Raw genomic sequence first — 132,338 nt, 5'->3', positions numbered from 1 at the left:
GCATAGCCAATCACATTCATTTCTTCATTCCTAGGATCTTTCAGACTATTCTAGTGGTATTGTGGCTTTCTGGAGATTTACCATAAATATCGCTGTGTAGCTTAATTGCTTAATGCTATTGTGCAGTGACTTTGGGCTGGTACCAGTTGTAGATATTACTATTGGGACGATGTATACCCTGTTCATGTTCCATAGTCTTTCAATTTCCTCTTTTAATTCAGCATATTTCTAGCGTTTTTCACTTATTGATTTCTGTATGTTATGTGTGTTCAAAATGGCTACATTTATAAAGTAAAGTTTCCTGCTTGTTTGTTCTTTAATGTTATATCTGGACAGCTTTTAAGTATAATCCCAACTGTAGTAATAGATCAGTCATAATATAATTTGTAGAACTCTAACTCCAAAACTGGATCAGGCTTTTATTTATAGTAAGTTACCGTGTCTTTTATGAGTTTGTATTTTAAAGCAAAAATTTGGTGAATGGTGTTTGCCACATGGTTATGCCTATGTAAGTAATTAGATTGAGCTAACTGTTGCAGCGTCTTGCAGTGTTTAGATTGTTTCTGAATTCATTTGGCATTTTCTGCATTTATCACCTTGAATCTGTTGATCATTCATCAGACGTTTTTGCTATTTTATTGATATTAACCATCTGGCCCTGTATTGCCACAAGGAATCCTTCTGCTTCTGGGAAGAGGTCTCCAACTCCGAGCCAGGCGTTTGACGCTTCCTTGTCGACATCTGGTCTGCTCAGATCATGGGGATGTGTTCCACAGAGGGCCATGCTCTTCCATTGGCTCACATTTTCTTCTGTAGTAATTTCAGTGGTGTCTGCTCCTTTTCAGAATTGATATGCTCACGTGGAATACGGTTTTTGTCAATGGAAATATATACTTAGAAGTTTTATTTAGCTGTTGTGTAAATATTTTATGTCTGTTATTCTTCTTCCTGCTTCTGTCCTAGGTAATACTAACCTGAGTGCGTTTGAGTGAACATAGTGTTTTCTAAAATTGTCATTTCAGTTCTTATTTTTCTTTGTAAATTTTATTATTATTATTCTGACTTTTTTGTATCTCCACAGTTAGTCATCTTTTGCCCATTGGCTGTTTGCCAATCTTTGTATATGGTTTTCATTGATTTTATTGTATTTCTTTTTTCTACTGCGAATGACTGCAAGAAAATATATCTCAGAGTGGTATATGGTGACATATGTTATATGTGCAGTAATTTGATAATAAACTTACTTTGAACATTGATCTTTATTTCATACTAAATTATGTTAAAACACAGAGAACAGATGGTCACCTTACACTACTGTTAATGATACAAATCAAACTATGCTTATTGATAGCATATATTATGTTACTGCTTTGAGCAAATAGTAATAAAAAAGAGAAAAATAAATATAAATCAAAAGTGATAGCTGCCCTGCTCAGCTATTCTATCTACTAGTTATCTTACACCCCCCTCCTCATTTCACCAATCTTGTCAGAATCCTTTCATTTTACTCCCCTTCTTCTTTCCATGTTGGCCATCTTTCATCTCCACTTTCAGTCCTGATGCAAGGTTTTGGTCTGAAATGTCAACAACTTCTTTTCTTCCATCAGTGCTGCTCAACCTACTGAGGTCTTTCAGCAGATGTTGTGCTGCTCTAGATTTCAACATTTGCAGTCTCTTGTGTCTCCTTATTCTTTAGGAAGTTAGCTTATGTTGATACTCTGACTTTATAACATTGCACACTTATTACATATTTTTGTGCTGCATCAGACCTGTAGGGACAATTACTGTATTTTCTTTTCTGCAAATTACATCAAACTATCTTATTCTTCTGCTCTCCACTGAGTACAGTCCAGAGACATTAAACACTCTCATACATTAAGCCCTTCATTCCTGCAATCATCCTTGTGAACCTCCTCTGGACATTCTCCAGGGTTAGCATATCTTTCTTGAGATACGGGGCCCAAAATTTCTCACAATACTCCAAATGCAGTCTGAGCAACACCTTATAAAGCCTTAGCAGCAAAATGCTTTTAGGTTCTAATCCTCACATGCTTTGAGGTGCTTGGAAATAGATGCAAGGAGGATGTCAGAGGTAAGTTTTTACACAGAATGTGGTGGATATGTGGAACACACTGCTGGCGACAGTGGTAGAGGCAGATACAATAGGGTACATGGAGCTTAGAAAAATTGAGGGCCATGCACTAGGGAAATTCTAGGCAGTTTCTGGAGTAGAAGGGCCGAAGGGCCGGTAATGTGCTGTAGATTTTTATGATTCTATGACTCTATGAAGAATGGACATCAGAATGCTGGTGAATGACACTGGAAAAGTAATAATATGGGGCAAAGAATGGCAGACGAACTAAGTAAGTATTTTGTAATCAGTCTTCAGTGTGGATGACACCAGCAACCTGTCAACAATTTGACAGTGTCTTGTAGCAGGAATGAGAGTGGTGACTGTTGCTAAGGAGAAGGTGCTTGGGAAACTGAAAGGTCTGAAGGTAGATCAGTCACCTTGCTCCTATGGACTACACCCCAGGTTTCTGAAAGAGGTAGCTGAAGAAATTGTAGTGGCATTAGGAATGATCTTTCAAGAATCATTAGGTTCTTGAGTGGTTCCAGAGGCATTGAAAATTTCACGTGCCAATTCTCTCTTTATGAAGGAGGTGATGCAAAAGATAGGAAATTATAGGCCAGTTAGCTTGACTGTAGTGGCTCTCAGGATGTCAGAAATCATTATTAAGGATGAGATACTGGGGTATGCAGAGGGCCATGATAAAATAGGCCTAAGTCAGCATGGTTTCATTAAGGGGATATCCTTCCTCACAAATCTGTGGAAGTCTTTGAGGAAATAACAGGCAAGATAGACAAAGGAGAGTCAGTGGATTATGTTTACTTGGATTGTCAGAAGGCCTTTGATAAGATGCCCCTTATGAGTTTGAGTTTGCTAAATAAGATAAGAGCCTATGGTATTGCAGGAAAGTCACTAGCATGGATAGAATAAATACAAGAAAATTTGCAGAATTTGGAAGTTGAAGCAACACACATGAAATGCTGGAAAAACTCAGCAGGCCAGGTGGCATCTATGGAAAAGAGTAAACAGTCAACATTCCGGTGTGAGACCCTTCATCAGGACATTATCAGGGAGCCCCACCACCCAGGTCATACACTCTTCACACAGCTGCTGTCAGGAAGAAGGTAGAAAAAGATACAACAGCCTCAGGACTCACACAGTCCGATTCAGAAACAGTTATTACGCCTCTCCCATCAGGCTCTTGAACCAAAAGGGTTCAACTTCATTCAACTTCACTTGCCCCATCACTGAAATGTTCCCACAACCTATGGACCCAGTTTCAAGGAGTCTTCATCTTGTATTCTCAATATTTATTGTTTATCTATTTATTATTATTATTTCTTTTTCTGTGTACCTGCACAGCTTGTTGCCTTTTGCACACTGGTTGAATGCCCAGGTTGGAGTGCTCTTTCATTGATTATTATTCTATTTTGGATATATTGAGTATGCCTGAAGGAAAATAAATCTCACAGTGGCATATACAATATATATGCTTTGATAATACATTTACTTTGAACTTTATTATTTAATGAGACAGTAACCTACTATGTTTGGCATTTTGAAAGCTCAATGGCAATCAGGTTAAATTGAAGTTTTGTATGTAGCATGGATACAGGTACAGAGGCTGAGAAGAATCAGCCATGATTTTTCTTCATTTTGAGGTAGAACTTTAAATTAGCAATGTATGTACTGTTAAATAAATCCCCCTTTGGACATAATATCCATTTGCTCTTGTGATGCAAACTGATAAAATAACCATGACTCTTAACTATAGACAAGAGTTTATACTTAAACTGCTTTTAACTTTAATTCTAGACACTGCTTACTTCCTTTGAGATGGCCTTTGCTATAACTTACACAGTGGCACTGTGAATTTGTTGATATGGCAACACTTAACCAAACCTGCAGCAATCACCACTGGAACAATATTCCTTCAAGCTTGTCATCCAATGGGATGCAGAGTTGAGAAGGACGATTTGTTAATTTAGACCTATGTCTATATTGACATATGTCACAATATGTCAATGATTTGGATGACAGAATTGATGGCTTTGTGGACGATATGGAGATAGGTGGAGGAGCATGTATTGTTGAGGAAGCATGCAGAAGGACTTGGATTGAAAGAACGAGCAAAGAAGTGGTAGGTGGAATATAGTGTAGTGAAGAGTACAGTCATGTGCATTGGTAGAAGGAATAACAGCATGGACTATTTTCAAAAATCAAAGGTGCAAATAGACTTGGGAGTCCTTATGCATAGCCTCAGAATAGAGGAATGTCCATTTAGAACAGAAATCAGGAGGAATTTCTTTTGCCAGAGGGTAATGAATCTGTGAAATTCATTGCCACAGATGGCTGTGGAGGACAAGCCATTGGGTATGCTTAAAGCGAAAGTTAATAGGTTCTTGATTAGTCAGGGTGTCACGGATTATGGGGAGAAGACAGGGGAATGGGGTTGAGATGGATAATATATCAGCCATGATGGGATGGTAGAGCAGACAAGATAGGCTGAATGGGCTAATTCTACTCCTATGTCTTAATTTCTTATGGTCTGCTTTAAATGGCTGTGTTTCTTTAACTTTGAATGTTATCGATTAGAAACAGAAATGAATAAGAGGGAAAAGGCGATTCTTAAATGTTAACAAATGTGACCATTATGTTACCACACATCAGAGCCTTGGACTCGTAACCTGGTGTTTGGTGGAAAACAAACGAAAATTATAGGTCCAGTGATGAGGACAAAAGAATTGGAGAAATAGAAGAATATCTTTTCACTTGCACACACCATAGCTTTCTAGAACTGTGTAGTAAAATTTAACCTTTACCCAATCTAAATTCAGTCAATCCAAGCCCATCCCTAATCCAGCTGAAATATAGATTGAATCCAAACCTAATTTAAACACCACCTGTCCACAGCCGAATCAAACCAATCCAAAACTACCCACTTTAAACAAGACTCATAATAGCCAATCAAAACCCAATCTAACCACAGCCAATCAAACTCATAAGATCATAAGACATAGGAGCAGTGGCCCATTGGGTTTGCTCTTCCATTCCATCATGGCTGATTTATTAGCCCTCTCAATACTATTCTCCTGCCTTTTCCCTGTAACCTTTGATTAATCAAGAACCTACCAACCTGCTGTAAATACACTCAATGACTTAGCCTTCACTGCTGTCTGTGACAATGAATTCCACAGATTCACTACCATCTGATTAAATATCTGTTCTAAAAGGAGATATTATTCTATTCTGATGTTGTGTCCTCTGGTCCCACTATTGGAAACATCTTTTCCATGTCCTCTCTATCTAGACCTTTTAAGTTAAATACTTAGCAATTCACTGGAGTAATAATAGATTTGGTAGAGCCAAGTTAAAAGGAAAGAATAGGCTCTGAACTCCTCTATCCTGCAAAAATCTTCAAATTCTACTTCAAAACCATAGACACGGGAAGGGAAACAATTCTTTATGGTTTCTCCAAATGTGAAGCATCTCAGGATTATTCATAGCTGCATGACCAGACTAGATTTATGACACTTGAACAACCATGTTCATTAAACTTGAATATTTAAGAGGAGTTGTACTTAAATTTTATTAAAATATATTTGGATGAATATTGATTTTGAACAAATCCTTAAACATGGATAATCTATAAATAAACCAAATATTCTTATGAGCTTTGTGATTCAGCCATCTTGTCCCAAAGTGTAAGCATTCTGCTTCACAAACTGATTCTGAAGTTTTGTCTCAGTACATGTATTTTTGTTTGTAAAGAAAAGCATCCCACTCCTGGCCTGTAGGTCTACTGATAGCATGTTAACACAATGTGGCTTCAGCATTTAGATTTACACCAAAACCCCAAAATGTCAAGCTCCTTTTTGCAAACAGAACAAACAGTATCATTTAACAGAATGGGGCAGCAGTGTGAAGAGGGAGGACCAGAAGTTAAGCAAGCTGGTTTGCAATCTTAAATCCCCACATATTTGAGTGTAGTTGAGTGAAAATCGAAGTACCGGGAACAAGTTCTTGGACAGCAAGTCAGAGTCATAGAGTAATACAATGCAGAAATAGCCCTACAGCCCACAGCATCTGCCCTACTAGTCCCAGTTGCTTGCATTTGGCCAATAACATTCTGTGTCCTATCCACATACCTATCCAGATGCCTCAAATGTGGCAATTGTACTTGCTTCAACCACCTTCTTATCAGCTCATTCAATGTACTCTCTACTGTCTGTATAAAGTTATGCACCCTAGTTTCGAACTCTTCAACCCGTAGAAAAGATTCTGACTATCCATCTGATCCATACCCCTCATGATTTTATAAAGTTCTTTGAGGTCACCCTTTATTCTTCTGCACTTCAGGGAATAAAGATCCACCATGGTTCCATCCAAGTCAAATCTCATACAACCATGACCTGATCACAGCTAGTTCAAAGCCAGCACAAACCGGATCAAAAAGCGGCCAATCCAAATCTGACCTGACACAACCACAGCCAATCAAACGCTATACAAATCTGACCCAGCCAAACCAAAGCAGTTGGTGTAATCAAAGGCCCCACCCACTCTGGACATTCTGTCACCTCCTCCCTCCCATTGGGCAGAGAATACAGAAATTTGAAAACTCGTATCACCAGGCTCAAAGGAAGCTTCTATCCCACTGTTATGTCTATTGAATGACCATCTTGTTTGATAAGATTGACTCTTAACCACATAACCTACCTCATCATAGCCTTGCACCTTATTGTCTACCTATGCCACACTTTCTCTGTAACTGTAATACTATATTCTGTATTCAGTTATAGCTTTCCCTTCTATTACATCAATGCACTGACGTGATGAAATAATCTGTATGGATGGAATGCAAAAAAGTTTTTTGACCATACCTCAGCACGTATGACAATAATAAACAAATTACCAATTAAGTATTTGTGGCCACAATAGCTTCTTGGAGGCTATATAGGAACACTGAATGGAACACAGATTTTGATGTTCTAATTGAAAATCAGAGTTGAAAGTAGATTCAAAGCTGTGGATTTTCAATTACTGTACAATTTTGTTCTAGTAGTGCCCCAGAGGCTTGAAATAATACTGTGAAGTATTCCACATGGAGAATTTAATTGCAGGTAATTAAATAAATCAGGAAAAAATGGACTGGCAATGAAACCAACTAATTGTCATTCAAAAAAAGGCGGTTCACCAAAATCTTACAGGCAAAGACTTTCTCCATCTGCTCTTTGTGAGACTCCAGACGAACAGCAAGATGGCCTACTCTTAATTGTCTGATACGTCATGGCAAGTGAAGTTAAGCCACTGCAACAAAGCTTAAAGCAATGGGGCTGCGGAGGTTCAGAGAGGCATCGTCAAAAGCGAATGTGCTGTTTGCTATTTGATAACCCAAGATCCAGCAGTGATTAAAATACATTAGTAAATTGACAGGTTTGTTACATGTACCAAGAAGCAGTGAAAAACTTTGCTTGCATCCATACAGATCAATTCACTACAACAATGCACTGAGATAGTATGAGGTAAAACAACAACAAAATAAAGTGTTACAGTATCCAAGAAAAGTGGATGCAAATGTTCTGATCTCTGTTTAAAGGAAGGATGTAGGAAGGAGTTGCAAGAACAGTTTAAAAGGATGATTACGTCACTGAGAATTGAAACCCATGAAATATTAAACATTTTTAATCTGAAAAATTGGAGACTGAAGTGCTTGAGATTATGAAAAGACATGATAGAACTCATAAAGAGAAGATGGACTTACTTGGACTAAAAACATTCTGATGGACCTGTTTGTCCAGTTTCTAAAATGGATTAAAGTGCAAGCATTTTACCACAGTGTGCTTAAAGCACTGCCTATGTAGATTTTCATTCACTTGCAGACAAAAAAAAACAGGAATAAATATAAATGTGGGATCTGTTCTGCTCCTGTGATTCATCACCCATTGTCCCTTGACTGAGAAGTGGAAGGTCAATTTGACCCAGATGGGGAGAATCAATCGAGCAAATACTTTACTGTTGGGAGTGCTCCAGCAAGGCAGAATGTGTCATGGTGAAGAGTTCTCAGGTGGCTTACCACTGAAGCCTGGCCCTCGGAAGAGCCTGCTGGCATTTAACAGGTCTCAAGACTTCAGGAACTTTATCTACTGATGAAACCAAGACAGCAATTTAAAAAAAAACATTCAGAGTCACTCAAAATCTACCAGAATGAATTAATTATTTAGAAAATGATGATTTTTGAACTGTTAATAAAAACACCAAAGCAAAAAGAATGAATTAAATACAAAACAAAGCAAAATGTAAATTATTGCTCAAATTTTCAAATCCGGAATCCCTGTTCAAATAAAACCCATACAAGGTCTGGCTAATCAAATATCGAGCGACGGGTCCTTCAACACAAGGCCTTGATCCCCAGCAAGACAGCTTGTTGTTTTTGCATTCTGCATATAGTCCGATGACAAAGTAATAGAACTGCCATCATCTGGCATTCAGCCATTTTTTTACACATGCAGCAGGCTCGTGTGAGTCTGAGACACATTCACAAGTGAGTGGCTGACCTCCAATGAGCCTATACATGACTCAAACCAAAATAGCTTCTTACAAATACAGTGAGATCAAGGAAAGCATTTCACCAACGTTGGTTAAAATGCCAAACTCTTAACACAAGTAACCATGATGAATGGATCAGATGCCACTAAGTATTTTCAAGTGAGGTACATGAATCAAGCAATGTGCTGATTGGGTTAATGAAGGATAAAAGGTTTCTTTGGGCCACTACGTTTCCAATTGACCTATTCAGCTATCTAGCTCAGGGGAGGTGAACCTTTTTAAGAGTGTGTCCAAATTGGTGATGATCTTCTAAAAAACTCTCTCACATGCTATGGTAATTTTGAGCAGAAATTATCATTGATTATTGAGTTAAGCCACAATAATTATTAATTTTTTTGAGGAAAAAGATTAGTCCTGGTGCTTATGTGTATTCATTGATTTTCTGTTAATAAAAATATAACAGTCAGATTGAAATAAATGATGCATTGTAGAAAATGTTCAAAACTTTTAAAAATTAATCTTTAAATAACTTCATTTCTATATAGCATTGTTATTGAACCTCATTTGGGTGGCGGGGTGAAGATACATTTCTACAAAAGGAGGTGTAAAGTGTTCCTTCCCTTCACTAACCTGCTGGTTACACTTGGGCAGGGTGTAGTATCTGCTCAGCCCCCTGATCAAGGTCATGTGACACCATGGGAGCAGATGGTAGTTGGTCATATGAGTAGCTGGTGCATATCACAAGTCATGACTAAGCAACCACTGACATCAGGCAGACAATCTCTGAAGGGTATTCTTAATGGCTGGGCTCACTCCTCTTGTAAAGTCACTGCCCAGAAGACGGCAATGGAAAATCACTAATATGAGATGAGGAACATGAAATGTGAAGGTGTTAAACCACATACAATATTTATATATCCAGTGTTCACTCACAAATGACAGAAGAAAATACAGACGCAGAGTGAAGCCTACGCCAACTGGCCCAAATGTTTACTACCCAAATGTTAATGTATATATCAACTCTGTGAGGATTTCGGATTGGGTCATCCAATGTCATTTTCTTGAAACCGTCTTGTTGGCACCAAGTCAAGTGGGAGGTTTCCTATAAAAACATCTCACTGCTCTCAGGTTGTAAAGAAAAGCACTCACAGCTTAATTTGACAATAAAGATTAACATTATAGTCCTTATTGCGCTATACATGTAGCATTGCATTTGCTTTGATTGTTCAAACAAACTATGAAAACCTGCGCATATTAGTACCTTGGGGTTGGACAGAGGGGTCAATGATGCACGTGAATGACAGCCCAGATCTCATAGAGATCTAATGAATCTCTCAGTACACTATGAGAAACTTAGTGGACTTATGGATGGCACAGCACTTTGGTAGTTGTAGGAAAGTTTGGCATAACACCACCACTCAGAACAAATGTGTAATCTCTTACCAAAAGTTAAAGAATTCTTCTTCGATCTTCCATGTAAAGACTAGGAACTGGATCCAAACGTCACAGGCACTGTAGTCACAACCTAGGATGTGACATTGGCAACCCAGAACTACCAAGGAACTGTACAACATATGTAATATGTATCATTGGCCCCTTTGAAAAGCAAAGTCCTAGAAGTCTGAAAGAGCAGAAAATGCTGGAAATACTCAGCAAGTTAGGCAGCATCTGCAAGAAGAGAAACATGGTTAATGTTTCAGGTTGTCGATCCTTGAAATATTTTCCAATTTCTTTCCAAAGAGGGAAGTAATGGAAAGACATTCCCTCGGTACACTCCACCAACCCTACCCATCTTTGCCTATCCCTATCACCTTCTGTAAAATTTAAATCAGATTTGTTTTCTTACTTTTCTGTTCTGCTTGGGGATTATCAACATAAAATGTTAACTGCTCCTCTCTTCATAGATGCTACCTGACCTGCTGAGTATTTCTGGAAGTTTACAAATTGTTGGTAATATTTGAAATATGCACTTCCTTTCCTCGAACGTTAGACTGGTTAACTAACCGCACACAGCAAGGATTAGTTGCCCTGAAGAAGAGTCTTGGCCCGAAACTTCGACTGTCAATTCACTTCCATAGATATTGCCTGACTAGTTGAGTCCTCCAGCATTTTGTGTGCGTTGCTGAGAGATAATTGTTGTCCTAAGACAGTCATTTGAATAAGGAAGGTGACACAGTGATGTTTTGAATCAGATATTCGGACAAATTTAGACAGTCTGGCTATTTTTCCCAGGGTAGAAATGTCAAAGTACTAGAGAACATAACTTAAGATAAGTAGGGGCAAGTTTGAAGATGTGCAGGGTAAATGTGTGGATGTTCAGTGTGGCAGATTTTTTTCACAGAGAACAGGCTGCTGGGGGAGTGGTGGAAACAGACATAATGGTGGCTTTTAGACAGATGCCTAAATATGCAGGAAAGGAGAGGTATGGATATAGAAGAAGGTAATTAGTTAAATTTGGCAGGTTTGTTGCAGACATTGTGAACTAGAGGCTTGTTCCTGCACTGTAATGTTCAATGTTTGTGTGTACAAGTTATTTGACTGAGAAGGAATTGAAGCATAACACTGTCGCTGTTACCTGATAAATTCTACCTTTTATTGGAAAAAACATATTTGAAATGGAATTCATATCTTTGTCCTTGGTGCATTACTGGATATGTACATTAAAAAAAAGGTATAATAAGGATGGTATAATTTCAAGGGGAGCTGATTCTAATTTGGAGGCATTGTGATATTCAATATGTTAAGCACAACTAATCACGCAATAGAGGAACAATTTTAATGTAGAGTATAGAGAGAAAAAGCAGGAAAGGAGTGATGTGGCTTTATAGGTTGATTACATGGAAGTAAAGTAATGATCCTAAACACCCCAAAATCCACAATGGACTACCTCAAGAGGCGTAAGCTGAAGGTTTTGCCATGGCCCTCACAGTCCCCCGACCTAAACATCATCGAAAATCTGTGGTTAAGCCTCAAAAGAGCAGTGCATGCAAGACGGCCCAAGAATCTCACAGAACTAGAAGCCTTTTGCAAAGGAGAATGGGCGAAAAGCCCCCAAACAAGAATTGAAAGACTCTTAGCTGCCTACAGAAAGCATTTACAAGCTGTGATACTTGCCAAAGGGGGTGTTACTAACTAAGTACTGACCATGCAGGGTGCCCAAACTTTTTCATGACTCTGTATATGTCTGGATGGACATATTAGGGATAGTAAACATGGCTTTGTGCATAGTAAGTTATGTCTAAGCAATCTGACGGAGTTTTTTGAGGAAATTACCAGGAAAGTTGATGAAGTCAAGGTAGTGGATGTTGTCTGCATGCACTTTCACAAGGCCTTTGACAATGTCCTGCATGGGAAGTTGGTCAAAAAAAAAGTCCAGTCACAAGATGAAGTAATAAATTGGATTAGACATTGGCTTTATAGATGAAGCCAGAGGATGGTAATAGATGGTTACTCTCTGTTACTAGTGGTGTGCTGCAGGGATCAGTGCAGGGTCCATTGTTGTATGGCATCTATATCAATGATCTGGATGATAATGTGATAAACTGGATCAGCAAATTTGTAAATGACACCAAGATTGGGCGTGTAGTGGATATGGAGGGAGACTATCACAGCTTGCAGCGGGATCTGGACCAGATGGAAAAATAGGCTGAAAAATGGCAGGTGGAATTTAATGCAGACAAGTGTGAAGTGTTGCATTTTGCGAGGACCAAGTATGGTAGGTCTGGGAATACAGATCCATAATTCCTTGAAAACAGTGTCTCAGGTAGATAGGGTTGTAAAGAAAGCTTCTGGCACCTTGGCCTTAATATACCAATGTTTGGAGTACAGGAGTTGGGATGTTATGTTGAAATTTTATAACATGGTTGTGATGCTTAACTTGAAGCAGTGTATACAGATTTGGTTACCTGCCTACAGTAAGGATATACAAACGTAAATAAGATTGAAAAAGTGCAAAGAAAATTTACAAAGATATTGCCAGAACTTGAGAACCTGAGTTATACGGAAAGGTTGAATAGGTTAGGACTTTATTTCCTAGAATGTAGAAGATTCAGGAGAGATTTGATAGAGTACACAAAATTATGAAGGGTATAGGTAGGGTAAATGCAAGTAGGTTATTCCCACTGAGGTAGAGTGAGATTTCAATTAAAGGTTATGGATTAAGTGTGAAAGGTGAAATGTTAAAGAGGAACATGAGGGAGAACTTCTTCACTCAGAAGGTGGTGAGAGTGTAGAACGAGCTGCCAGCACAAGTGGTGGATGCGAGGTCAATTTCATCATTTAAAGAGACATGAGACCAAGTACATGGGTGAGAGGGATATGGAAGGCTATGGTCCAGGTGCACGTTGATGGCACCAGGCAGATTGACAGTGCAGCACAAAGCAGATGGGCCGAAGGACCTGTCTGTGTGCTGTAGTGTTCTATGACTCTATCTGATCAAAGGAATAACACATAGGGTAAAGGTCAATCAGAATCTTATTCAATTGAAGAAGCATTCTGACTGGGTTCTTCATGGATTGTTAATAGGACTCCAATGCACAAGAACAGAAGAGGCAACAGAAAGTAATGGACACAACTAGTTCCATCAAGGATACAGCTCTCCCCACCATTGAGAACAGATACAGGATTTGATATCTCAGGATATCTTAGGAAGGCAATATTCATCATGAAGAACCTCCGCCAGCTGGATATGTTCCCTTCTCATTGCTGCTGTCAGGTGGGAAGTGTGCGAGCCTGAGAGGCCACACTTCAAGGTCCAACAACAGTTTCTACCCCACAGCCATCAGGTTCTTGAACTGACCTGAAAATCCCTAACTCTACCTCAGCTTGCATTAATGTCATGTTGTTTATATGTGCTCGTTCTGTCATGTATGTATAATTTAAGTTAAAATAAGTTTATATAATGTTATAATTTTTGTAATCTACTGTGCTGCTGATGCAAAAAGCTCGCTTTCATGTGATTTATACCCTGATTATATATGCCCATGACAATAAACTTGAAATCTGAACTTGAGCAGCTACTGGATTGCTTCGAGTCAGTGGACTGGTCTACGTTCTCAGTATTATTTACTTACTGTATTTATTTATTTTTATTTTCAGTTTGTCTTTTGCACATTGTTTGCCAGGCTTGATGTGTGAATTTTCATTGCTTCTATTGTCCTCTTTTCTACTTTGAATGTCTGCAAGAAAATGAATCTCGAGGCGGTAACATATACGTACTTTGATAATAAATTAATTTTACATTTTGAACTTCTTTAAAACTTGACTTTTACCTCAGGAAGACAAGCATCTTCCTTTGTCATTCACCAGATTGTTCCAGGGCTGTATTCGACCCAGTCTACACCTCTTCTTCATGTCCTACAGGATGCCTGTAATCCCTCCTTGAGATCACACAGCTCCCTGTGCCCTGGAGGCCTTGTGAATGCAGCCATTCCATGAAGGGAGCAGTTCACAAGTGCTGACTCAGCTCCAGGAAGTGCATGCTAAAGCCCCCCACACCCTGAAAAGAAAGTGCTGCAAATACTCAACAGGTCTGGCAGTATCTGTGCAAAGAGAAACAGTTAGCATTTTAGGACCATTCATCACAGCGGAGAAACAAAGAAGTAAGTTAGTCTGGGTAGCGGAGAAAGAGGGGAAATATGATGGGTGGAACTGAGTAAAACTGACTGATAGGATGAAGTGGTGGAACAATTGAGCTCCTTTACCTGTGTAGTATATGCTTTGTTGATGTACTTCTTCCCCTGTGCCATCCAATTTCTAAATGGACATTGGCACCTCACTTTTTTATTTCTGTTTTTGCACTACTATTCTTATTTTAACTATTTAATATACATACTGTATACATACTTACCATAATTCATTTTTTTCTATATTTATCATGTATTGTACTGCTACTGCAGTGCTAACAAATTTCATGACTTATGCCAGTGTTATTAAACCTGATTCTGATGGTTTTCTGACATCTTATGTTGATCAGACACATTTAGAAGTAGTTGAAATACAGTTGTTATTTTAATAGATTAGCTTCTAGAAAAATAATTAAAACAAGTATTTATCAAAACACAATAAGCTCATCAATATTTTTATCATTTTCACACAGCTCAAATAGGAGCACTTTGCATTCACTGGCTGTGGCTGGTGTGAAACTGAGGGGTCGATGTAAAATGTATCTAGCTGCTCAGTTCAGGAACTTGCAGAAGTGCCCCAGGCATAATGTTGAGACCAAGTGTACAGTGGAAAGTTAGACAACATCCACTGCATTCCACACTTCCTGCCTTACCCAGAACAGAGGTATCGTTCAAGGTTGCACTGAATTGTGCACTTGAAATAGATTGCAGTCATTTGCAAAGCCACTGGCCAGTCACCAGTGCAAACTAATCCAAATCGGGTTATCACTTTCCTGTCTGTGGGTCTTGTTGTGTACCAATTGGTTTTTGTGTCTTGCTTACATTTGAAAAGTGCGACTTTGGCTGTAGGGCTCTTCAAGATAGCAATGCAAAAGGTGCATCATGAACTGATATGGAAACACCAATGCCAAGGAGCAGAAAAAGCTACAAAAAGTGTTGGATGTTGTTGAGTCTATCATTGGGGAAGCCCTCCCTACAATTGACCACACTGATGTGGAGCAATGCCACAGCAAAACAGCATCCATCATCAAAGACTTCACCATCTAGGCCACTTCCCATTCTTGCAAATGCCATTTGGCAGGAGGTACAGAAGCCTTAGGTCCAACATAGCCGGGTTCAAGAACAGTTATCACACTACAACCATCAGGCTTCTGAACCAGCATGAATAACTTCAATCACCACTATGTTGAACTGATTTGATGACTGACATTCTCAATTTCAAAAACTCCTAACAACTCATGTTCTCAGTATTATTTATTTTATTTACACATTTGTCGTCTTTTGAGCACTAGTTATTTGGCAGTCTTTGTTTCTGTAGAATTTTCCATAAATTCTATTATATTGTTTTTCTATAAATGCCTGCAAGAAAACAAATGTCAACATTGTATATGGCATGGTAGCATAGTGGTTAGCACAATGCTATACAGGTGTCCCCCGCTTTTCAAATGTTCGCTTTACGAAACCTCATTGTTATGAAAGACCTACATTAGTACCCTGGTTTCGCTTTCAGAAGGTGTTTTCACTGTTACGAAGAAAGGCAGGGCACGATAAAAAAATCAACGCGCGAAAAAATCAGCATGTGATAAAAGTCAGTGCGCGCCTGGAGCAGCCGCTCTCCCCCGGATTCGGAACGGCATTGCTTAAACATGTGCCTGCGAGCAGCCATTAGCAAGATGATTTCTAAGGTATCGGAAAAGCCTAAAAGAGCTTGTAAGGGTGTTACACTTAGCGTAAAACTAGACATAATTAAGCGTTTCGATCGTGGTGAACGAAGCAAGGACAAAGTGAGTTTGGCTTGTGGAAGTTGACGAAGATGATGTTGAAGAGGTTTTGGCATCCCATGACCAAGAACTGATAGATGAAGAGCTGATGCAATGGGAAGAGGAAAGGATAACAATCAAAACCGAATGCAGTAGCGAACTGAACGTAAAGCAACTGCGTTAGATTTTTGCTGCAATGATAAAGTACAACTTTAATTTTGAAAGGGTACGTAGGTTTAGGGGATATTTGCAGGATGGTTTGAGTCCTTACAAACAACTGTATGATAGAAAAATGTGCAAGGCTCAGCAGTCAATCAAGCCTTCCACATCAGCCCCAGCAGACGACGAACCTCGATCTTCGACATCGAGGCGGGCAGTCATAGGAGAAGATGAGCTGCCTGCCCTGATCGATGATGAGATGACACCCCCACGTCCCACCACCCCAATCCCTGGGCCCCGGACAGATACTGTACCGATTTGCAGAGAATGCAACAATAGCTGGGAGGCACACAGCACATCTTTAAGAAAAAAGCCGAAATAAACAAGCTAATAAATTAGGTGCCGCCGACACGTAATTGTCGGCCCAGATCAGCCGATTTCCGATTGCACCGCCTCTGATCTGGGCCGACAATTATGCGTCGGCGGCACCTAATTAACTAGCATGTTTATTTCGGCTTTTTTCTTAAAGATGTGCTGTGTGCCTCCCGGCTACTGCTGCGTTCTTTGCGGCAATGTCTCGGGTCGGCAGCCCAGAGGGTGGGGGCCACTGCACCACCCAACCTGCGACGACTCAGTCTAACACACCATCATCAGTTTGCTCGGCAAGCTGTCTTCCCGATTCCGGTAAGTGATACTGCACTGTACATACATTATTTCTACTTTATATAGGCTGTGTATTTTTATGTGTTATTTGGTAGATTTGGCAGCCTCATAGCTTAAAGGTTACTGGAGAGCGCGTTTATGCCAACAGCGTTTGCGTGAGATTTTTGCTACGGAGATCTGTGCAGGCAGTCGTTGCAGAGAAGTATTTCTACTTTATATAGGCTGTGTATTTATCATATCATTCCTGCTTTTACTATATGTTACTGTTATTTTAGGTTTTATGTGTTATTTAGCATGATTTGGTAGGTTATTTTTGGGTCTGCGAACACTCACAAAATTTTCCCATATAAATAAATGGTAATTGCTTCTTCGCTTTACGACATTTCGGCTTACGAACCGTTTCATAGGAACGCTCTACCTTCGGATGGCGGGGGAAATCTGTACAGTATAGGTACCCAGGGTTCAGTTCCCAGTGCTGTCTGTAATGATTTTGTATGTTTTCCTCATGACCATGAGGGTTTCCTCCGAGTGCTCCAGTTTCTTCCAACAGTCCAATGACATGTCAGTTGGTAGGTTAATTGGTCATTGTATACTGTCCATGATTAGGTTAGGGTTAAATTGGGGGATTGCTGGGCTGTGTGGCTTGAAGGTCTGGAAGGAAGGGTCTGGAAGGTCTGGAAGGGCCTACTCTGCACTATATCTCAATAAATATTTTTTTAAACTATATGTATTTTGATAATACATATACTTTGAATTTTGAATAGAAATACAGCTTTTTGACTTTTTTCCAAGAAACAAACACAAACCATTCCCTATTCAGGAACAAACTAGGCAAATTGTTTCTACTTCATGCTAACAACATGTCAGCCACTCAACCTCAAAGAAGCACTTCCTATTACAATGTATCATTACCTCTCCCACTGCCTCCTCACACAACCTAACAGAAGTGACCAAACAAATAGTCCGTGAGCCAGTGGGGTTGGTCGGTACCATCTGAGGGGAGTAATGTTCATAGTGATTTTTGGCGAGGTAGACATCTCTAAAGTTAGAAACTATGTGACAGCATTGCACCAGTGGTAGCTTTATTACTTCAAATAAGTAATCACTTTTTGTATATATTCCACATTAGCATCAGTACAGCAGAAAATGTTATCACCCCCCCCCCAAAAAAAAAGGTAAAAACCTCATTTGGAGAGATTTCTGGAGTTATATCAATGTCATGATATTTTCCATATTGTTGTATCAAATCAAAACAATCTTAAGCTTTTGTCATAGCATATAGAATTACAGTACAATAATTCATATGTGGGGTTCCAAACGACTATAACCTAGGCCCCATTTGGTTGTAACATGAATATATTTAATCAAAGACTGCTTTCCATACTTTCATAACCTATTAATAATCATAATAATTTTCCAAGTCTTCCACGTCTTCCACATCTTCATCTGAACCTTCCATTCTCTCTAAGGTGGATGCCTGGTTCTCACCATCTGCCAGTCTACACATGTCAGTATACCTGAGGCCATTTGCAACACACATACATCTTGGGAGTGAACATTTTTTTGGACAGTTACAGGCCAGTAGATCCAGGACAGCATCGGGTGCTGGCTGGCCTTCCATCCAGTGCACCACCAACTGTTCAGCTTCCTCTTCTCTCTCCATCTCCCATCCTCTGCCAACAGGGCTTGGCACTTGTGGGTCCTTCTCCAAACGTCTTCTCCATATACCAGCCTGGTAGCTGGCTTCCTGTGCATGTTTTGTTGAGCAGTCCTTGCATGGTGGGAGTTGATGACTTTCGATTTCACCATTTTTGGCACAGAAAAGGTGATACCTGAGCTCATTGACTTTGGTGGTCGATGCTTTTGGGGCATATCGGAGACATGTAAATGCCTCCAGTTTGTCCATCAGTTCTGGGGAGAGGTCCCATTCCTGACCCAACTCTAAGAATGTGTCCTGAGTTTCCCTGTTGCTGGTCAGAAGTTTTAGGGCACTTGTCTTCCCTTGGCCTGCAAAAGCGCTTACAGTGTCACATCCTGTATATGCTTGCAACCCGATGAGAGCCCTACAAACCTCTATGCCAACAGTGGCAGCAACCTTCCTGATGTCTACAAGCCTTGTATGGGTTCTAGTGCCACACTTCTGGAACAATGGGGCCTCAATCTTGTAACAAAATGCTGAAGACATGATAAACACATCTGTGTCTTCTGAGCAGATCACTACAGATTGGCATCCCTCTCTTGTGGCATGGGCAGTATGGAGATATCTGCCATCTGCTTCTTGTTGACACTGAAGAGCTGACACCTCCTCACTGTCTTGAGATGTGATTCTGTAACATTTATCATTCACAGTTCCAGACAGAATCTTCACCTGTATCTTTGCTCTGTACTCCGCCTTCCTCCATTCATGGACTATGAAGCTAAGGAGACTATTTTTGTTACTGGCTTTGCCTAGGAAGCTCTTCCACTTCCTCACCATCTGTGTGCCTGTGATACCTTGCAATTCATGACCAGTCTCTTCACCCCGTAGAGATCTTTCACTATTCTTGAAAGAGTTCTCCTTGTATGTGTCGAACACAACATCTATTCTGCTACTCTGACTGCCTTCCCTCAGAGCCATACCCAGAATTGTTGTGGCAACATCTCTGAAAATAACTTGATCACCTTTCACTCTTCGGACCAAGTTCATTCCATCAACCACTGAGCAGAGTTTCCTGGGAGTTGCTCTTCTATTGCTACATTTTTCTGCAAGGTTGTGGCTAAAGTAGCTTTATTTGTCTTTCTCAGCGATGCTTCTGGTGTGGACAGAGCCCAATTCAATGGTGCAAAGGGATGAGAAAGGATATCCTCCACACGTAGACTGCGCACTTGTGCCATCACCATGATGTGTCCAAACAAAGACCTGTCTGCTTTCAAGATGATTGCCCTCCCATATGATTTCACTTCTCTCTTCTTACATGTATCACTGAACATTTTCAGCTTGTTGGTTTTCATTGGGTCATGGAATTTCTTTGCTGGTGGGTCTTTTTCTAGTCTCTCATCCTTGAAGGTTGCATAGCATTACTCACCAATCTCATATGCCTTCATCAGGTCGGAGGCAATGTCCTTGGGGGCTGCCTTTGCTGTAGAGATGCCAATGAGGTCCCACTTCTCTGCAAATGTGTGAGGCTAATGGGTGAGCCTCATGTATGAGGTTAACCACTGCTGAAACTGCTTCCTCATCTTTCTGGATTCTTAGAGATTTTTTCACTGAAAGCCAGCCTGACGTAACTAACTTCATTCAAATTTCAGAAGCATTAAAAACAATGCTCCAGTTCAGAAAGTCTTAAAAAAAACTCTGAAGCCAATCAATGCAATTTTAAAAGAGAACTCACCGCATTAGAAACTAAATAGTAATTGGATTTAGGTGGTAATATAATCCTGGGGTTCAGATGGCAAAATACAAATTGCTTCAATTTGCTTCCATAGAACGTGATGTAATTTGAACCTCCCAATTACTTATGATTCACTTAGCTCTGCTTATTATATTCTACCATCTATTAAGGGAGGAATTTAAGAGACCTATAACTGAGCTGTGCATAAATTACTCAAGATGCAGAGAGCATTACAAAAATTAAAGCTTGTACACTAATTACACTGCACTTGAAATATGTATCTGAAGTATTTGATTGCATTAACAGATGTCTGGTTGGCCTCAATTGAGCATAATAAGTTAAATGATAATAAGGAATGATAATTAGCTGATTAAAAATTAAACAGTTGGGGTAACTGCTGATTAGACCTGTTAGAATTCAGAGATTAAATCGTAGGTGCTGTGGCCTAATGCAATATTTTTCCCTCCCAATAAACCTAACTGAAAGCTAAAAGTAACCACATCTTTATAATTGAATATGTATCTTGATCTAACAATCACAATTCTGAATATGCAGTTTGCATAAGTCTTTGATTTATAGAACAGAAAACCTGGATATTTTCCACAGCAGTACAAAGATTGTAAGCATCAGACAATTCAAAATCCCATTTGCATTCTAAGACCTTCTTACACATCACATTATTCATTTCTTCTTGGCCTTAGCAAGTGCAACCATTCCCAAGAATAGAGTGTTTTAAAGCTTATTCTTTCTCACATGAGAGGGGCTTCGCCTAATAATGAGAAAATAACTTATTTGTATTTATGGATGTAGCCCCCCCCCCCCCCCGGCCACCCTCAGGGTCGCTCGGCTCGCTGTCGTCTAGGGAAACAGCCTCGGCCCCGGCAAACTGGATAATTCGTTTGTGTGGATGCTGTGTGATGTACCCCACGCCGCCCAAATAACAGACAATACACCAGATACGATTAAATGATTTACAGTTTATAGATATTACTGGAACTATATAATTAAGAGAGAATAAAATATAAAAGGAAAATAAAAGGCGACACACTTATCAAAGTTCAATCTCTTCTTGCACAAAACAGTTGGAGCTCAGGACCCTTCTTCTTCACCCTGCAACTCCTCGGACCACCTCGACCGGCCGCCTGGGACCAACAGCGATGGTCAACCAGACGCTCCACACGAGTCCGTCTCCGTCTCCTCGCTGAACGCCCTCCTCAGGGTCCGACCCCGTTAGCGGACATCACGGCACATCGTCCATGCTCTGTCTCGCTCTCCCGCCTTCTGCCCCAAAACCCCGCACATACAGTATCTTCAAATACACCAAAACCATAACAACTATCCCAATTGGTTAATAGCACCCTCTTATCACCCTCTAAACCAAAACAAGCTGCTAGCGCAAACTTTCTCAGCGTTTAACACAACAAAGCCGCATTCCCCACATTAACATAACAAAGACACCATTTTAATTAGCCTCTGCAGTAACATAAAAGTCGAAACCCCCTTACATGGATGAAACATATTATTGAGTCAGTTTGGAAAAAAAACCTAGAAAAAATTAATATGGGAAGGGGAAGAGTTTAGTTTATTCCATAATAGTGGTTAGCACAATGCTTTATACTGCCACTGCCTGTAGGAGCTGATACGTTCTCCCCGTGACTGTGTGGGTTTCCTTGGGTGCTCCAGTTTCCTCCCACAGTCCAAAGACATAACAGTTAATAGGATAATTGGTCATTGTAACTTGTCCTATGATTAGGATAGGATTAAATTGGATGATTGCTGGGTGACACAGCTTGACAGGCCACGTTATATGTTAATAAAATTAATAAATATGTTTTTAAATGTTTCAGATAAATAGCAAATAATTTTCTTGTATTTCTTGTCTGCCAATAGCAATCAAATAAAGTTAAAATTAATTAAAGCAAATAGTAAATTGAAGTCACACACATAATTACCTTCCTATATTTGTTTATTGTTCAATCCAGGGCTACTTCCTTTACCTCGACACTTCTCACATCTTCCTTTTCCTGAGACAGCAGTGCGAGGTGTTTGCAAAGAGAAGGTGTGCAGTATCTCTTTGTAAAAGTACCAAGTCTTTAGACTGATAATTCTAACTAATGCTAGCCATAGCAATTGAATAATAGTTTATGCTATAACAAACTGACCATACAATTTCTGGGCTACTTACAGCCCACTCAAGTACAAAACTCAGCTTTCTTTTGAAGGTTGGCTCACAAACATCCTCCAGCACATTGCCTACCTGCCCAACAACCACTCACTGCTTTTTCTACTAGAGCCTTTCCTTGTCGCTGCTCCAGGAGTAGCTTTATGAGTTTCAGGAGCAGACCCTGAAACCAGGTTCTACATTTGTTGTGGCTTCTCTGGTGCTTCTCACAAGAGTTGGCTTATTCCCACCCATGGGATTCAGTTCCAACTTCTTCAAGAAAACCACAATTATCAGCGAAGATCTCCAGCATCCAGGGCATGCCATCTTCTCACAGCTACAATTCAGCAGGAAGTACAGCAGCCTAAAGTGATGAGAAAGAGAGCAGGAAGGACAGTGAAGGAGGTCACACATAAAATAGTATCCCCTGTATGAAATATAAAGGCATTTTATGCAGACAAGTGAGATCATTGTGGTGACAACGAAGGAAAAGCAGAATATTACCTGTGCCTTTTGTGAGGGAACCAGTCAATGGAATGAAGAGAGTGGTCTGTTGGTTCTTGCACAGAACTACATGGAACAGAAGTGAATAATATATTTTTTAGGCAAACCTGTGGGGGTCAACTGTGGCTTGCTTCCATTCTAGTTTAGCGGGTAATAAGGATGAAGTAAGACAATAGACTCTCCTACAGGTGGGGCAAGAATATTTGACAAGGCGGTAGACCGGCTCAGCTGGAAGGCTGAAGAAGCGCTATAAGGATCAGACGAAGAATGCTTTAAGGAAGTGCAAGATCAGACCCGAGGACCTGGAGGATGTTGCTGCTGACCGTACCACTTGGCGACAGCTGTGTAGGGACGGGGTTTGTTTTCTGGAGATGGAAAGAACAACCAGAAGACAGCAGAAGAGAGTCAGGAGAAATGCAGCCATGGTTGCCACCACCACCACTAGTACATATACATGTCCCACCTGCAATAGAGCTTGTGGGTCCAGGATAGGACTGTATAGTCATCAAAGATCTCACCGTTAAAGGAGTGGACGTCGTCATCGGATTTCGATGGACAACTGAAGAAGAAGACCGGCTATTTTAGGAAGTGCCTTTCTTATTGGGTTTCCGCTTGCTCTCAATGTTCTCAGTGCCATCCTAATGCTCCTTCTCCATTTTGAGCAGTCATGAGCCAGGAATTTGCATGATACTTTCAGAACATCTGTCAATCAAAGTCTCTATCCATTTTTAATCTCGTGACCTGACAGAGCTTGAATCAGAATGCCTGCTTTGGGAGTCCAGTATAAGCATGCAGATTATAGGGCCTGCCTTTTGAAAAAGCTGAATGCAATTGCCTGTTCAGTAGTGGAGAAGCTGGCCTTACAGAGGCTGTTGCCAGTGGATTTGGAGGACCTTGCAGAGATAATACTGGTCTCTCCAGTGCTTTGATTTACCTGCAGTACTTGAATAGAAGCATACAAAAATGCCGAAGATTCCACCTATCCTGTAAACTATGGTATTGGTGGTGGTTTGGAGTCTTGTTTATCAGGCCTTCCCTTCCCCAGGTGGTAAATTAGTTAAATGGTTTGTTATTATTACATGTAACGAGATACAATGAAAAGCTTACCTTGCATTCTCTTCGTACTGAATGCTTCATGGCTTGGTAGGGCCCATGACCAGAAGAAACTGCAGGGAATTGTGGACACAGCTCAGCTCATCAGAGAAGCTAGCCTCCCCTCTGTGGACTCTGTAAAGCAGCCAGCATAATCAGGTTCCCCATCCAGCCCAGTCGTGCCTTCTCCTGTCAGGCAAAAGATACAAAAGCCTGAAAGGATGTACCACAAGGCTCAAAGACAGCTTCTATCCTGCTGTTGTAAGCTGAATGTTTCCCTGGTATGATAAGATCGATTCCTGACCTCACAATCTACCTAGTTGTTACCCTGCACCTTACTGTCTACCTGCACTGCATTCTGTTTTATCATAAACTGCAAGACAGCTTTTTCAGTATTCCTTGGTCTATATGATGACAATAAACCAATAACAAGTCAATTTACAATTCATTATAACAATGTATTGAGGTAGTTGAAGGTACCACTTTGGTAGTAGAAATAAATGTGTGGAATATTTTCTAAATGGGGAGAAAATCCAGGAATCTGAGATGCAGAAGACATGGGAGTCCTTGTGCAGAACACCCTGAAGATAAACTTGCAGGTCGAGTCGGTGGTGAAGAAGGCAAATGCCATGTTAGCATTCATTTCAAGAGGTCGAGAATACAAGAGCAAGGATGTGATGCTGAGGCTTTATAAGGCACTGGTGAGGCCTCATATTGAGTATTTTGAACAGTTTTGGGCCCATCATCTTAGAAAAGATGTGCTGGCGTTGGAGAGGATCCAAAGGAAGTTCACAAGGATAATTCCAGGAATGAAAGGGTTATCATACGAGAAACATTTGATGGCTCTGGGTTTGTGCTCGCTGTATTTCAGAAGGATGAGGGGGGGATATCATTGAAACCTTTCGAATGCTTAAAGCCCTAGACAGAGTAGATGTGGAAAGGATGTTTCCCATGGTGGGAGAGTCTAAGACAAGAGGGCACAGCCTCAGGATTGAAGGGCGCCCTTTCAAAACAGAGATGCAGAGAAATTTCCTTAACCAAAGAGTGGTGAATTTGTGGAATCTGCTGCCATATGCAGCTGTGGAGGCCAGGTCGTTGGCAGAGATTGGTAGGTTCTTGATTGGACATGGCATCAAAGGTTACGGGAAGAAGGCCGGAAACTAGGGTTGAGGAAGAGATAGAAAAAAAGGATCAGTCGTGATTGAATGGTGGAGCAGACTTGATGGTCCAGATGGCCTAATTCTGCTCCTATGTCTTATGATGTTATGGTCTAAAAACAATAACAAAATGCAAAATAAAGTGTTACAATTATAGTGAAAGTGCATTGCAGGTTGATGTTAAGATGCAAGGTCAGGCTCCAAGATCTGGGAAGCCATTTGTGTAGGGGGTCTTTTGTTATCAGGGGGGAATATTGTGCATACAGAACAGATTGGTAAAGGATCTTTGTTTTAAGGATGTAAAATCCTTCTCTTGTATGCTTCTCTGAAAAATTCGACCAGAACTTGGATCCTGCCTTCAAATATACACATTTGCAATGGCCAATGTATTGGAGCTTAAAGACTGAAGTTGAAGTGACCTTGGTTCTGAAGTGGAGGGGCTGTACATTGAGCAGCAGAATAGCTCCACACGAGTGGGAAACTTGTTGAAGGTGAGGTTCTCCATGCAGGCAGTTAATATACTGGCAGAATGACCGGTACGTTAGTTGGATCTAACATGAACTACTCATAAGACCCATTCTTATCATTACTGTTCAGGTCAGTTTTAGGGGTTGTTTAAAGCAGGTAACTCATAATGTGGATATAATATTTGTATGTTTATATTATTTACAAACTCCTTCAAAGCTTGCTTTGGTGTCAGCTTAGGCAACTTCCTGCATTTTTTTTCCTGTCTAAGTATCACTACTCTTATGATAAAGACAATTAGTGTCCTTTGTTGTGATCTGTTAGGCCCTAAAGACCTATTAGAAGTGCGGTGATATCAGGTGTCACGTGTAAGAATGTGATTGGACAGAGTTTGGAGCATGCGCAGAAATGACAGAATGATCTAGAAACTGTATGGTGAAAACGTGGTTGCTGTTTTCTGTTGTAAATAAAAGTTCTAGTTTTAATTCTTCCAGAATATGGTTTGTTCTTAGTAACCCATGGTACGTATAAAGAACACAACACCAGCAGCACTGGTTTGGACACTGTGTAAGAGACACTCACATTTGTACAGCCACTCAATTTCATGGCCGAGCTTCCATCTCAACTCTCCCATTCTGGCCTTATCTGAACTTACTTGAAGTCTAAGCAATAGAATCACACATTAAGTTAGCTTATTCAGGGCCCTAAACAGTCCTTTCAGGTGAGGCAACACTTCACCTGTAAATCTGCTGGGGTCATCTATTGTGACCAGTGCTCCTGATGTAGCCTTCTCTACATTGGTGAGACCCATCATAAATTGGGGAGCTGCTTCATCGAGCACCTCCACACCATCCACCACGTGTGGGACTTCCCGATGGCCAAACATTTTAATTCTGATTCCCACTCCAACACATTGATCCATGGCCTCCTCTTGTGCCTAGATGAGGGCACCCTCATGGTGGAGGAGTTACACCTTATATTCCGTCTGGGTACCCTCCAACTTAATGGCATGAATATTAGTTTCTCCTTCTGGTAAACAAATACCCTTCTCCCCTTTATTCCCCACTCTGACCTTTTACTTCTTCTCACCTGCCTATTACTTCCCCCTGGATCCCATCCCTTTCCCCTTTCTCTCCTCTGCTATCAGATTCTTTCTTCTCCAGCCCATGATCTTTCCCACCCACTTGGTTTCACCAATCACCTTCCAACTAGCCTCTTCTCCCGCCCAACTTTATTATTCTGACATCTTCCCCCTTCTCAGTCCTGAAGAAAGGTCTCACCCAAAGTATCGACTGTTCAATCTTTTCCATAGATACTGCCTGACCTGCTGAGTTCCTCGACCATTTTGTGTGTGTTGCTTAAGTAAGCACAAAATACACTGGAAGACTTCAAATACTCTCTGCATTTTTTTTTGCAATACACTCTTATATTTGTCCTCAGTTATAAAAACAAACACATCTAAGCTGCGCTGCAGGGGTTCTGGACCAACTCCCGGATCTTCAAAGTCCTAGTCCTAATGACACATGATTATTGATGCATATTGCCAGTAGCTTTATCTGACTGCTTCCATGACTTGCTGTATTAGTTACAAGAATCAGACTACCACAAATCTAATTTTTTAGCTTGGCTAGGCTATCCAATAGTACCCTGCACTTGTCACCATTATTAGCATCAGTCTAAAATCAACATAAAACTAATCAGTAATTTCACTGCTAATTGTGGAATATTTCTGATGTCTTATTGAGAATATTTCCACTATGTGAGTGCTGAGTGCAGGTCGGTGGGACTAGGACGGGGTAAGAGTTCGGAACGGACTAGAAGGGCCGAGATGGCCTGTTTCCGTGCTGTATTTGTTATATGGTTATATGGGTACTACGTGACTACTTCCCTGTATGCAAGATGTATTGAAACATGAAAGGCAATGCAAATATCCAGAAAAACTTTATAAATAATATTCCATATCCAGCTAGCAAGTTGGAGGAATGAAAACTACTTTCAAAAGTTTAAATTCTCTTGATTCATTGCTAGATAGAGATCCTCTAAAGATGGGTGACCTTTACAATAATGGCTTCATCAATGAGCATACATTACAAGCTTCATTTTATTGAATACACTCCTGTGCATTTTTCTTGACCATATTTTGCTTCAAAATTCATAATTCACTTCTGTGGATTTGCTAACCCAAGCCTAACCCAATCCTTACAACGTTTTACTTGACCAAACAGATCATGAAACATACGACTTTGAATTCTCTCCAGTTGCTGTCTCTTGTTCCTCTCAAGAGTCTAAATTGGTTGGGTAACTGAATTTCACAGTGCAAGAGAATTAACCAATGTTGCATCAGTCTGGTGCTTCAACTTGAGAGTGTAGAGAGAATGTGAATCTACTTCACTGTGTTTTGAATCAGCCAATCAGGTCCTTTAATTTTCTTTCTTAAAGACAACCTCAGGTGTATTTTTAGAGTGTATTTAAGTGTATTGCATTGATGACATGCTTTCCTCAAATAAAATTCATGATTTCATTAGCATGTTTCTTCATCAGTAGTTGCTCCATCATTGGATTGAAGATATTAGCGGAGACTTTGTAAGTCATTGGTCAGACTGCACTTGGAGTATCATGAGCAGTTTTGGGCCCCTTATCTAAGAAACAATGTACTGGCATTGATTAGAGAAGATCCAAAGGAGGATCACAAGAATTATCCAGGAAATAAAAGGGTTAATGTATGAGGAGTGTTTGATAGCTTGTTGACAGTACATGCTATAGTTTCGAAGAATGAATGGGGATACCATTCAAACCTATCAAATATTGATAGAGTGGACAAGGAGAGTATGTTTCCTATATTGGAGAAGTCAAGGCCAAAGGACATAGCCTCAGAAAAGGAAAGAGACAATTGAGTTTTTAAACAAAGGCAGAAAATGGATGAAATTCACTAGTTCATAAACTATGAATACCAGGTGATAATATAATAATTAAGAAAGCAGAAACATCTGGCTACATCAGAAGGATAGACACGTTCAATTGCACAAAAGATAACTGGTTGATGTATACAGTATGAAGTGAGGGTTACTTTGAAGCAACTGAAATAGCCAATGAGAAATAAGTGCCAGTTTTGCTGAGTGCAATAGATGGAGAAGTATACAGTTTTCTTAGAATTTTAACTACTCCAACCAAACCAGCCACTTAGGAAATGAAACCATTGGTGATTGCAGAATGCTTTAGGTGTCATAAGAGAAATCAAAAGGAAGGGGTGTAAATTTCTGTATATGTGGCTGAACTGAAAGAATTGTCTGAGCATTGTCAGTTCAGTAATGGGCTTGATGCACTGAGATATCATTTCGTTTTTGGAATTTTACAAGAAAGTTCCTAACTGAAACATAATTCACATTTTAAACAGCAGTTGAAATTGCTGTATCAATGGAAACAGCAGAGACATAACTGAATTGCAGTCAGAAACAATGTGAGTGTGAACAAAACTGCAATGTCTATAAAGAAACATGTCTAGCTGAAAAAATTGTGTTATAATTGTGACAAGAGCTCACATACATCAAGCCAATGCGGGTTTAAGGGTGAACCTTGCAGAAAATGGATACATAAAAAGAGCAGGTTGTGCAGACAAAAATAAATGGAATGCAAAGGGGAGAAAAAGATTAAAAGTCACATTGCAGTTGCAAAAAGCGCTGTTAATCTGCATGCTGTTGATGAAAAAAACTGATAATGATGAGAGTGACACATGACTGAGTGGCCTTGAGATTTGAAATGTGAAAACTAACAGGAGGCAAGCAATATGGCTTACACCAGAATTAATTAAAATAGATTTAGACACTGGCCCAACTGTTTCAGTCATTCTATAGAATGAGTTTGAACAGCATCTCAGTGATATGGAACTGAAACCCACAGATATCCAACTAAGAACTTATACTGGAGAAAATATCATTTGCCACATTGGGCTTGTATAGGGTAAAAAACAGGAGGACCAGCTTTGTAAGGTCATGATTGGTTGAGATCCATCCAATATTTGCATGCCACATCCCTTGAAATACAGTCAACTGAAAGCAAATTAAGAAAGGTACTGCATAATGCCACAACAGTATTCAAGAATGGTACTGGAAGACTCAAACATATCGAGGATAAAATAGTATGAAATGAAAATGCTACATCTCAGTTATACAAAGCCCTTTCAGTTCCTTCTACCATCCACAATAAAGTAGCCAGTGAGCTAGATTGCATGGAGGCTGAAGGAATTCTTTCCAAGATTGAGCGGAGCCCCATGAGCAATGTCAGTGGTCCCAGTAACCAAGGCAAATGAATGTGTCATGATCTGTGGTGATGCAACAAGTGTGAGTTCTTTAAACCCATCATCACTTACTGTGGTCACACCATTGACACAATTGTGCTGAAAAATGTCAAACAGAGGTGAATGCCCCAAGGCAAAAGATCATGTCACAGTTGTGGACCGTTATAGGGTTTGTCAACTATTATAACAGGTTCCTGCCAAACCTGACTACTGTGCACCACCTCTTGAACTCATTACTATAGATCAGGAAGAAATGGTAATGGACAAAGCAGTGTGAGGTGGCTTTTGAAAAGGCAAAGGAAGTGGTGATGTCAGACACTGTACGCACACATAAGGATCCACATTGTCCAGGGAAAGTAGTCTGTGATGCCTTGCCTTACGGTATAGGTGCAATCATGTCACATTTTATGAATGATGGAAGTGATCATAGCCTTACGTTCCCATGATGCTGCAGACAAAAATTATGCACAGAATGACAGAGAGGCCTTGAATCTGGCTTGGGGTGTAAAATGTTTCAACCAGTACTTGTATGGAATAGATTTTACCCTCGTTTCTGATCATCAACCACTTGTGTCCATTTTCAATCCACAGAAGGGTTATCCACTAACAGCAGCAGCACAGATGCAGCAATGGGATCTATTTCTTGGAGGACACAATTACAAAATGAAGCTCAAGAGGACAACTAATCATGAAACGTTTGATGGCTCTGGGTCTGTACTTGCTGAATTTAAAAGGATGAGAGGGGAATTTCATTGAAACCTTTAGAATGTTGAAATGTCTAGACAGAGTAGGTGTGGAAAGGATGTTTCCCATGGTGGAAGAGTCTAAGACAAAAGGGCACAGCCTCAGGATAGAGGGCCATCCATTCAAAACAGAGATACAGAGAAACGTCTTTAGCCAGAGGGTGGTGAATTTGTGGAATTTGTTGCTACGTGCAGCTATGCATGTCAGGTCGTTGGGTGTATTTAAGGCAGAGATTGACAGGTTCTTGATTGGACTTGGCATCGGATTTACGGGGAGAAGACCGGGAACAGGGGTTGAGGAGGAGAAAAAGAAGGATTCATCATGATTAAATGGCGGAGCAGACTTGATGGGCCAAACGGCTTAAATCTGCTCCTATGTCTTATGGTCTTATGAATTGTTGTTGGATTGTCCCGTTTACCCTTGGAAAAGAAAATACCTGAAAAATGTACGAAAGAGGACACTCTTTTGGACATATTATGGCCATAAGATGTAGAAACAGAATTAGGCCATTTGCCCTTTCGAATCTGCTCCGCCATTTCATCATGGCTGATCCACTTTCTCTCTGAGCTCCAATCTCCTGCCTTCTCCACATACACTTTATACTTTATTGTCGCCAAACAATTGGTACTAGAACGTACAATCATCACAGCGATATTTGATTCTGCGCTTCACACTCCCTGGATTACAAATATTAAGTATTAAAAATATTAAAAATAGTTAAAATTAGTAAATATTAAAAAATTAAATTATAAATCATAAATAGAAAATAGAAAAATGGAAAGTAAGGTAGTGCAAAAAAACCGAGAGGCAGGTCCGGATATTTGGAGGGTACGGCCCAGATCCGGGTCAGGATCCGTTCAGCAGTCTTATCACAATTGGAAAGAAGCTGTTCCCAAATCTGGCCCAAATCCTTTTATGCCCTGACTAATCAAGAATCCATCAAACTCTGCCTTAAATATTCTTAATGACTTGGCCTATACAGCCACCCGTAGCAATGAATTCCACAGATTCAACACTCTCTGGCTAATGAAGTTGCTCCTTACCTCCATTCTAAAAGGATGTCCCTGTATCCCTGGTCAGACCCCACTTGGAGTACTGTGCTCAGTTCTGGTCACCTCACCACAGGAAGGATATGGAAACTATAGAAAGGGTGCAGAGGCAATTTACAAGGATGTTGCCTAGATTGGGGAGCATGCCTTATGAGAATAGGTTAAGTGAACTCAGCCTTTTCTCCTTGGAGTGGCAGCGGATGAGAGGTGACCTGATAGAGGTGTATAAGATGATGAGAGGCATTAATCGTATGGATAGTCAGAGGCTTTTTTCCAGGACTGAAATGGCTAACACGAGAGGGTACAGTTTTAAGGTGCTTGGAAGTAGATACAGAGGAGATGTCAGGGGTAAGTTTTTTATTTTCTATGCAGAGAGTGGTGAGTGCATGGAATGGGCTGCCAGTGACGGTGGTGGAGGCAGATATGATAGGGTCTTTAAGAGACACCTGGACAGGTACATGGAGTTTAGAAAAATAGAGGACGATAGGTAACCTTAGGTAATTTTTAAGTACATGTTCAGCACAGCATTGTGGGCCGAAGGGCTTGTATTGTGCTATAGGTTTTCTATGTTTCAACATTTCTATTCTGAGGCTGTGTCCTCTGGTCTTAGCTTCCCCTGCTACTGAGAACATCCTCTCCTCATCCACTCTACCGAGGCTTACAATATTCTCCCTAATGCAAATTGAAAGCTTCGCTATTACAGCAGAGATCATTGAAAGGGAAAGCAGAGAAGACCCCACACTGTCTCAGGCCTACATGACCACCAAAAATGGCTGGAATTTGCAGCAGAAATTCCGGTTCTTTCATTTTTACTAATGCCAAGATGAATTTACCCTTGACAGAGGTTGCCTTATGTGGGGATTGAGAACAGTTGTACCATGCTGAGAGCTAAAGTGTTGGAGGAGCTACATACAGGTCATCTAGATATGGTCAAGATAACGGCATTGGTTCGAAGCTTTGTAAGGTGGCCTGGGATCAATTAGCAGCTTGCCATGTCACTGTTAAGATGCCATCATATCCAGAAGATGCCAAGAGGTTCTTGGAGAAGAAAGAAGAAAGGAATCCAGAACTGTCAGAACCACTTCCTGCACTCCCAGACGCAACTCTTGCGACCCCCATGGAGGAAACCCCAGAACCTAAGATTGTTTCACAGCCACAAGTCTCCCCTGCCAAGCAGAGTGATCCCCCTTGTCAGGAAAGATGTTATCCCACAAGAGTAAGAAATCCTCCACAGTGATTAAATCTTTAAAGTTTACTGTGCTGTTGATGTCTATATAATAGTTGTATTATATAGTGTTCTGTATATATATTTGAGTAATACTGTAACTACATTATTTGATTAAGCATTCTTTGTTGTTTACATAATTCATTACGGGTTATATGTAAATGTATGCAAATGGCATACATCATTACACCATCATGTTAAATGGCACGCCTCACTGAAGTAAAAATGAAGCACACACGCTCTTCCCTGACGAGATGTTTTTCTTTCAATTAGTTTTATGTTTTGGAGTTACAAAACATAAAGTAAGGACATCAAGGATTCCAGGAAGAAGGTAGGAGAATGGGGTCAAGAGGGATAATAAATCAGCTATGATGGAATGGCTGAGCAGACTCGATGGGCTGAATGGCCTAATTGGCCTCCTATGTTTTATCGTCTTATGGTCCTCATGCCTATCAGTTAGCAAATACAACTTGAGGCAAAACATGTGAGCCATAAAATCACAGGGATAATATGCATATCCAATCCCTTGATGCATCTAACTTAGCTCATGAAAATTTCTTCCTTCTCAAGTCTTGGTATCTTCAATTCAATTATGGAGCAACTACTCACTTAGAAACAAGCCTTTGAAATCGTTAATTTTATTTGAGAAAAACATGTCATTAATGCAATTAAGGCTGTAAAAGTATACAAGGCTGTCTTTAAGAAGGAAGAATAGAGCATATCTTAGATGGAGCTGTCTTTGAAGCGTGAATCCTTGAGCGTCATCAGGGTTGTAGAATCATCAGAGCACATGGGAGGTCTCTTTGAATTCTTACTGGAGGCTACAAGGCAATTGCCTAGAAATTAGATTGCACTTATCTTTTTGATGTGCTGAAGTCGATTCAGATCCCACACACCACAGCATGGTACATTTGGCCAAACACCACCACGAAACCATGTCAGGATAGAGTGTACCCTGAGAAATGTGGTGCGGAGGCACAGCAGTTCACGGTGCTGCTTGCAGTGCTGGGAATTTCCATCCCGACTGCTGGTACTGACTGTGTAGAATATATACATTCTCCCTGTGACTATGTGGCTTTCTCCATGTGCCCTGGTTACCACCCACCAAAACATCAAAATGTCGACTGTACTCTTTTCCATAGATGCTGCCTGGCCTGCTGATTTCCTCCAGCATTTTGTGTCTGTTGTGAAGTGTCACTCATTGTCCATAACTAGGACAAGCATCAAAGGGAGATAATGGCACAAGGAAATAAGGAGGGGGGATTGGGACTGCTGAGGTTACTCTACTGGGAACCAGTACGGACCCAATGGGCTGGAAGTCCTCTCTCTGTGTCGTCATAAGTAACCAAACTTTAAACCAAAACTTTGTGATGGGACGTTCAATAGGACCCCTCCACTCCTGATGTTTCATTGGACAGTATCCAAAGAGGGGTGACACCACTTAAAGGCAGACTCTGCATGGCAACCACACTTAGGTTAGTAGGGAGGTGGCAGGGGATGCAAGGGAGAGGGCAAGAGAGTTCCTACATTCACACTGTGGGACACTGAGATACATATCAAGGGAGAGGTACCGTGTGCCGGTGGGTTGTTGATATTCCCATGTCACAGAGAAGAGCCAGACGGGAGTTGGTAGAGTTTCCTGCAGGAGTGAGGTTCTCCACACAATTGACCAATGATGAAGGAAGCTTTCAGATCCACTAGATCTGTCATGGCGATCGTCACACCAGCCTGTACACCTACCGAGATCCTCCCTCGCAGGAGAAAGTATACAAAAAGCAGTAATCAGAGTTCTTTAACTGAAATGCCAGTCATAAGGAAATAAAAATGTAGCGAGATATTTCAGTAATTCAATCTTAGATTCATTATCAGTGTATTTTAATCAGTATGGTTAGGTTTGCAATGCAGGATATAAGGGAATATTATATCATCTTCCCCGCCTGATTACTGGTGTTGTTAGTAACAACTGGTAATTGGAGAGGGGATCCTTTCTTTTCACTGGGGACTAAGTGCAAGCAGGCTCATTACAAAAATGTAAACACAAGAGATTTTGCAGATGCTAGAAATCCAAAACAACACATACACGCACACACAAGCTGCTGGAGGAACTCAGCAGGTCAGGTAGCATCTACAGAGAGAAATGAACAGTGACATTTTCAGTTGAGACCCTTCATCTGGACTGAGAGTTAGGGGGGAAATAGCCACTAATGAAAAGCTGAGAGGAAGGCGTGCAGCAAGAGCTGGATAGGTGGATTCAGGTGGGGGGGGTGGGAGAGAGACTGGCAGGTGGAGGGGGTGATAGTGGGAATTGCAACAGAAGCTCGGAGGTGATAGGTGGAAGTGAAAAAGGGCTGATAGAGAAGGAAAGAGAGCATGGGACAGAAGAAGGTGAGGAGAGAAAAACGGAGTAGTGGAGGAGTGAAAACAATGGGAGGAACAATGAGTGGTATGTTGATGGAGAGGGTGGAAGCAAGGAAAGAAATAGAGTGAAGGGTGCTGGGCTGCGCGTTGGAAGAAATGGGTCAAATAGGAGAGAGAAAAAGAACAGAGGAGAAGTTGGAAAAATCACTGTCACTGCTGCTGAGTTGTTAACAGATGCAGTTCCGTAAGTTTGCATTTAACCTCACCCTGGCAGTGGAGGAAGCTGAGAAAAGAATGTTGGCGTGAGAAGGCCGAGGAGAATTAAAATGGTGCTATATGCAGTGATGTGGAATACGCTAGCAGTATGGTGGAAGTTCCAGGTGTCCGAGGGCATAAAGAGGGTGAAGTTACCATAACTAGGGAGAAGTTTCTTGGGAAGCTGAAAGGTCTGAAGGTAGATAAGGTACATGGACCAGATGATGTACACCTCAGAGTTCTGAAGGAGATGGTGTAGGCATTGTTAATGATCTTTCAAGAATCAGCAGATTCTGCAATGGTTCCAGAAGACTGGAAAATTGCAAATGTCACTCCACTCTTCAAGAAGGGAGAGGGGCAGAAGAAAGGAAGCTATAAGCCAGTTAGTCTGAAGTCTGTGATTGGGAAAATGTTGGAGTTGATTATTAAGGATGAAGTCTCAGGGTACTTGGAGGCACATGATAAAATAGGCCATAGTCAGCATAGTTTCCTCAAGGGAAAATCTTGCCTGACAAATCTGTCGGAATTCTTTGAAGAAGTAACAAGCAGGATAGACGAAGGAGTATCAGTTAATGTTGTGTACCTGGATTTTACGAAGGCCTTTGACAAGGTGCCACATGTGAGGCTGCTTAACAAGCTAGGAGCCCATGGTATTACAAGAAAGATTCTAGCATAGATAAAGCAGTGGCTGAGTGGAAGGAAGCAAAGAGTGGAAATAAAGGGAACGTTTTCTGACTGGCTGCTGGTGACTAGTGGTGTTCCACAGGGGTCTGTGTAGGGACCGATTCTTTTTACGTTATATGTCAATGATTTGGATGATGGAATTGATGTCTTTGTTGCAAAGTTTGTAGATGATATGAAGATAGGTGGAGGGGCAGGTAGTTTTGAGGAACTAGAGAGGCTACAGGACTTAGACAGATTAGGAGAATGGGCAAAGAAATGGCAGGTGGAATACAGCGTCTGGAAGTGAATGGGCATGCACTTTGGAAGAAGAAATGAAAGGGTTAACTATTTTCTAAATGGAGAGAAAATACAAAAAAAAAACTGAGATTTAAAGGAACTTGGGAGTCCTTATGCAGGACTCCCTAAACATTAATTTGCATGTTGAGTCTATAGTGTGGGTTGCAAATACAATGTTAACATTCATTTCAAGACCAATAGAATATAAAAGTAAGGATGTAATTTTGAAACTTTATAACGCACTGGGGAGGCCTCATTTGAAGTATTGAGCAGGTTTGGACCACTTATCTTAGAAAGGATGTGCTGAAGCTGGAGGGGATTCAAAGGTGGTTCACAAAAATTATTCCAGGATTGAATGGCTTGTCATATGAAGAGCATTTGACGGCTCTGGGCCTGAATTCACTAGAATTCAGAAGAATGAGGGGTGACCTCATTGAAACCTATCGAATAGTGAAATGCCTGGATAGCGTAGATATAGAGAAGATGTTTCCTATGGTGGGAGAGTCTAAGACCAGAGGACACAGCCTCAGAATAGAGGGGTGTCCTTTTAGAATGGTGATGAGAAGGAATTTCTTAAAACAGAGAGTGGTGAATATTTGGAATTTTTTGCTACATGCAGCTGTGGAGGTCTGGTCTTTATGTATATCGAAGGCAGAAGTTGATAGATTCTTGACTGGTCAGGACATGAAGGGATATGGAGAAAAAGGCAGGAGACTGGAGCTGAGAGGAAAATTGGATCAGCCATGATGAAATGGCAGAGCAGGCTCAATGGACCAAATGGTCTAATTCTGCTCCTATATCTTATGGTTTTATGCTGTAGAACTCTATTTGTTCTTACATTGACAGATTTTCAGCAGGAACCCTTTATGACCTGGGAGCAGACGGTGAGATTCTAGCATTGCTGGAAAACCCTCTCCTCACAGAAATCCAGGTTGATGGAATAACTTAATTGTCAATATGATGCTAGAGATCTATCCGAAGCTGTGCTGTGCAGGGAGTTATCAGGTCTGGTGAAGATCACTGGGGTCCCTTGGAATCATCCTGTGGCAAGGAAGTCAATGTAACCTCAACCAACCAGAGAGAGAGGAGTCTAGTAAGAGGTCTTTGGGCAAAGGTCCTCCCTTAGGATGTAAGATCTCAATGACTGCAACCTTGGAAACCCTGGAAATACATTGTCTGGAGATCTATGTAGGGTGCAATTGATTTCCAGCAGCAGATCATTCACTGGTGGACTTATCTCTGCCTCATACCCTCAGGCTCCCAACACACCGTGTGATTAGCAACACGCATCAAAGTTGCTGGTGAATGCAGCAGGCCAGGCAGCATCTCTAGGAAGAGGTACAGTCGACGTTTCGGGCCGAGACCCTTCGTCAGGACACCATGTGATTAATCATGTTTAAAACAATGCGCTCAGTAATGTCGTGCTGCAACACTGAGGAATAAGCTCAGCAGCAAATAAAAGCTGAAGATGATCCTCAATTTAAGTACAAACGTTTGAACCTTGTTGACAATGGACAGTCACTGGTCTGGCTGTCTAGTCAGTTCTCCTCGTGTCAGCAGCGTATTGAAACAAGAAGCAAGAAAAGTGGCATAACCACATTCTACTGAAACAATTGCACACTGTTACTATGAGCACATTCACCCAGTGGCCACTTTATTAGGTTCATCCCATACCCAAGTGCAATACAACTCAGTTGAGCCAAAGTAAAATAATAGATAATTTAGCCCAGTTGTTCAAAGTATAACATTTGCAGTATCTTAAATATATATATATCTTCCACTGTTATTTACATATTCTCAATACCAGTTGTATTGTTCATGGGCTTCTGCTGCTGTATCTCTTCCATTTCACTTTTCAACATGTTGTGCACTCAGAAATTCTCTACTGCGCACACTATTGTAGCTGGGTTGTGCTGCAGAGGCATCAACACTGAACGTTCGAGGCGTGTGGTCCTGGGTTTGAATTCGGCTGGCTCCTTGAACGCTTCCCATCCCTGCTGGGTTGAGCGCCGAGCTAGCAACTTTGCCTCATATAAAAAAAAACAGAAAAAATGTTAAAGAAATCACAAGGTTGCCACCCAATCTGCCACAAGACATGGAAAGGAATCACACCACTGTTGTAACATGTCGTTACTTGAGCTACTGTCGCCTTTCTGTCAGCTTGAACCAGTCTGGCCATTCTCCTTTGACCTCTCTCATTAGACTGTTTACTCACCAACCCTCCAGTGACCTATTCTCCACCCAATCATGTTGTTTTGCAAAAGAGCTTATCAATAATAAAATTATATAAGTAGCAGATTGGTATCATAGTTGCATATGCAACCATTTTGCTGTATCATCAGGCCAAACAGATGATTATGATACTATTTCCTTGACATATGAACGCAAAAAAAATGCAGATGTGTGAAATAAAGATTGGAAACGTCCAGTAGGATAGTCAGCACCTGTGGAAAGAGAACAGAGTTAACTCTTCATATCAAAGCTGCTTGAAGAATTTTCTGTTTTTATTTCCTTTGTTGCTCCTTTTCGCACTTTGTGGCACATCAGGCAACATTTTTGCCATTTCCATAACATTTGACTTTTTTTTTAATGAGACCAAGTTGCTAGCTTGATGCTCAACCCAACATGGATAGAAAGCGTGTAAGGAGTCAGCCGGATTCAAACCCATGACCATCCATCTCGACGTCCATTGCTGATACTACTACACCACTGGCCAACCTTTCATTTCCTTTAGGATGTTTTAAAATGTTCTGGTAGTTTTCAGAATGTCCTTCAGCCAAGTAAGTAGTTAATGAAGAGCAGTCATTGCTGTAAAATGTCAATGAATAGAAAAGAGAATTGTCTGTCTTTTTAAAATCAATTTATTACAGATTTTTTTTAACATGTGCCCCTCTCAAAAGAACAAATCTCATTTTATGTAATGCAGATTGTAAAATGCACTATGCAACTACAAATGAAAGGAAATACAATATAACTCAGTAGAGCCAAAGTAAAATAATACAGCCACTTTTGCTCAGTTGTTTAAAGTATAACCTTTGCAGCGTCTTAAAAAAATTATATACATCTTCCACTGTTATTTACATATTTTCACTGCCAGTTGGTTTTGGCCAGGTCTTCGCAATGGAGAATGTGCTATCATTTATAAGGTTTGTTAAAGAATATTTAGAAAGCCATTTTAAGATTAGAAATAAATAAAACAAGTAATTATCTTAAACAGATTTCTTTTGAGTTACAAAATCACAGCCAGATAGAGGTTATCCTTTGGTTTCAAACATCATCATTAAATTAGTTAGCCCTTTATTAACAAAATCCATACCTCTAAAATTCTTGCTTAGCTAAAAAAGTGTTTTTACCACAAATTAAGAAATGCAGCATTATAATTCAACAGTTAAAAAAACAAACAGTCTTTTCTCCCAAATTATTAAAAAGATCAGAGGTGATCAGATTGGGAAGTCCACACAATGGGAACCACAATTATCTTTGGATGGGACTGCCACCATATGCAAACAAGAGATAATGTTGCTCTGAAGCTTTCGCACACAATACTGATCCAACATCCTGCGTTTAGCTATCATTAAACTGAATTCTCAACTGCCTGATTAGGCTTAAAACATTACTCAGGTTTATCAGGAGAAAAAGAAGTCATGTCAAATTGTTCTTTATTAAAAAACAAACAATATCTTTAATAAAATACAATAGAAGAATAGTTCCTATTTTTGAGTGCAGAGTGAGATGTTCTACTCAGTGCTAGCGCCAATGTCTGTACAGTATATACACACAAATATAAACACCTTTATTGCAGCAGTTGTTTTAAAGTGGAATGGAGTGCTAAAATAACTATAAACTCATTAGTCAGCCTCTTGACGTTTAATCCAATTCTACAATGCTTTGGTAATTTCCAATCCACGTAGAGGTTATTTTTGGCCATATTTATACACCACTTATCACCTTGCTGTGATGTTAAAATTGGCGACTTAACTCTGAGTCAGCAAAGTCATTGCAACCCTAATTGCACTTGGAGCTGAAAAATGAAAGCTCCTGTAATTTAGGCTTTCAAACTCAAGTTGCAGTTTCCTGACCATCAGGAACTTTGGCAAACATGACCTGAAGTCTTTGCTCAAAGTAGTGCCATGTAATACCGTCACAGGACAGAAGAGGAGGAAATTAAGTGAAATCGGCTTGGCAGGGCCAGTCTAGATTAGATCTCCAAAATCCTTAAAAATAATTCATTTTCTGTTTGTAGAAAGCATTATAAAAGCACTCCAAAAATATGCTGGTTCTGCACTGTTGCCTCATTAAGCTCAAGTAATCTGGCCCCACCATAGCAACCACTTGCAGTTGTACAGTTAAATTCAACACCCATATCCTGCTGATATAAACTTCCATAAAGTGATTCAAAAACCTCAAGTATTAGCGAAGCTGAATTCCCTTTCTGCGTTCAGTAGATAATATTAACTATGTTAGTTTACATTGTGCCCTCTTTACTCAATGTTGTTGGTACATTTACTAAACACTGCCAAGACCATACAGTGCTTTGGTCAAAACATTAGAGAAAGTTTTATCCTGTGAACTTGGCAGTTGTAAATAACAGTATTAGCAACTACACTAGGAAATCTGCAGATGCTGGAAATTCAAGCAACACACACAAAAAGTACTGTAGAACGCAGCAGGCCAGGCAGCAGCTCTAGGAAGAGGTACAGTCGACGTTTCGGGCCAAGACCTTTCGTCAGGACTAACTGAAAGAAGAGATAGTAAGAGATTTGAAAGTGGGAGGGGGAGGGGGAGATCTGAAATGATAGGAGAAGAGAGGAGGGGGAGGGATGGAGCTAAGAGCTGGAAAGTTGATTGGCAAAAGGAGGCTGGAGAAGGGAGAGGATCATGGGACAGGAGGACTGGGGAGAAAGAAAGGGGGAGGGAAGCCCAGAGGATGGGCGAGGAGTTATAGTGAGAGGGACAGAGGGAGTAAAAAGAGGGAAAAAAATAATAGTAAATAAATATTATTTACTATCCCTTCTTTCAGTTAGTCCTGATGAAGGGTCTCGGCCCGAAACGTCGACTGTACCTCTTCCTATAGATGCTGCCTAGCCTGCTGCGTTCACCAGTACTTTTTGTGTGTGTTGTTAGCAACTACACTGTAGTGCAAGTGCTTCTATGAAATGGATGAGAGCTTAGTTTAACATAAAGCAAATCGAAAATAATCATATCAATCAATCTCTATTATAAATTTCATAAAGTTTGCTTATTCAACACAGTTCCCAAGTCCCAGTGAGTATGTACAGAATATACACAGTTCCAGTTTTCAAACCTCAAGTTAAAGTTATGCATTTCATTGAAACCTCCTTTACTCCAGACTGAAACAAAGGAGCCCTGGCAGCAAGGTTTACATAAACAGCAACCTGGAGTGTTGACAGGACAGCAACATCAGATGAAGGAGGACCAATTCAGTGTGGATCCACGACCTAGATCTGGTGTCTTTTCATGTGCAGGGCTAAGTGGTCAGAACGGGAAAAGCTGCGGCTACACACTGAGCACTGGAAAGGCTTGGCGCCAGTGTGTTTCCGGAAATGGCGAGTCAGTTCATCAGAGCGTGCAAATCTCCAGTCACAGCCTTCCCAGGTGCACTGGTATGGTTTCTCACCTGCAGTGGAAAAGACACCAGTGTTAGTTACTTGGCAACAACATCACCAACATTCTGTCTAGCAGTCTCTTTTCATTGCACTTTATTAAAAGCATGTTCAAGGAGATGAAGGATATGAGACGCATTTTAAAATCAAGCATCTAGTATTTCTCCCAGGATATCGGGGCAAAGAGGAAAAATGGATCAGTCATGATGAAATGGTGGAGCAGACTCATTGGGCCAAACGAGTCCTACTCCTATATCTTTTATCTTATATAAGAAAATAGCTACAGGGAAGATGAAAAAACTACTGGTCAATCACCCAGAAAGATCCTGAGACCTTACTGTAGAATCCATTCATTTTATCAAAAATCTGGGTTTAACGCTTCCATTAATTTTTTTGGAGGATTTAATCATTGAAATCATTACTGTGTTCTGAGAAGCTCTGAACTATAATTAATTTTAACTGAAGTAGAACTTTGGAGATGGAGAGGGGTTGCCATTTCATTACCATTCATTCTTTGTTAGTGCACAACAGAAGAAACCACAGTTGCAGTGTATGCACGCTCTGTCATAGCACTGGAACCTTTCACTATGACCAGCAGACCAAACAAACTCAGGCAACATCAGTGGAGAGAGAAGAAACAAACCAGCATATCCTGTTTCTCTTACCGCTATTGCTACTTGAACTGCTGAATATTTTCAGTATTTTATCTTTTGATCCTACATGGGTAGGTATGTTAGAAACATTAAAAAAAACCTACAGCACAATACAAGCCCTTCCGCCCACAAACCTGTGCTGAACATATCCTTACTTTAGAAATTACCTATGGTTACCCATTGTCCTCCATTTTTCTAAGCTCCATGTACCTATCCAGGAGTCTCTTAAAAGACCCTATCGTATCCGCCTCCACCACTATTGCCGGCAGCCCATTCCACTCACTAAATAATGCCAACTATTTTTATAAATTAAGTAGACCTGAATGATTAACAATTTCCATGATAGCTCTATCACACCATGGCCAGGCTGGTCTTTTCACAGAACAATCCCTATTGCATTTAAACTGAGTTAGCATTTTAAATAAACATGTTAGAGGCTCCAGGATGTTCGGAATTTGGAGCAAAAACAAACTGTTGGCGGAACTCCATGCATCAAGCTGAGTCTGGAGGGGGCGAGGGATTGCCATGTTTGGGTCAAAACTCGGCACCAGGAGAGGAGAGATCGCCAGTACAAAAGGAGTGTGGGAAGGAATGAGTCTGGTTGGTAATACTTATAGCACTCTGAAGGTAAAAGGATTTTTTTTTGCATATTGACGATGTAAAGAAATTGCCTGCCTTTTTAATTAAAAGTAGTTTCTCCATTCCATATTTCTTGTAAATACAAAATGATTTTTATAGATCATAACTTTTTTTGCAAACTGGCTTACTGAGGGAATTGCAAAGGTTTACTATAAGCATGAGTTGTCGAGAGGTGGGAAGGAGTGCCTTTCCTGGGGTGAGCCAGCCATTTGAATTTTTCATTCCTTTGCTGACCTGCACAATGAGAACTTTACAGAATTCACCTGTTTGGTGAGATTTTATATCTCTTAGTTAATGGAAATCAAGGAAACTGCAGATGCAGGAAACCTGAAATAATGAAATAAAATGCTGGAAATTCACTAATGAGAAAATCTGCAGATTCTGGAAATCCAAGAAACATACTCAAAATGCTGGAGAAATTCAACAGGCCAGGCAGCATCTTTGGAAAAAAAAATACAATTGATGTTTTGGGTTGAAACTTCTATATACTTTTTTCCATAGATGCTGTTTGGCCTGTTGAGTTTCCTGCAGCATTTTGTGTGTGTTGCTGGAAATTCAAACTGGCTCAGGCAGCATCTGTAGAAAGTAAGCTGAATCAAACTTTCAGGTGGAAGGACTTTTGCCAAAGTGCCTTTGGATGTTAATCTTTCCCCATCACATCTAATGTAACCCTTCCATCTCAGTAAGGTATCTTTGGTTACATTCTGAAGAGTCTGTCATCTGAAACAAAGTTTTTCTTTCCTCATGTGCTGTATAACCTTCTGAAAGTCTTTAGCAAATTTAGCCTTTCTTTCTATAATACTTAATGTCTTCACCTAATCTTCTCCAGTTTTTGGACCTCTCTGAAATATGTGGACATTCAATTCTAGGCATGATTAGTGGCAACATCTTTACTTGGTATGAACCTAACAACTGGTCTATATATCTCTAGCTCTCTTTCCTCCACCCAACTCTTTAATCACACACTCAAATTCCAGTTTGATAATGCTTCTGTAAAGAACCTTATGAGATTTTGTTCATGATGTTATGTCAGTGGAGTTATTATTACCGTTGTTAACTTCACAACCACAAGTTGGTTATAATCACATTCCATTATGACATGACTGGACCTGTGTGCAAAATATGAGCTCATCTTCTTCAGAGCTCAAACCCTGTGTGCTGACAGAAAGCCAGAAACAAGCTCCTCTGATAACTACATGAAGTGCCACCTACTGTTGCAACTGAATGCCACCAATCCCCAGACAACAGTTATACACCAGGACTGTAATGATAAGAATAGATGTGAGAACTTGGGTGCTGGGAGAAATATGGATTTTCTAATTCATTCAAACATCAAAAGAGGGAAAGAGAAGGAGAGAGCGAGAGGAGTTGAAGAGAAAGAGGGTGTGAAAAAGGGAAGGGGACACAGAAAAGGAGGCTGAGAGAGCAGGAGAGAGAGGAGACAATATCCTCTAATTTGAATGCTTAACCTTTTCTTTTCAACAGATCCTGAGCGATTTGCTAAAATTATGTCAAAAACACCAGACAACTGATGAGACTCCAATGGCCAACACAAATGGTGTGTGCAGCGATATATGATACACAGTCTTTGCACTGCTAAGCATTGCTAAGAGGTCAGATGTGCTGGGGCCTGTCCTTCCAGTAGAAGGTTGTACCCAGAATTACAACGAAAGCAACAGACAAGTACTGAGAAAGAAGTCCAGCAACTTCAGGATCAGTGGAATATGGGCCTTAACAAGTTGAGACACCAAAAGCAGTGGGGGGAAATGTGAGCAGAGTAAGTATGATTAAGGGTTGATGCGTTTAAATTCAGAATCAATCATGTTTTTTGATCACTAATATTTCTTGGTTTTGCAGCAGCAATACAGTATAAAATATAAGCATTACAATAAGAATATATAAAAACAGTGCAATAATGCATCAAAAGACATCAAAATTGTGCAGTAACATTCATGGGTTCATAAACCATTTAGAAATCTGATAGTGGAGGGAAAAAAAACTGTCCCTAAAATGTTGACTGTGGCTCTTCAGGCTTCTGTACTTTCTCCCTGATGGTAGTGACGAGAAGAGGGCATGCCCTGGATGGTGAGAATCCTTCATGGAGGATGCTGCCTTCTTTAGGCATCGCCTTTTGAAGATGTCCACAATAGTGGGGAAGCTGGTGCCCATATGGAGCTGGCTGAGCCTACAACCTGCTGCAGCTTTTTCCAGTCCTGCCTCCGTACCAGATGCTGCTGTAACCAGTCAGAATGTTCTCCTTAGTACACTTGTAGAAATTTGCTAGAGTCTTTGGTGACATAACAAATCTCCTCAAACTCCTAATAAAACATAGACCCTGGCATGCCTTCTTCATAATAGTTGGGCAACATCAGTTAGACACACCAACTAACATTCTGATTACAAAATTCATCAAGTATACATCACATGGGCCTGGCTGAGTTCAACTGCAGAATACTGGTGAGGGTAGCTGTTCCACCGCAGGTGGCTATGGTTCAGCAAATATTCATTTAAGCAAATACTTTAATAAGAAGAAAATATTGCTTCCCACTTTTGTAATCCCTTATGGAAAGAGGAAACCAAGAATGTAATGCTCTAAATGCTTTCATTGACCCAATGATATGCAATTTCAAAACATTAACAAAAGATTCCCCAACAATTTAAACAAACTACACTTTTATTCCTTGCCTTGTTGCATAACCATTTAAAATATCAGCTAGGTTAAGGTACATGCACAAATGAGGACATGCTGTGGGGTTCTATGTTTTTTCGGGTTTCAACATACTTGTGAATACCAATGGACCGAATGTCAAGGATCTGGATTTTCTTTTCTGAAACAAAATCTGATAGTGTCCAATGCTCTCCCGGTGTTTCCTATTTCAGCTGTAATATTGGGTACTGCCAGGCAAGCTCTTCAGAGGAAACTTGAAACTGTCATTAACCCACACAAAATGAGTCATACATGTCTATAGTGATTAGGACAGTGCACAACCATACTAATCTGCAGTAAGCAAAAAAAAACCCAGGCTAGAGAACTCTGCAATAGAAACAGAAAATGATGGAAACACTAAACAGGACTTTTAAGCATGATCTATCTCAGTTGTCAGAGATTCTCTCATAAACATTCTTTTTAAGGGAACTGATTTCCTCAATCTGGTTCCTCTGGTGACACCCATTGTGGATGAATCTGGTGACAGAGAAACAAAGCTGAAAAATTAATATCCTCATTTGGATTGCTTTTTTTTTCCCCATGTCCCACTGCAAAGCACAGATGGCAGGGGTGGAGATACTCATAAATGATAGGTACCATCTGACATGAAATAAAAACACCGCAATCTGGAAATAACTAACAGGTCAGACAGCATCAGTGAAAAGATAATCAGAGGTAATATTTCAGGTTGATGACCTGTTGTCTCAGATGCAACTTTTGAGAAGATACGTTAACTTTGTTTCTCTACAGATGCTGCCTGACCTGCTGAGTACTTCCAGCATTTACAGTTTCAATTTCAGATTTCCAGCATCTGCTGCTTTTTTTTCCCCATTTACAGCAATATTACATGGCACCAACAATGTGTGGATACCTGAAAGACCAGAATGAGCAAACACTTCTATTTACAGACAAAGCCTTCCCCACCATTGAGTACATTTACATGGAGCACTGCCACAAGAAAGCAATATCCATAATCAAAGATCCCCCACCACCCAGGCTATACCCTCTTCTTGCTACTATTAGGCAGGAGGTACACCACCGAGTGTGGAACAGTCATCACCATAAAACCATCAGGCTCCTGAAACAGTGTGGATAACTTCAATCACGACTACTCTGAAATGATTCTATGACCTGTAGTCTCACTTTCAAGGATCCTTTACAACTCATGGTCTCAGTATTATTTTTTATTGCACAGTTTGCATTCTTTTGCACATTAGTCATTAGTCAGTCTTTGTTTATATAAAAGTTTTTTTTTGTATATGCTATTCTATTTCTCCTGTAAAATTCCTGCCAGAAAATGAAACTCAAGGTAGTATATGGTAACATTTACTTTGAACTTTGAATGTTGACTTTGTTAACAAGGATGCTAAAAGGGGAATCTATGACAAAGGAGATACTTCACACTGTGCCACGTCTAAACGTTCTCCAGCCTCAGTATAACCTGTCCGACCCAAGTAGCAACTGCACAAACAGTTCAAGCTATCAGGTACTCGCAGTGAAAGTTAATCTAAAATACTGCACTTCATTACTGCCAGAACCTTAAGCCAAAGAATAGTTACATCGCAAAGGGAATGCAAATACGGGGTGAACCTTGTGAATTGCTCAATGGTGTGATGGAATGGATGCAGTATAATAACAATGGGATCTTTATCATCAAGAGTTAGGGAAGTGTCTGCCTTGTATAAAATTTTGATACGTACACATAAGTAATAGCACTCATGTAATACCGTTTAAGTATCATGCTTGCTGTTTCGTCGTCTGCACTTGTCTCCATCTTCTAAAGATAATTGCAAAGAATTTACAGTTTATTGGCACAACTGGGGTGTGCTGGTATTTCTATGAACAGCAGTAGGACACTTATTGCAAATCTCAGCCATCATTTACAATGAGTTTCACATCATATAAGTCAGTGTTAATAAATCTGATTCTGATTCTAATCAGATCTAATTGTTACCTGACGCTGGAGAGCAATGAGAGATAGAGATGACAGAGGAACTGAATACATATTTTGCACCAGTCTTCACAGTGGAAGAGATCTGCAGTATACCAGACATTCAAGAGTGTCAGGGAAGTGAAGTATGTACAGTAAAAATTACGACTGAGAAGGTGCTCAGGAAGCTTAATGGTCTGAGGGTGGATAAATCTCCTGGACCTGTTGGAATTCACCCTCAGCTTCTGAAGGAACTAGCTGGAGAGATTGCAGAGGCATTAACAATGATCTTTCAAAAATTGATAGATTCTGGCATTGTACGGAATGACTGGAAAATTGCAAATGTTACTCCTCTATTTAAGAAGGGTGGAAGGCAGCAGAAAGGAAACTATAGACCTGTTAGCCTGACATCAGTGGTTGGCAAGTTGTTGGAATCGATTGTTAGGGATGAGATTACGGATTACCTGGAGGCACATGACAAGATAGGCCAAAGCCAGCATGGTTTCCTGAAAGGAAAATCCTGCCTGACTAACCTACTGCAATTTTTTGAGGAAATTACAAGCAGGGCAGACAAATGAGATGCAGTAATGTGGTGTATTTGGATCTTCAGAAGGCCTCTGACAAGGTGCCACACATGCGGCTCTTTAGCAAGGCAAGAGCCCATGGAATTACAGGGGAGTTACTAGCGTGGGTGGAGCATTGGCTGATCGGCAAAAACCAGAGAGTGGGAATAAAGGGATCCTATTCTGGCTGGCTGCCAGTTACCAGTGGAGTTCCACAGGGGTCAGTGTTGGGACTGCTGCTTTTTATGATGTATGTCAATGACTTGAACTATGGGATTAATGGATTTGTGGCTAACTTTGCCGATGAGTGGAGTGGACAGTGTTGAGAAAACAGAGAGCCTGCAGAGAGACTTAGATAGTTTAGGGGAATGGGCAGAGAAGTGGCAAATGAAATACAATGTTGGAAAGTGTATGGTCATGCACTTTGGTGGAAGAAATAAATGGGCAGACTATTGTTTAGATGGGGAGAGAATTCAAAATGCAGAGATACAAAGGGACTTGGGAGTCCTTTTGCAGGATACCCTGAAGTTTAACCTGAAGGCTCAATCAGTGGTGAAGAAGGTGAATGCAATATTGGCATTCATTTCTAGAGGTATAGAATATAAGAGCAGGGATGTGATGTTGAGGCTCTATAAGACACTCGTGAGACCACACTTGGAGTATTGTGTGCATTTTTGGGCTTTTTATTTTAGAAAGGGTATACTGACATTGGAGAGGGTTCAGGGAAGATTCACGAGAATGATTCCAGGAATGAAAGGGTTACTGTATGAGGAACGTCTGGCAGGTCTTTGGCTGCATTCCCCGCAGTTCAGGAGAATGAGGGAGGATCTCATAGAAGCGTTCTGAATGTTAAAAGTCTTGAACAGATTAGATATGGCAAAGTTATTTCCCATGGTAGGGAAGTCTAGGACAAGAGGGCATGACTTCAGGATGGAAAGATGTCCATTTAGAACAGAGATGCAGAGAAATTACTTTAGCAGAGAAATTACTTTAGTCCAATTTTGGTAAAACTGTGGAATTTGTTGCCACGAGCGGCTGTGGAGGCAAGTCATTGGGTGTATTTAAGGCAGAGATAGATAGCTTCTTGATTAGCCAGGGCATCAAAGGGTATGGGGAGAAGGCAGGGGAGCGGAGATGACTGGAAGAATTGGATCAGCCCATGATTGAACAGTGCAGCAGATTCAATGGGCCAAATGGCCTGCTTCTGCTCCTATATTTTATGGTCTTATGGTCTTAACTCTGCATACTCATCTGCCAGTGGCAATTTTTAATCCCCTAATCTACCACTGCCTTGAACATATTCAAGCACTCTGCTTTCAGCAGCCTTTGAAGAAAAGGATTGCCCCAGAGTTTCCATCTGTCCTGTTCTCAATCTACTAGTAAAAAGTATTCAAAGTTCAGTTTTGGAATTGTTTTGCCAATTTTAACATGGGCAAAAATGCCATTAGTGGTACACCTCAAAAGTAGTTCACTGGCTTTAGAGTATGTTGATGTATCCCAAAAGCAATGTGAAAGATGCTATAAAAATGAAAGTATTTATTTTCTTGTACGTTAAACTGCCAAGCTACATTTAGCTTGTTTTGTAGACCAAATAAAATCGATCTACATTTTGAATTAAAACATTTCAGGCTGATTCCATGTCAGCTCTATCTTGAGTATTTAATTAAAGTGTTATTTCAAAGTTCAAAGTAAATTTATTATCAAAGCACATATATGTCACCATATACAACCCTGAGATTAATTTTCTTACAGTCATACTCAAAATATCCATAACAGAATAATAACCATAATACTTTTACTTTACTTTATTGTTGCCAAACAATTGATACTCAAGCGTACAATCATCACAGCGATATTTGATTCTGCGCTTCGCACTCCCTGGAGTACAAATCGATAGTAAATAAAATACAAATTTAAATTATAAATCATAAATAGAAAATTGAAAGGGAAAGTAAGGTAGTGCAAAAAAAAACGAGAGGTGGGTCTGGATATTTGGAGGGTACGGCCCAGATCTGGGTCAGGATCCGTTCAGCAGTCTTATCACAGTTGGAAAGAAGCTGTTCCCAAATCTGGCCATACGAGTCTTCAAACTCCTGAGCCTTCTCCCACAGGGAAGAGGGACGAAAAGTGTGTTGGCTGTGTGGGTCGTGCCCTTGATTATCCTGGCAGCGCTGCTCCGACAGCATGCGGTGTAAAGTGAGCCCAAAGACAGAAGATTGGTTTGTGTGATGTGCTGGGCTATGTTCACGATCTTCTGCAGCTTCTTCTGGTCTTGGACAGGACAACTTCCATACCAGGTATTGATGCACCCGAGAAGAATGCTTTCTACGGTGCATCTATAAAAATTAGTGAGGGTTTTAGGGGACAGGCCAAATTTCTTTAGCTTTCTCAGGAAGAAAAGGCATTGGTGGGCCTTCTTGGCAGTGGACTCTGCTTGGTTGGACCAAGTCAGGTCATTTGTGATATTGACCCCGAGGAACTTTAAGCTTTTGACCCGTTCCACCTGCACACCACCGATGTAGATGGGGTCGTGCAGTCCGCTACTCCTTCTGAAGTCAACAACCAATTCCTTCGTCTTGCTGACATTGAGGGATAGGTTATTGTCTTCGCACCATGCCACCAGGTTCTTAATTTCCTCTCTGTACTCAAACTCATAGAATCAATGAAAGACTGCACCAACTTGGGTATTCAACCAGTGTGCAAAAGACAACAAACTGTGCAAATACAAAAAGAAAGAAATAATAACTAAATAAGCAATAAATATTGAGAACATGAGATGAAGAGCCCTTGAAAGTGAGTCCATATGCTTTAGGAATATTTCAATAATGGGGAAAGTGAAGTTGAGTGAATTTATCCCTTTGTTTCAAGAGCCTGATGGGTTGAGAGGTAATAACTGTTCCTGAACCTGGTGGTGAGAGTCCTGAGGCTCTTGTAGCTTCTTCCTGAAAGCTGTAATCAGAAGACAACATGACCTGTGAAGTAGGGGTTGCTGAGGATGGATGTGCTTTCCCGTGACAACACTCTGTATGGATGTGTTCAATGGTGGGGAGGGTTTTGCCCATGATGGACTGGGCTGTATCCACTACTTTTTATAGGAATTCCATTCTTTAATTATTTTTAGTTAAATTCAATTTAATTCTGAAGGGCCATTGACACTTCTCTTCCCTGACTAACTGAATATCTCCCATACATTTTTTTTAAATTTGAGATTTGCAACTTCTGTGGTTTTTAGCTTTTTAATTCAACATGTTGATGCCACTATTGGCATCACTCCATATCACATAGCATGAACTTGTTCTTTTTTGTTAAAACACAACTTGTGCTTTATAATTGCATCGAAGCATTGGCAGACAAAGAAATATTAAATCTGAGGGCTCTCCAGTTCAAATTACACAGATGCAGTGTACCAAATTTGTATTCAACTAAGGCATGTGTTTACAGTTCACTCCAACATCTATGTATACCTTACACCGAGAACGAACAGTGCTCTGACACAAGGTTGGCACGTCAGCATTTAATGTATTCCATTCCAGCATGCTTGAATATGATACATCAATGACAATCCAATCCGATTTATTGCAATTAATTTAAATAGGGAATGATACAATTTGGCACAAAACACCCTCATTGCAAGTTATCAAACTGAAGCCTTTTTATAGGTGACTAATCATCAACTTACAGTGGTTGCGTTAATTGTTATATTTTGACCATAATATGCAGCACATTTTCTTTCACTCCCTTCCCCCTTCTTCCATTCCCCACTCTGGCTTCCCTTTTCACCTCTTCTCTTCCCCTCACCTGCCTATCATTTCCCCTCTCCCTTCCCTTTCTCCTATGGTTAACTCTCCACGTCCGTCAGACTACTTCTTCAGCCCTTTACCTTTTTTACCTTTCACCTCCCAGCTTCGCACTTCAGAATCAGATTTAATATCACCGGCATATGTCGTGAAATTTGTTAACTTTACAGCAGCAGTACAATGACTTCATGATAAATAAGTATGTAGGAAATAAACTGAGTTATATTAAGTCTACTAAATGAATTACTCAGTGTGTTCCTTCAGGCTTCTGCATCTCCTTACCAATGAGGTACAGTACACAGAGTACATGTCCTGGGTGATGGAGATCCTCAATGATGTAGGGCACCACCCCTTGAAGATGTCTTGGATACTTCAGAGGCTGGTACCCATGATGGAGCTGACTAATTTTACAAGTTTCTGCCACTTATTTCAATCTTTTGCAGTAGCCTCTTCCCCACCCACCCCCCCCCCAACCATACCAGAAAGTGATGCAGCCAGTCAGAATGATCTCCACAGTACATTTGTAGAAGTTTGAGTGTTTTGGTTGACAAACGAAATTTCCTCAAACTTCTAATGAAATATACTGTAGCCGCTGTCTTGTCTTCCTTACAACTGCATCAATATATTGCAATCAGGTTGGGTCCTCAGAGATATTGACACCCAGGAACTTGAAATTGCTCTCTCTTTCCCCTCTGGCCTCTCCATAAGGACAGATATACATTCTCCCATCTTACTCTTTCTGAAGTCCACAATCTTACTGACATTAGGTGCAAGTTTGTTGCTGTGACACCACTCAACGCGCTGATACATCTCGCTCCTGTACGCCCTCTCATCACCATCTGAAATCACTAGTTGTATTGTCAGCAAATTTATAGATGTAAGCTGTGCCCAGCCACACAGCCATGGGTATAGAGAGAGTAAAGCAGTGGGCTCAGCATACATCCCTGAGGTGCACCAGTGTAACTTGTCAGCGAGGTGGAGATGTTATTTCCAATCCACACAGATTGTAGTCTTCTGGTTAGGAAGTCAAGGATCCAGTTGCAGAGGGAGGTACAGAGGCCCAGGTTCTGTAGCTTTTCAATCAGGACTGTAGGAATGGTAGTGTTAAGTGCTGAGCTATAATCAATAAACAGCATCCTGACATAGGTATTTGCATTATCTGGGTGATCCAAGGTTGTGTGGAGAGCCATTGACATCGTGTCTGCTATGGACCTACTGTGACGATAGGCAAGTTGCAGTGGGTCCAGGTCCTTCCTGAGACAGGTGTTGATTCTAGCCTTGACCAACCTCGCGAAGCATTTCTTCACTGTAGATGTGTGAATGCTACTGGATGAGAGTCATTGAGACAGCTCACACTGCCCTTCTTGTGCACTGGGATAATTGTTGCCCTTTGAAGCAGGTGCGAACTCTCGATGATAGCAGTGAGAGATTGAAAATGTCTTTGAATACCCCTACCAGTTGGTTGGCATAGGTTTTCAGAGCCTTACCAGGCGCTCCATCAAGGCCTGTCGCCTTGCGAGGTTTGACCCTCCTGAAAAACAGCCTGACATCGGCCTCCAAGACAGGCCATCAGATGCTGCAGGGATCCTCATAGCTGTAGATTTATTCTCCCTTTCAAAGCGAGCATAAAAGATGTTGAGCTCATCTGGGAGAAGAGCATTGCTGCCATTCAGACTTCACTTTGTAGAAAGTAATGTCCTGCAAACCCTGTCAGAGTTGACATTCTTCTGATGTCACTTATAACCTCTCACTTCATTTCCCCTTCCCCACCCACCGACCTTTCCTCTCTCCTGGCTGCACTGATCACCTTCTAACTGATACTCCTTCCTATTTTGGCTTCTTCCCCCTTCCTTTCCAATCCTAATGAAGGCTCTTGGCCCAAAACATCGACCACTTATTCCTTTCCATAGATTCTGCCTGATCTACTACATTCCTCCAGCATTCTGAATCTGTTGCTCTGGATTTCCAGCATCTGCAGGATCTCTAGTGTTTATGATTTGCAGTACATTTTGTTCAATTAAAATACTTCCATACAAATTATAATAATTTAGACCAAGTTTCAAAATACCACATCAATATGTTTAAAGAATGGTCTCAAGTAATGTCTAAACCTATTTAAAGGTGACAAACACATACAATGCTGGAGGAACTCAGCAGGTCAGGCAGCACCTATTGAAAAGAATAAACAGTCGACTTTTTCAGCTGACACACTTCTTTAGAACTGGAAAGGAAGGGGGAAGAAGAAAGAATAAAAAGGTGGGGGGGGGGTGGGAAGGAGGATAGCTAGAAAGTAATAGGTGAAGCCAGGTGGGTAGGAAAAGAAAAGGGCTGGAGAGAAAGTAATCTGATAGAAGAGGAGAGTGGATCATAGGAGAAGGGGAAGGAGGAAAAACCCCGGGGGGAGGTGATAGGCCGATGAGAAGAGGCAAGAAGCCAAAGTGTGGAATAGAAGGAGAGGGGAGGGAAAGCAAATTTTTTTTAAACCAGAAGGAGAAATCAGTATTCATCCCATCATGGAGGCTACCCAGATGGAGTATAAAGGTGTTGCCCTTTCACCCTGAAGATGGCCTCATTGTGGTACAAGAGAAGGCCATGGATGACATGTCGGAATGAGAATCGGAATTAAAATGCTTAGCCACTGAGAAATTCCACTTCTGGTGGACAGAACTATTTAAAGGTGATTATTCACCACCCACACACCCCCACACACAAAACAAATAAAAGTGGTCTACATTTAATTATTCTCCCAATCACATCTGGAGTAAAACGTGAGCTGAGTGAAGCAGTGTGATCTGTGGGACATTCCTGTCATTTCCACTGACTGTGCTGCAATAGTAATTCCTGTTGATAAGCAGTAATTCTATCTTTTACAAAGCTATTAGTTGTTAACTGTTTCCCAGGAGAGGAGAATTACTGTATTATTCTGCACATAACGGTAAAAATTGAATCACCATTTGACAGACTTTAGTGCCTGGAACTTTGTTACTTAGCACAAGAAGCAATGTCTAGCTCACCAGTTACTGCATGTCATTGCAAACAGACAACAGTCTCTAACTGTTACACTTACATGACAGGTTCACAGCAGGCTAATTCCTGGAAGTAGAATTAAGAGTAATTCAATATCTAGCATGCAAATCACCACAAGGTCTTCCTAAGCTGCTGAAAATTACTGCAAGAACAATCTGTTGAATGTAGAAGTCCTGTTCACTGATTTATTGGAAAGACTGATGGCAGGGGAGCTGTGTGGCTTCAGTTGTAGCATGGACTAGGCCTTATACCGTGGGCTCACCTGTTGCAGCCACTTAGGAGAGGAAGCATCAGAGAGATTGTGGCATGGCATCCATGCTGGATTGCGAGCAGGCCACTCCAGTGTTCACTAGGTAGAAGACGAGGTGGATTGTGTGTGTGTGTGTGTGTGTGTATGCATTTGTTCATCTGGAGACTGCTCAGGGCTCGTCCATGCTGAGAATTATCCATGCTCCATGAATCTGCAAGACAAGTCTTTCAGGGACTTGGTCTATATTACATTTTTTTTGTGTGGCTGTATGTTTACTGCTAACTGGTATATGCAACATCTGCCTCGTGCTGGGTATGACTGTTGGAACTGTGTTTTGCACCTTGGTCCTACAACAACGCTGTTTCATTTGGCTATATTCATGGGTATTCATACATGGTTGACTGACAATTAAACTTGAACTTGAAATTGGTGGGCACAAAGTCCAATTTTTTCAGAACATGCAATTCAATCAACATGATCACAGACTAAATGCTAGTTATTTCAACATAATTGTAGTAACTTAAAATATGTTGATCTAGACTTTTACATCAGCAGGAGTTGGCCAGGAGTCCAGGAGTCTTGAGATGCTGTCCTACAAAATCTTCTACCTAAATGCCTTTTTCTTGGCCTATTCCGATGTTGCTTGGCTTCTTCAGTTACCAGGCATCCAATAAAGTCTATACTGCCACAGTCTGCTGAGTTCCAACACTAAATTATTGATTTATTTATTTAGAGATACAGCATGGAACAGGCCCCTCCAGCCGAACGAGCCTCACTGCTCAGCAACCCACTTATTTAACCCTAGCCTAATCACAGGTGTCAAAATGGCTGTTGTGATGAGTCTACTATGGTAGCGTTGTGGGTAGTGCTCGTCACTCTCACTTTCGGCTTCCACCATTGGCTAGCTATTGCAAAAAAGGAGAGCTGAATGTATAAGTCTCTCCCTACTTGTACATAGCCTCTCCAACAGCAACCCTCATGTAGTGGTTCCTCGCTGGCAACACATGGAAACTAAACACCTTTCGGACTCAGGGTGAAGTACAGAGGACAGGAAGGAGGTCTGGAGTCTGCACACGCATAGCACGCAGGCCCACCAGTGTGTGGACACATCCTGGTGCTCGTGAACCAGATCCCCAGCTGTGTGTAAATAGCCTCATTGCCTTGTGGGCAGCCTTGGGAGAGACAAAAAGCCACAGAACTAAATCTGGAGTGGAGGCCCTAAGGTGGCTGGATGTCATTGAACATTGTTCTGGCAGCTCCTGCAGCCAAGCTGGTGCCAAACGTATTGTTTCATAAGCTTTCCTTTGGACTACACTGGTGATGCTGAGAGGGGGATCTTGTCGACTGAGCATCTCAGGATCTCCATACCTTCCACCCAGGCTTGTAATGGTGATCATCATCACCCATTGTCCTTCGAGACAGATGGATACCAACCAATCACAGGACAATATACAATGACAAATTAACATTCTAACCAGTCCGACTTTGGAACGCGGGGGGAAACTGAAGCACCCAGGGAAACCCACACACTCACAGGAAGGACGTACAAACTTCTTACGGATGACGTCACAATTGAGCTCTGAACTCTGACGCCCTGAGCTGTAATGGTATCACACTAACCACTGCGCTAGCATGGTATCCCTTTATTCTGAGAGTTTGGATCCTCGTTTCCTCCTCCACACATCTACCCTGAGATTTGAACACTACGATGAGGTCATCTCTCACTCTTCAAAATTGTAAAGGTCTAGTTGTTCAATATAACAGATTTCAGTTAACTGGGACACATTGGGACCAGTACATCTTGGCCCAATTATATGGCTGCCCCAATTAGCTGAAGTTTCATGAAAATAAGTAAAAACGTGTGAAAAAGACAAGCTACTATGTAACTGAGTAGCAAATTACGTACTTAAATGAAATACAGAATAAAGTAGAACATGACTAATGCTGCTACAGTACTATAAAACTGTGTATTAGTTATCAACTGAGGAATTCATCCAGTGTACATAGGGTATCCAGAGAGGGGTAGCACCTCTGGTGAAGGGGCTTGGTGTGTCCATTCTAGGGCAGCTCACACACCTTTGGCCCTCAATGGATACTCAGTTCATAGCTGTGTATGTTGTTTATATGCAATACCAGCCACACCTGGAACACCACTTTGACATGTGGGCCTCGTACCCCAGTGAAAAAGAGCAAGTCCTAGCACGTGAAGTCAGCTCTGGTGGCAAATCAGGCAGAATGAGAAAAACAGTAAGATGGCAGTTCTGCAATGCTTCATGGAGAACGAAGGGCACGACAAGGCACAGAAGAAGTAGTCATGGTTATCCAGTGTAACCAAGGAAGACTCCTGTTTATGACAACTACTTGTGCCATTGGATCCAGATTTTCAAGGTTGAGGGGGTGGAGCTATCCCAGTGCAATGACACTTCCACTTTAAAACTCTCCTGCACTGGTCTCAACTCATTGATGGATATGACAGACAACCAACACTGTGATCTTTTGATTGACTGGAAACAAACAAAATTAGTGTCGACACTTAGTGCAGATAATGGATTGCCTTCACACAATGATTTTCATTATGTTTTCTAACTCCAGAAACACAGGAGTCAGGTACTTGTCTACTTTGTTTTTTTTCTTTTTTTATGAGGCACTCACATATGACATGGTGGCATAACGATGTACGCCATTCACATACTTCTTACATATAGCCCATAACGAATCATGTGAGAAAATAAAGAATGGTTAATCATACAAAAGATTTACAATATCACTTAAATATTATTGAAATATTAAATACACATCACTGCTCCCTGCTTAGCTATAAACTCAACTCAATATAGAATGCATCTCAACTCAGATATGTACCATATTGTTCTCTCGTCATATATACACAGTATATAACTACTATATAGACATCCACAGCATAGTAAATTTTAAATCATCCTATTCAGGTCTAAATATTTAATCACTGTAAAGAATTTCTTACTCTTGGGGGATAATCTTTCTTGACAAGGGGGCAGGGGGAGTCATTCTGCTTGGCAGGTGAGACTTGCGGCTATGAAACAATCTCAGATTCTGTGATAGTTATAGGAGGTGACTCTGGGACTACACAAAGTGGTTCTGACAGCTCTGGACAGCTTTCTTCTCTAATAATTGAGTCTACTCTCCTCAATTGATCAATGTGTTGTCTCCAGGTGACATCAGACGCAACCTCTACTGCGTAAGAAAGTGGTCTAGTTTTGTCCTTAATCTTTCCAACTACCAACTTTTGATCATCTCATTCACGCCAGGACTGCCTGTCCAGGATTGAAACATTGAACCACCTTGTTTGAGGAGCCTTCAATTTGTCTCAGTTGTTTGTCCTGCACACTCCTTCTCAAATTGGGTTTGAGAAGATACAAGTGTGAGCACAAGGGACGACCCAAGAACAGCACAGCTGGTGTGTTGTTGGTTGTGGAGTGTGCTGTGTGGTGAGATATGCAAGGACTAAATTGGTGAGATCCTGATTCAGTGTCAGTATAGTGTGTTCTGCTGACATTGCTCACAGTGTGTCCTTTAGGCTCTGGACAACCTTTTTCACCAAGCCATTTGTAGCTAGTTATTATGGTGCAGGTATAATATGTCTTATTCCATTCATTTTCAGGAATAACTAACTTTTTTGCCACAAACTGTGGTCCATTGTCATTGACTAAGTGTTCTGGAACACCAGTCCTTGAGAAGAGGCTTCTCAACTCATCAACAGTGTGCCAGGTTGTAGTGGAGGCTATTGGGAACACTTCTGGCCACTTTGAAGCTTCATCCACTTCTACCAAGAAAGTTGTGCCCATAAGTGCTCCAGCAAAATCCATATGAATGCCCTGCCAGGGCAAAGTGTGTCATTCACAGGAATGGTACTGTACTTGGCAACTTCTGGATGTCTTGGCATCCTAAACACTGCATGGTGAGCTGCCCAAGCTGCTGATATATCCCAGACCACCAGACAAAGCTTTGAGACAACGCTTTCATTTTGACCACACATAGATGACCGGCATGTAGGTCCTTAAACAGTTTAGCTCTCAGCTTGGTTGATACAGCAACTCTCAAACCCCACATAAGGTAACCCCAGTCAAAGGCAACTTCATCCCCAGTGCTGGTAAACATGGGGAACTGGAATTTCTGATGCACATTTCACCCATTTTGGGTTACCATGTAAACCTGAGACAATGTGTTTTTTTTTTCTGGTTTCCCTTTGGATCATCTCTGCCATAATAGGGAGACTTTCAATTTGCATTAGGAAGAGCACCTGAAGAGGAGTGTCTTCTTTCACAAATTTTTTAGAATTTCCTTTTCTAGGGATAAACTGATTAATTGTCCTCTTGAATTTAATCTTGTAATTGTGGATGCAAGAACCAGAGACCAGCCCTGCATTTGTGCTGCTGCTGTTGGGGGAACACTTTTCTGTGGATTGTAAATGGACACTAGTAGCTGATGATCAGTTATGAGGGTAAACTCTCTCCTACAGGTACTGTTTGAAATATTTTACACCCTAAACGAGACTCAAGGCCTCTCTATCAATCTGTGTGTTAGTTTTCTCTGCAGTAAGGGAACATGATGCAAAGGCATTCACTTCCATCACTAATAACATGTGACATCACAGGCAAGTTTCACTTTGCAACGTGCATCATAATGCGTTAGTATAGTGTATGACATCACCATTTCCTTTGAAATCTTAGAAATCCACCTCAAAATGCTTTGTCCATTGCCATTTCTTCCTGATCTATAGTAATAAGTTGAAGGGGTGGAGCCCGGTCGCCAGGTTTGGCAGGAACCTGTTCTAATAATTGATAAATTTTAAAAAGGGCCACAACTGTGACATGTCCTTTAGCCTTGGGGCATCCACCACTGCTTGAGTTTTCTCAGCACACTTGTGTAAATCTTGCATGCCAATGGTGTGACCACAGTAAATGATGCTTGATTTTCAAAATTCACATTTGTCGCATTGTGCACTGAGCACATAATCTTCTATTTTTTTAACACTGGTTTGACATTTTGGAGATGTTCCTTGTCATCTTCATTGGTAACACTGAGTGCCTTGGCAGTCTTGCAGCATTTGGTCCATAGCTTTCTGCCAGAGTGCCGGTGCAGATACTACTCCAAAATAGGCTTGTTGTAGTAATCAAGCCATTTGTGAGTGTTTTTAGTGAGAAACACTTTGGACTTTTCCTTCCATCTCGATCTGCAGGTAGGCTTTAGCTAAGTATACTTCCTAAAGTGTTTCCCTCCAGAAAGGTTTGTAAACATACCCTCTAACCTGGGCAAAGAATAATGATTGACTTTAGTACTGAGTTGATGGTGACCTTAAAATCACTACAGATCCTAACAGATCCATCCTTCTTGGCTAGTGGGACCATTGGTGTTGTCCATCGGCTCCATTCAACATTGGAAAGAATTCCTTCAGCCTCTATTTGATCTAGTTCACTGGATACTTTATCACGGATGGTACAAGGAACTGGACAAGCTTTGTAAAACTTGGGTGTGGCATTTTCATTTAACATTATATGACCCTTGATATGATTGAGTTTTCCAATGTCAATCTTGAACGCTGCTGGCATCATCCACTATTTTCTTAAGTTACTTTCAGTTGACTCTAACTGCGGGGATGTGGCATGCAACTGGTGGTTGGATCTCCAGTCAAGTTGTAGTTGTCTCAGTAAAGCATGGCTCCACAAAGCTGGCCCTCCTGTTTTCACCATATAAAAGCCCAATGTGACTTGTTGGTTGTTGTATTTCACTGGAGATATCTTTTCTCTAGTGTAAGTTCTTAGTTGGATTTCTGCAAGCCTCAGTTCAGTATCTTTGAAATACCATACAAATGCATTTTGTGGAATGACTGAAACAGTCGAGCCAGTGTCCAATTCCATTTTGACTACTTTGCCAATGACTTTGGCGTAAGCCATATTGCCTTTCTCTTGATAATGCTCACATTGTAAATCTCAAGGATAGCCAGTTCTCATCATTATCAGATTTTTCATCAACAGCATGCAGAATAAAACTATTTTAATAGCTGCAACTTAACTTTTTACTTTTGTCCTCTTCCCTGAGCATTCCATTTATTTTTGTTTGCCTGACATGCTCTTTGTATGTGCAGCGACACGCACAAAATGCTGGTGGAACGCAGCAGGCCAGACAGCATCCATAGGAAGAAGCACAGTCGAGGTTTTGGGCTGAGACCCTTCGTCAGGACTAACTGAAAGAAGAGATAGTAAGAGATTTGAAAGTGGGGGGGGGGGGGAGATCCAAAATGATAGGAGAAGACAGGAGGGGGAGGGATAAAGCTAAGAGCTGGAAAGTTGATTGGCAAAAAAAAAATTGTATGTGTCCTACTTTGTTGCATTTCTGTAAATTTTATCTTTAAATCTGCATTGGTCTGGTATGCGTGAGCCCTTGCCACAATGGTAACACAATTTGTTTGGCGAAGCAAGTTTCTGTTTAGACACTACAATTTTATTCAATCTCACTTTCATTCCTGACTGCATCTCAGTCGTCTCTCTGGTTGCTGTTTCCATTAATACAGTGATTTCAATTGCTCTTTTAAATGTGAATGTGCTTCAGTTAGGATCTGTTTTGAATGTTTTTTTGTAAGATTCCACAAACTAAATAATCTCTCAGTTCATCATTAAGCCCATCACTGAACTGACAATGTTTGGACATTTTTTTTCCAATTCAGCCACGTAAACAGAAATGAACTCCTCTTTCTTTTGATTCCACTTATGACACCTAAAGTGTTCTGCAATCAACAACAGTTTTGGTTCACAATATCAGCAAAACACATTTCAGCTGCTTTGGTTGGAGCAGTTAAACTTCTAAGCAAACAGCATGTTTTATCCTTTCATTTCACTCAGCAAAACTGGCACTTATTTTTCATCATCTACTTCATTTGCTTCAAAGTACTGTTCAATTTACATCATCCAGTTATCTGTTATGCAATTGAAAGTGTCTATCCTTCCGATGTGCCCAGCCATTTCTGCTTTTTTAAAAATTATAATTATCACCCTGCGCTCACTGTTTATGAACCCATTTCTTGTTAATTTCATCTATTTTTCTGCCTTTTTTTTTAAACATGGCTGTCCATCGCCCCTTTTGAAGAAAATTGAGCTATGCTTCAACAGGTAAGTAGTTATCTTGGGTTCATCGTAAAACTTCCTCTTCACTACATTATATTTTGTAACTCCAGAAACTGATTGAAAGAAAAACCACAGGAGTTGGATACTTGTCTACTTTTTTCCCTTTTTTTTTAAGTGAAGCACTCACATACGATATGGTGACATGATGACATATGCCATTCACATACTTCTTTCATGTAGCCCATAATAAATTATGTAAGAAAAACAAAAAATGCTTAATCAAATATATTTACACTATTACTCAAATATGACTGGAATATTAAATATACTATGCTTTTGATGATTGCATCCTCCAAATCTGCATTTTCATTGTAACATTCAAGTTGATATTCAATACCTTCATATTCTTCATAGCTCTTGTTGAAGTAGTGAAATTGTTTCATTTTCACTCCCAGCCATTTCTGGCATCTCCAAACCTGAATGCTTGAAACTACAGTGAGCAAAACAATTCTAAATGGTCTTACTACTCATTTCTCAGCAACTATCAGTGACAAATATCACAGCTTTTTGAACGCACACATGTAAATGGCGCTATTGAAAAACCGTTCTCTCTAAGCATGGTGTAGTGTCTAACTGCTACATAAGTTCACGCAACTGATGCTAGTCAGAAACTGTTCGGCAACAGTTTCTTGTCCCAATTAAGCATCATACTGTCCAAAATAAACAAAGGGAAACCTGGTTATTTTCTCAATTAGTTTTGTTCTTTAAGAGATGTCCCAAATAAGCGCTGCCCTGATTAAGCACTGGCCCAATTAACTGGAATCCACTTTATTTCCTCAGCTGACAGACCTGCCTGTCTGGAATACACAGCCAACTCTATCCCAACTTCCTTCAGATACAAGTAACAACTGACCTGATTTTGCTTTGTGTTGCTTATAGCCTCTCGTGGTTAACTTAGAGGGTCTGATAGCAAGCATTCAGATGCCCTTCCTCGCCACAATGGCTACCAAAAGCTATGAAAGGCTTTCAAATAGTTTTGAAATGTTTTGAAATTTAAAAAATCTACTAATTAAAAGCTTTGCCAATGGATTGAAATAATTTCTAAATGGAAAACATCTACCAAAAATATACAGATGCTGGAAATCTGAAAGAAAACCAAACACCATTGGAAATGTTCAGCATGTCAGGCCATATATACAGCAAGAGAAACAGAGCAAACATTTCTAACAGAATGAAGAAGGAGAAAGTGGTAGCAATTCAGGAGGGATTTAGTGCTTCCTTACAAGTCCCATGGACTTACTATTATCCTGGTCCCACAACAAAAGTGAACTAAGTTTTATTAGCCTTTCTTTGGAACCTAGTGCATTAAAAACATTACAAAATTGGAGTAGATCGGCTTGCAGTGCAGGGAGACAGGTTTTCTGTTTGCCCCATTTCCACTAAGCTTATATCCTTAAATGCTTCCAGTGGTGTGCAACTCAAATAGCCTCTGATAACCAAGTCCAGCCCCTGGCCTTCACGTGTTGCTTAGCTACTAAGCCTGGCAGAACCATTTCTACTGACAGGAGAAGGGGCAAAGGCAGATTACTGGCCCCTTAAAACCAATCTCTTCCCGCAGATGGGGCTCGTCAGCCATGGTTGGCAGCTCACCTAGGAGAAGGAAAACTCTGATGTCAAACCTCTGCTGCCTTGTGGCTATACCCACTCATGGGGAAGGCTTCAGGAGTAAACCCAGAGGGGAAAATACAAAGAGGGAGTCCCTAAGGCAGTCCTACAATGAGTTCAATGTTGACTGGCAACTCCTGCAATGCTGCTGGTACCAAACTGTATCAGTCTCTGCCATTCCTTTGGGTTCATCAGACGCATGGAGAGGGGGAGCTTGCAACATGGGCAACAGCTTGCTCTCCATATCGTACTACACAGACTTGTGTATCTAAACAGCAGGAACACAATGTCCATAATCAAACCTGACCGACGGAGGCCTCAGACTCATATCCTTAAGGGAATAGCTTCACCAGATATCCAGAGAACTTTAGCCAGCCAAGGGGAAAGATAACTACAAATGCAACACATCAATCATCCATTATGTAATCAGACCATCTCAGCAGAATGCCCAAAGCCACACAGGAATTACCTCACCACACACTTCTGATGAAAAATCATCAGCTTGAAATTGGCCCTGAAACACAGACTGCCAAGATTAGAAGATGGTGAATCTGTGGAATTTGTTGCAATGAAGACAAAGTTGTTGGGTGCATTTAAAGCAGAGGTTGATAGGTTCCTGATTGGTAGGTGTGCCAAGGGCTGTGGGAGCAGGGCGATTGGGCTTTACAAAGCGTTAGACGTGACTGAATGGTGGAGCTGACTCAACAGCCTAATTCTGCATCTATATCTTACGGTCTTATGGAAGTAAACCTATAAAGGACAGAGGAGCAGTGAGCAAGATATTGGCAAGATAGATGCTCAAGGTCTCTGTGTCCTAAGATGGCTGAAGGGGAAGGAAATCATTCTTAACTCTGAACAACTGCTTAAATTGAGGATGAAATTCCACCTGCACACTACAAACAGCTACAAATTGTTTCACGTGAAATTAAGCTGACTTTGTTCCTGACAATTCAAATCCTACCCCCAGGTTTGTGGGTCAACTCTATTATTCAGACCATAATAATTTACAGATTTTTACATAACAATTCCCGTCCAAGTCAACCTGATAATTGCGCAGATAAGACTAGACACAACTTTAAAAGACACAGCTGTTACCTTGACAAATCCTTGTCAAGAAAATGCCTAAAAACCGACACAAAAGTCAGTGGCACGCACTGTCTAGACTGCTTCTAACTGTGTTCACATGACAATGAATAACCGGATCACAGAAGAATTAAAAACATGCCATGCATTTCCAGTGATAGCAAGCTTCACCTAAGTTGCAGTGCTGGTGAGACACAAACATATACCCTGAAAAAAGATTTTGCAATACTTACTTTAATTACTGAGAATGCTTATGCTTAGGCACAAAGCTAAAAAATCTGTACTTATTCCCAAATCCTCATGTCTACACTCTTAATTTTGGTTTTGCAATTTTTTCTCAGGAGAACGTAAAAGGTATGGGTGTTCCAAACAATCAGCATTAGCTGTTTATCCATGTTACAGAGAGTGGTGAGTTCAGTGTAATGTGGAAGCAGATTTGCAGATTCGCAGATTCAACGAATGGAGTAGAAGACACAGATTGCAAGTGAGCATATTAACTACACATTTATAAACAGTGAAACATTAAACCGGGCATCTAGCTAAACAAGCGCACATCTAAGCTGCCATAAGCTACACAAATCAACAATACTAAGCATTCAGTAACCCTTTTAATTCAATGGGTAAATATTGGGGGGGAGGGGGGCTGTCTGCAACATTTTTCCAATAGTCCTTCAGAGCCAGTTGCCACTTCAGCCTGAATTGGGCCCTTGGAGACAAAGGAAAGAGATCAAGTCTCTTGCATGTGCTATTCTTATAGCAATGAGGTGCCTGGAACTAGTGTCATGGTGCTCAAGGCATAAGAGATACAAGCAGATTTTTCTATGTAGTGTTGAAGGGTGCTGGACTGACAAAGATGCTATCTTCTGGGAAGGAAGCTTAACCTTGCTTGTCACAGATCAAATGAATGCCTTTAAAACTCCAACAGGACTACGCAACTCTCTTAAAGTTGCACAACGGCATATTATACACACTGCATTCTTTTTTATCTAGGTTAAAAAGGGAATGGAAAACAGAGGGCTCAGGGTAGGGGAAGTCTATCTATTGCAACAGTGAAGAATGACAATAAAAATGATGTATGGCATAACATGCTTATGACAAATGCTATACAACTGAAATCCAATTGTTCTAAAGAGAACTATGACAATGACCATATCCATTTCACTTCGTGCCAATCCAAAGATTCAGTTGGACATTTCCTGGCTTCTTGCTATCCTGTTGTAATTTCTACAGAGGATGTTCCATTTTCTGAAAGATGCCCACTGTTGGATACACCAAGTTGGCATGGCAATGGGAAAGGGTGGTGAGATTTCTACCTTCATCTTGAACCTTGCCCCGAAACTTCCAATCTCGAGTCTATTTTGAGGCCCATGCTATACCCCCAACCCCTGCTCCAAACTGTAATTCCACCCCCTCAAATCAGCAGTCCAAGCTGATGCCAGTACCAAAAGGCTCCCCCAACCCAAACCCGCCACCAGGGTCCAGTTTTCCAACCTTACCCCCCCCCCTCAAGTACTGGATGCTGAGGTACAAGTTCCCCGCAGCCAAAATATTGGGGTCCAACTCCTTGGGTCACAGATGGAACAGAAGAATTCACCCGGGGACCAAAAACTACCAGAGGCATTGAAATCTTGCAGGAGCACATTCTAGTGTGCACTACTGAGGTGGCATTTATGACACCTAACAGCCTACAAGTACAGGCATAATTCAGCATTTTGGTGAAAATATCACAGATAGTCCTGATGAATTTGCTGAGCTTTCTACTGAAGAGGAGTCAGGCTGAACAAGCAAGTTCAAAAACAAGCACAACAGGTGGGTTATCTATTTTTGTTCAGGACCTCGACAAGACTTCACAAAAATAGCAAACTAAAACAAACTCCAAGTCTGTTCTGTACCAGTAAGTACATTCTGTACATGTTGAAAGTTACATAAAAATCAAATTCTTCTGAGATTTGCTCACATTCCAAATTATCTCATCGATGGCTATATATGCATGTATAGGTTAATCACTAACTCTTCAGGCAACATATCATTCTTTGATCTAGCAGTCAATAATTGAATTTGTACAAACCCTAAGTGTATGTTTTTGGGACTGAACCAAAAGCCCAGGTTATGTCACTGATAACTATCCAAATTACCTGAAATTACATGTCTATATGGCCCAAACTAAATGTCTTTTACTATATCTCAAAAGTTCAAGGCAACATTGTAGGTGTTTAAATAAGCAGACAGCTGCCTAAACTTCCCAATTCCTTATGCAACATATCACATTGATCCATTCACTTAAATTCACCAAATTTAAATTTGAACCTTTACTTTCCAATATGGGATGTTCAATAAAATAAATGACCAATATAATTAATCAAATTACGAAATTCCACCTGTAAATTCGTGCTTCAAAAGAAACTTGGAAATTATATTTAAGCAGCCCAAATGAAACTTAACATTCACATTCCAAACAAATAATGATTAACAGTTAAAAGAGCTGGTTTGGAGCCGAGCAGTTGTGCAGTGGTACCAACTTGGCTAATTTTCTGTTCTGACCCTACTCGATGACATAAGAACGTAAGAGAGACAGGAGTAGGTAACTTAGCCCCTCAAGCATGGACATGACTTACATTCACAGCCAGTCTGGCTCAAACATCATCCCTGATTTTTCAAAATTCCTGGGGTGCTCCAGATTAAGAGCTCTCGAATTACCACTATCCAATTCTTACAAGAATAAATTCTCAACATCTGCTTTTAGAAGAATTTTTATTCTGTATTTGTTTCACATTTGTCCAACTTTTCCTCAATTCCTTCACTGGAACACACATAGTATTGAGGACATCTTTAAGAGGTGGTGCCTCAAGAAGGTGGTATCTGTTATTAAAGACACTCACTATGAAACCATAAGACATAGGAGTAGGATTAGGCTATTCAGCCCATTGAACTTCTCCACCATTCCATCATGGCTGATTCATTATCCCTCTCAACCCCATTCGCCTGCATTCTCCCAGTAACCTTTGATGCCCTGACTAATCAAGAAACTATCAACCTCTGCTTTAAATATACTTAGTGACATGACCTCCACAGCCATCGGGGCATGACCTCCACAGCCATCAGGGGCATGACCTCCACAGGTTCATTAACCTCTGACTAAAGAAATTCCCACTCATCTCTTTACTGAGATTGTGCCCTCTCATCCGAGACTTGTCCACTAGAGGGTACATCCTCTCCACATCCATTCCAGCTAGGTCCTTCAATATCCAGAGTGCTCAAAGAAGTAGCCCAAGAAATAGTGGATGCATTAGTGATAATTTTTCAGAACTCTTTAGATTCTGGATTAGTTCCTGAGGATTGGAGGGTGGCTAATGTAACCTTGCTTTTTAAAAAAGGAGGAAGAGAGAAACCGGGGAATTATAGACCGGTTAACCTGACATCGGTGGTGGGGAAAATGCTAGAGTCAGTTATCAAAGATGTGATAACAGTACATTTGGAAAGCACTGAAATCATCGGACAATGTCAGCTTGGATTTGTGAAAGGAAAGTCATGTCTGACGAATCTCATAGAATTTTTTGAGGATGTAACTAGTAGAGTGGATAGGGGAGAACCAGTGGTTGTGGGATATTTGGATTTTTAAAAGGCTTTTGACAAGGTCCCACACAGGAGATTAGTGTGCAAACTTAAAGCACAAGGTATTGGGGGTATGGTATTGATGTGGATAGAGAATTGGTTGGCAGACAGGAAGCAAAGAGTGGGAATAAACGGGACCTTTACAGAATGGCAGGCAGTGACTAGTGGGGTACCGCAAGGCTCAGTGCTGGGACCCCAGTTGTTTACAATATATATTAATGACTTCGACGTGGGAATCAAATGCAGCATCTCCAAGTTTGCAGATGACACGAAGCTGGGCGGCAGTGTTAGCTGTGAGGAGGATGCTAAGAGGATGCAGGGTGACTTGGATAGGTTAGGTGAGTGGGCAAATTCATGGCAGATGCAATTTAATGTGGCTAAATGTGAGGTTATCCACTTTGGTGGCAAGAACAGGAAAACAGATTATTATCTGAATGGTGACCGATTAGGAAAAGGGGAGGTGCAACGAGACCTGGGTGTCATTGTACACCAGTCATTGAAAGTGGGCATGCAGGTACAGCAGGTGGTGAAAAAGGCAAATGGTATGCTGGCATTCATAGCAAGAGGATTCGAGTACAGGAGCAGGGAGGTACTACTGCAGTTGTATAAGGCCTTGGTGAAACCACACCTGGAGTATTGTGTGCAGTTTTGATCCCCTAATCTGAGGAAAGACATTCTTGCCATAGAGGGAGTACAAAGAAGGTTCACCAGATCAGTCTTTACCATCCCCTCCGAACTGCAACTGTCAGAGGCAGAACGCTCTGTCCTCAGTAAGGGCCTCACCTTTGTCCCCCTTCGCCCACACCTCAGCAAGTTCCGTGTTCGCCACGATGCGGAACTCTTCTTCCGCTGTCTCCGTCTCCAGGCCTACTTCTTTGGCAAGGACTCTTCCACCCCCACCGATGACCCCCTCTCCCGTCTTCAACCCTCCTCTTCTTCATGGACACCCCGCTCTGGTCTTCTGCCTGCTCTGGATCTCTTTATCACTAACTGCTGATGGGACATCAACCGTCTCGACTTCACCGCACCTTGTTCCCATTCCAACCTCACTCCTTCAGAACGCTCTGCTCTCCACTCCCTCCACACTAATCCTAACCTTATTATTAAATCCGCCGATAAGGGGGCTGCTGTTGTAGTCTGGCATACTGACCTCTACCTTGCCGAGGCACAGCGACAATTCACGGATACCTCCTCTTATTTACCACGGATACCTCGATCGTGACCCCGCTGAGGAGCACCAGGCCATTGTCTCCCACACCGTCACCGACTTTATCTGCTCAGGAGATCTCCCATCCACTGCTACCAACCTTATAGTTCCCACATCCCGCACTTCCTGTTTCTACCTCCTACCCAAGATCCACAAACCTGCCTGTCCTGGCAGACCTATTGTCTCAGCTTGCTCCTGCCCCACCGCACTCATTTCTGCATACCTCGACACGGTTTTATCCCCCCTTGTTCAATCCCTTCCTACCCATGTTCGTGACACTTCTCATGCTCTTAAACTTTTCGATGATTTTAAGTTCCCTGGCCCCCACCGCTTTATTTTCACCATGGATGTCCAGTCCCTATATACTTCCATCCCCCATCAGGAAGGTCTCAAAGCTCTCCGCTTCTTTTTGGATTCCAGACCTAATCAGTTCCCCTCTACTACCACTCTGCTCTGTCGAGCGGAATTAGTCCTTACTCTTAATAATTTCTCCTTTGGCTCCTCCCACTTCCTCCAAACTAAAGGTGTAGCTATGGGCACCCGTATGGGTCCAAGCTATGCCTGTCTTTTTGTTGGCTTTGTGGAACAACCTATGTTCCGTGCCTATTCTGGTATCTGTCCCCAACTTTTCCTTCGCTGCATCGATGACTGCATTGGCGCTGCTTCCTGCATGCATGCTGAGCTCGTTGACTTTATTAACTTTGCCTCCAATTTTCACCCTGCCCTCAAGTTTAGCTGGTCCATTTCCGACACCTCCCTCCCCTTTCTAGATCTTTCTGTCTCTGTCTCTGGAGACAGCTTATCCACTGATGTCTACGATAAGCCTACTGACTCTCACAGCTATCTGGACTATTCCTCTTCTCACCCTGTCTCTTGCAAAAATGCCATCCCCTTCTCGCAATTCCTCCGTCTCTGCCGCATCTGCTCTCAGGATGAGGCTTTTCATTCCAGGACGAGGGAGATGTCCTCCTTTTTTAAAGAAAGGGGCTTCCCTTCCTCCACTATCAACTCTGCTCTCAAACGCATCTCCACCATTTCACGTACATCTGCTCTCACTCCATCCTCCCGCCACCCCACTAGGAATAAGGTCCCCCTGGTCCTCACCTATCACCCCACCAGCCTCCGGGTCCAACATGTTATTCTCCGTAACTTCCGCCACCTCCAATGGGATCCCACCACTAAGCACATCTTTCCCTCCCCACCCCCCCCCCCACTTTCCACAGGAATCGCTCCCTACGCGACTCCCTTGTCCATTCGTCCTCCCCATCCCTCCCCACTGATCTCCCTCCTGGTACTTATCCTTGTAAGCGGAACAAGTGCTACACATGCCCTTACACTTCCTCCCTTACCACCATTCAGGGCCCCAGACAGTCCTTCCACGTGAGGCAACACTTCACCTGTGAGTCGGCTGGGGTGATATACTGTGTCCGGTGCTCCCAATATGCCTTCTATATATTGGCGAGACCCGACGCAGACTGGGAGACCGTTTTGCTGAACACCTACGCTCTGTCCACCAGAGAAAACAGGATTTCCCAGTCGCCACACATTTTAATTCCACATCCCATTCCGACATGTTTATCCACGGCCTCCTCTACTGTCAAGATGAAGTCACACTCAGATTGGAGGAACAACACCTTATTTTCCGTCTGGGTAGCCTCCAACCTGATGGCATGAACATCGACTTCTCTAACTTCCGCTAATGCTCCACCTCCCCCTCGTACCCCATACGTTATTTATTTTTATACACACGTTCTTTCTCTCACTCTCCTTTTTCTCCCTCTGTCCCTCTGACTATACCTCTTGCCCATCCTCCGGGTTCCCCCCGCCCCTTGTCTTTCTCCCTGGACCTCCTGTCCCATGGTCCTCTCATATCCCCTTTGCCAATCACCTGTCCAGCTCTTGGCTTCATCCCTCCCCCTCCTGTCTTCTCCTATCATTTTGGATCTCCCCCTCTCCCTCCCACTTTCAAATCTCTTACTAACTCTTCCTTCAGTTAGTCCTGACAAAGGGTCTCAACCTGAAACGTCGACTGTACTTCTTCCTAGAGATGCTGCCTGGCCTGCTGCGTTCACCAGAAACTTTGATGTGTGTTGCTTGAATTTCCAGCATCTGCAGAATTCCTGTTGTTCACTAGATTGATTCCTGGGATGGCAGGACTTTCATATGATGAAAGACTGATACTCGCTGGAATTTAGAAGATTGAGGGGGGATCTTATTGAAACGTATAAAATTCAAAAGGATTGGACAGGCTAGATGCAGGAAGATTGTTCCCGATGTTGGGGAAGTCCAGAACAAGGGGTTACAGTTTAAGGATAAAGGGGAAGCCTTTTAGGACCAAGATGAGGAAAAACTTCTTCACACAGAGAGTCGTGAATCTGTGGAATTCTCTGCCACAGGAAACAGTTGAGGCCAGTTCATCGGCTATACTTAAGAGGGAGTCAGATATGGCTCTTGTGGCTAAAGGGATCGGGGGTATGGAAAGAAGGCAGGTACAAGGTTCCGAGTTGGATGATCAGCCATGATCATACTGAATGGCAGTGCAGGCTTGAAGGGACGAATGGCCTACTCCTGCATCTATTTTTCTATTCAATAGGTTTCAACTAAATCCTTCCCCCCCCCACTTCTTCTAAACTCCAGTGAGTACAGGCCCAGAGTCATCAAACATTCTTCATACATTAACCCTTTAATTTACTGAATAATTCTCATGAACCTCCTCTGGACCTTCGACAATGCTAGCATAACTTTTCTTACATAAGGGGCCCAAAATTGCTCACAAAACTCCAACTAACAGTCTAATCAATGCCTTTAAAAGCCTCCGCATTACACCCTTGCTCTTATATTCTAGTCCTCTGAAAATGAAAACTAACATTACATTTGCCTTCCTTACCACTGACTCAACCTGCAAGTTAACCTTTAGGGAATCCTGCACAAGGACTACCAAGTCCCTGCATACCTCAGATTTATTAATTTTCTCCCTGTTTAGAAAATAGTCTATGCCTTTATTCCTTCTACCAAAGTGCAAGACCATACACTTCCCTACACCACATTCCATCTGCCACTTGTTTGCCCATTCTCCAATCTGTCCAAGTCTCTCTGCAGACTCCCTGATTCCTCAGCCTTACTACCACCTATCTTTGTATCATCTGCAAACTTGGCCACAAAGCTATCAATTCTGTCATCCAACTTATTGAAACATAACATAAAAAGAAGTGGTCCGAACACTGACTGCTGTGAAACACCACTAGTCACCAGCAGCCAACCAGAAAAGGCCCCCTTTAGTCCCGTTCTTTGCATTCTGCCAGTCAGCCAATCTTCTACCCACTCTAGTATCTCTCCTGTATTACCATGGGCTCTCATCTTGTAAAGCAGCATCATATTTGGCACCTTATCAAAGGCTTTCTGAAAATCCAAGTAGACACATCCACTGACTCTTTTGTCTATCCTGCCTGTTAACTCCTCAAAGAATTCCAACAGATTTGTCAGATAAGATTTCACCTTAAGTATACCATGTTGACTTTGGCCAATTTTATAATGTACCTCCAAGTATCCCAAAACTTCATCCTTAATAATGGACTCTAACATCCTCACAACCACTGAAGTTAGACTAACTGGCCTATAATATCCTTTCTTCTGCCTCCCTCCCTTCTTAAAAAGTGGAGTAACATTTGCAATTTTCAAGTCCTCCAGAACTATTCAAGGATCTAGTGATTCTTGAAAACTCATTACTAATGCCTGCATAATTGCTTCAGCTATCTCCTTCAGAAGCCTGGGGTGTAGTCCATCTGGTCCACATGACTTATCCACCTTCAGACCTTTCAGCTTCCCAAGCACCTTCTCCTTAATAATAGCAACTACACCCACTTCTGCCCCCTGACATTCTCAAGTTACTGGCCTACTGCTGGTGTCTTCCACAGTGAAGCCTGACACAAAATACTTATTAGGTTCATCTGCTATTTCTTTGTTCCACATTACTACCTCTCCAGCATCATTTTCCAGTGACCATATCCACCCTTGCCTCTCTATTACTTTTTCTGAAAAAAACATTTGGTATCCTCTTTTATATTATTGGCTAGCTTGCCTTCATAATTCAACCTTTTTCTCCTTACGGTTTTAGTTGCCTTCTGTTGGTTTTTAAAAGCTTCCCAATCCTCTAACGTCCCACTAATTTTTGCCCTTTCTTTTCCATTTATGTCCATCTGGGATGCGCCCTCTTCTCGTTACTACTATCAAGAGGTGGTACAGGAGCCTGAAGACCCACACTCAATGATTCAGGAACAATTTCTCTGTCAACAGATTTCTGAACAGTCCATGAATGCATAAACAGTACCCTTTTATCCCTTTTTAGTCCACTATTTATTATTTTGCAATTTATAGTGATTTTCAGTCTGTGCACTGTACTACTGTTGCAAAACACACTTCACATCATATAATTCTGTGATGATAAACTTGGATCTGATTTCCCAATTCAAATACAGGTTGATCATTAAAACATCTATGTAGGCCCCACATCAGCTGCACACACAGCCAAGAAATATGTCAACAGCAGCAATGTGCAAGATCACCATTAAAGTGTTTCGTTAAGTAAAAAATATCTAATCCATATTTCACAAATCAATTTAAAAGTCATTTATATCCATTAGCCTGCACATTATCTTTTAATGTCAGACCACACATCACTGAACCAACGTAAACTCACGGGTAAAATAAATTGAACATTATTGGTGGCATTGTGGTGCAGCTGGTGGAACTGCTTCCTTACAGCTCCAGTGACCAAGTTTGATCCTGAACTTGGGTATTGTCCATGCGCTGTTTGCACGCTTTTCCTGTGTCTGTATGGGTTTCCTTGGCTGCTCCAGTTCCCTCCCACATACCAAAGACATGCGTGTTGGTAGGTTAATTGGCCACTGTAAATTTTCCCCGAGTGTATTGCCTAATGGTGCAATGTAGCAGGAGCTGTGAGACTAAAATGGATGAACAGATAAGTTTGCTTGACAGTCATCATGGCCTTGATGGGTCAAAGTGCCTGCTAACATGCAATAGGACTCTATTAATAAGGTTTACAGCAGAGCAAGAGCCACAATGAAAAAAACGCATGGCTGTGTGAAATTCAAAGTTCAAATAAATTTATTATCAAGGTACATTTATGTCACTATATACTACCCTGAGATTCATTTTGTTGTAGGTATTCACCATAGATACAAAGAAACACAAGAGAAGCAATGAAAAACTATGCACAAAGACCAGACAAACAACCAATGTGCAATTAAAAGAGAAAAATAACAAATTATAATAATAAGAAGAAGAAAAAGAAGAGCAGAAAGGATGCCATAAAAGTATGAAGGGACGTACGGACCAACTGGTAATAGATTCCGTAATTCTAAGTCAGGCCTGGTGGAAAAACAGAAATCTTTCATGTTGTTATATTGATGACCAAAAAGCATTTGATGCTGTCCCATATTCATGGTTAATAAAAGCTCTTAATACATATAAACTGCACCCTATACTTGTGAAATTCTTCCAACATCTGATGAAGCATTGACATACTATAGTCACCCCATCTATAAATAACCAGCAAAAAACAATCACCGTTATCAAAATAAACCATGGTATTTTCCAGGTGACTTTCTAAATCCATTATGGTTTTATCTGGTTTTAAACCTGATCCCTGATTTATCGAAACAAATGAAAATAGGGTATCAAATCGGAGACAACCAATTTCAATATACCTTGACACACCTTCTACACATGAACATTTAGAAATTATATGATCTTTCATCAGCAAAGTTAAAGTGATTAATTCAAATAGTAAAAATATTTTCTAAAGATATAAACATGAACTTTGGACTAGATAAGTGGAGAACATTAAACATTATGACGGGTGCAATAGAGCTAGTAGAATATAAAACAGAGCGGCAGGATGTAACACAACCAATGGATGAATATAAAACATAAAATTATCTGGGATTTCAAGAAGCAAAGAAATTAGATCATAGTGTGATAAAGGGGAAACTTTTGATAGAATTTGCTTCAAGGCTTAAGAAAATCTGTTCAACAGAGCTCAATAGTAAACATATAACGAAGGCAATAAGCACTTTCGCTATACCCATATTAATGTATTCTTTTGGAATCATATCTTGGTCCGACACCGATCTGTAAAGTTACAAAGAAAAATAAGAACTGAAATGATAAATCTTAGAAAACACTATGTACACTTGAATGCACTCATGTTAACACTACCTAGAACAGTAGGAGGAAGAGGAATAACAGACATAAAACATTTACACAACAAAAGAATGTTTTCATCAATGAAAACAGGATTCACTACTCCATGTGAGCAGATGCAATTCTGATGAGAAATACACACCACTAAACTTAAATGAAAGCACAACCCAGGAAAATGAAGAAATTATTACTACAAAAGAAAAAGTTAACCCATAGAAGAACATGATCATCCTTGGAAGACATCCCAATGACCAAAGCAGACTAGATATTGACAAGGCAGCATCAAACACTGGCTTAGAGTTGAAGATTCTCCCCAGAAACAGAAAGATTCCTTGTGTTAATACAGGATCAGGTGGTTAACAGAAAAAAAAATCAAAAATACTGTACATACTAAAAGATCAGCAAATACAAGGTGATAACTGCAGAAAATGCCAAGTGAAACCAGAGACAATCCAATATATTACAGGATCCTGCAGCAGTTTAACTCAATCTGATTACTTACACAGTCACAATCAAGCGGCAAAGATCATTCACCAAAATCTTCTTTAAAATACAAACTCTTAAAAGACACCATTCCTTACTATAAATACAAACCTGATCCAGTTTTAGAGTCAGAATCCTACAAATTATATTATCACTGATCCATTATTACAGATAGAACAATCCATAATAACTGTCCGGATGTAATATTACAGGATAAACAAGCAAGAACAACTTATTTTATAGATATAGCCATTCCAAACACACATAACATACAGAAATCAATAAGTGAAAAACACCAGAAATATGCTGAATTAAAAGAGGAAATTGAAGGATTATGAACATGAACGGGGTATACATTGTTCCAATAGGAATATTTACAACCAGTATCATCTCAAAGTCACTACACAATAGCATTAAACAATTAGGCCCGCAGGTACACTGCAATATTTATGTCATTCTCTCAAAAGCCACAATACTAAACACCATTAGAACAGTCTGAAAGTTCCTAGCAATTGACAAATGAGCATGCTTGGCTATGCTTGTACCTCAGGTTTTACCAGCTTAAACTGAGGAAAAATAAAAATAATAATAAATAAGTAATAAATAATACCGAGAGCGTAAGTTGTAGAGTCCTTGAAAGTGAGTCCATAGGCTGTGGAATCAGTTCAGTGTCGAGATAAGTAAAGTGGTCCATGCTGTTTTAGAAGCCTAATGGCTGTAGGATAATAACTGTTCTTGAACCTGGTGGTGTGGGATCTAAGGCTCTTGTACCTCCTTCCTGATGACAACCTGGTGGTAGTCCTTGACAAAGGATGCTGCTTTCTTGTGGTGGTGCTCCTTGTAAGTATGCGCAATGGTGGGGAAGGCCACTGAGGGACTTCCTTTTGATCTTTACCCCATCAAAGATTATTCCTTTGCCCACCACTCTTGTTGCAGCTGCTCCGTGAGGTCTGCACATCTCTAAGCTGAATTGAGGCCGCAGGCTGCAATCAATGGGCTCCTGGATCAGCTGCTGGCTTTACGTCTATGGACTCACTTTCATGAACTTCAGTTCTGAATATTATTTGCTTACTTTTATTGTTTGCATGATTTGTTTTTATTTCTGCACATTAGGTGTGTAAGTCTTCTTTTTAGTGGGTTCTGTTGGGTTTCTTTGTTTTGTGGCTGCCTGTGAGGAAGCAAATCTCTAGAATGTATATGATATATATACCTTGATAATAAATGGACTTTGAATTTAATCCCTTTCTAACTTTTCCCAGATTTCATGAATAGTCATTGGCCCAATGTTAATTCTATGTGTCTTCCTCTTGCCTCTCACCTCTCTCAATCCAGATGCTGCTATTTCTGACACCTTCTCTTTCGGTTTCAAATTTCCAGCATCTCCAAGGTTTTTTTTGGCTCTTGATTTCAAATCCTATAGTTAGATAAAATGACTTTCACCAGTCTTTTGCTCTACTAAGATTGCTGCTCCTTATTGACGTAGCCATTTGTTCCAGTTATATGTTTGTATCCATGTGTTTTCTGCAATATTGGCTCCTAAATAATCATGGGTACAGGGACAACAAGAAGGTGGTCACCTACAACTTTAGGCAATCTGATTCATAATTCTTTAGAAAATGGGTTCAGTAATAACTTGCTATTTGCAAATCAATGTGTGACAATTCCTGTGAACTGCAGCAACTTGTTTCAACATGGTTGAGATTCTGAAGTTTGCCTGTTTGGGTTATAGAAGAGGGTACTATTGCGGACTGCAACCCAGATGATCAATTCCTCACAAGTCACTTCATGATCTCTCTCCGTCCCATCAATGCCCCTCAACCTGAGTTTTTTTTTGGTGAATTAATCACACAGCACAGACCCTTCAACCCACTTAATCCGTGTAAAACACAAAAGGCTCATTCACACATAACCTCTTTAGTTATTCACTTTCCTATGTTCTGTCATTCACCTACACACTAGGAGAAATTTACAGTCACCAACTAGCCAACCAACCAGCACTTCTTTTGGACATGAGAGGAAAACAGAGCCCTCAGAGGAAACCCATGCGGTCACAGGGAGAATGTGCAAATTCCACTCAAACAGCGCCAAAGATTCAGTCCGAAATGGTCGGCTGGAGCCGAGAGACAGAAGTTCTACTCACTGTACTCGTGTGCAGTCACAGGCATCAATAAAAATCCATCTTCCCCTACAACGCCCAGTTGAAAATTGGTCTTCAGTCACCACACGGGTATTTTAACTCGAGAAATAATTTGCAATAGGGAAATTGAGGGCAGGGGTTAGTACTGATCTGCAGTTCTAATGTTTTACTCAGACAAAATCTTCAATCTGTTCGCATTCGGGCCCTACTCCCTTATTACCATCATCAGGGAGGAGGTAGAGGAGCCTGAAGACTCAACCTCAGCACTGTAGGAGCAGCTGCTTCCCCTCTGCAACACTCTGTGAGCACTACCTTGCTATTCCTTGCTTTTTTGTAGCACTTATTTTTTGTAATTTACAGATTTTTTTATGTCTTTGCACTGCACTGCTGCTACAAAATAACAAATTTCACAATAATAAACCTGATTCTGAAAGGTTTTCACACAAATACAGATCACAAATCCCCAGTCACTGGCTGGGGAAAACGCCAGCAGTACAATCCTATGCATTGAGTTTAAGAGATGAATCTACCCCGAGGTATTGAGAAACTAGACATGTTGAGACTCCTTCTCTTGGAAGTATAGGCTTGATGGATAACTGTAGCTATAACGATCGTTCAAATGGCTTCTTTGTTCTTAGAAGATATGAATTGCTGAGATTATCCCGCCTGGTATATGATGGTAAACCCTACCTGATAGAGGTCTTTACTATCATGAAGGGGTTTAATAGAGTTGTTGAAGATATGGTTGCAGTCTTACAGAGAGCACGGTTGACAACCTGATTACAAGATAGGTAAAAATGCAGGAGAAATCTTTCTCAGAAGCTGATGGAAATTAGAAACAGAAGACTTCCACTTATGTAGGGCCCTTTACAACTATTTCAGATAGATCCAGAACCTTAAAATTGCCATTCAAGAGTTTGGTCACAGCTGAAATGTAGCCACACACGGCTGGGAGAATTATCAGATAATTCCTTTCAGTAATGTTGATTGAAGGTTAAATATTAACAAAGTCACAAGACTGGTTCTGAATCATTGGGTGTGGGTCTGCAGGCCTCCCGATGGCATTAACAAGAAGGGGGCATGTCCCAGACGGTGATGGTCCTTAATGATGGAAGCTGCCCACTTGAGGCACGGCCTCTTGAGGATGTAGTTGATGGTGAGGAGGTTTGCACCCATGATGGACTGCAACCATCTGCAGCCTCTTTTAACCCTGCACTTTGGAGGTCCCATACCAGACAGTGGGGCAACCAGTTAGAATGCTCTCCACAGTAAATCTGTAGAAATTTACTGGTGTCTTTGGTGACATACAGAGTATCCTAAAACTCCCCAACAAGCAAGAGCCACTGCTGTTCCTTCTTTGTGATTGCACTGTCAAGGTTTGCACTGACAGCACCAGAGTTCAGAATCAAACTAGTGTCAAGGGAGCTACAAGGCAGTGGCTCTATTTGCTGCACCATATGATCATGGGGAAATGAGGTTTGCATGCAAGAGTGAAAGAAGAAATGCTGGTGGAATGAGATGAAACCAGTAGAGTGGGTAGAGGTAGACGAGCACCATGAAGACAATCCTGGTGGCACAGTGGTAGTGCCTCTGCCCCACTGCACCAGGGGCCAAGCCCTGTCCTCTGCTTCCACCTGTGTGCAGTTTGAATGTTCTTCCCACGTGTCCCAAATATCTGCTGTTTGATAGGCTAATTGGCCTCTATTAAATAATACCATAACATAAAGGAGCAGAAGTAGGCCATTCAGCCCATTGACTGCACTTTGACAGTGCAATCACAAAGAAGGTACACCAGTGGCTTTAGCTTGTTAGGAGTTTTAGGAGATTCTGTATGTCACCAAAGACACCAGCAAATTTCTACAGATTTACTGTGGAGAGAATTCTGACTGGTTCTACCACTGTCTGGTATGGGGGCTCCAAAGTGCAGGGTTCAAAGAGGCTGCAGACGTCCCGAGCAGAGACCGACAGAGAACTTAATGAACATGTGAGAGAGTATGTCACAGGGAAGCTAAGCGGGGGAATGCGATTGCTCTGACAGCTGGCATAGACCTGTTGGGCCAGATGGCCCACTATTCTGTAAGGAAACTTGAACTGAATTGGCCAAATGATCTTCTTCTATACCAAATAACTCACCGCTCCGTGAGGTTTACTCGACTCTGCACTGAACTGAGGCTGAGGCCTGCAACTAATGGGCTCCTGATCTGGCTGCAGTGATGAACTGGCTTCATGGCTGTGGACTCATTTTTGTGAACTTCATTCCTGAATGTTATTTGCTTACTTTTATTGTGTGTGCAATTTGTTTTCTTTTTCTGCACATTTGGTGTTTGACAGTCTTTTATTTTTAAATGAGTTCTACTGAGTTTGTTTTGTGCTGCCTGTAAGGAGACTGATCTCAAGGTTGTATACAGTATGTACACTTTGATAATAAATGTACTTTGAACTTGTGTAATGCCCTGGTTCACATTTTTACTGTTGTGCTGTAGGTATTTCATTTAACAGATCTGTAAGAGCAGTCTGTTCTGCTTTCAGCCTGTTTGGGTTATTGTTGAAGATAAGGGGTAATGTGGAATGTGTGCCATCCAGTTAGGATGGTGGGACTGGGGGAAGGTTTTTCTAACCCAAGCACTTGAAACCTGCCAAGCTTCCCTTCTGCTTATTTTGCCATATCCCTGCTGGATTAGAAATGTTGAGTCCAGCAGGTCACTCTGATCAGCGATAATTAGAACATCTCAAATTCATCCACCACCTGTCCGAAAGTTTTCGTATGGAAAGCTTTTAAATTTTTCTTTTGGTTAAAGTCGAATGTGCCATCAAGTCCCTCAACTTGAAGTTTCAAAGTACCACCTGTACTTTAAAAAAAAATGTACTGTACAAACAGCTCAAACAAACACATTTCTCATAAATCATGTAGATGTCATCGAGTGCTATTTTCAGCGTTTCCACCTCTTCCTCAGCATTAATATTTCAGCTTTGCTAGTTTTTAAATCCTGTTTAAGTAATACAGGAAGACATAGTGAAAAGAAAATATCTGCACTCTCCTGCAAGTTGAACCAGATAATCTTATTTGATTGTAAACACAATTTTTTCACTTCTTCTGTAAATACAATATTTCTGCCCAATCTATTAAAATTATTAGCAGCATAAATGAGGTAAACGCACACAAGCAGAACTTTAAAGGTTTCTTCTTTTTGTAATTGTACAGGATTTTATTAGCCAGTGACATGATTGGTATGAAATGCTGCCCCAACAATTATAAACCAGTTTAACTGGATCACTGGAAAACATTTCCACTATTATTTTTGAATTTCCTATGTTGCAATTGTAGGTACTGGTTCTACACATGCACATCATAGCAAACAAATCAAAATGGTATGCTTGGGCTTACCTTCTCAAATTTAAACACAATAATTATTCAATTAAAGAACTTTCTTACCGGTGTGAGTTCTCAGGTGTGCTTTTAAATGTGAACTTTTGGTGTATACTTTACAGCAACCTGAAGAAAAAAACACACACAAAATTAACGGTTACATGGGTGTTTGAAGGATAGCACAGTTTTAAAATGCTGGTGGATCATTTTGATCCTAATTCAATGTGCAACACATCATCTTTTAACACGTAGTATTAATGTTCATTAACAGTGTTACACAAGCTGCATCATTCAAAACAGCTTAAAATCCTGCATAGACTCAGGAGTTGCACTTTATATCACAAATATCACATCAAAGCCAGGTACAATATCAGACATTGTACAGTGTTATGACAAACTCTAACACATAAACCAAGTGGGACTAACAGTCCATGATTAGGGTGTGTCAGATCCTACATGATGTTAGTGGGCTTTTTCTGACATCTTCCTGTATATACTGTATGTCCTTGAGGGCAGATAGGCTGGTGCTGGGAATGCGTCTGGGGTTTTGACTACCTGTAGTAGAGCCTTCCTGTCCACTGCAGTACAATTTCTGTACCATGCAGTGATGCAGCATGTTAGGATGCTCCCTACGGCACATCTGTATGGATGTACATAATCCGGCTCTCTTCAGCCTCCTCAGAAAGTAGAGGCATTGATGAGCTTTCCTGACTGGGTAGAAAGTTTAAAGTAGCATTTATTATCAGAATACATACATGTCACCACATACAATGGTGAGATTCTTTTTCCTGTGGGCACACTCAGCAAATCTATAGAATAGTAACTGTAAACAGGATCAATGGAAGAGCAAGAGCATAAAGACAAAAAGCCGTGCAAATGTAAAAATAATTAAATAGCAATAAATAACAAGAGCAGGAAATAACAAGATAAAGAGGGCTTAAAATGAGATCATTAGTTGTGGGAACGCCTTAAAGAGATTGAGTGTAGCTAGCCCCTTTTGTTCATGAGCCTGATGGTCGAGGGGTAGTAACTGGTCTTGAACCTGGTCCTTTGAGTCTTGAGGCTCATGTAGCTTCTACCTGATGGCAGTTTGGTATAGGCTCCCAAATCCTAAGACCTTTCTACGGGGGCACAATCCTGCCTTGTATGGGAACTGTACTTACCCCAATCGTGGGACTCTGCAGAGAGTGGTGCGGACAGCCCAGCACATCTGTAGAAGTGAACTTCCCACTATTCAGGACATTTACAAAGACAGTTGTGCAAAAAGGGCCCGAAGGATCATTGGGAACCCACATAACCCCAACCACAAACTGTTCCAGCTGCTACCATTTGGGAAACGGTACCGCAGCATAAAAGCCAGGACCAACAGGCTCCTGAACAGTTTCTTCCACCAGGCCATCAAACTGCTTAATTCATGCTGACACAACTGTATTTCTATGTTCTATTGACTATCTTGTTGTACATTCTATTTATTATAAATTATAAATTTCACATTGCACATTTAGACAGAGACGTAACGTAAAGATTTTTACTTCTCATGTATGTGAAAGATGTAAGTTATAAAGTCAATTCAATTCAGTAGTGAGGAGAAAAAGCTTGTCCTGGGTGGTGAGGATCTTTGATAATGATTGCTGCTTTTCTATGATGATGCTTCATGTAGATGTGCTCAATGGTTGGGTGGCATTACCCCTGATGTACTGGGCTGAATCCACTACCTTTTGTAGGATTTTCTGCTCAAAGGCATTTGTGTTCCCATACCAGGCCACAATGCAGCCAGTCAACACACTTTCCACTACACATCTAGAGAAGTTTGTCAAGGTTTTTGAAGACGTATCAAATCTCTGCAGACTCCCAAGGAAATAGATGTGCTGTTATGCTTTCTTTGCAATTACATTACATGATGGGCCCAGGAAGGTCCTCTAAGACCATGACACCCAGGAATTTAAAGTTACTGACCCTCTCCACCTCTGATCCTCAGATAATTACTGGCTTCCCTCGCCCTCTCAGTTTCTTGGTCTTGCTGACATTGAGTGAGAGGTTGTTGTTACGGCACCACACAACCAAATTTTCAATCTCCCTCCTGTATGTTGATTCATCACCACCTTTGATACGGCCCACAACGGTGGTGTCATCAGCAAACTTGTATATGGTGTTGGAGCTGTACTTCGCCACACAGTGATAGGTGCAATGTGAGTCGAGCAGTGGGCTAAGCATAAAGCCCTGTGGTACACCTGTGCTGATAGAGATTGTGGAGGGGATGTTTTTGCCAATCTGAACTGACTGGGGTCTGCAGGTGAGGAACTACAGAATCCAATTGCACAATGTATTCTGGGACCATGAGATTTCCAATGGGCAGTTGGCTCTGGGTGAAGGGCAAATTTGTGGTGTTGTGCATCATTTAATGAGAGCTGAAAGACAGCAGCTCTACCAGTATGGTCCTCTTTCAGTACCGTACTTACATTCACAATTCCCATAACCAGAAGGCAAGCCTGTGACCAATGAGCTGAGGGCTAACATCTTAGGTAGGCTAAATTAAGTTTTGTTTGTCTGGGAGAACTGCAGGCTAAGAAGTGCTTCAATGTGACCCAAGCACCTACAGACATGATGTGGCATCATGCATGAGGCTGTGTGTCATAGAGCAAGACTGAAGCATAAAACAGTGGAGGACCTTACTCTGCAATGAAGAGCAAGCAGAGGAACAGGGAAAGAGACAGGCGCAGCAGACAGCCAGGAAAATGTGGGGGAGCGAGAAGGCCATAGAGCTGAAGACATGGGTAGCACATAGCAGGTGGTTGGGGATAAACAATAAGCAAATTCTTGGAAAAGCTTTTGCAAGAAAGTTGATGCCTCAAACATCCAGTCATAAAACAGGCTAAATCTGCTTCCCCTTAATTCACAGTAAAGCTGAGCTCAACTGTGGTTTTGCTGTGCTTTGGTATAATTCATTCGTGCATTTGCTGATCATGATGGACAAATATACTTTGCATGAGTCATGTCTTTGAAGTCTTTGTCTTCATTACTAATCCTAGGAGCCTCCATTTGCTAGAAAGTCACACACACACACACACACACACACACACACACACACACACACACACACATACACAAATTGTGCAACGCCTCCTATTGTCTTTTGAATCAAGTTCCTTCACATTGTGCACAAAATTGTTGTGTTACATTGGTGATTCCTTGCACACAACTTGCAAAGATTTTCAATTAGAAGTTTCCATTCAGCATTAAATTTAAAAAAAACATGGTATTCTAAGTGAATCTTTACACAAATAACATTAGTTACCTGTTATGAAGAAGTTTGTCTATAATCAACACTTTTGGTTAATAAAGTTCAGCAGTAATTTTATTCTAGATGCAAATAGATTATGTTAGAGCTCACTGAAAAGGGGCTTTAATAATGATGTCTATCATGCTGGTGGCATCCAATATATGTGTCTAACTTTTGTTTTACTTGCTTTAGATGCAGAGAAATGGAGAACAGAAAAGTGGATCTGAGAACATTTGTTTCAAAAGTTATCAGGTCTGATAAAGAAGCATTTCGAAACTTCAGCTTAACAACATTCATCCTCAGTTATGTGCTTACATTCATTGTTTGCACAATATTTTTTTTCTCAGCACAGTGGGTGTTTGACAGCCTTCATTTTTTAAATTGAGTTCTTTTGGGTTTCTTTGTATTGTGGCTGCCTGTTAGGAGATGAATCTCGAGGTTGTATAATATATACATACCTTGATAATAAATGTACTTTGAATATTGGGTTTATAAACTCAAAGTTCAATGTGAAGCTTGTAAGCTTGTACGACAAATTGAACAGCAGCACATTTTAAATTATCATCTACCAGAGGCCTGGATCAATGGTGTAGAGATCAGAAATCAAACTACACTATGACTGTTGTGGAATTTAATCATAATGACCTGGAATTTTAAATAAATAAATGTATAAAATTAATGACACAGAACTATAGGTCTGTCATAACAAGTATCAGCTTTACTAATTTCCTTCACAGATTGACTCCAGATCCACCAATAAAACCTTGAAATGCCCTCTGAAGTGGTCAAGCCAACCACAATTAAGTGATTGCCTTGTCAGCAAGCCATGAAAAGTTCAAAGCAAATGTATTATCAAAGTATATATTTGTCACCATGAGATTCAATTTCTTACCAGGATTCACACCGAAACATACAAGAAGTACAAAAAATCAATGAGCAACAACACGAAAACAAAGATGGGCAAACAACCAATGTGCATAAGACAAAATGAAATTACTAAAAAAGAAAATAATGATAATAGATAATATTGAGAGCATGAGTTGTAGAATCCTCGGAAGTGAGTCCATAGGTTGTGGAATCAATTCAGTGCTGGGGTGAGTGAAGTTGTCCATTCTGGTTCAGGAGCCTGATGGCTGAGGGGGTAATAACTGTTCCTGAACCTGGTGGTGTGAGACCCAAGCTCCTTCCTGATGGTGGCAATGAGAAGAGAGCATGGCCTGGATGCTGGGGGTATGTGATGATAAATGTTGCTTCCTTGTGGAACGAACAAATCCCTCTAAAAGTAATGGTGCATGCGATTGAGTCCAATGACTAGAAGTAGGTTATCACTTCACTCTTGTACTGTGGGAAGACAACACTGTTAAAGATGCAGCTTTCAGATGAGGTGATTTCTTATGCCACCAGTTCTCTACAGAACATCAAACTTATTCCAATTCTCACCTTTCAACCAATATGACAAAACCAAACCATCTCATGATAAGTGCTCCTTTATACAAACTCTCATAGTGCTCCTTTATACAGACTCTCATAATTTCTACATCACAACTGTAATACTTCAGTGCCTTGGGATGGTCTGAAACATTTATTCTCTACAAAATCACTAATACTGCAGTCCTTAAACTGGTATTTAAAGGTCTACTTATTTAGATGATTAAGGAAAATTGTGAAAGCTAGTTTTTCTGCGGGCTGAAAGAATTAATTGAGTTGATTGTTTCAGGTAGAAACTTCATTACATAAATCAACTGCAATTTCAAGAACAGGTTAAACATGAATTGTTGTAATCAAGGTAATCGCTTGGCATGTGCATTGCAGTAAGATTCCTCCAGTCATCTTGATTTGGAATTGTATTGCTGCTCTAAAGTATAGTCAGCTGGTATGCAAAACAACAGAAGGGGCACAGTGCCTCAGTGTGGGTAAAGCACAACACCAGATTCAGTCTTGTGTTGAGCAGCTGACTGCAGACATGGAGTCTATGGGTACCTACCAATCCTTCGTGTTGCTGGGTTAATGAAAGAAAAAAAAACCCATAATATTGGCAGCATGATATTTTTTAAATTGCTGTAAGGACTCACCCACATTCTTCAGATTTATTTGATATGTAATCTTGATCATTTCTCATGTAGAATATTAAATAAAAACTGCTTTGAAAAATCAAATTTTGATCTCAAGTGGCAGCGATCTGCTGAATCTTACCACAATGCATAGTCAAGTGATTATTTGGATTACAATGAAATCACTAAATTAGCTTGTTTTTGAAACTACAACCAAACGTAAATGAATCTCCATCTGGAGTAATCAAGCGGCAAAGATATTGGAGCCAATAGCTCGAGCTCCAGAGACCCCAGCTCAATAGAATGGCATTGAATACTGGTTGCTCAGGTTGAGGCATTTGATGTTACGTTGTTCCCTGAGCTTGGCAATTAGCTTGTAGATATTTAACCACCGGTTGAGATGACGCCTTCATTGTTGGTGTTTCTCTCTGCGAGTGCTCGCATTTATATAGGCCCCAGTCCTGAAGAGGTAGCCAATCAGGACCGAGGCAAGCCAATGAGGCCTTATATAAATGCAAGCACTCGCAGAAAGAGACACCAGCAACTGCGCACTGAGGATGTCACCTCGACCGATGACAAAACACCTACAAGCTGACTGCCAGGCTCGGTGAACAGCGCAACATCAAACCCAGTGTCAATGCCGATTTCTGCTCCTGCTTGTATGGATTGTTTAGATTCTCCCTCTTGATTAGCCCTGGGTGCTTAAACATTCCAACGGCATACAGGCTAGCAGGTTCATTGGCCACTGTAAATCACCTCCAGTTCACAGCTGATCAGTACAATCTGGAAGGGGCTGACGGGAACATCGAGAGGATGAAGCAGGATTAGTGTAAACAGGTTCTTGACGGTCGGTGCAGAGTCAAGGACAAAAGGGCTCGCTTCCGTGCTGTATGACCTTGACTGAAGAGGTTCGAATAGGCCCTTGGAAAATTATTTTTACCTTGCTTTATTTGAACAGCCAGACAAGCCAGACACACAGGTGAATTATATTATAACAGATTGTAATCCTAAAAGGCCTCATTATTACAAACTAATCAGGATAATTACCATCTGCAGAGATTTAGAACCAAATTCCATATTAATGAAAGGGATATCATCCCTTGCTACTTCCCTCTTCTTGTAAAAAAGAACCAAAATTAACTTTTGCCATCTAAAGTGCAATCCAGTCTTCCACAACAGCTCTCTCCCATTCATCACTAAAGATCTTCTGCCTCTGTTTAATAATGTTCATGTTGTTGAGAATTCAGATGAGGCACAAGTCCCACCTGAGAGTGGGCTAGCTCAAAGTGCATTCAGCCGCTTAATCAACACAACAAAGTCTTTCCACCATCTACAAGACACAAGATGAGTGGGAAGGAATGGTCTCTACTATGTTTTCAGTGATGCTTCTATTAAAAACACATTGTCAAAATATTCATGGCAACGTTGCCAATTAGTAAAGTAACACACGCTATACCAACAACAATATCAAATACCACCCAGTGTGGAGTGTAAGTTATACCACCACCAAGTTCACACTGATTTTGACATCCCTTTACACTACAGGCATTTCCAGGTTACAACAGGGTCCAGTTCCTGAGAATTTTACATAAGCCAGAAATTTATTTATTTGCTTATTGGGATGCAGCGCAGAATGGACCCTTCTGGCCCTTCGAGGCATGCCACCAACAACTCCTACTTTAACCCTAGCCAAACCATAGGACAATTTACAGTGCCCAATCAAATTTCCAACCAGTATGTGTTTGGACAGTTGGAGGAAACTGGAGCACCTGGAGGAAACCCACGCATCCAAGGGGAGAATGTACAAACTGCACACAGTCAGCAGCGGGAATTGACTCCAGATCACCTCAACTGTAAAGCTAACCACGATGGTATCATGCCAATCCAAAAGGTAATTCATAAGAAGTTTCTTTACAAAGAGAATAGATGGGAATTAGTTCTTGGCACCAGATGGAGCAGAGTCACAGTGTAATACAGCATTGAAACAGGCTTTGTCTCTTGGGTAATAGGACAATGACACCTAATGTAAACAATGACAAATTTACTATCTTAAAGTTGGGTCTCATCACAGTTGCAAGAATTATATTGCAAAACTGGAAAATACCCAGATGTCCCACTGTGAAGGAATGGACTTAGGAAATGATTAAGATTTCATCATATGAACACATGTTGGTAAGAATTAACAGTGAGGGAAAAGTGCAAGACGCGTGGGATCAATTTTGGTTGTATGTTAATTTAAACTTAAATTAGAACTTCTTTCTGTCTCCAAGTTTTATTTGTTTTCCTGTCATGGGATGGCTGTGTAAATATGCTGTACTATATCTGCTCTGTGATATGCTGTGCTGCTTTGCAATACAAGAATAAATAATAATAAAAATTTGAATTAAAAAAAACAGGCTCTTCAGCCCAATTTGTCCATGCTGATTATAGTGCTCAGTAAACTAATCCCATTTGTGTTTGGCCCGAATACCTCTCTAATCCTAAATGTCTTTTACATTTTATTACTTTATCTGCCTCATCCATTTTCTCGGGCAGCTTATTCCATATGCACGCCATCCTCTACATGTAGGAATTGCCCCTTGGGTTCCTTTTAAATTTTTTCTCTCTCATCTTAAACCTATACACTCTAATTGTTAGCTTTACTCCTTGGGTAAAAGACTAATTGAGATTAATGGCACATCTTTGTTTAATGATAACTGACTTGTTCCCAGGATTTGGACACAGATAGAAGGGTTGTTGTAGGTGCCTGCTTGCCTTCCAAGCTGTGCCTTGTTCAATTATTTCAGAAAATGGGTGAAAGTCAACCCAGTGCTTGGTCACAAGTCACAAAGAGGCCAAAGTGAGTTATGTGGCAGATTTCATGTGCTACCGGACTTCTGTGAATGGGGTGGGTGGGATTTTAACAACATACTTACAGTTTCATGGTTACCACAACTGATTCTAGCTTTTTATTCCAGATTATGGTAGCGTATGGTTAGTACAACACTTTACAGTACAGACAACCCAAGTTCAATTCCCACCACTGCCTGTAAGGAGTTTGTACGTTCTCCCTGTGACCACGTGGGTTTCCTCCAGGTGCTCTGGTTCCCTCCCACAGTCCAAAGACAGACCAGGTGGTAGGTTAATCGGTCATTGTAAATTGTCCCGGGATTAAAATCAGATTAAATTGGGGGATTGTTGGGCAGTGTGGCTTAAAGGGCCAGAAGGGTCTCTTCTGCCCAGATCAGCAATGAAAGTTGCTTTAATTATGCAAATTTAAACACCTCAGGGAGGGAGGGAACGTCGACTCAGACTATGAGGCCTGTGTCACACGGACCCACTGTGTGGGTCACCACTCCTTGCACAGACACTAGAGCAATGTGTGGTTAAGTGCCTTGCTCAAGGACACAAACACAATGTCACAGCTGAGGCTCAAACTAGTGACCTTCAGATCACTAGACGAACGCCTTAACCACTTGGCCACGTGCCCAACACAACTCAAGGCAAGATGCATTTGAGGCAAATTCTGATAAATAAAGGAAGGGGATAGAACTGACATGCTAATAGAGTGTAATGAAGTTAAACAGAAAGAAATATATGCTTAGAAAGAAACTTCCTGTAATTATGAGTTGTCCATTTTTGATACACTGAACATACCCGGAAAGTCACAGTGATGAATTCTTCTCTTCTCCAGCTCCGGATTATTCCTCCGGTTGAACTTGACTGGCGAGATGTTCTGCTGTGCAGCTTGCAAATTAGCTGGGAGGGCACGCGTCGGAGCAGGTGACCCCAACTTGCAGGCAATGGAAGCGGCGTACGATGGAGGTGGGGTCATGGTTTGCAGCAGTTCCGGCTGCCTGTCGGGGCTCCCAGGCTCAGAGTTTGGAGGTGATGGGGGCAGGTACGAGGGCTGCTGTTGGAAGAACTGGGCTGCCATGGCATAGGTACTGGCTGAGATAGAATGGAAGTGCTTCACTACTGTCTGAGGATGCCCAGTGGCTAGGGTGTTCATGCCTGATGCTACTGAGGCACTGGCGAGGTTGCCCATACATGGCGAGTTACCTTGTGTGTGTGGATCATTGCCAGGGATGCTCACCAGGTCTGGGGAGCTCAGCAGCTGGTAAAGCTGACCTTGTTGGGGGTTCGCAGGCAAATGCATTTCGGGAGAGGGCAGCTCCTGCTTAATGAAGGCACCACTGACGTCTGTAGACTGTGCGGTGTTAAACACACTGGTGAACTCGGGCAGGGACGGGGTCGTAAGTGTCCTGCTTGCCTGGGTAAAGGCGTTAACGTCTTCTGAATGGGACTGAGCCATGGATGGCCTTTGTGGTTTATAGAGACCAGTGCGTAGGTGAGTGACATCAGGCAGAATCACATTGATGTTGACGCTGTATGGCGACGGCTTTTCATCCTGGAAGAACTCGTCCACTACTGAGGCACTGTCCCGTCGGAACTTCTTCAACTCAGGGGCGGGCAGTGGCTGGGGGGACAGGTACTTCTCCATCTCACACCGCGTCTGCATGAAATGTAAACAGCCATAATCAATAGAGGGCAAATGTAAAAGAGGGAAGATAAAAGCCACTTACAATATGGGGCAACACAGCAGTGTAGCAATCAGTGCAATTACTTTACAGAGCTAAGATTGGGACTCGATTCCTACCACCGCCTGTAAGGAGTTTGTACGTTATCTCCATGACTGGTGTGGGTTTCCTCCAGGTGCTCTGGTTTCCTCCCACATTCCAAAGACATATAGTTATTTGGTAAGCTGTGGGCATGCTATGTTGGCGCCGGAAGCATGGTGACACTCGCAGGCTGCCCAGCACAATACTCGCTGATTTGATTCAGTGCAAAACAATGTATTATACGGTATGTTCTGATATACATGTGTGTGGCGCGTGGCTAAGTGGTTAGGGCATTGGACTAGTGATCTGAAGGTCGTGGGTTCGAGCCTCGACCGAGGCAGCATGCATGTCCTTGAGCAAGGCACTTAACCACACAATGCTCCAGTCTACCCAGCTGAGAATGGGTACCGGCAAAAGTGCTGGTGGTTAACCTCGCAAAAGATTGGCGTCCTATCTTGTACTTTCAATGGCTTCACGCCACGGAAACTGGCATAAGCACCGGCCTGATGGGCCACAAGGCTTGTGACAGACTTTAATCTTTGATGCACATGTGACAAATAAAATTAATCTTTCATCTTTAACATGGCCTTACTGAAAAATACCAATACAAAGCAAAAATTGTCACTTCTTATCAGTCATGGCATTGGCAAGGCCAGCGACTAATGGTTCAAAATGGTGTTTTTTGAATTGTTGCGATCTTGATGGTGAAAAACTTTTGGAAAGCACTATAGAGCTATTAAAATGATAAATGCATGTCACCTTAAACATTTCATTCCCCAGGCAATTAATCTGATCAACCATTCTAGTTAACCTCCATTACCCCCCTCTATATATTACTTCAGTCACTGCATTGTAAATACTTTAAAATTTTTTTATAATGCTGTTTACATTGTAAATACATGCTGGTACTTATGTATTGATGCACATTTATTCCATAACCATACTTCTAATTTCATTTTTTTACACAATTCTTTATAATTGTTGAATGTTGTAATATTGTTTTTTCTGTTGCACAGTAGTGCCAAACCAGTAGTGGGAAGCAATTATTCCCCATGTTAGATGCAATACCAATCCATGTGGCCTGCCTTATCCTGGATGCTGTTGAACTCCAATATTGTTGGGCCAGCACTCAACTAGGCAAATAGAAAGTGTTCCTTCTAAAGCGTAGCATTTACCTTGTATAGGAAGGGCCCAAAGTATTGTTGAAGATCCCTGTCGCTTATGTCACAATCTCTTTGACACATTACCATCAGGAAGGTGCTACAGGAGCATCAGTACCAGGACTGGGTAACAACTTCTTCCCAGTCTGCGAGACTAATGAATACCCAGCCACCACTGAGATCTTTTCAATAGGATGGAGAGCTGTTTACTATACCATTTACTGTTTATCTGTGCTGTACTCTTCACGTGCATTTTGAATTATATTTTATTATTGCTTGTGGTAATATTTTGTTTTATGTGCTGTGTGTGATACATGTATTGTGGGTATGTCATATTCCGGAGGAAAATTGTTCCGTTTGGTTGTAAATGTCTACAGTTAGATGACAATAAACTTGAACCTGAACTTGATAGACTGAAACATCCACGGCAAATCAGAACCAAGGCAGCCACCGCAGAATTCTTTGTCCCCAAACTGCTTTTGTAACCCTTGCAGTTAATACGTCTGTTCTACTTAAGTCTCAGTTCGGTGGATGATTGAGCAATGGTAATGGAAGATCAAAGGCCATTGGTAAAATGTTAGCTGCTGTTCACCACTACCCGGCCAATGTGCAGGGAATTAGCACATGTCGGCCTCCAGTATTTCATCCTGTGCCACAAAACCATGAAACACTTTGACTTGGACAATTCAAAACAAACCAACTCCCACCCACTGATTTGATTCCATACATACACAATCCTGGAGGAAATGAGCAGGTCAGGCAGCATCTATGGAGAGAAATGCACCATTAAGCTTTCAGGCCAAGACCCTACACAAATGCTGCTTGACCTGCTAAGTTCCTCTAGTACTGCATATGTGTTGATCCAGATTTTCGGCATCTGCAGTCTCTCTTGTGTCCCTACTGATCTGAAAGTGAATTTCTCACTCTTCTGAAAATTGTTGAATTAGTTTCTCCATCTACATTTACACACCTCTCTTTAAGCTGCAAAAATCTTCTAAAAGTTTGTTGTTCTCTGTTGCTGACTCAGTACACTGCAAGCAACTTGATTTTCATACTAAACAGACTAACTATTAAATCAATTCTCCCTTTCTTTATCAATCTTTTTATTAATTTTAATAAGTACATGTATACAAACGAGGATTTTCTCAGATATCTATATTGATAACAATACATATAAAAGGTAACATAAATATTATCAAGATCATACATAGTATTAATCTAATAGTATATAATAAAAAATCAGATAATCAAATCTCTTATCATTTCATAAAAAGAAAAAAGACAAAGAAACTTTTATTTTATATATAAAAAACCACTATTCTCTATAAACAAAAACAAAAAATAATTTTAAAAAAAGAAAAAGGAAAAAAAAAAGAGGGACTGGGCAGCCCATATTGAGCAAGAAAAAAGAAGAACTTTCTGATCAAATACAAAGTTTCGAGAAAGTAACTGGAAGAGCAAAAAATCAAGCCATATGAAAATATTGAATAAAAGGTCGCCAGGTTTCTTCAAATTTAAAGGATGTATCAAATGTCCAACTTCTTAATTTCTCTAAACTTAGACAGAACATAATGGAGGAAAGCCAATTAAAAAAAAACAGTAGGTGGACTAGAGTCCTTCCATTTAAGCAAAATGGCTCTCCTAGCCAATAAAGTTGTAAAAGCTATCATCCGTTGAGTGGAAACAGGAACATATCCTGCTTCCGGTGGAATGATCCCAAAAATTGCTGTAAATAAATTCGGTGTAGGTCCAAATTCAAAACTTTTGATAAAGTTTTAATGACTTCTTTCCAAAAATTATCTATCTTGATACAAGACCAAAACATATGAGTTAAATCAGCCACCTTAATATTACATCTGTGGCAAATAGGATTAATATTGGGAAAAACATGGGCTAATTTATCCTTTGACATATGTGCCCGATGTACTATCTTGAATTACCTTGAAATCAATTCTCTGAAAGTAAAATAAAAACAGTGCTAAAGGACAGGCACTAAAGGTAAAAGGAAATACCTAATTCTTTTGTGCATCTCCTGGAATCAAAAGCCTGTGGTTTCACACCCTGCTCAAGGAACAAGCATAGAATGCCTGGTTAATGCTCTGTGGGAACTTCCTACACATGACTGCCACCTTTTCAACATTACCAACACCAACTATGTTCTCAATGTATTCAAAATGAGGCACACCAAAAGACACATGATAAGTCCTAAAGAAATGAAATCTTTTCCTTTCCAATCACAAGGAGAAAAGTGATTCTCAATATCAACCCTTTTCTAATTAGATGAACGAATGTAACAGACTCCAACAGATCTATGCCTTGCTTATTTTCAACTGCCATCCAGAAAATTACTATTGGCACAAAAATATGATCAAATTGCTTATGACATACCTGGCCAGACTTTTCAATGATCTTGCACCCATGGTATTCCTGTGTTATGGGCTTATACAAGATGATCTACTCTGTTTAAGTTTGAGAACTTTAGTCCAAAACTTAGATGATTTACAGATGACTGTCTGTTAAACATGGATTACCAGATACTTCGAAGCACTAACCTATCAATTCCAGGGTGTTATTTGGCTTAAAATGGAAACAAATAGATCCATGTATGAAAATTCCAAAATTGCAAGCCCCAATTCTCAAGTAAGCCATCCTGGAGGTATACCAGCCAAAGACCACACGTGATGCAGAACAGAACCATCATGGTGAATGGACTTCTGATAACATGGAGCCATATTGGACAACTGTTATAAGTAGCTCTCCAGATTATTTAGAATAAGATTTAGATTGGAATGCATTTTTTTAACTGGGCATTTTACAGAAATGAGTCCCTCATAGGAACTGTGGTATAGATTCCTCAGGTCAGAATATTACATAATCTTGGAATTCATACAGTGGCTATTCTGGATTTTTTTTTAGAAATTATGAAACACATATAAAATCATAGAGTTTTGACTATGTGATGTATATTTAGAATAAATGATTTTGGATCTGGAGTCACCCTCAATACAATAACCCCTGATATATTCAAATGACAATCCCTTCAAGCTAAAATAACACAATTCCTTCAAAGCAGGTGTAATTCGATATAATCAAATGTGTGCTGTATAAATGGACAGGATATGTCTCTTAAATGCCAACACCCTTGAACATTTCCACCCCATTAACACCTCAAGTGAATGAATTCAAGTAGGTTTGATCCTGTTTGCAAAATATAAGCAGGCTTTAAGGAAAACACTCTACCCTATGTGACACTATTTTCAATATTAGATAACAGGATTTTATACACTACAATCTGAAGAGTGACAGTTGAGGATTAAAAGTTGTTTATGTGGCACTAATGAAAATTATATTACTCTCTAAAATCAAGGCACATTGCAAATTTACAGAGACTGAGCATCAGCATTCACAAATAACATTTGTTTGAAATTGTAGCATCGTTAGTTAGGAGGCTGTACTGCAGATCTCCAATACCCTCGAATGTGCACGATACAAGCCAAACTCATTCAAGCTACCTCATCATGATTTTTCAATAGTTCTTTAGAATTTATTGTTAAAACTTCGATTTTTTTAACATGATAACCACTTCCTGAGGCACAATGAGAGAAAAGCTATTCTTTAGTAGTTCAAACTAAATTAATATTGCTATTCTGCTGGAGAAATTATTCTAATCTGTGGCCAGCACTCTAGCCAACATTCAACCATCTGCGGGCAACATGCTAAAGCACATTTAGCATTAATGATCACAGATAATTTCCTCTTCTAATCAATGTACATAGTTCAACTTGCTTCAACAAGATTCAAAGGTTATATAAAAGGTCAGATGGGCTGTTGTGTGTGGAATAAATCCAAGCTTCATCTATCTGTTCCTCTTAGTTTACATATGAATCTTCTCAAAGATTAATTAACAGAAAAGAAATTTGGAAATATTACGTGTTAGGATTACTCACCTCCTTAACCTTTCCCCATAAAGTACAACTGAGATAAAGTGTCTAATGTCAGCTTCTGCAAACAATTCTGATTGGAGAATAAAGTTTATCTCTCCACGTGCGGATACTTAAGCATGCAATGAACTAAATTTTATATGTCATTGCAGATAAAGTTAATGTTTAATGAAGCTGATACAGTTGCAGGAACAAAAACAATGAACGAATAACTTAAAAAAAGATGAATGTGCTAATGGTTTGAAAACCTATGGGTCACAAGGGAATATTTGGCTGAAGTTCACAAGTTTCAAAAGTGTATTTTATATCATAGAATCGGAGTCGCTTGCCTTCTTATTGTCCACACTGGCTTTCTTTTTGTTTTTAAATAACTGAAAATTTGAACAGAATTATGGCTTGCTCAATGTCTTTTGCTCTCATGTATATTGTACAACATCTGGAATGAGACCAAAAGAGCAAGCGTAAGAATGTCAGAGAGAATGGGTATAAAGTTCAAGTTTAATTGTCATTCAACCATATACACAAATACAGCCAAACAAAACAGCATTCCTCTGAGGTCAATGTGCAAAACACAGTACCAACAGTCACAGCACATGCAACACATATAATTATAATAGCAGAAAATTATACAGTTACAAAAAATGTTAAAAATTAATAATATAGCTCAAGTCCCCAAGTGTCATGGCCTGTAGATTGATAGTGTATGGATGCTGTCTTGAAGCCACGTTTCTGCAAGAACAGCCCACAGCAGTTCCTCATATCATGCAGTGCAGTTGTAGACAAAGGCGATCCAACTTGTCTCCCATCAAGCGAACACTGGAGAGCAGTGCTGAGAGGAGTTGACAGCCTCCAATCCAGTGAAGAAAACATTTATGCACAGCTAGATCTGGTGTCTCCATCCTCGGCAGCTGCAGCAGGTGACCCCAAGGCATGAATGAGGGCCAGGTCTTTGGCACAACCAAGGCTACGCAGCTTCTCTCCCTTCAGTCTCACCAATGAACCACAGAATCAGACTCACAGTATTCTACACTACCAATATCCAACTGGGTCTCGCGATCACAACAAAAATGTCTCACACCATCTGTTGGATCACACACGACCACTGATGCCTTTTTCACTGGTGGCTGAAGCAGGCTGCAAAATGGTGCACAATAAGTCCAGCTCGTCTGCTGTCGAGCAACTTGCTAGTAGGGTGGTGTTCTTAATATCCAGCAGTGTCTTGCAATCATGAAAAAGACATAAAGGATGAACAATTGCACCTTTGGTTGGACCCAGAGAGAACGCTACATCCAAGCTCGCAATCATCTTACCAGAAGTAGTTGAGATTTGGGAACACTATGTTTACAACAATTTCTCCAATTTTGACAGATACAAAATCAAAAATACTGCAGACATTTGAAACCTGAAATAACAATCTGAACTGCCAGAAATACTCAACAGGTCAGGAAGCTCCTGAGTAGAGAGAAACAGAGTTAATGTTTTAGGTCAATAGCCCTTCATCAGTGCTTGACTAAATTCAAAGTTGTTGAAGTATTTTACAGATGATATTAGGAAATCAGAAACATAATTATACCCTGTTTAAATTAAATTAACCACCATTCTTACACTCACAAGATTTTCTCTTGGCTTTCTTGCTTTCTTACTGTCTCTTTGCATAATTACAGAACAAGTTTTTAAGATTGTCAGGTAAGCAAACATATGATAGCTTTTGCTCCTTCAGCATTTTGTGAGAGTTGATAAGATAGTTTGATCATTTTTCTTAATTTAGCAAGTTTTTTTCCATAACTTTTTATTTTTTTTGAAAGACCAGGAGGACAAGTGGATAAATATAGGACCCTTGCGGAGGATGTCGTCAAATGGTGCAAGCTGAATCATCTCAGCTCAACATCAGTAAGGCAAAAGAGATGGTAATGGACATTTGGAAGACCAAGGCTGCGCTGCTCCCTGTTATTATTGATGGTGAGGACCTACAAGTACCTGGGGGTACACCTGGAGGTACACCTGGATGACAGACTTAAATGGAGCACCAACACATATACGGAGGCTGTGTATAAGGGCCAGATTTGCCTCTCCTTCCCGAGGAGACTGACGTCCTTTGGAGTATGCAGGCCTCTCCTTCATATGTTCTACCAGTCTGTAGTTGCCAGTACAATCTCCTATGCGGTAGTGTGCTGGGGCAATGGTATCGACACAGGTGATGCCAACAGGCTCAATAAACTGATTAGAAAAGCCAGCTGTTATAGGAGTCAAACTGGACACACTGGAGACTGTGGTTGGACAAAGGACCCACCGGAAAATCCTGAACAATATTTCTCACCCTCTGCATGCCACCTTGGCTGAACAGAAGAGCACTTTCAGTAATAGATCAAGACAACTGCACTGCTGTAAGGAGCGCTAAATGAGGTCATTCTTATCCTTGGTCATGAGGCTCTATATAGTCAGGGAAGTGATGAACCCCACCTGTTAGACTGTTATTTACTTCTGTTTACTAGAGCTCTGTTTAAGCTCTGTTTGGCTCAGTTTACCACACCCTGCTATCGCAGAAACCCTGAACAATACTGCCATCACGACTTACCTGAATGATGTGAACATGCACCCATTACTGTATAAGATTATGGCAATTCTTGCACTACCATCTTATAAGTGTGAACTTGTAAATCTTGTAAACTTTGACTTCTAAATCTTGTACATCTTATTTTTAAGGTAACTTACTTTTTTTATTTCTTACTTCTCTTCTAATATTTGTATATCTGTGCACTTGTAATGCTACTGTGACACTGTAATTTCTTTTGGGATCAATAAAGTATCTATCTATCGACCTAACTTCAAAGTCTGCATTACGTTCAGCAACTATCAAGAGTTCTGATTTACCCAAATCTCTTTCATCCAAGAATAAATAGCACAAAGAAGCATAAAACTTATGCATAACAGCAAAAGAATCTACTATTTACCTACTAATTGTCAAGGAGAAGTCAATGACTAACTTTATACAGAAGTTAATTTTGAAAATTGAGTTTCAGATCAGAACAGAGGATTTACTAATACAGAATTGTGTGTCATATGTGAGAAAAGTTTCTATACAAATGTTGCTGCAGTGTCATTGTGAAACACTGTCTGTAAAAGGCAAGGCAAGCTATTCATGACAACACACACAAAATGCTGAAGGAACTCAGTAGGTCAGGCAGTATCTATGGAAAAGAGTAAACAGGCCGAAACCCTTCATGAGTCCTGATGAAGGATCTCGGGTTGAAACATTGACTGTTTACTCTTTTCCATAGCTGCTGCCTGGCCTGCGGAATTACCTCAGCATTTTGTGTGTTCCTTTGGAATTCCAGCATCTGCAGTTTTTCTCGTGTTTGGGAAGCTATTCATGAGGCACTTGCTCGTTGCACACTAGGGTGTCGGCCTAATTGAAAGTTGGATAGATCTCTGGCTTTGAAAATAAGGCTAATAGTTTTATGAACTGCTTTATAATCACTTGGATTTACTCATATTCATTTGAACCTGCCTTAATGTCATAGTTCTTAAACCTCATTAATATTACTAGCTCAGGATTAATGCAGATATTTCATTAGAATTGGAGATTTACAGACAATTATTTGTTAAATTAGTTCTCTCTGTGTGGCTGTGTTAATTTGTGGAACTCCCCCTATTCATTCATTAGCGGGACATATGTAACAGGTGTGATCAACGTACTGATGTGGTGGGAGCTCCAACATGATAATGCACACACACCATTTATTTCTAACACTGCGCAAACACAAGCTGTGCACTTAACAGGTACATTTGCCCAAACGAATGTTTCTGTTATTCAACAACTACTACGCTTGTCAAAAATAAGATGCGGTAGTGAAAATTATTCAGCGTACAGTCTTCCTCAGAAAACATCTGAACATCAGTAAGCTTGCTTATTTAAGACGGAATGCTATACCATACACACAAAACAGCAAGGATAGCAGGAGGAGCAGCAGCTTAGGAGGATTAATGGCGCCTAACGGCAACTCCTTTGCTTGCATCTTTGAAAACAGCTCTATTTCCATCTTTAATATCTCTATTTTCCCCTTTCAGGGTTGTTTTTGTTTTTGAAGACCCTGACCTGGAGTTATACACTATGACCCGCCCTCGGGGTTTCACGACTAGCCATTATTCAGCACGCTCAGCCTGAGAGCTCAGCTCACATTTGAACGGTTGAGATCTCGTGGCTCTCGAGACAGGCAGATCGAAGGTCGGTGTCCGGGCAGATCGGTGTGACGTGGCAGATGGAAGATCTAAGGCTGCGTGCCCAGAGACCCAAGATCTTTGGGCACAGAGCTTGGAAAAAGCGACGCAACAGACTTTTAACATCGTAAACCTGCGAGTTGTTTGTTATGTCTCCCCTCTCGCTGTGAAACGGAAACATCTCTTTCTCCCTTATTAGGGAGAGAGAGAGACCCTGTGATATGTCGAATACGGAGTGAACAAGTAGCCTTTGGAGTACTGCAAGTCTGTGCCTTTTTTTTTGCCAGTGGGGGCGAGTGGGGATGGTTGCTCGCTTCTGCTTATGTGCAGGAGGGAGGGGAGCTGGGGGAGGAATTCGGGGTTCTAAAATTTAACTGCCATTCATTCTTTGGGGCACTCCTCTGTTTTTGTGGATGGGTACAAAGAAAAAGCATTTCAGGATGTATATTGTACACACTTTTCTGACATTAAATGTAGCCTTGAAACCTTTGAAAACACATGGATGAATTTATATATTAAAAAAAATTGTCTCACTGCAATCCATTATCATTGAAGCAATCTGATTAGTTTCTCCCCTTTGCGAAGTCATTGCCCAGTCATTTTTCACACAATAGCGTGAGTGACCTTTAACTGTACCTGTTCGTCGCTGGAGAATCAATCAGCCGCAGTGTTTATTCCTGACATATCCTATATGGAATTCCAGCAGTAATTGAGGCTGGTGAAAGATTTGCTTAATTCATAGCAAGCACAATTAATTTTATCCCTGATAATCTATGTTAAAGTCGAGTGACTGGTGTACCATAATGTACAAACGGTCATTATATCAGTTTCATTGGTCAAGCGCTCATTCCTTCTCGTATCTCAACTGCAATCTCACCTCTTTTATGACTAAGCTTTAGTTTCATTCTTTTCTTCAGCTTGTATCACTTTTCTATGAGCATGATTTTTGAGTGGAAATTAGGCTCCAGAATTTGAGCTGCCTGGTCTCCATTCTAATTCAAATGTAGGTAACTTTATTCAAATCCCAAAACCAGGAGCTAGAATCAATGGATCGGTCCTCCGCCTCACAATGACACCAGACGTGGGAGGAACGTGGAACAAACACAGAGAAGAGTGCAGTGTCGACCCTTCCATCCACAACGTTGTGCTGACCATAAACATAAGAAAGTCTGCACATGCTGGAAGTCCAAGTCAATGCACACGAAAAATGCAAGAGCAACTCAGCAGGTCAGGCAGCGTTCGCGGAAATGAATTGATAGTCGATGTTTCGGGCTGAGAATCTTCTTCAAGAATAGGAAGAAAAGGGGAAGATGCCAAAATAAAAAGGCAGGGTGGGGGGGAAAAGAGAGGGGAAGGAGGAATAGCTTGGAAGGTGATAGGTGAAGCTAGGAAGGTGGGAAAGGTCAAGGACAGGAGAAGAAGGAATCTGATAGGAGAGGAGAGTGGACCATAAGAGAAACGGAAGTGGGGTGGGTGGGGGGGTATCCCAAGGGGACCATCAAAACAACTCCAAGATCAATCTAACCCTTCCCTTCCACAGAGCCCTCTATTTTTCTTTCAACCATGTGCTTAAGAGTCTCTTAAATGTCCCTAATTTATCTGCCTCTGTCACCATGCCAGCAGTGCATTTCAAACACTTAGCACCCTTAATATAAACGACCTACCTCTGAAATACCTTCCTATACTTTCCTCCAATCACTTTCAGATTATGCTCTCTCATATTAGCTACCTTGGGATAAAGGGCTGCTCATTCTGTCTAAACCCCTTAATTTATACATTTGCGGAGGGGATTAAATGTCAGTGTTTTAGGCCTTTGGGTCACAGCCTGAAACGCCAACCATTTATTCCCCTCCATAGAGGTGGCCTGACTTGCTGAGTTCCTCCAGCGTTTCATGCGTGTTGCTCATGATTCCCAGTATCTGCAGAATCTCGTGTCTGGGACGTGTTCTTTAACTGGGTCTCCAGCTCTGCTGCTAAACCAGTTTAACCGACCACAGCCAGAAAAAGATTCAAATTGCTAATTATGCTAAAAGTAGCTTGAGAATTTGAAAATGTTGTTATTCAAAAAAGCTCTTACTGACTTCTGCATATGAAAAGGTTAATTTCTCAATGGCAAACTTGTCACACCAAACCTCTAATTCACTGCTTGATTAATATCTTTCTTGACTGCCATCATTTGTCAAGCCTGCTGGAACCAGCTTTCACTCTGCGGTTCCCTCTTCCTGCTCCCTTCATCTCAGGCTAGAGGAATTATGAATCAATGAACAGCCTTTTCAACTTAATCTTTCGAGGAAACTCAAAACTTTTGTTTACCTGTCCTAATCCTTCCTCCCACAGAGTTTTAAAGCATGGGTGTATACTTTGCTCTTTTCATATTTCCTGTTCCAAAAGACAAACAAAAGGTTGAAATGTTCATCCAATCATTTACTTGGCCAGTATTTGTTTATGTTAATAAGCTTCAGGTTGGATCCAAGGCTTGTTACAAGGAGCTGTGGTATGACTGAGAGTAGTAATGGGTTAGTGGCATTGAAGGATGAGAATTAAAGCATGCTTCAAGCCCTCAAACCCTTCCATAGCTCTCTTCTTCTTATCTCTAACTTCTGATGAACTCCCAAAGCACAACACTTTACAATACAGATGACCTGGGTTCAATTCTGGCCACTGACAAACTCCACTGGGAGTTTGTATGTTCTCCCCGTGACTGCATGGGTTTCCTCCAGGTGCTCTGGTTTCCACCCACAGTCTAAAGACATACCGATTGGTTATTGGTTTACTGGTCATTGTAAATTGTCCCATGATTAGGCTAGCATTAATTTGGTGATTGCTGGGCAATGTGGCTTGAAGGACCAATTTGGTGCTGTATCTCAATAAATAAATTAATAAATAAATTATTAAGTAAAGGTTCTTGTAAATTATTGTTAGCTCCAAGTTCTAGCACTGCTCCTAGATCTCTCCTTTACCATTTTGATTCTTTAAAAGGCCCCACCTCTCTGAAGCTTTAGACTTGCAAAAACAAAAAAAGTTCTGTACTTCTTTTTCTCCAAATAATTTCCTTGCTGTTTTCTTTCAGGATGCATTTAAGTATTCTTAGAAAAGCTGGAAATGAAAGTATCAGAGCAGGATATATGCAAAGAACACAAGATAAATTGAGAGTATTCCAGCCTGTAAATAACTTTTTAATATTTCCTTTGGAAACCATGGAATAAGGACATTTGAAAGGCAAGATGGTTTCCCTCTGCAATTACTGCAATACATCAAATATTAGGAGTATCTTTAAATGTACTATTCTTTTTGAACTCCTTTTCAGAATCAGATTTTATATCACCAGCATAGGTCGTGAAATTTGTTGTTTTTGCAGCAGCAGTACAATGCAATACATAATAACAAAAAAACTAACTGCAAATATCTATGTATAATAGTTAAATCAAAAATAGTGCAAAAGTAAAAATTAAAGAAGTAGTGAGGTAGTGTTCATGGGTTCAATGTCCATTCAGAAATCAGATGGCAGAGAGAAAGAAGCTGTTCCTGAATCATTGAGTGTGTGCCTTTAAGCTTCTGTATCTCGTTCCTGAGCAATGAGAACAATGCATGTACTGGGTGATAGGGTCCTTAATGATGGACACCACCTTTTTAAAGCATCACTCCTTGAAGATGTCCTGGACACTGCAGAGGCTAGTGCCCAGGATAGAGCTGACTAAGTTTACAACTCTCTGCAGCTTATTTCACTCTTAACACATCTCTCTTGCAAACACACACACACCCACTGCTCCACTACCATTGGTCATTCCACTTAAAAAATTATGCACTTATTACCCTTTCATTACCAATGTTTCATTCCAGAAAAAGAGGAAATGATATAAATTATGTAAACTGGAAGAAATGCTGCACGACTTACAATGGAGAACTAAAGGTTATTGAGTAACTCTGCCATATTTTAGGCCTTATGCGTCTGAAAGTTGCTGCTTCCTGGAATACAATGCAATTGCAAGATTATCTAGGTCAAACCACACCACAGATTTAACGCTCAATGTGGGCCCTGATAGTGGGAAAGTGAAACTTATAACAGTGCAATAATTCCTGGGCATTAGCATATCAGATGTCCTATCCCGGGGCCCTGCACATGGATGCAATCAGAAGGAAGGCATGCCAGAATCTTTACTTTCTCAGAAGGTGAAGGAGGTTCAACTTTATCAAACTTCTATACGTATTGTTGAAAGTATCCTGATTGGTTGCATCATGGTCTGGAATGGCAATCTGAATGTGCTAGAGTAAGTATTTGCCAAGAACAATCATGGCCATAGACCATGATCACCCACATCCAACACAACACATAATGATGATGATGAGAGTGTAAGAAGCTGCCGAAAGCACTGGAGTCAAGCCAAGACACTAAAGGCACGTCCCTCCCCACCATCATGGTATCTACAGGAGGTTCTGTCTCAGGAAGGAAATATCTATCAAAGGTCACCACCGTCGGGGCCAAGCCATATTCCGGCAGCTACTATAGGGCAGGTCGTAAAAGAAGCCTGAAGTCCCACATTACCAGGTTCAAAAACAGCTATTTTCCTTCAACCATTCAGTTCTTGAACCAATCAACACAAGTTAAATTACTATCTCAGTACATCAAAACGATGACCACGTTGATTAACTTGCAATAAAATAGACTTTTTTTTGTTCTTATTATATTCTTTCTTGTGAAAATGATGTAAAATATGATGAGTTTATGTTTTTCTTGTGAATACTGTTCATATAATACTGTGACTGTGATACTGCTGTAAATAAGCTTTTCACTGGATGAGTGCATATCACAGCAATCTCAACAGTGACATTGAAAAGAAATTGTCATTGAAAGAGGTAGCTACACCTTATTGCAACTGCATCCAATCATGTTGGAAAGGCTGAGGAAAGAGAAAAATCCTATGGCTACAGACACAAAATGCTGAGGAACGCAGCAGGTCAGGTAGCATCTGTGGGTGGCGGAATAACAGTCGCTGTTATAGGCCAAGACCTTTTATCAGGTCTGGAAAGGAAGGGTTTGATCCAAATTAACTTCAATTGTTCATTTCCCTCCATAGAGCCATAGAAAAGTACAGCACATAAACTGGGCTTTCAGCCCATCTAGTCCTTGGTAAGCCATTTAAACTGCCTATTTCCATCGACTTGCACAGGGACCATAGTCCCCAACACCCTTCACATCCAAGTACCTATCCAAACTTTTCTTAAGTGTTGAAATGGTGTTTGCACGCATCACTTGCTCTGGCAGCTCATTCCACACTCCACAATCCTCTGAATGAAGAAGTTTCCCCTCATGTTCCCCTTAAACGTTTCACCTTTCATCCTCAACCCATATCCTCTCATTGTAGTCTCACCCAACCTTAGTAGAAAAAGCTGGTTTGCATTTTACCCTATGTCCCACATAAATTTCTATACCTCTATCAAATCTCCTCTCCATCTTCTACATTCCAAGCAAAAAAGTCTGACTTATTCAATTCTTCCTTATAACTCAGGTCCTCCAGACTTGGCAACATTCTTGTAAATTTTCCCTGAACTCTTTCAACCCTTATTCACATCTTTCCTGTAGGTAGGTGACCAAAACTGCACATAATACTCCAAATCAGGCATCACCAATGTTTTATACAACTTCAACCTAACATCCCATCTCCTGTACTCATTATTTTGATCTATGAAGGCCAATGTGCCAAGAGCTTTCTTTATGACCCTATCAACCTGTGACATCACTTCCAATGAATTTATAGACCTGTATTTCCAGATATCTTTGTTCTACTGCACTCCTCAGTGCCCTACCATTCACAGTGGAAGACCAACCCTGGTTGGTGCTACCAAAGTGCATCATCTCACACTTGCCTGCATTAAATTCCATCTGCCACTTTTCAGCCCATTTTTCCAACTGGTCCAGATCTCGCTGCAAGCCATGATAGTGTTCCTCAGTCCACTACACTGCCAATCTTGGTGTTATCCACAAATTTGCCGATCCATTTAACCACATTATCATGCAGATCATTGATATAGATGACAAACAACAATGGACCCAGCACCAATCACACTGTAACTCCACTAGTCACAGACCTCCAGTCAGAGAAGCATTCAACTACTACCACTTTTTGGCTTCTCCCACAAAGCCAATGCCCAATCCAATTTACCTCACCTTGAATGTCGAGTGACTGAACCTTCTTGATCAACCTCCCATGTGAGACCCTGTCAAATGCCTTGCTAAAGTCCATGTAGAAACTTCTACTGCCTTGCCTTCATCAAGTTTCCTGGTAACTTCCTCGATAATGCCATGGATAATGCCATGGCTCACCTTCCCCCTATTTACCAAACAACCATTCACTGCATTACCTTAGCCAATTTTGCACTTGTGCTATCTCTTCAATGAGATAGAAACATAGACCCAGCTGAGAAGAGGCAGATGGAATTCAACCTAGATAAGTGTGAGGTGGTTCATTTTGGTAGGTCAATTATGATGGTGGAATATAGTTTTAAAGGTAAGACTCTTGGCAGTGTGGAGGATCAGAGGGATCTTGGGGTCCGAGTCCTGCTGTAACCTCTGACAGACCTCCACACTATCCACAACACCCCCAATCTTTGTGTCATCAACCCTCCACTTCCTCATCCAGGTCACATAAAAATCACGAAGAAAAGGGGTCCCAGAACAGATCTCTTAGGCACACCACTAGTCATGGACCTCCATGCAGAATATGACCCGTCTACAACTGTCATTTTCCTTCTGTGGGCAAGCCAGTTCTAGATCCACAAAGCAAGGTCCCCTTGGAGCCCATGCCTCCTTACTTTCTCAACAAGTCTAGCATGGGGTACCCTGTCAAATACCTTGCTGAAATCCATATACTGCTCTACCTTCATCAATGTATTTAGTCACATTCTCAAAAAATTCAATCAGGTTTGTAAGGCACGACCTGCCTTTGACAAAGCCACGCTGACTATTCCTAACCATATTATAGCTCTCCAAATGTTCATAAGTCCTGCCTCTCAGGATCTTTTCCATCAATTTACCAACCCCTAAAGTAAGACTCACTGGTCCATAATATTCTGGGCTATCTCTACTCCCTTTCTTGAATAAGGGAACAACATCTGTAACCCTCCAATCCTCTGGAACCTCTCCCATTCCCAATAATGATGCAAAGATCATTGCCAGAGGCTCAGCAATCCCCTTCCTCGCTTCCCACAGTAGCCTGGGGTATATCTCGTCCGGTCCCGGTAACTTATCCAACTTGATGCTTTCCAAAAGCTCCAGCACATCCTCTTTCTTAAGGTTTATATGCTCAAGCTTTTCAGTCCACTGTAAGTCATCCCTACAATCGCCAGATCCTTTTCCATAGTGAATACTGAAGCAAAATATTCATTAAGTACCTCCGCTATATCCTTCGGTCCCATATACACTTTTCCACTGTCACACTTGATTGATCCTGTTCTTTCACGTCTTATCCTCTTGCTCTTCACATACTTGTAGAATGCCTTGGGGTTTTCCTTAAACCTGCTCAACAGGGCCTTCTCATGGCCCCTTCTGGCTCTCCTAATTTCATTCTTAAACTCCTTCCTGCTAGCATTATAATTTTCTAGATCTCTATCATTACCCAGTTTTTTGAACCTTTCGTAAACTTCTATTTTCTTCTTGACCAGATTTTCAACAGCTTTTGTACACCATGGTTCCTGTACCCTACCATCCTTTCCCCATCTCATTGGAACATACCTATGCAGAACTCCACGCAAATATTCCCTGAACATTTGCCACATTTCTGCCATACAGTTCCCTGAGAACATCTACTCCAAATTTATACTTTCAAGTTCCTGCCTGATAGCCTCATATTCCCCCTTACTCCAAGTAAACATTCTCCTAACTTGTCTGCTCCTATCCCTCTCCAAAGTTATGGTAAAGGAGATAGAATTGCGATCACTATCTCCAAAAGGCTCTCCCACTGAGCTAACACATGACCAGGTTCATTTCCCAATACTAGATCGAGTACAGCCTCTCCTCTTGTAGGCTTATCTACAACTTGCGTCAGGAAACCTTCCTGAACACACCTAACAAACTCCACGCCATCTAAACCCCTTGCCTTAGGGAGATGCCAATCAATATTTGGGATATTAAAATCTCCCATCACGACAACCCTGTTATTATAGTACCATTCCAGAATCTGTCTCCCTGTCTGCTCCTCAATGTCCCTGTTATTATTGGGTGGTCTATAAAAAACACCCAGTAGTGTTATTGACTCTTCCTGTTTCTAACTTCCACCCACTGAGACCCAGTAGACAATCCCTCCATGACTTCCTCCTTTTCTGCAGCTGTGACACTATCTCTGATCAGCAGTACAACACCTCCACCTCTTTTGCCCCCCCCCTGTCTTTTCTGAAACATTTAAAGCCTGGAACTCTAAGTAGGCATTCCTGCCCCGAGCCATCCAAGTCTCTAATGGCCACAACGTCATAGCTCCAAATGTTGATCCATGCTCTAAGCTCATCCTCTTTGTTCATGATACTCCCTGCATTAAAATAGACACATCTCAAACCATCAGTCTGAGCGTATCCCTTCTCTATCACCTGCCTATCCTCCCTTTCACACTGTCTACAAGCTTTCTCAATTTGTGAGTCAACCGGCCCTTCCTCTGTCTCTTCGGTTCAGGTCCCACCCCCCAGCAATTCCAGTTTAAACTATCCCCAATAGCAAAATTGATATGTGCTTCAATTCTGCCGATAATTCAGTTAGGTAGCATCCTATCAAAACCTTCTGAAACTCCATGTAGAAGATGTCAGCTGCATTAGCCTCATTAAATCTCCATATCTTGCTAACATTTCCATTAAAATTACTTAAATGGCATATACCCTCAGTAATTCTATGTTCACTTACCTTAATCCATCTTTCTCAAGTGACTATTAATGGCAAGCAACATACACAAAATGCTGGAGGAACTCAGCAGGTCAGGCAGCAATAATGATAATGAATAGAGTCGGTGTTTCGGGCAGAGATACTTCTTAAGGACTGAGAAGTGAAGGAGGAAAATGCCAGAATAAGGTGGTCAGGCGGAAGAGAGGAGGCTAGCGGAAAGGTGATAGGTGAAGCCAAGTGGGAGGGAAAGGTCAAGGGCTGGAGAAGAAGGAATCTGATAGGAGAAGAGAGTGGACCATAGGAGAAAAGGAAAGAGGAGGGGACCTAGGGGGAAATAATAGGCAGGTGAGAGGAGGTAAAAGGTCAGTGGAGAAAAGAGGAAGGTGGGGGCAGGAAAATTTATTTACCAGGAGAAATTGATATTCATGCCATCAGATTAGAGGTTACCCACCCCGAGGGTGGTCTCATTTTGGCACGAGGAGTGGAAAACGTGGGTAAGTGCTTCTAAAACCTTTCCCACTACAGCAATTACAATTACATGCTGGAGGTTAGTAGACTTATCCACAGTCCATTCTTTTAACAATAATTTGTTCTACTCTCCAGTGTTCTTGTACCACCTTTCATCCCAAGAGCAATGGAAGAATATGGTCAGCATTGTCATAATTTCCTCCTATACTACCCTCAAAATCCTAAAAGGCATCCCATCTGGTTTGGGTACTTCCATAAATCTCTTATTAACCCCATGCTATCAATTAATGCAGTGGTCTCACTAATCCATCCATAACCATTACATTGAAATAACCCCATCCCTGATGAAGGTCTATAAAAAGTACTCACATAATATCTTTCCAGGTGCCAAGTGCAACCACCCAAGAGTCCTTATTGGGCCTCACTCCTCCATATACAAACCCTTTTTTAAATTTACTTGTCTTTATAACACTTTTAATTGCCAAATACATTGTGAGTTTACCTTTGCTCAGTCATTTTCTTTGCTCCTTTTGTATTCAGCCTGGCTTTCACGGCCTTTACAACTCAACACTTGTCATAGAGGGGAAAACAATTGAGTGCTTTAGGACTGCAGTGATATACATACTGCCTGCCAAATAATGTGAGAACAACTGGCAAAGAACCTGTAGTGGGATCGATCACTTGCCCAGAGAGAAAGGAGCTTCTTCAAATGACCGGGAGGACAAGTTGCTTTCAGAACCGATATTATGGAGATGTACAAGTTTAGATTACATTTAATATAACGTTAGGTCTTTATAAGGCACTTATATGGAGTATTGTGAGCAGCTTTAGAACCCTTATCCAAGAAAGGATGTGCTGACATTTGAAAGGATTCAAAAGGGGTTCACAAAAATGATTCCAGGATTGAAAGGCTTATCATATGAGGAATGTTTGATGGGTCTGGGCCCGTGTTCACAGGAATTCAGAAGAAGGAAGGTGAGGAGATCACCTACCGAATGTTGAAAGGTCTTGACAGAGTGGATGTGGAGAGGATGTTTCCTATGGTGTAGGGGTTCCAGAGGACACAGCTTCAGAAGAGAGGGATGTTCATTTAGAAAAGAGATGAGCAAGAGCTTCTTTAGCCAGAGAGTGGTGAATCTGTGGAATTCATTGCCAAAGGCAGTTGTGGAGGCCAAGTCATTGGGTATACTTAAGACAGAGGCTGATAGGTTCTTCATTAGTCAGGGCATGAAGGGATTCAGGAAGAAAGCAGAAGACTGGGGCCGAGAGACAAACAGATCAGTCATGATGAACTTGCAGAGCAGACTTAATGGGCCAAATGGCCTAATTCCTGCTCCTATATCTTATGGTCTTAATTATAGATGAGTTACAGAAATAGACTGCTGAGGGACAATATCCATGGACAGTATGCTTTAATAATTTATAATACAACTAGTTTGCCATTTCTTGTAATATTGTAATGCTATTCTCTTTATATTGAACATAGAGTTGCACATTTCTTTCTCTTGAATATAGAATTGGCTTATTTTTTAACAGAATCAGGTTTATTATCACTGATGCAGGTCATGAAATATGTTGTTTTGTGGCAGCAGTACAGTGCAAGTCAAAAAATACTATAAGTTACAATTTTTAAAAATGTCGTGCAAAAAAGGAATGGTAAGATAGTATTCATGTTAAACTCAGGTCTGGATTTTGGTGCTCTGTTTTAACTAGTTTTCCTTATCCAGATATTCCTTGTTAGCCCTGTAACTTCCAGCTGTACATCAGCTACAAGATACACATTATGTGTTGAACTTCCTCTTTGCCCACAAAGGACAGGTGAGAGAGGCTGCAATACCTTTTAAGTTTCTCCAAAACCACCAACACCACACTTTCTCTGACTACAGCCACCAACTCACTGTCCAACTCAAATATCTTATGGCCAACAAGGAAGTTCCGGACACATTTTGCAACTAACCTACAGCTCAAAAGGTATAAGCCAAGTATAAACATACAGCTGAACAATTAAAAGCAAAATCAAACATAAATTATGATGAGTTTTTCCACAAAGCCTGATGTAATTAGATTATACAAACCAATAGAAAACTCATGCCCTCTCCCAACCCAGGCATGTTTGTGATTCATTACCGTAGGGATGAGAGCAAATTTGATGGAGCCCAATGTCAGTGCTAGGATTTCAGTTAACTAACACCAGTTCTATAGAAATCTCACACTAGACACAAACCAAGTGCAGAAAGTCCTTAGTAGTGCAAGATATACATTAATGCTGAATTATACAATTTGATTCAAAGCAATAAATTAACAGTAAAACACAACCCACATGGCACTTTTTCTTAAAACAGCAGATGCACAAGAGTTAATAATAATAAGTACTTTATTGATCCTGAATGGGAAATTATTTTGTTACAGCAACATTTAAAAACACACTTGGCAATAATAATATAATAACTAAAAGTACAGAATAATAATACCCACAATAATTTACCAATATGCAATAATGTAATAATTCCATAATATAATAATAGCAATAAACATAGTTAATACAGGTAAACATGGCAGATCCTTGTAAAAAATATAACTTTGCAGCTTGCAAAGCTAGCTTCACTATTTGCCCGAGAAGGTGCCCTAGCGAGTTATCTGAAACTGGTAACAGGAAAATAGCCACTTCTGGCATATCAGAAATATTAATGGCACAGTCACAACAGAAATCCAATCCATCTGTTTCTTATTCTACACATTTTAAAAAAATCGACACCTTTTAAACTTTGAAAACATAAACTGTACCATATGAGATTAATTTTAAAACCTTAGAAGCAGCACATACTTCGTTTAAAAAATCTTAATACTGGAACTATTATAAGGGTTATGATATTCAAGCTCCTATTTGATTTGTAATGATACACTTAATCCATCAGAGACCACTATATTGAGCTCGTAAATTAAAAAACGTTTAAAATAACACACATAAGCAGGCATTTATATATTGAATATCCTAAAGTACTTCAAAATTAAAGCTTTGTAGACACTAAGTTTGAAATGTGTCGACCAATTTTCATACAGCGAGTTCTCAGCAAGAGCAGAGTCCTAAAGACTATAGATTATCCGCTTCCTTTTAAAGGTTATTGCCGAGAACTCACCACACCTTTTACCCTACGCAGAGGAAATAAGTATACATATTCCTAGTGAGGTCAAATAAAGTTGAGTAAATTCTAAGCAGTCAGGCAGTTGTTCGAATATTTTCCAAAACAGATCAAAATATCTGAAATAGAAAACACCATTGAGTAATGGTCTGACACGAAGATAGAACTGGAGCTGGGTGAAGGTGAGGGGTGTGAGGGAAAGAGTGGGCGGGGAGCTGGATGCTTACACAGTCACCAGGAAAGCATGCAACTAGCACCCTGCCATTGAAGAGACCAGTGCCACATTCCCTTTCCATCTGTAAAAGTCCCACATAACGCCAAATATATCTTAGCAATATTTGTTGCCACCCACCAGCGAAAATCAACTGACTAATGGAAAATGTGATCAATGGCTGGATCCCAGCAAACGCGGAATGAATTTTGACTCCGTCCACCCTTGGAACAAAAAGATGTTACAAAGTTTAGCATTGGCTAGACGTTTAAGTTTTCTGCTTATAGATCTTTCAGCTGTCGTTGGCATATTTTCGGTACAGTGGCTCAGAGAGAATTTCAAAGAGCTGAGAAGTTTTTTTTCTGGTCTCAATGACTCGCTGTGTGGGCGAGGAGGGAGTCAAATGCTTAATGCTACACAGCAAGTGCATAACCAGCTGGAGCGCTTGACACCCTCGGCCAACAACCAAAAAAAGAACAGAAATTTAAAAAAAATCCCTCGCCCTTGTCCGGTACATAACCTACATCGTATCTTCTGAGGGAGAGTCAGAGAATGTGTTAATGCTTCACGCCCCAGCGCGCACGTTTACACACTCGTACTCAGGGCTAAGACTCGTTTTGCAGCAAAGGCACAAAGAAAGTTGGCCGTTCAACATTCACTCCAGAGACCTTCAGTGAAGAAAATCCGGCTGGACATACAGTGCAACACCGAGGGAGTTCCCCGTTGAAAGAGGGGCTATCTTTCCATTGGACATTAAACTCGTGGACCGTTCTCTCTTCTCCTCTCTCTCCCTCTCTCCGTTGCTTGGCAGACGCTGTCAAAATACAACCCTTCTGGACGTCTTCCATGCTATGCCAATACATGTCCCTTAATCAATACCCCTATAAAGAAAAACTAACACCTAGCTGCTACAGTGATATTTGTCTTGAAATTGTTTTCCCAAAATGGCTGCAAAACTTTAGTGTCATAGATACAGGTCCTCCGGCCAATGAGCCAACCATCCATGCCAACCACGGTGCCCATCCAGCAGGTCTCAATTTCCTGCATTCGGCTCATGTATTTCCAAGCCCCACCCTCCATGTACCTATCCAAGTGCCTGGGCGGCGGCATTTTCTTATATGAAAATAACTTCGTTTCAAAAGTTTATCACTGCCTGTAGAGGGCTTTGAACATCAATCAAGAGCCACTGAAGGCATTATTAAAAAAAAATCATACCCCTTTCTCAGAATTAGAATCAGGTTTATTATCACTGGCATGTGACGTGAAACTTGTTAATTTAGCAGCAGTTCAATGCAATACATAAACTAGCAAAGAAATAATAATAAATAAACAAATCAATTACGTATATTGAATAGATTTAAAAAACGTGCAAAAACAGAAATACTGTATATTAAAAAAAGTGAGGTAGTGTCCAAAGATTCAATGACCATTTAGGAATCGTATGGCAGAGGGGAAGAAGCTGTTCCTGAATCGCTGAGTGTGTGCCTGCAGGCTCCTGTACCTCCTGCCTGATGTTAGCAGTGGGAAAAGGACAAGCCCTGGGTGCTGGAGGTCCTTAATAATGGAAGCTGCCTTTCTGAGACACCGCTCCCTGAAGATGTTCTGGGTACTTTGAAGGCTAGTACCCATCGGTCTTATCCCATCGATTTAACCTACTCCAGCTTCTACCTCGGACATGCCCCGGTAACAACTGCGGAACTCGCAAGAAATTGTGCCCCTCAAAACAATTAGTGATAAAATACTAAATTGTATCAGCTTTTACCCGATCAACCAAAACTTCCCGGACAGCGCAGAGAGATTTTTTAAAATCTCACACGCTGTTCGAAGTGGCCGAGCCCGACGTAGCACCTCTGGCCACCAAGCGGGTGATCACGGGATCATCCCGGCAGATCCCAACAACTGGTCATTCCGAATCACGGCGTGTTGGCACACCGTCTGCATTCAACGCCGGTACCCTTCAGATTCCAACATCAGTAAAAGATGAAGGAAAGGGAAATCTGCATCCACCTTCCGTTTCGTAAAAAGAAGTGTAATTATAAATGAGGAAAACTAAACGGGGGTGGGAGTGACATAACAAAAAACGTTCTGAATCCAAACTATTGCCAAATTATAACAACCCCGAAATGATTTGTATTCTCGAGCAAGGAAACGGAAAAGTAAACAGGAAAAGGGAACCCTCCTTCGGTGACACATTATGACAAAAGCAACAGTTACAACGCTACTGACTGCAAAGTTAAATAAAGAGTTTGTAGCTGGTCATTTGTTGCAGCTAAAGTATTTTTGTTTAAAAGCTGGCTACAAAGTACTTGAAAAGGCTGGTTACAAAGCATCTATAAACCAACACACACACACACTGCAGGAATTCAGCAGGTCGGGCAACATCTATGGACGAAAATGCTTCCTGACCTGCTGAGTTCCTCCAGTATTTCGTGTGTAATGTTCCAGATTTCCAGCATCTGCATAATCTCCTGTATCACAAGCAGCTATAAATGCTAGCCACTAAGTATCTTTAAAAAGTACAAAGTTTCTCTGAAGACTGGCTACAAAGTATCTATAAATGCTAGCTACTAAGTATTTATAAAAGCTGGCTACAAAGTTACACGACTGTTTGTAACAATGTTTTGGGGTTATCTAAAACAGAGGGACTGGATCTTCGGGAAGTCTACCCTGCCCTGCCCTGCTCTGTGCTGCCCGGTGGAGCCGTACCTGGGCCAGCTCATCGGCCGCCAGTATCCCCGCCGCAGGACTCTTCATGCCCCCGAACATCGCCGTCTGCTCCTCTGAGTTTAGGCTCACCGGTTTGAGCTGCGTGAAGACGGGCTCGTCGGCGCTGCTACTGCCGCCGCCCAGGCTGCCCGTCAGGACGCTGCTGGTCATTGGGCTCCGCAAAGCGGAGGAAGCTCTCGTTGAACAACTGGACACCTCTGTCCGTACAAGGAAGCAGTATCTGCCTCTGCCGCTGCCGCTGCCGCCGCCGCGCTCTCAGTGGTCCCGGCGAAAGCCGAGTGCCCAAAACATTCCCGCACTTTGCTTCTCGCCCTCCCTCTGCTGGGTGCCAAAACTTGCTGTGACTAGCACCCGGTCTCTCCAATCAGGGACTTCTTCATTCCGATTGATGGTCCAAATGACCAATCAACTTGGAGCAGCTGAAGCCCGAGACGCTGGTTCTGATAACCCACTGAGCATCAAATTTCATTATTGACAAATTGACCCCGGATTCCATTCAACCTGTGTACCTGTTGCAGAAATTGCCCGCCTCCGCAGCTCTTAAAAAGTTCTTGTGATATAATTGTCATACTGTTTTGCATTGCAAAAGACTTGTATTTCCATAGAACCGCTCTCGTCCCTTAGCTGCTCAATGAGGTTAAAAACAAATTGCTGGAGGATCTCAACGGGTCAAGGCAACATTTGAAGAGGGAAATGGACAGTCAACCGTCCATTTAATATAAAATTACCAATTACTTAATGTACAGTATTTCAGCTTTTTGTCTATATTTATCACGTATTACATTGTTCTGCAGCTGCAGTTAACAAATTTCACGACGTACACCGGTGATATTAAACCTAATTCTGATCCCCGTCCACAAATGCTGCCTGATTTGCTGAGATCTTCCAGCAGTTTGTTATCTTTTGTTCCAGATTTCAGCATCTGCAGTCTCTTGTGTCTCCAGAACAAAGAAGTTTTTTTTTATCATGTCCATAGAACATGGAACCTCATGTCTATGCAGACCATGATGTCAAATTAAAGTAATCCCGCCTGTCTGCACGTGATCTATATCCACGCCTTCCCCACCACTGCATGTTAATGTGACTATCTAAATGCCTCTTAAATATTAGACCACAGGACCTTAAGACACAGGAGCAGAATTAGGCCATTCAGCCCATCGAGTGTGCTTTGCCATTCCCTCTCAACCCCAGTTCTTCTGCCTTCTCCCTGTAATCTTTGATGCCTTACTAATCAAGAGCCTAGCAGCCTCTGCTTTAAATATACCAAGTGACATGGCCTCCATAGCCATCTCCGGCACTGAATTCCACAGATTCTCTGGCTAAAGAAATTCCTCCTCATCTCTGTTCTGAAGAGATATCGTTTCATTCCGAGGCTGTGCCCTCTGGTGCTAGACTCCCTCACTGTAGGAAACTTCTTCAGCATGTAACACTGTATCTAGCCCTTTCAAAATTTGATAGGGATCCCCCCTCATTCTTCTAAACTCCAGCAAGTACAGGTCCAGGACCAACAAAAGCTCTTTGTATGTTGACTCGTTCATTCCTGGGATCATCCTTATGAACTTCATCTAGACCCACTCCAATGCCAACACATCCTTTCTTAGATAAGGGGCCCAATTCTGTTCTTTATATTCCAAGTGCAGTCTGACCAATGAATTACAAAGCTTAGGCAGCTTAAGATTGCTATAGTATCTGCTTTTGCTCTCTCCCATGGCAGCATCTTCCAAACATCTACCACTCCCTGCATAAAACAAAAATTGCTTCACAAATCTTTTAAATATTTCTCTTCTCACCTTAAGCAGTGACCTCTATATTTCTGCCCAGAGAAAAAAAGACTTTGATAGATATGAAAGGCTGCATTTGCTACACACCCCCACTGCCCCTCTCTTTCTCTGAAAGGCCATCCTTATGAAATATTAACTCTCTGTGGCTCTCCATAGAGGCTGCCATTTCTAGAATTCTAGTCATTCTTTTGCCTCAGCAATTTGTTAGTAACGCTATAAAAACTTGGAGATTTTTTTTTAGAGAAAGCCAACTTAGAGTTAGACATGTTATAATTCTGTTCAGAAAGGCCATAAAACCGTATAGGGCAGAATTAGACCATTTGGCCCATCAAGTCTGCCCTGTCTTACAAGCAGCTTGCCTTACCAAGAGTGACATTGAACATCATTTACCCAAAAGTATTGTACCGAGTTGCTCATGCTACTTACTAATAAAATTTTACATATTAGATCATTAAAGACATCTTACAAAGATAATTGTCCATTTTTTTCAAATTGTAAAAGATATCAATTTGTTAATACTTCTTGTTTCAGAGAAACCCATCACAATCTCCAACAACAATTAGCAGGAAATAATCATCAGGGATGATTTTTAGTTGTTGTTATTATCAGACAGTTTCCTTTTGCACTGGTGAATGCAATGGCATTCCACAAAAGCAACTGCTTCTTATCATGGTAGGAGACAGGAAATATAGAATTTATATGTTTGACTGCTGATGTAGTTTTTAAATCCATAAAATCAATGGAATTGCTTCAAAATAAAAGAGATTATATTTATATTCTGATTCAATCCAAAAAAATTTAAATTATATCACATGATTCTTTGAAGTTCTGTGATTTAGTGGATCAAATGCAGCAGTTATTTGAGAATCACAAGATCCCAAAAATCATAATAATAATTCAAGTTATCAGCTTGCTTGCTTTTGATGCAATCACCAACATTCTCATAAATGGTCAGAACAAACTGATGAAATTTTCATTTAACCTCCCATCTGAAGAGTGTTTCAACTTCACACGGAGGGACAACAGAATAATTCCAATGTGAGCCCGTACTGCACCATCAATGGTACTGAACAATACAACACACTATTGCTTTCTAAACAAAAACAGCCCAGTTATCCAGAGTGAAATACACAACTTTTCTTTTTGCTCAGAGGCATGCATGATGACAATTTTCGATACAAAAGAAGAATGTTACATATATTAAAACACACACACACACACACACACTACAGGGAGGAAGATAATAAGAATCTAAACATGGACCATTGAGTTCCCCCCTCCACCCCCCAAAACTGCAATAGTTATTTCCTCCTGGTTTTGCACAATCAATAAATATATTTTATTCACAGTCATTATTTAAAAACAGAACATTTCAAAATTATCTTTACTGTAAATGCAGAAGGAGAAGTAGGAGTAGGAAACACATAACATTTCTAAACTAGTTTCCGCAGTTGTACAGATATTACATCCGTACATACGTGATACGTAAAATGTTCTGACCATATTTATTCACAGTGAAATACATATTAATGCTGTAGAGTTCCAACGAGCATTTTAGAAGTGTCCTACATTAGTATTGCACAGCAATAATCATGTAAGATTATGTGATTTTGTGTGTACGGGTATTTCCTGAAGTGCAGCAGAAACATCTAAACACTTTTCAACTCTTTCATACAGACAACTGTAATTATTACAGTACTGGTAGTTCATGGAATAATTGTGCTAACTTGAAAACTGCAAGATTTTAATGCCTTCTAATGGCTCAATCTTTAATGTGTACTTCAAGATTAAACTATATAGGTAAAGCCTATTGAGGAAAATTAACTTCATACTTATTACAGGAACTCAGGCTAATATGTACAGACATTTGCCTCCTGTAACCCAATAATGTAAATGCAATAGATGATGCAAGCATACCAATCTGAGGATAAGCAGAGTACAACTCCAAATATTCATGACCACAGTAGAATAAAATATTGCAAAGTGCAGCAAGTAATTTCTTTAAAAAAATTTAGATTTATAATTTTTGACTTTATAAGTGATCAAAGCTATAATCTGAAAGTACAAATTGTTCAAGTTTAAGATTATTTGTTATAATTCTGTCTCTACATTTGAATAATGTTGTATTCACAAGGTAAATATTGTTCTTCCAGTGCACAGCAGAATTATTACTGGAATAATAATTAGGCTAATTATCCAGAAACATGAATTCATTTCCCAATACAGATACTTGTATAAAAATCTGAATAAAATTTGAAATATATATTGGTGCCCTTGAAAATATAGGATTAGTGCCAAACCAATTTTGTCCACTAAAGTTCGTTATGGAATCAGAATCAGAATCAGGTTTAATATCATTGGCACATATCATGATTTTTTTGATTTGTGGCAGCAATATATTGCAATGCATAATAATTTTGAAAATCATGAAGTACAATGATATATATATATATATATATGATGTAATGATAAGGTTAAATTAAATAAGTTCTCTTTAAAAGAGAGCAAAAAAAAAAATAGTAGTGAGGTAGGTAGTGTGTATAGCCTCATTGTCTATTCAGGTGGCAGAAGGAAGAAGCTGTTCCTGAAACATTAAGTTTGTATCTTCAGGTTCCTGCACTTCCTCCATGATGGTAGCATTGAGAAGAGGGCATGTCCTGAGTGATAGGGGTGCTTAATAATGGATATCCTCTTTTTGAGACATTGCCTTTTGAAAGCATCCTCGGTGCTCAGGAAAATAGTGCCCATGATGGAGCTGGCTGAGTTTACAACTTTCTGCAGCTTTTTCTGATCCCGTGGACTGGCTCTTCCGTACCAAAAGGTGATGCAACCAGTTAGGATGCTCCCCAAGGTACAGCTGTAGAAATTTACAGAGTCTTTGGTGACATACCGACCTCCTCAAACTCCTAATGAAATATAGTCACCATTGTGCCTTCTTTGTAATTGTATCAATGTGTTGGGCCCAAGATAGATCTTCAGAGATGTTGACACCCAGAAATTTGAAATTGCTCACCCTTTCTCTTCTGATCCCTTGATGAGGATTGATGTGTGTTCCCTTGACTTCCCTTTCCTGAAGTCCACAATCAATTCCTTGGTCTTACTGACACTGTGCAAGGTTGTTCTGCAACACTGCTCAAACAGCTGATCTACCTCACTCCTGTATGCCTCCTCTTCACCGTGTGAAATTCTGCTGACAGCAGTGTGTCACTGGTAAATTCATAGATGGCATTTGAGCTGTGCCTAACCACAGAGTTGTGGGTGTAGAGACAGTAGAGCAATGGGCTAAGCACGCATCATTGAAGTGTGCCACTGTTGATTGTCAGCAAGGAGACGATGTTATTTCCAATCTGAACTGACTGTGGTCTTCCAATGAGAAAGTCAAAGATGCAGTTGCTGAGGGAGGTACTGATGTTTTGGAAATTGTTGATTAGAAATGCGAGTATGATTGCATTGAATGCTAAGCTAGAATCAATAGACAGCAGCTTGACGTAGATATTACTATTGTCTAGGTGATTCAAGGCTGAGTGGAGAGCCAGTGAGATCTAGTCAGCTCCATTTTGGGTAATAACCTACAAAGTACCCAGGACATCTTCAGGGAGCACTGTCTCAGAAAGGCAGCTTCCATTATTCACAGTCACCAACAGGTAGGAGGTACAGAAGCCCGAAGGCACACACTCAGCGATTCAGGAACAGCTTTTTCCCTCTGCCATCTGATTCCTAAATGGACATTGAATCTTTGGACACCACATTACTTTTTCTAATATACAGTATTTCTGTTTTTGCATGTTTTTTTAAAATCTATTCAATATATGTAATTGATTTACCTGTTTAATTATTATTATTATCCTTTTCTCTGCCAGATTATGTATTGCATTGAACTGCTGCTGCTAAGTTAACAAATTCCACGTCACATGCTGGTGATAATAAACCTGATTCTGATTCTGATTCTCGTAATTTTGTATACCTCTTTCAAATCTCTCTCCATTCCTCTATGCTCCAGGGAATAAAGTCCTAACCTATTCAATTTTTTTCTATAACTCAAGTACTCAAGTCCTGGCATCATCGTTGTAAATTTTCTCTGCACTCTTTCAATCTTATTGACATCCTTCTTGTAGATAGGTGATCAAATCTGAACACAATACTAATTAGGCCTCACCAACATTCTATACAACTTCAACATAACATCTCAACTCCTGTACTCTAAACTTTTTGATTTATGAAAACTGATGTACAAAAAGCTTTCTTTATGATCCTATAAGACCATAAGACATAGGAGCAGAATTCGGCCATTCAGCCCATCGAGTCCACTCCACCAGTTCATCATGGCTGATCCTGGATCCCATTCAACTACATACACCTACCCTCTCACCGTATTCCTTGATGCCCCAACCAATCAGGAATCTACCAACTTCTGCTTTCAATATACCCACGGATTCACCACACCTCGGCTAAAAAAATTCCTCCTTATTTCTTTTCGATAAGCTTGCCCCTCAGTCTTGAGGCTGTGCCCTCTAGTTCTGGATACCCCCACTAGAGGGAACATCCTCTCCACATCCACCTTATCTAGTCCTTACAACATTCGGTAGGTTTCAATGAGATTCCCTCGCATTCTTCTAAATTCCAGTGAGTACAAGCCCAAAGCTGCCAAATGTTCCTAGTATGTTAACTATTTCAATCCCAGAATCATCCCCATGAACCTCCTCTGGAATCTCTCCAATGACAATACATCCTTTCTGAGATAAGGAGCCCAAAACTGTTGAGCCTGCCCAAGTGCAGCCTGACTAGTGTCTTATAAAGCTTCAGCATTACTGCCTTTTTTTTTATCTTCCATTCCCCCTGAAATAAACGCCAACATTGTGTTTACCTTCCATACCACAGACTAAACCTGTGAATTAACCTTCTGGGAATCTTGCATGAGGACTCCTAAGTCCCTCTGCAGCTCTGATGTTTGAATCTTCTCCCCATTCAGATAATAGTCTGCACTATTGTTCCTTTTACCAAAATGTATTATCATCCATTTCCCAACACTGTATTCCATCTGTCACTTTTTTGCCCAGTCTTCCAATTTTTCTAAGTCCTGCTGCAATCACATTACTTCCTCAGTACCACCTACCCCTCCACCTATTGTTTTATTATCTGCAAACTTTGCTGCAAAGCCACCAATTCTACTATCTAAATCTTATCTACCCGTGACACCACTTTCAAAGAATTATGGATCTGTATTCCCATCCCACTCTGTTTTATCACACTCCTCAGTGCCCTACCACTCACCATGTAAATCCTACCTTGGTTTGTCCTCCAAAATGCAACACCTAGTGGCGGCCCCCACACGTGGGACTCGAACCGCCATCGGGAGCCGTGGGCAGACATGCTGTAGTGTGTTTGGAACTACCCGCTCGGGGCGGACCTTCTGGGGGCAGTCTGACGTCACATCCGCCCCGTGGGTTGCAGGGGCCCATGGGAGGGGAGATTTAAGCGCGCGATTTTGAATCAGTAAAGGCATTCTGAGTTCAGCTCTCTCTGCCTCTGTGTGTTTCTTTAGTAGTGCGTTTGTGCACGACTACATTGGTGACCCCGACGTTCCAGGCGGCCTCTGGAGCCGGCGACTCAGCGACCAGCAATGAGTTCGAGCAACTCGCACAGCGCGGTCTCTCTGAAGCTCCTGACTTTCTGGGCCACTCAGCCCCACGTTTGGTTCGAGCAGGCTGAGGCCCAATTCAATATCAGAGACATTACAGCCAACGCCACACGGTACTACTACGTGGTCAGCATGCTCGACCAGGAGACGGTAGGCCGGATCATCAACTTCCTACACCAGCCACCAACAGAGGATAGGTACACTAAGCTTAAGGTGCTCCTGATCCATACCTTCGGATTCTCCCACCGCGAACGGGCCGTGTGGCTCCTACACCTGGACGGCCTGGGCGACCGCACACCTTCTGAGCTCATGAATGATATGCTGGCGCTCATGGATGGCCATAAGCCGTGCCCTTTATTTGAACAGTTGTTCCTCGAGCAAATACCAGAGGACATTCGCCTTCTCCTCGCGAGTGAGGATTTCTGCGACTCACGCAGGGTCACGGCTAAAGTAGATATCCTTTGGCAGAGCAAGCAACATGGAACAGCCTCCACTGGCCTAGCCACGATCGCGTGCCCCAAAGCCCAGGCCTCACATCCGAAGCTGTCGAGACCCACGGGGGAAAAAGACGAAAGTTCGGAACAATGGTGTTTCTACTGTCCACCATGTGCTTTTCCGGGAAACGCTGGGGCCAGCCATCGCTAATGGCTATGACGGCTGGCCACCGAGACAGCCTCCTGTACCTTTGGGATTGACACTCCAGGCGGCGCTTCCTGGTAGACACCGGGGCTGAAGTCAGTGTACTTCCCCCCCTCGAACATGGACACTCGTAACGCGGTCCCAGGCCCCGAACTCACCGCTGCAAATGGCACCAGTATTCGGACGTACGGCCCGTGAACTATCTCACTGCATTTCGGTTCCAGCCGTTTCACTTGGACTTTCACGTAGGCAGCGGTGTCACAGCCACTACTAGGGGCAGATTTCCTACAAGCCAACTGCTTCCTGGTCGACCTAAAAGGCCGGCGTTTGGTCCACGACGAGACGTTCCAGACTTTCCAGCTCGGAGAAGCCAAGCTACCGGCCCTCCACCTGGATTCCGTGACCCTCTCGGGTAACGAATTCGCCAGGTGTTGGCGGAATTCCCCTCCATAGTCACCCCGCAGTTCTCCACGGCTGACCCCAAGCACGGCGTGCAGCACCACATCCCCACACAAGGACCGCCGCTGCACGCCCGAGCTCGCAGGCTCCCACCCGACAAGCTCCACCTCGCCAAGGAGGAGTTCCGTAAGATGGAAGAGATGGGAATGGTACACCGCTCAGACAGCCCGTGAGCATCCCCGCTGCACATGGTGCCCAAGTCCGCAGGAGGATGGAGGCCCTGCGGAGACTACAGAAGGCTCAACGATGCCACAACCATACCCAGTACCCCACATCCAGAACTTCATGGTGAACCTGCACGGAGTGACCATCCTCTGGAAAACCAACCCCGTCAGGGGATGCCATCAGATCCCAGTGCACCCCGACGACGTGCCCAAGACAACCCTCATCACCCCGTTCGGCTTGTTCGAATTCTTGTGATGCCTTTCAGTCTCAAGAATGCAGCCCAAACTTTCCAAAGGCTCATGGACTCAGTGGGACGCAGCCTGGATTTCGTTTTCATTTACTTGGATGATATCCTGGTGGCCAGCAGTTCGCACCAAGAGCACGTGGCACATTTGCGCCAGCTCTGCCAATGCCTGAGCGACCACGGACTGGCAATCAATCCGGCGAAGTGCCAGTTCGGGCTGACGGAGATCGACTTCTTGGGCCACAGAGTCAACCGACATGGCGCAGTTCCCCTACCGGACAAGGTCCGGGCCATCCGCCAGTTTCCCCAAGCCCAGCACGGTCAAGGGCCTGCAGGAGTTCATAGGGATGGCCAACTTTTATCATCGGTTCGGGCTGGCGGAAGCACACATCATGAGACCCTTGTTCAGCCTGATGGCCGGCAAGGCCAAAGAAGTAGCACGGGACGCGTGGTCCACGGAGGCGTTCGAGCAGGCCGAGGAGGCGCTGGCAAAGGCGGCCCTCCTAGTGCACCCGGGAGTCGATGTACCCACGGCACTCACAGTCAATGCTTCCAACACGGCACTCGGCAGATTCCTGGAGCAGCTCGTCGAGGACCAGTGGCGACCACTGCCTTTCTTCAGCCAGCACCTACAGCCACCAGAGGTGAAGTACAGCGCTTTCGACAGAGAGTTGCTAGCGCTCTACCTGGCTGTCCAGCATTTCCGGTACTTCCTCAAGGGAAGGGAGTTCACCGTGTATATGGACCATAAGCCCCTCACCTTCGCACTGGCCAAGGTATTGGACCCATGGTCGGCTCAGCAGCAGAGCCATCTGTCCTTTATTTCAGAATTCACCACGGACGTCCGCCACATCGCAGGGAAGAACAACGTCATCGCCGACACACTGTCTTGACCCTGCCAGGTTCGGCCTCCCAACGGACATCACCTCTGACAGAGGGGCGCAGTTCACGCCTGGTTTGTGGACAGCACTGGCGCAGCTCCTGGGCACCCAGCTGCATCACACCACAGTGTACCATCCCCAGTCCAACGGTTTGGTAGAGCGATTCCACCAGCATCTCAAGTCGGCCCTGATGTCACGCCTCAGGGGCCCCAGCTGGACAGATGAGCTTCCCTGGGTCCTACTGGGCATCCGCACAGCCCCCAAGGAGGACCTGGACACCTCCTCGGCAGAATTGGTCTACAGCGCCCCCCTGACGGTCCCAGGTGAGTTCGTACCAGAGGCCCGAGGTTTGGCAGAAATTCCAGCAGCAGTGCTAACGAGGCTGCGGGACAAGGTAGGGACCCTGGCACTGGTCCTGACCTCCAGGCATGGTCCCATGCCATCCTTCACCCCTAAAGACCTCCGAGACTGTGAGTATGTTTTTATTCGCAGGGGCATGTACAGGTCACCTCTACAGCAGCCGTATCAGGGACCCTTCAAGGTGATCTGGCACAATGGTACCACGTGTGTCGTGGAGGTGGGTGGCCAGAAGAGACTTTTACAGTGGACTGCCTCAAACCGGCGCACTTGGACATTCCACAACCAGTGAGGGTACCCGCACTGTGCCGGCGAGGCTGGCCACCCAGGCAAGCCACACAGACTGGGGGCTCCAATTCCTCAATGGACGTTTCTGGGGGGGGGGGCGGTGGTGTGGCAGCCCGCACACACAGGACTCAAACCGCCATTGGGAGCCGTGGGCAGACACGCGGTAGCACGTTTGGAACTACCCGCTCAAGGCGGACCTTCCGGGGACAGTCTGACATCACGTCTGCCCCGTGGGTCGCAGGGGCCCATGGGAGGGGAGATATAAGCGCGCGATTTTGAATCAGCAAAGGCATTCTGAGTTCAGCTCTCTCTGCCTCCATGTGTTTCTTCATTAGCACGTTTGTGCGCGACTACAACCTCACACATATCTACATTAAATTCTATCTAATTTTTCACCCCATTTTTCCATCTTGTCCAAATCCTACTGCAAGTTTTGATAGTCTTCTTCACAGTCCACTACATGTCCAATCTTGGTATTATCCGCATATTGGCTGATCAAATTTACCACATTATCATCCGGATTGGTCATATCGACTTACTGAAACCATATGCAGTGGATAGAACATCTAAACATATTTTTCTTCCATAGTGAATCTCATTTAGAGTCAGGAGTTTGTCGTAAACAATTTTGTATCTGGTACCAACATCAAAGAGTTCTTAATCTTAATTTTCCATGTTTTATAGTATTGCCTGATGAAAAGATTAATGAAACATACTGTCACAATTTTGGTCATGTGCTTAAACTGCAGGGTAATTCTAAATCATGTTTCCAGATCAGTTATTTAAGCTACTAGGCATCATGAGCTATTGAATCTACATTTTTCACTAGGAAAACAACTGTTGAAAGAACGGGAACACCATATATATGATGCCTTTCATGAACGATATCATGAAGTGCTTTGCAAGTGCGATGATTGCAGTCATATGGAAAGTGTTGTAGTGAACATTACACTGTACATTTCAACCAAAAGGAGTGTGTTATATAATCAGTTTGTTTTTCGATAGAGAATGGGGATTAAGAAAGCTGTTTAAAACTCAACAGTGTTCATGGGGATAAATGAACCAGGGTATCTGCCAGAGTGCAGAACGGCCCATTTAACATTTCAATGACAAGTGACGCTTCCCTGTGAAAATAATCACCAAAACTTTGTGATTAACTGTGCAGAGTGGGTTTTGAAGTCACAGTCATAATGTACTTGCTCATTGAGCCACAGCCAAAACAATAAGAATGCTTAAGTTCCAAATTCTAGTCTGGGACTAAATTGAGGACAGTCACATTTGATTTTGACTCATCTTTTTCATAACTGAAGTGCCTTCTGTAACAGTAAGTTTGATACCTATCATTTTAATTGTCTCTTATGCATGAAATAAAATCCTGAAAACTAAGCTTATTCCACAGTTGTATATGGATCTGCACAAAACCTCTACATGTTCAATAATTTAATTTAGTTTTAAACTCTAGGAATACTTAGCATTTCATTTCTTGCCTGATTTCACTTTTCACTTTCTCAGATTTAGACAAGTTCCATTTCATTAAGTCAGGTTTTCTGTTGGCTAGTTATGATCTTTGCAATTATTGCTACACATTATTTTATATGAACAAACAGTTTCATCTCTCACACTTTCGAGATTATAATGCTGTGACGCAACTAGGCAGAGCAAACCAAATGAACAAACTACTCATACAAAATTTGACTCAGCACAGACACTTCATGATGTCAGGCACTTTATGAGGGAAAGATACAAGGGGAAGCCCATTAGCTTCTCATAGAAACTTTGAGAAATGTATCAATTTACTCTGTCCTTCCACAGATTCAACAGGGCAATGCCATTGAAGGTGAATGGAAACAGCTGACAAAGTGGAAATATCGCATTAAATAAAAAAAAGCCTTAACAGTAAAGGAGGATGGTGCAAAGCAAGCATGTGTATTTCACATAGAGATCAAATAGAGTGTTGTTTATAGGGTTTCAGTCTTTTACCAAAGCACAAAAGAAAACAAGCTTACATTTATATAACCCTCCAAGAGGACCACAAACTTATCGTAGGGTTTGGAGATTTCCGTGCCTCAGTGACCTGGAGAGCTATGTTGGCTGGAATCAGGGCTTTATGCTTTGGCTCTCAGTAGGGTCACCCCATGCCAAACAGGTCAAAAGATAGAGGCCAGACTAAGAGTGGTCCACCAGTCCTCCAGGCTCAGGGGTTCAGCTCAGGGCTACCAATCCTGACCGGTAAAACAAACCTGTTACGAGAATAGCAATGAAGAGTCCTTTCACATCCAAGTGTGATGGTATTCTTGAGTCAACATCCAGGACTTGTATGGCTGACAGTAGTGAAATCCAAAAGGAAGCTACTGACACCGCCAGAGATAGATGGCATCCATTATTGCCCTAAACGCCAGCAAGTCCGTTATCAAGTCATTGAAATTGGCCCTCCTCCAAATTGTTAATTTTACATTTGGAGCGGTTCATATCCCTTTTCGTGATATAATGGTCAGTTTTCCTAGTTCTTTCCCCAAATGATACTTGCTTCACCTGGCTAAACACATTTCACTTGGACCAGCACATATTAAGTAAGCATTTATGTAACATCTCTGAAAACCTTTGCAGAGTTTCACCGAGCATGTTACAGCCAACAAAAGGTTGAGATGCGATTGTAATGGAGGAAATGTGGCAGTAAATTTGTATGCATCATTCTCCCAATCTAGGGTAATGACAAGATAGTCATCAAGATTCTAGAAAACCATGCCCATTCAGTAACACGGCGTGCAGCATAGTAGCAGCTATTCTAAACTCAGTGCAACTAAATATTGGCAGCAGAGTAGAAGGTGCAGCTTCTACTGAAGGGCATATTTAGTCCAATCAGCTGGATATATCTGTCAAGGAAAAATCCGTTAGCAGTGTTGGCTTAGAGCTAGGTGTTTGTTAGGGAAAATGGAAATATATCCTGATTATAACTTCCAGTGCTCCTTCATATCCATCAAAGTGAAAGTGACTGGTCTGTAGTGCTAAATTTACAACTCTCTTATTTCAGCAAAGGTGTAAAAATTTCATTTTTCTAGTCCTTGGGCTCTACTGCTGAATCTACACATGTTCACTTAGTCGGCTCAGATGCATTCCATCTGGACCAGGCCTTCAGCTAATTTAAGTCCACCAGCTATCCAATGCATTCTCTTTATCAATCTTGGAGTATTTCAAAATCTCACTGACTTCTTCCATCGCTGAAACTCCAGCAGTATCTTCTTCCTTAGTAAGGTGTTCTCTTAGTGCCTCAGCTGCGGCAGATAAATTTACTTTTCCTTCTTTAATCAGAATCAGATTTAATATCACCAGCATATGTAGTGAAATTTGTTAATCAGTCCAACATAGACAATATCTTTGGATTCTTTGTATGGTTGCTGCCAGCGTTTTCCCATTCCCTCTCCTTGCCTCTGTAATTTCCTTTTTCACTTCCCTTGTGTGCTTTCTGTGAATAGACTGATTCTCCCTCAAGTTAACATCTTGAATCTGATGAGTGTGTTTTTGCTGTGTTCCATCCTTCTTTATTGTGCAGGGACCTTAATTTCCCTCTTTCTTTTCCCTCATGGAACAAAAATTAGATTTCTGATGAAATAATTTTACCTTAAAGGACTCCCATTGTCCGATTATAGTTTTGCTGCCAAGTATTGATTTCAAGTCTGTTATAAAGTCATTGAAATTGGTCCTCCTCCTACTGAGTAATTTTGCATTTGGAGTGGTTCATATCCTTTTTGTACCTTGCCATGTGATATAATGGTCAGTTTTCCTCGTTCTTTCCCCAAATGATACTTGCTGGCATATATTAAGAGGAAGAATAGCTCAAGGTAGATCAAAACTGCTGGAGAAACTGAATAGATTTAGGCAGCATCTATGGAGGGAAATGGTCAATTGATATTTCGGGTCGAGACACTTCATCTGGGCTGCCTAAACCGTCCATAGGTGCTGTCTGACCCTGTCACAACGGTGGGCACTGCTGCGAAATCTGGCCGCTCTTGCGGGCGGGCAGCTGAAAGAAGACGGCAATCATGCAAGTGAGAATGCACACATTCCACTGAATTAGGGTTCTTTGTAATGGTATTTAACTCTCTTCCTTTTGTCTCAATCTGGTCAAGTTTTCATCAAAGCACAGTGATAACAATATTTCTTGCTTCCCATGCCCCAGGAAAGAAGATAGACTCAGTTAAAGGAGCGGTATTATTTAGTTCTCCAAGGGGTGATTGATAAGTTCGTGGCCTAAGGTAGAAGGAGTCAATTTTCGAAAAACCTAGCACACTTATTTTTCAAAATAGTCCCCTTCTACATTTACACACATATTCCAGCGGTCATGGAGCATACGGATCCCTTCTTTGTAGAAGTGGTCCACAGCAGGGGTGATTAATAAGTTCGTGGCCTAAGGTAGAAGGGGATGAGTTATACAGCTCTCATTATATGCACGTGCAGTTCAACTCTTTGAGTGAAAATCAGAAGTTTGAAGTTAATAACTCATCTCCTTCTACCTTAGGCCACAAACTTATCAATCACCCCTGCTGTGGACCGCTTTCTGGAAGTCCAAGACGCCAACTTCTACAAAGAAGGGATCCGTATGCTCCACAACCACTGGACTAAGTGTAAATATAGGAAAAATAAGTGTGCTAGATTTTCTAAAATTGACTCCTCCTCCCTTGGGCTTCGAACTTATCAATCACCA

General features: G+C 41.3%; 1 protein-coding gene across 2 annotated transcripts; it reads right to left on the bottom strand.

The window, feature by feature from the left end:
- Positions 1–39,283: 39,283 nt before the first annotated feature.
- klf5a (Kruppel like factor 5a) lies at positions 39,284–117,526 on the bottom strand. 2 transcript variants are annotated; one of them, XM_063048448.1, is made up of 4 exons: positions 117,254–117,526; positions 91,492–92,350; positions 82,591–82,650; positions 39,284–42,096 (listed from the first exon to the last, which is right to left on the bottom strand). In XM_063048448.1, exons 1-4 carry the CDS (start codon positions 117,332–117,334, stop codon positions 41,918–41,920), a joined length of 1,179 nt encoding a protein of 392 aa, XP_062904518.1. In that variant the 5' UTR covers positions 117,335–117,526; the 3' UTR covers positions 39,284–41,917. The 2 variants fall into 2 exon arrangements, with proteins under 2 accessions (XP_062904518.1, XP_062904517.1); XM_063048447.1 differs by having other exon boundaries at positions 39,285–42,096; positions 117,164–117,526.
- Between the last annotated feature and the right edge of the window lie 14,812 nt (positions 117,527–132,338).

Source organism: Mobula hypostoma, chromosome 5, assembly GCF_963921235.1.
Source record: "Mobula hypostoma chromosome 5, sMobHyp1.1, whole genome shotgun sequence".
NCBI classification, from domain to species: domain Eukaryota; kingdom Metazoa; phylum Chordata; class Chondrichthyes; order Myliobatiformes; family Myliobatidae; genus Mobula; species Mobula hypostoma.
This window is presented reverse-complemented; position numbering and strand designations above follow the sequence as displayed.

Excerpts from the sequence above, each read along its gene's own strand:
- klf5a (XM_063048447.1), bottom strand. The coding sequence starts at position 117,334 with ATGACCAGCAGCGTCCTGACGGGCAGCCTGGGCGGCGGCAGTAGCAGC. Across the intron at positions 82,651-91,491 it reads TCATCACTGTGACTTTCCGG|GTTGCTGTAAAGTATACACC; the intron begins GTATGTTCAGTG and ends TTTTTTCTTCAG. Across the intron at positions 42,097-82,590 it reads ACACCTGAGAACTCACACCG|GTGAGAAACCATACCAGTGC; the intron begins GTAAGAAAGTTC and ends TTTCCACTGCAG.